This window comes from Fundulus heteroclitus, chromosome 13 (genome assembly GCF_011125445.2).
Source record: "Fundulus heteroclitus isolate FHET01 chromosome 13, MU-UCD_Fhet_4.1, whole genome shotgun sequence".
NCBI classification, from domain to species: Eukaryota; Metazoa; Chordata; class Actinopteri; order Cyprinodontiformes; family Fundulidae; genus Fundulus; species Fundulus heteroclitus.
The window spans coordinates 24,990,482-25,134,660 of record NC_046373.1 but is presented as its reverse complement, the minus strand read 5'-3'; the positions used below and the strand labels follow the sequence as shown (position 1 = coordinate 25,134,660).

The following is a 144,179-nucleotide window of genomic DNA, read 5'->3' as shown; positions in this document are numbered from 1 at the left end:
ACCATTAGTATGTGTCCCTTGTGTGACAAACTGTGTATGGGGTACACGTGTTATGGCATGGTACCACACAGATATTTTCAATAGAAGGTAAATCAATAAAAAATAAATCTTACCACCACCAAGGAGGGGCCGCTCCACAGGAGATCCACTCTCCGTAGACTCTGGTTGAGCTACACACAAGGATTTAAGCACAGACAGTAAATACAGACTCACTGCTGTTAACCGTTTTTTAATATATTTTTATATTTAAACAACAGAAAAAAAACATTTTATTTGAGAACAATTCCCATTATCACTATTACTGCTTAATGATACATGGCCTACATACAAGTTGAACAATTTTTAGAGTTTAACTGTGATGTCTGTTTTATAGTTGTCATACTTGCCATTCCAATGTGTTAAATTAAAAAAAAAAAATCTCAGTGTTCAGTATTTCAACATGGCCAATTTTACCAAAAAAAAAAGTATTTTCAAATGTTTTTTCACTTGCTGGACTGCTTTTGAAGGACTTTTCTTGGGAATTGTTTAGGATGAATGTTTTTAAGGATAATAGTATTTAAAGGCTTCCTAATGACCATTAACAGTCATACTTCATATTTTAAATTTCATAAAAGGGGCCTTTGAAAAATCAATGGGTGAAACTTACATGTCTCAGAGGAGAATCCAGAACTCAGACCTACAAATAAAGGCAGACATTGGTATATATATTAGTTCTCCCCAAAAAAACTCAGTAATCTGAAAACAGCTAATAGTACATCTGGTACTTGCATAGGAAAAAAAAAAAAGACCTACTTTGATTGGAGGATTTCTTTTGAGCGTCATCTATTAATACAAAAATATGATTTGTTAAAACATTCAGCAACAAACTATTTGTACTTCACTTCCATTAATACTAGAAAAAGCAGGTTTAATATTTGTAAAGCAGAGAAAATGTGACACAACAGAATAAAAAGGCATGGTATGTGTTAAAGGCTTGCAGAAAAAGCACTAAAATTAAAACATTATCAGTTTTATCAGGCTATTAAGAAAAAAGGGAACTTTGTACGAAGACACATTAGTCAAGAACCATTGGTATGTGTCCCCTGTGTGAGAAAATGTGTTTGGGGATGCACTTGTTATGGAATAGTACCATAGACATATTCTAGATTCAAGGTAAAAAAGAAACCTTATCATTACCAAGGAGAGGCTGCGTTGTAGCAGGTGCATTTCCACCAGAGACGGGTTGAGCTACACACAAAGATTTAAGCACAGATAGTAAATATATCACTCACTGCTGTTATGTGTTTGAATATATTTGTATATCTTAACAACATTAAACAAATCTATTCTCATTACAGATACATAGCATACATACAACATAAACAATATTAGGGTTGAACCGTGCCATCTGTTTTATAGTTGGTATTCCATTAAATGTGTTAAATAAAGAGATATAAATATTCTGGGCGCAGCGTTAGCATTTCAACATGAGCTCCATTTCATGGACTTCTTTTCATGCCTGTTGTGGGAAGTATTATTGTTTTAAGATAAATATAATGTATTTAAGGAATTGTATTATGTAAAGGCTTCTTAATGACCTTCCAGTCATACTTTAAATAATTAATAATAAAAATTTCCGAACAGAGCACTTTGTTTAGTTGCGGGTCTAAATCTATCTTAATTTATTTTTGGAGTTAAAAAAAATGTGTTTGCTATTCATAAATAATTTTTATTTTTAAGATAGTACCACTTTCAAATAATTGTAGTTCAGTAACAGGGGATGAAAACAAAAGAATTGCCATCAGAACTAAAGGAAATGTATGTAAACTCCTGAATTCAAGCCAAGCACAAAATTCTCTAAAACTGGTAATCCATCTTTTTCCTTTGTTCTTTGTTTTTCTTGGAGTGAGGAGATATGCCTTCCACCATGGTAATATTGTCTGCTAGGGAAACAGTATTACGAGTAGGGACAGGAGCAGAATAGACAAGTTCATCAGGAGGTGTGCAGCAGTGATGGGGAGGGAGGCAGTCTCTATAGAGGAACTGGTGGAGAAAAGGACTAGGGCAATGAAGAACTCCATAAGGGCCAAGGGGAGCCATCCATTGCACAGCACTATGGTTGCTCAGGAAAGCAGCCATAGTTCGAGACTGATCTCCACGAGAAGCAGAATGGAGAGGTACAGAAGAGCTTTTGTCCCGGCCGCCATTAGACAGTTTAATGCCTCTTGACTGCGTCTTTATTTTATTTTATGTTTTGTTTTTGTTTTTTTAAATCCAACTTCATGTTTTTATCATATTTTACATGTTTTATCTATGCTATCCAGCAGATGAATTTCCCCTATCGGGGATCAATAAAGTAATTATCTATCTTATCTATCTATCATCTATCTATCTATCTCATAGTGAATTTTTCACCTTTGTGTGACTTACCTGAACCAGGGACAGCCACGGAACTTAGACCTGCAAATAAAGACATATATTGTTATATATTTAGACTTACAAACAGGTACTATGTCACCAGAAAAAATAAAAAGGTACCACGTGGAGTAATTGTGAAAAGTATCAGACATACCATGTAGTACGTCTGATACATGTTACTTTCCATAAAGTACTAAGATGATGGACAAACAGATAGAAAAGAAATAAAGTACTTACTGACAGATTTCCTTTCAGGGCAATCTAGTAATACAAGAAAATGTATTAATTAAAACATTAAGCAACAAACTATTCATAATTCCATCAATACTAGAAAATGTAGGTTTAAAATGTGTAGAACTGAAGGAATGTTGCACAAAAGACTAAAAGGCAGTGTTGTATTGGCTAAACATTGTAAATAAGATTATTTTCACTAAAATTACAAAATCAGTTTTATCATACAGATAATACAGATGTTAATACAGATCAAATATATTTATCATTTGTATTTCTGCAGTTTTGTAAGCTAATCAAAGACATTTAGACACAATTAATATGCTCTTCATGTAAAGTTAAGAAATATTTTAGACTAGGATTGTATCACCTAACCTTATTATCACAACCTTAAGTGTCAAGTTGATAGTTTTAAATAACAACATATATTCTTCCAGACAAAAACAACCTCTTTACGAGCATAGTTTCTTTTAAACTGTCATGCTAAAGAATCATAAGCCCCCAAAGGTTTATTCCTTTAAACACAATGTAAATAAAAAGACTGGTAGAAACCAGTGGATCACTGTAAAATCAGAGCTAAAAAGAAACATAAATCCATACATTTTCCGACACGCTTATCCCTCATGGGGTCGCGAGGGGAGCTTGTGCCTATCCCCGGTGTTCAATGGGCGAGAGGCGGGGTACACCCTGGACAGGTCGCCAGTAGAAACATAAATATTGCATTTACCGAGTTTGTTTGTCTTCCATTTGAGGACAGCAAGTGTCACACCAATCCCCACAAGCACAATCAGGCCACCGGCAACAGCACCATTGATGATGTTATTACTTCCACCTTCTTTGAGATCTTTTCGATCTAAAACAAAAGAAATTTCATATTAGCTTTTGTCTGTGGGTTTTGTAAATGACTAAATTTTAGACCTTTATGAAATACAAAAATTAACATAACGGTGCTGTAAAAAAACATACTAACCTGTTGCAGATTTATTGTATTATATTGTCTTATTTAAAATGTTTCAAATCACCTTTATTTTAGTTATAACCACAGTAAACAGAAATGCATCTTTCATTTCTTAATTGATTGAATATCACATGTATTGAAAAACCGAATTCAGTTTCTTTCACTGCCAAATGTGAAGAACCAGTTAATCATTTCAAAAGAAACCTGCCACGCAACACAAAGCAGGCTAAAAGCACACAAAAAAAAAAAACACATTGTGACTCGATCTGGAGGCATGTAACAACAGTAGAGCCTAATCAGGTAGAAAAAGGTTGCAAAGCCAGTTCTAAGAGACTTAGGAACTCCTGTTAAGTACAGCTGGAGCCATTATCCAGATGAAAAAGCCACAGAACAGCAGTGAATGTCTGGCTTGCCAAAATTATTTGACAACTAATCTAGGAGGTCACAACAGAACTCTGAAGATGTAAAGCTCTGAAGACCTCAAGTAAAGTCTGTTGTTAGGGTTCATTGACGAGAAAGAGATGAGGCGTAAACCAATGTTAGGCAAAGGAAACATAAAGGTCTCTCTCCCATATGCCAAAAGACAAATTGATGACCCTGAAGACTTTTGGAAATGTTTTTTGCATGCATACATGAGAAGTGCAACAAAAAGTTTCTCACCCCACTTCATTTCAACACGCATTTTAGATGCAGGATGACTGACTTCACAGGTGTAGATGGACTCATCGGACTTTAAAATCTCTACGTGGTCTTTTCTCTGGAAGGTATTGTCATTATTTGGGCGAACTCCAGTGGACTCGACCCCGTCATCTTTAGTGAGGATCCGCCCGTTTCTTCGGATCCGCAGCTCGATTTCTTTTGGGTAGAAGCCGGTGGCCAGACACGTCAAGATGGTGGTTGATTCAGTTTTGGACGAACGTGAGAACAAATACACTTCAGGTGGAACTAGAAAGAGAAAATAAAATATGGCGTTGGCAGGGAACCTATTCAATCAGTAGGCAATTTAAACTTTCCTCAATGTTAGCTGTTTATCTCTAATTAAAAATGGGTCTTCGCTGATGCAATGAAAAATACGTTTCTTTATTACACACCTGTTTACTTTACATGTACCCCTCCAGATATCTAGACAAATGCTTTGATTCAACAGGAGGGATCAGAATTTAATTAACATTTTCAAAAAAAAGTTTTTTATTTAACTAGGTTCTAAAAACATTTGTCATATTATTTTATGCCTCTAAAATGGAATGAATTCCTGATTTTGTGGATAATCTATAGCTGGATTCTTAAAGCAATGAGCAATAAAAAAGTATATTTTAGACCATACATACTGGCATTCTCAAGCTGCTCTTTCCCAAACTCTTTGAACTTGGTCATCCAGTCCATACACTCCTTCTCCAGGTAGCCCTTGGTGTATTCCTTCAGGACCGTGACCTCATCCCACTTCCTCTTGGTCTCCAGTGCTGCAGGAGCTGGAGCAACCCAAACCTGGTGGTTGTCGTCGAAGGACAGGAAGTCGTTTCCATCATAATTGTACATGTCCATCCCACGGACAAACTTCATGGTGCCGTCAGGCTGAGTTTCACCCTCACAGCCATGCATCCACTGCAGAACATGGGTATCTAAGAAAAAAAACGAATAAATAAGCAGAAAATTGATAAATACTTTTTCAGGCAAAAAAAGATATAGAAAGTAAATAAATTGTAATATTTTGTCTCTGAAGGAAAGGTACTGATGCTTAAATTGGGCATCAATCATTAGTTTAATACTTGTATTATTGATTATAGAGATTTTAAACTCCTTGGATCTTACTATTGTCTGGCTGATGCATCCGTTTCATCAAGATGTCGATGTTGACTTTGAACCACTGCTGCTTGCTCTTTCTGGACTGGGTGCCCTTATCCCAGTACTCTGGTTCAAGATGCTCTTTCATCCAGTCCTGTTTGGGAACTTTTGTTTGGTGCTCGCTGTCATAGTAGTCAATCATCCGGTGATCCAGTAGACCCATGGCGGTGAACTCATGCAGCCCCGGGAGATTCACCGGCTTGGAGAAGGCCGTGTAGATGTAAGTGAGGGAGTGCTTTTCTGAACGACATAAGACATAAAAATAAAGATTGGGATAACATTTCTAAATATTAGTGATTGATTAGTGTGCAAACCTTCAATTGACCATACTCAGATTCAGCATTTTGCAACAGAATGCTTATCTTTTTTTTTCTTTTTTCCCTTTTCCAGATCAGGTTTAGACATATTGAAATTCTAAATGTAAAGTTAGCATGATTTGATAACCAGTCAGACAAGTTTTTCTTACAGAGCATTGACAGGAAACCTATATCCTTCTCTGCATTAAAGCTTTTATTCACAAGACATAATTGCACTATTCTTCTTTTCTGAATATAGATCTACTTTCAAAATAATGCAACAAAAAATCTAAATTACCACACAGTTCATTAAACGGATTTGGAACATTCTTAGAAATAGATGACATAATGTGAAAATAGGCTTTACACACAGCATTATATACAACGGAGAACATCAAGGCTGTGTGCTCGGTCCTCATCTGTACACACTTTACACAACTGTCTCCCCAATCTGGAGTCGGACCCTAAACAATGTGAAACAAATTAGCATTCCTCACAACAATGTCGGGTCATAACTGTTAAATGAAAATAAAAACAGTTCTCACATTTGAGCGAGTATTGCGTCTAAGAATTGTTTTGGTTGTATTTAATTCCTTGCTTAACTGTAGAAAAGATGTTTTAAGAAATTCTTAAAACATCATTAGTTGGGGCCACAAGTCTCATTGCCTCTCTTATAACACAGTTCTGATAAATATCGGGTTCTGGTCATTTTGTCATTTCATCATATTACATTTAGCAGTTTTGATTGACTGTCAATTTCCTACTGACCATGCAACATGGCTTCCTCGCACCAGCTTTGGCTAGTTAAGATTATCAAAACAATTATATATATAATCAACTCACAGCTCACTGCAATAAAATGTGGTTCTGTGACTACAATAAACAATATATATATATATATATATATATATATATATATATATATATATATATATATATATATATATATATATATATATATACATACATACATATATCTGTAAGGAGATTATTTTGGTTTGATCAGCAGTGTTTGTCATATTCCATAAATGTCAACAGGTCTAAACAGGGATCAGATACAAAAAAATCACTGTAATTTGTTTATGATTTAAATCTTTAAAAAGAATCACATACAGCCATACAGCTTAATTTAAATTGCATAGAGATCTTAGCATTTTATTAATGTCAAGAATTTTAAATACACAGTAGATTTGTCTGAGTAAAATGTACTCAAATTGAAGAAAATTTACTCAGAAACAGCAAACATTTGGTCCCTCTCAATAAAAATTCTTCAAGTTGAGTTAATTTTATTGAGACAAGTTTACTATGTACCAGTTAAAAAATATTTTGCCCTTGAACTCTTATAGGAGATAAACAAAGGAGCCATCTGACGTCAAGTTAGACAAAGCCAAGGGATACCAAAGGAATATGCTCCCTAAACTAGAGATCTGACTTTGCCAGCAAACTTGCAATGAAATCTTCATTCAGATACTGTATGTACGTGACGATGGAAATCAATCTGAATGACAGTAAAGAGATGTCCGAATCAAAAAAAAAAAAAACTGTAGAAGATTGTGAAAACTATCTTCACGTTCAGGATAATAAAGACTAAGAGACTAGAAGACAAGAACAACACGGGTATCAACGTCTCATACTGAGATGACAAAAAAGGTTTTCTTTAAAAGCATTCACTCAAATGCAAATATAAACAGAGAACTGTACAGATATTAGCTTTCAAATGGGTTAAAGCAACCTTCTCAAACCTGAATGTTCATGAACGTCTTTAAAAGGATACCTGAGAGGTAAAATAAAAGTGAACTCATCTTGCAAGAAGCTCAAAAGCCACCAAACCCGCTCTAAATCAAAACCATACGTCATTCTCTTGGGTTTAGAAATATAAATATAAATCCTTTCCAAAAAGAAAACTTAAAGGCTAACAGGAAAAGATTTAGTCAGTTCACTGTTGTTGTTCCATTGTTGTTATAATTATAATGCTCTAATTTACAACAGCTATACAACTCTTCCAAATTGATGAGATTGGGGAAAAAAAACTTGGAATTGTGATTAAGCTTTGATGTTCAGCTATTTGACAATTACACCACCATTTAGGTTAAACTAGGCAGCATAATGGTGGGATCTGGGCTTTAATAATTCAGTACAAAAACATAAAGGATTAAGATAACACGTGGAAGACAGCCATGATAACGACCCGGATTGTTACTGTATAACGTCAGTCAATTTGAACCCCGCTGCCTTGTACCCTGTACTTTATATTTTAAATTTCATTATTTTAAAATGCATTTGTTGACATCAGATGCTTTAAATTAAAATAGCTCTTTAAAGAAACTTAGGGAAAAAATGTGTTTGTTCCACAGCAGTAGAAAAAAAAAGGGTAAAAGCGACCCATGTATGATGTTGGAAGGTTTCTGTTTTTAACAACTTTCTAAAGGTATTTGTCTGTTGTTCTAACTCAGAAGACAATAATTTTTGGCTCTCATGCCAATTGTTATTCCAGTAATGTCGTTTGACTACATACAGTCTGACTGACACACCTTTATTCTGTTTACCTGAAACTGTAAGATTATCTTTATGGCTTCCTTGTACGCCATTTTATGAAGCTGAACAACTGCTTCATTGCCACAACTAGCCTGATTTTTTTTAACACTCTCCTCATATACAAAAAGATTAACAGAGGACATCTACAATGGAGGCACAGGTTTTTTTTTTTAGGAAATAAACCCACAAATATCAATGAGATTACCAGCCTATTTAAAAGTAAATAAATTAATAAAATATATAAGCCAATTAGAGATCAGAGCTTATTATGGGGTTTTCTTTTATTTTTTTATTTTTTTACCTTTTAGAAGAACTAGATTATTATTATTATTATTCATCCACTATCAGCATTCTTAACACTGAACTAATTAACATTAACAAAAGGTGGAGCTCAGGCGAATTTCCTGGGTATTCTGAGATGGCTCACCTTTTTTTCACAGGATTCCGATTTCTAGCTTACCAACTAAAACACCGTTCCCAAACCTTAAACATATCTGCTAAGTTTAAAAGAACATTAAATTCAGTTACTAAGCCAAATGTCGCAAAACCGTTTTACTTTCACTTTTAAAAATAAACTTCAGATTGTCCAAACAAAACTTGAACTCACCGCTGTTCACCATCAGTCCTGTCCCCAAAAGGACCACAACAGCTAGAAGCGACATTTTGAACCCAGATCAGGTTCCGCTGTTCGGTAGAACCTCTTATAACTTGTTGAATGGTGCCTCTCTTCTTGTCTGCTCAAACTGCTTACCTGTTAGACTGGTCTGTCTCCTGATGCAGTGCTGTTAAAAATTAGCCAAGGTGCTTTCAGGGATCCTCGTAAATTAAAGCTTTAGTTTCCCTTTCAAAATCCACCTCCTTTGTAACTACTTGGGCCAACATAAACGGTCACAAAAACGGCAAAAAGGTTATTTTGAGATACATGCCTGTTTAATAAAATACCACAGAATTTTGTGTTCAAAATTTTTTTTTTATTGAAGCTATGAAACAAAGTGCTTTTGACATGAAAATGCTGCCGTTTATCACTCAAACACTTAAAATCACCACAGCAACATAGTTAAACTCAATTACTCATTTCATTTCCAGATTAACAAAACAAGCAAATCCCAACGAAAAAAAACAACAATCAGATTCAAAGATATACTTATAGTCTAATCTAATCAAATTCCAAATACAATTAAAATATATAATATATAATTATATACCCAAATTATTGATTCAATAGAAAACCCAAAACATGTCTACATGTTTTGTGTTTGTTAGCTTTTAGAAAATATTTTCAAGACTCCAAAATCGAATTGCTATGTATTGTCAATCTGTGCATATTTCTCTTTTAACATAAATGGCAAAGGAAACAAAAAGTTAAAAAGACAGCAAAGAATATATAACATCCCACTTCCATAAAAAAACAATAAAAACATGAATAAACCATCTACAGTCAAACACAAATAATGGCATAAGGCACATAAGTGAATTTATTCAGTGTATTACATACGATTATGATTGAACATTAAAAAAGGAAATTCATTTAAGCATTAAAATCCGTTGCAGTTTAAGTAACAGAGCTTGAGCCTGTAAGAACATCTAAAAGGTTCATATGTACAAGGTTCAATGAACGCTCCAACTGTCATCCTGATTAGGAACCATCTCATATTTCTCAAATGCTTTTTCACATTACTTGCTGGTATATGAAAGGTAACACCTGGCTAACCCAAATCTGACTTTATGCCAATGAAGCTGTTTGCGAGAGTCTCTTCAAACCAAGCCATTTTTTTTGGTAAAGCATGTTATTAGGTATACATATCAATAGTTAGCCAAATTGTCCCTCTTCATATATCTTCTATCTTCTTACATTTTACATCTGAAATGTATGACTTACTGAAAAAAAAGCAGTCAAAATATCTGAGTCTTAACATGAAATTTCCATATGACTTTCTTTAAAGGTGCATAGTGCAAGTTTTGAAGTTAAACATTATTGATATTATTTCCCATACAATTAGTATGGGATTAGTCATTTCATGAGTGATTCAGATTGAATTCTCTCAGCGTGCACATGGGTGTGACGCACTGCGCGCTCTCCTTTACCTGCCTACTTTTTTTGAGTCTCCTCCGTAATTGATGAATTAGGGAGAGAACATGGACTAACCTAAATTTTTATGACTTTTGTTCCTCAGAAGACATTACGCCTCGAAACAAAAGACCTGTACAGTCGCATATGCTTTTTCCTCTCCTCCCATGTTCGTGCACAACACTGGTGCTATTTCCACGTTTCACCAGAGGGGGCAGACGTGTGTAAAAATCCTGGATTTTACACTATGCTCCTTTAAGTTTACCTTAGAGTAACCAAGTGGTAACTGCATCAATCTTATTTCATTGATTTCCTACAATTATGTGAATATTGAGTATCTTTTACTTTTGCAAAACACATTTACTTCACAAACACACATGTAACAGTTAATCTAATTTTTTTTTTTTTTTTTTTTGCGGCTCTAGTGGCACACGTTTTATTGACAGTGAGCTGACAGGACATGCGGCAAAGCGCCACGGGTCAGAGTCGATCCCGGGCCGACCGTGTCGAGGACTAAAGGCCTCCTAATATAATTTGCGCTAACCGCTCTGCCAAGGGCGCGCCGTTAATCCAAATCTTTGTGTAATCATCTCAAACTAATATCCTGAATTTTCACTTGACAAAGTAATGAAAACATGATATAAATAAAGGCTGCCTTCCTATATAGAGCTTTCATAGGTGGTGGAGTGAAATGTGGCCCAACAGACTTTGCTTTCCCTGCTGTTTCAGGTCTAAATGTTTGCTATGAAAAAGACCAACAGGCTAGAGGCCCTCCTACTGATCTGCATGAACAGGAAGGCATTACTCGTACAAACCTGATTTTCCACCTCCCACAAAGCTCTTCTCTGTTACCCTTTCAAGTCCAGTCATGACTAGACTACATACCACGTTCTACTACCTTAAAGTTTTCTTTGGAAGTTTTGGATTGATACTTTAAATTATTACACGCAAAATCATCTACAGTTATTTTCATTTTGTCACAATAAGGGTGTATTTTAATCTAATTATTTTACTAAGAAGTACATTTTTATAGGAAATGGGTTAGGTTTGAGAGATTTCAGGCATTTCTGTAACATTTGTTTTCACTGGGACATGGATTCTAGTAACAGTAATACCATACTTAAATCATTGGAAAGTTTTTAGACCTTTAAGGGAAACTGTTTCACATTAAATCATGTAATACCTTATAGGTTCACATGTAACTGTCCTTTTTTTTAAAATGTTGCAATTGTTGAAATGTGGCTCTGCTAAACTGCAGGGGGGACAAACATTTGCCCAGTAACATTTCAAGTAGCAGCACAATTATTAGCCTCTATTATAAAGCAGATTAAAGATTAAAAACTTCTCTTTTTTTTATAACACAGCTTAAAAAAAAAAACCCACAGAACTAGGGATCTTAATTAGAAAGCGCTTCAGAAGCAAGCCAAAAGAATCAAAATGATGCTTAAAGTTCAGGGCTCCAGCGATGTTATGTTGTCTCGTATGATTAGACAATTCCATCGGGGTCTTGGTTAGTCTTGCTTTCATCAGAGGAGTTCCCTGCTGTTGAGACAAAATGACACACCATTCATTAAAATTTGAATTTACCTGGATTGCATGAGTACATAAACTTAATTTATCAAGGTTCTGAGTTACCAAAGGAACAGCACTGCACACGAGCATAAATACCAGGATTAAAAATGCCATTTTACTTTTGAACCACACCACAGCAAAGAGAGACAACGCTTTCTGTTGTTTGCAATTTTTCAGTCACTGTCACACTGTTAGCAACAACACAACTCTAGTGGAAGCAGACATGTTATCACACAGTTATTAGAACCTCTTCAATTAAAAAAAAGGACAAAAAAATAACAACACAGGTCTTCTTGCATAGCCGGTTACTGACAATAAATGCAGATCTAAAGCGTCACACCTTCAGGCACAGCAACTTAAACGCCACACCAGCAAGAGCAACGCTTACAATTAAGTCCTCCGTTCATGCTGCCAAGAGACTCCTCAATGGCTGAAAACAAACAGTCAGTTTAATATTCCTGTTCTACCTGAATGTATAAAAAAAAATATTATAACTTATCCGTGTCTTACAACGCTAGGGTAGATACACAATAAGCCAAAGTGTCTTTATGTTAAACCTGACTAGACCAAAACCACAAACCCAATTAACCATGCGGCTGACTAGACCTAAGTTATTTAGGGTCTGAGTTACCAAAGCAACAGAATTAAACACAAGCATAAATATCAGGATATAAAATGACCTTTTATTTCTGAAATGCACTGTGGAAAAGAGAGATATGCTTTCTGTTGCTTCTGAGATTAAACAGTCACTATCACTGTGAGCAAGAATAAAACTCTACTGGAAACCCGCGTTAGCACAGTGATTAGAGTATCACAATGTTTACATCTTTAGGCAGCACAATTTAAGCACTATGCCAGAGAGAGCATTCCTTACAATTAAGTCCAGAATCCTTGCTGTCATGAGACCCTTTGGAGCCTGAAAACAAGCAGATTAATATTTAGATTTCACCTGTATGTATAACACTTTTTATAGCATTTATATGTGCCCAACTATCTGACTGTCCCATATCTATATGACCCCAGAACTCTGACCTACAAATACAGACATATATATTGGTATATATTTGTACTTCAAAAAAACTCAATAATCTGAAACCAGCTATTAGTACACCAGACACTTATATAGCAAAGAAAGGACTTACTCTGAAGGGAGTCTTTATCTTCAGAGCCATCTATCACTACAAAAAAAAAAACATATTAGCTAAAAAAGACTCAGCAACTCTTTGCAATATTCTCCCATTAATACTATTTGTAAAAGAGAGGAAATGTGGCACAAAAAAAATAAAAAGGCACTGTATGTGTCAAAATCTTGCAAAAGAAATGTCTAAAATTAAAGCATTATCAGTTTTATCAAACTCTTAATACAGATTAAAGAATTTAGACCTGCAAATAAATACATATCTTGTTATATATTTAGACTTACAAACAGCTCAGTACTCAAAAATACAATTAGTTAAAACATTCAGCAACAATCTATTTGTTTTTCACTTCCGTTAATACTACAAAATGCAGGTGTGATACTTCTAAAGTAGAGAAAATGTGTATGGGGATGCACTTGTTATGGAATAGTATCATATACATATTCTAAATTTAAGGTATAAAAAGAAACCTCATTACCAAGGAGAGGCGTAGCAGGTGAATTTCCACCGGAGACGGGTTGAGCTACACACAAAGATTTAAGCACAGTTAGTAAATATATCACTCACTGCTGTTATGTTTTTGAATATATTTTTTACATCTTAAAATAAATAAAACAAATCTATTCAATAGCATTTCAACATGAGCTCCATTTCCTAGACTTCCTTTCGTGCCTTTTGTGGGAAGTATTATTGTTTTAGGATAAACATATTATTGTAATGTATTTAAGGAATTGTATTATTTAAAGGCTTCTTAATGACCATCCAGTCATACGTTAAATAAATCACAATTCAAATTTCAGAAGAGAGCACTTTGTTAAGTTGTGGGTCTAAATCTATCTTAATTTATATTGGGAGTAAAACAAAGAAAAGAAAAAGAAAAAAAATGGTGTTCTTGGAGGAGAACACCATAGTGAATTTTTTACATTTGTGCAACTTACCTGACCCAGGGACGTTCAAATAAATACATATCTTGTTATATATTTAGACTTATAAACAGCTCAGTACTCAAAAACACAATTGGTTAAAACATTCAGCAACAATCTATTTGTACTGCACCTCCAATAATATTAGAAAATGCAGGTTTGATATTTGTAGAGAAAATGTGACACAAAAGAATAAAAAGGCATTGTATGTGTTAAAAGCTTGCAGAAAAACCTCTAAAATTACAGCTTTATCGGTTTTATCATACTCTTAATACACATCAAAATATTTATTGTTAAATTTTGAGCAAAGTTTTGACACCCTATCCACGACAATTAAGAATTTTTTTTTTTTACTTTGTACGAAGACATGTTAGTTTAGAACCCTTGCTATGTGTCCCCTGTGTGAGAAAATGAGTATGGGGATGCACGTGTTATGGGATAGTACCATAGAGATATTCTAAATTCAAGGTAAAAAAGAAACCTTATTACCAATGAGGGACTGCGTTGTAGCAAGCACATTTCCACCAGAGTTGGATTCAGCTACACACAAAGATTCAAGCACAGATGGTAAATACATCACTCACTGTTTTTGAATATATTTTTATACCTTAACAACGTTTTTAAAAAATCTATTCCCATTACAGATACATAGCATTCACACAACATTAACAATATTAGGGTTGAACTGTGCCATCTGTTTTATAGAGATCGTCACGGAACAAATGCAAATAAAGACATATATTGTTATATATTTAGACTTACAAACATCTCAGTACTCTGAAAATAAAATACTAGTATGTCTGATACATGTTACTTTCCATTCAATACTAAGATGATTGACAAACAAATAGCAAAGAAATAAAGTACTTACTGTCAGAATTATTTTCAGGGCAATCTGGTAATACATAAAAATGTATTAATTAAAACATTAAGCAACATACTATTTATAATTCCATCAATACTAGAAAATATAGGTTTAAAATTTGCAAAAACTTAAGGAATGTTGCACAAAAGAATAAAAGGCAGTGTTGTATTTGGCTAAACATTGTAAATAAGATTATTTTTACTGAAATTACTAAATCCGTTTTATCATGCTCTTAATACAGATCAAACATATTTATCATCTGTATTTCCGCAAAGTTTTGTAACCTAATCAAAGACATTTAGACATAACTAACATGCTCTTCATGTAAAGTTAAGAAATATTTTAGACTAATATTGTATCACCTAACCTTATTAACACAACCTTAAGTGTCAAGTTTATAGTTTTAAATAATAACTTCTGTGATAATATTCTTCTAAACAAAAACAACCTCTTTACGAGCATAGTTCCTTTTAAACTGGCATGCATCAAAACCATAAGCTCCCAAATGTTTATTCCTTTAAACACAATGTAAACAAAAAGACTAGCAGAAACCAGTGGATCACTGTAAAATCAGAGCTAAAAAGAAATATAAATATTGCATTTACCGAGTTTGTTTGTCTTCCATTTGAGGACAAGAAGTGTCACACCAATCCCCACAAGCACAATCAGGCCACCGACAGCAGCACCAATGATGATGCTAGTACTTCCACTTTCTTTGAGATCTTTTCGATCTAAAACAAAACAAATTTCATATTAGCTTTGCTTTACTTCTGCACATTGCCTGTGGCATTTCATAAGTGACAATTTAAATTTTAGACCTTTACGAAATACAAAAAATAACTTTACAGTGCTGTAAAAAACATACTTACCCTGATGCAGATTTATTCTACTATTTTTAAATGTTTCAAATCACCTTCATTTTAGTTATAACCACAGTAAATAGATATTGCATTTTTTCTTTTCTTAATTCATTGACTATCACATGTCATGAAAAACTGCATGTGACTGCTCTGCCAAATATGTAGAACCAGTTAATCATTTAAAAATAACCTGTCACGCAACACAAAGCAGGCTAAAAGTACAAACAAAAAAAAAACACATTGTGACCCGATCTGGAGAAATGTAACAACAGTAGAACCTAATCAGGCAGAAAAAGGTTGCAAAGCCAGTTCTAAGAGACTTAGGAACTCCTGTTAAGTACAGCTGGAGCCATTATCCAGATGAAAAAGCCACAGAACAGCAGTGAATGTCTGGCTTGCCAAAATTATTCGACAACTAATCTAGGAGGTCACAAAAGAACTCTGAAGATGTAAAGCTCTGAGGGCCTCACTGGCCTCAAGTAAAGTCTGTTGTTATGGTTCATTGATGAGAAAGAGATGAGGCAAAACCCAATGTTGAGCCAAGGAAACATAAAGGTCTCTCTCCCATATGCCAAAAGACAAATTGATGACCCTGAAGAGTTTTGGAAATGTTTTTTGCATGCAGTTTCTCACCCCATTCCTTTTCAACACGCATTTTAGATGCAGGATGAATGATTTCACAGGTGTAGGTGGAATCATCAGACTTCAAAATCTCTACTTCATCTTTTCTCTGGAAGGTGTTGTCATCATTTGGGCGAACTCCAGTGGTCATCACCAAGTCATCTTTAGTGAGGATCCGCCCGTTTCTTCTGATCCGCAGCTCGATTTCTTTTGGGTATAAGCCAGTGGCCAGACACGTCAAGATGGTGGTTGATTCAGTTTTGGACGGACGTGAGAACAAATACACTTTAGGTGGAACTAGAAAGAGAAAATAAAATATAGTGTTGGCAAGGAACCTATTCAATCATTAGACAATTTAAGCTTTTCTCAATGTTAGCTGTTTATCTCCAAATAAAAATGGGTCTTCTCTGATGCAATGAAAAATACATTTCTTTATCACACACCTGTTTACTTTACTTCAGATTTGTAGACAATTGCTTTGATTCAACAGGAAGATTTAGAATTTCATTAACATTTAAAAAAAAAGTTTTTATCTAACTAGTTGCTAACATTTTATGTAAAATTATTTTATGCCTCTAAAACGGAATGAATTTCTGATTTTGTGGATAATCTATAGCTGGATTCTTAAAGCAATGAGCAATAAAAAAGTATATTTTAGGCCATACATACTGGCTTTCTCAAGCTGCTCTTTCCCAAACTCTTTGAACTGGCTCATCCAGTCCATACACTCCTTCTCCAGGTAGCCCTTGGTGTATTCCTTCAGGACCGTGACCTCATCCCACTTCCTCTTGGTCTCCTCTGCCGCTCTAGTTGGAGCAACCCAAACCTGGTTGTTGTCGTCGAAGGACAGGAAGTCATTTCCATCGTAATTGTACATGTCCATCCCATGGATAAACTTCATGGTGCCATTAGGCCCAGTTTCACCCACGCAGCCGTGCATCCACTGCAGAACATGGGTATCTGTAAGAAAATCGAAAGAGAAACTAAGCTAACCAGAAACTGATGAATGCTTTTCCAGGGAAGAAATATAAATTTAGGGAATAGATAATAATAATATTAATAATAATATTAATGACACTTTTTTATTTGCCATGCACTTCACATTTAAGATCAGTGAAACAAGATAAAACATCATTGCAAAATAATTAATTAAAGCGACATTATTGTGCAAGGTTAAAACCAGGGCTGCAACGATTATTTTTAAAATCGATTAATCGGTCAGTTATCTATGAATCGAACAACAACAAAAAAACAGTTTATTTCCACTTCTTTTTTCCAAAATAGCACATTTGGATTGAGAGCAAATAAGCCCACAAAAAACAAGTTGCTACTAAGTTATTCAATAATAGTAGGTAATAAATATTTTTGCTTCAAATAAAGAAGTTTATGTCTACTAGATTGTAAGTAAAACATTTTTTTTCTTTAAAAGTCAAAATAGGTGTTAGATATTTAAGGTGTTTTCTTTCTTCTGAGGGCTTTACGTTTTTAAAAGGGGTGTTCCTTAGGGTTGTTTATGTCTCGTTTTTCTGTTTTTAATTTGGGTCTGCCTCTTATCATTCTGAGCGTTTCAACAAAATTTCACTACTGCAACATGACAATAAAGACTCTTGATTCTTGAAAAGTTAGTTTAGAGCCCTGCTCGCTGTGTAGCACAGAACATTTTGGGATGATCATTATTTCCTCACGCTCTCTCAACAGCATCAGTTGCTGAGCCTGTAGCATAATTATGGAAAACAAAGTCTCAACCATCTCAGAACCTGGTGCGGGTCCATTCTATACGCTCAGAACCAACTCAGAATCTGCGGTTGTTTTATGGAAATTCAACAACTTTGCTAAAGTCAGAGTTCCTTCTTTGAATAAAGCTCGGCTCAAGTAAACGCACGTCATGATCGGATTATTTGGTTTTGAGCCCTTATAAACGGAATAATTTCTTTTCTTTTAGTCCGAACACATTTTAATCACATCAGGGAAAGTTGCGCATGTAAAGCTCCTGTTATTAAACAGCTAACAAGCTAGCAGCCGCATTAGACGAGCCATGAGGCTGATGTTCAGACGACACCTGAAGCACGACTTCGGCCGTGTATGACGCCGCTCACAGCCCACGAGCCAGGCACTGTCAGGGTTTCATCACTTTGAAGCATAAAAAAGTAAAATATTGTAATGACTTACAAAAACTATGACTTAGTTCTCTTCAACCTCATCAATGACGGCATGTCCTTTCAGGTCCTGTGTCACTGCGGTGCCCTCGTGTCATGTCTAATCTCGCACGTTACTTATTTTTTTGGTTTTGTGAAGCGCGACGTACTCCCTGTCTTTTGAGGACTTTGAGCTGCTTTCTCTGTGTCTTCATTTGCGGAATATACTACAAAAAAAATCAGTATTCGAAAATGCGGCCTCCGCTTCGTTTACGTCGCTCTGCAGCCAGTCAGCTATTATTGACGACCGCCTGCAGGCGAGGTAAACGGCTCCGCGACATGGCGAGCGACGCACTAACCACGCGACACAACGAATCGATGATGAAATCCGTCGCCAACGCTTTTAGTTGTTGATTTTTATCGGTTCGTAGTTGCAGTCCTAGTTAAAACCCACAAGTTCAGCTAAAAAGAAATGTCTTTAGTCCTTTTTCCAAAGACTCAATTGTCTGTGTTTAACTCAGATGGTCGGGGAAGGCATTCCAAGTAGAGGAATGCTTTCCTTCAGAGCAGAAGGCATGGTCGCCCATGGTGATCAGTTTAGTTCTGGGGAGTAGGAGACATTTTGAGTTTTTTAAGTAGAGGGGTCGTGTTCTAGTGGGAGGATGAGCAGTTATTTCAGGTATGGGGGCGCATTTCCATAGACGCACTGGTGGGTGAGAATTGAGACTTTATATTCAATCTTTGCAAAAACAGGATATATATTGTAACATGTTTCTTAGGTAAGAATACTGATCTTTAGATTGGGCATTTATCAGTGATAGATTAGAGTACTCCTTATTTTAATGCTTTTATAAATGATTATAGACATCTTAAACTCCATAGACCTTACCCGTGTCATTCTGTCTCATCCGTTTCATCAAGATGTCGATGTTGACTTTAAACCATTGCTGCTTGCTCTTTCTGGACTGGGTGCCTTTTATCCAGTAATCTGCTTCAAGATGCTCTTTCATCCAGTCCTGTTTGGGAACTTTCGTTTGGTGCTCGCTGTCATAGTAGTCAATCATCCGGTTGTCCAGTAGACCCATGGCGGTGAACTCGTGCAGCCCCGGGAGATCCACCGGCTTGGAGAAGGCGGTGTAGATGTAAGTGAGGGAATGCTTTTCTAAACGACATAAAGTAAAAGAAAAACAGGTAATTTAAACAATGGCTCGTGAACGACAGAAATTGTGATTATGCTTTGACCTAGCTGTCCCTTTAAGGTTTCCCATTAACATTAATCAAACATTGTCTCAACATTAAGATTTCTTGGGCAAAGTCCCTTGGCAAGGCCCAATCGCCAGTATCATAGCGGCCAAACCTTTATGTCAGGCTTTTACTGCAGTGGTAAACCCGTTCAACAAGGTTTTAGATAAAGTGCAATTATGACTGGAGTTTTATCCCTCTGTAAGAAGCATGGAAGGACTGCCCTCCCCCCACATGTTCTTGCATACTACCAGTTAGCGTTCAATCCAAAAAAAAGGTTAAAAAATAAAACAACTGGACTTCTATTCTGAAGCTGAAGACATTTCACTTCCCATCCAGGGAGCTTTTAACCTTTTTTTGGATTGATCATGACCTGGATTATGAATCTTCACCAACATATTGCCAGTTAGCTTACTGAAAGAAAGCCTCCTACAATTTTCTCTCGCAAGACATAAATACAGTCACTCGGGAATCTTACAGGTCATGGCGTGAAAAGTAAAAGAGTGACAAGTATTGCATCTATAAAGGTCTATAAAGAAATCAGCAAACTGAGCACAGCACAAAGCTGACTGCTGATGTCTAATATGACCACATAGCCTGACTAATGACCGTGAAAATAATGTCTTTTTTTTTACTTGAGGTTATTACAATTTGACGATTTAAAATGGCCCTCAGAACAACTCTAACTTTAAACTTCTTTATAGACCATGCATGCATACAAAATAGACACATTTCCATTTTTTTAACAAATGCAGACACTAAAATGTTTCAGAGATAAAATGTCATGGCCTATGCGCCTACGGAAAAAGCAAATGTATCGTAATGTGAAATACTTGATGCTAAAGACTTGCTTCTTGTTACTTTCTTCTCGTTACTTTCTTTCTGCTTTTGCCTGCAGTTCTAATGAGGAAGTTTTGAAGTCAGGACGGCACACCTCATGTCAAAGTTATCTTAGCAATGCTGTCTGTCTGCATGGCTCTTTCAGCTTTAAGTTGTTTACGTCCTAGAAAATGTTTTAATCACTCGATCTCATGCGTTAATGCAATAAAGACCATTGACTGTCTTAAATTCAGGGTGTTGTGATAAATTCAGTAGAATTTATCGCCCATTATGAGTCCAGCTATCTGTAACATACTGTTGATTATAAATTGATTCCTTTGAATTGGATAACGTACCGAATACAGATTGCCATTTAGTTGTGTTAAAGTTGTTTTATCAACGTCACTCATCAATAGAAATGTCCCATCCCCCTTTAAATTCCGTAATTAACTAGTCAAGACCTTTTTATTATATACTGAAGTAGATATGTTATGATTATTGTGCCTGCAGCCGCTGTTTGAGCACCGCTTGTTGGATTGGTAACTAAAATACTGGCTTCATAATCCTCTCAGAAACAGCTTTCGTCCCCAACTGTGGGCTGCCTTAGTGAGAATGACACTGTAAACATTGCCAGAACATATTGCTTAGGTTTTGGTGCAACATGTTGGATTCATCTTGGAGGCTAGTACAACGTTTTCAATCAACTCAATCGTCTTCTGGGTAAGTTTCTGGTTCAAATGCCACAGACCGGCACTCTGAGTCCCTGAGCAACACCATCAGCCCCAAAATGCTCACCGGCCGCCGCACAGTTGCAGCCCTATGCTCCATAAGGGATGGATTCAATGGAGAGGACCTTTTTGTACGTTGGAATGTACTAAAAATTGCAATTTATGGATGATTTGCATGTTTCCCATAACCAATATACTAGAAAGCCAACAGATTTGAAAAGTGAGCACATGCTTAATTGGCCTCTGGTCCAGATCTAATCAGAAAACGGAAATATGTCAACTAAATTTTAAAGCAGAATAGAAGAATATTCTCTGTTTGAACGGTGGAAATATGTTTTTTTTTTTTTTAGCTCCTGACTTATTGTTAACTTATATGTGATTTTGTTGTATTTTCAGGATTATTTAATTGCTCTTTCATGTTAAATCTATTGTTTTTGGCCTATACAGTCGTAAAAAAAATATCCGACTACCTGTAGGCATTGAAACCAATGGTTATGCAACCGAGCGCTAACTGCATCACGTGACTAAGACGGACGTAAAAGAAACCATGGAAAACAGTCTCTGGCAGGACCATGACATAACTATTGATGTGAGAACTTAAGCAATTTGGATCATTATCAACAAAACATGGTATATGGCTAAACATCAGCTCTTAACTAATCTGTCATGAGCTATTTTTGTTGTCGTCGTCCCTTTTGTACAAACAAATGTACCTTTGATTGTACCGGAAATTAAAATAAACAACTAATCGAAGAAAACATGGGTGGTCTTATGTATATATATATATATATATATATATATATATATATATATATATATATATATATATATATATATATATATATATAATGAATGTACTTATAAAAAGTATAACCAACATGTAGTGACGTAGGCAGACATAAAACTAGTATTTTGCGGCTCCGCTTGTTTCACATCGACCCTTGCTCCAACACACTTGATTTATTGGGGTATAAAGGAGGGCAGTTTATTCGTTCAGCCTGTTAATAATTCATAAGGAGCAAAAGGTTTATTTAGAAGCATGTTGACAGGTTATTATAAAAAGGAAGGCGGAAGCTGCTTCGGGCGCTTAAGCATATGGGTGAGGCCTGGTTCGACGAACATCACATATAAGAAGCTGGTACCGGTTTATTTCAACCTGGGTCGGCACAGAACAATTGGACATCGCGGGATAATAACCAAGGTTTCACGTTAATCGGAAAATTATACAAAATAAATCGACTACAGAAGAGTTATTTTGAACGACGTCACATCTGTGACTTTTTTTACTTTCGTTTTCAACAAAAGCTTCAGCGTGTCGGAAAACAAAGGAAAAATTACCGCTTTGCATCGTCAGTGCTGTCCCAAGGAGGACAAGAAATACCAGGAGACGCATTCTGAACCCAAATCAGGTGTAGATCTTCGGCTAAAGTTGAATATTTTTGGACCGGTCCAGCAGCATGCCACGGTGCGCCTTCCTCTGCTGTCTGTTTCGCGTGATGTGTTCAGGGTTCCTGGTAACTTTGGGGTGCGGGGGTCCACTCCAGAGTGGCAGCCAATACTAGTAATGGAGGATTTAATGATCCCAGGCTAAAGTGGGTAAAAATTGTGAAATGCATTCTACTGACTGCTTCTAATTATGCTCAACCACAGAAAGCCTCTTCACCAGAGTGGAAAATATAACACAGAACCTCATCCTTTTGTGTTATCAGTATTCCTATTTCAGTTACAAATACTACATGAATAAAATATCTGTGTTTTATTTTGAATATCTTTGCTTATATAACATATTAGCCTACACATATTGTTCAGAAAAATAAAGGATAAAATTATATATATATATATATATATATATATATATATATATATATATATATATATATACCCGTAGCTGCATGTTTTGGATTTGCACAGATAATGTGGTTGAGAAGAGGGAGACTCACCTTTGAACTGTCTGTGAACTGTGTGTTATATTTTCACAGTGTATTGCGCAACCTTTTTATGTCAGCAGACAATTGGACCAACTGCAGGAATTAAAAGTAATTCTGTGATCTAAATTACCCTTTTAATGTTTTTAGCTTTAGCTTTTAGGAATAAATGGGCTGATATTCACCAAATCAAGCAACCAATCATTTCTATGTCTTGATGCAAACTCAGAAGCTCCCAGTGAGGATTGCTGTTGTTTTCCATCAGAGCTTTATTACCTGTATATCAGGTGAAAGTCCCTCTACTCTTTTCTTCAGAGGACCCTGCAAATGCTTAGCTACTAGAAGAAACCTCCACCTCATTTCTTGCTGGCTGAATATAAGAATCCAGAGTTTTTACAGTTATTAGAACTGAAGTGATTAGCCATAACTTATCAGCCCATTCTGGGTCAGCATTCAGGTTTTACTGCTAACTGCAGCCCGTGTTACGCCACCTCTTCTTGTGTGCACACACGCACCAGGCTCCCCTCTGAAATTAAAATAAAGTCATACTGGATTTTTCCCCCCCCCCATTATATTTGGAATAATCTGGAAAAAACAAAAGTATATTTCAATCTACTCCGTCTCTGTTCTTTAGGGTTTATTGCTCAGTGTTTACCCTCTCTGCGGTGCCCACCAGAGGAGTCAGTGGTTTATTAGCAGTGTACCACATTACTGACTTTCAAACTGCTTTAAACTTTCTTTGATGTTTTTATTTTATCTCCACCAAATCGGAATCGATTTTAAAATAATCTTTTGTAATCTTGAAAGAGGATTTTCTTTCTTTCTCAGGATTTTCTATTGTATAAAAGTAAATGTTTTTGCAGTTTTCGTATATATTTATTTTGACTTTATCAGCTCTTGAAAATTTCTGAAATATCAACGTTAAAAGAAACGATATTTGAAAGAGCAAATAATACAAAGTTAAATCACAAATTGTAAAACGGTTTTAATAACGTGTACTAATAGTGCATAAAACACTGGACTAACAGAATTTTTTAAGAAATCTAATTTATTATTTGCTTTTATGTGAGCTCTTATTAAGTGAATATGTGTAATCATGGCATCACAATCTGCTTTCTTTGAGTGATTTGTCTCTTTTCAGTTTGCTTTTTTCTTCCTCTCTTCTCTCCTTTTTAGCTAATTGTGTGTAACTGTCCATGTGTTTGCCACCGTCATACCCAATAAATTATTTCTTATTGTTATTCCTGTTTAATAGCCCGTGTGTTGTTTTGTTGCAGGTAGGAGCTTTGCACACGCTCTTGGAAAGTTTAAATTTACAAGGATCCGTGAATGTGACATGTTTACCTTGAAGTGGGGGAAGTTTGTGATCCAAAACACTTCCTCTTTTGCTGCGTGACTGTCGTTTCAGTTTAAAGCAGCTAATTTACTTTAATTGTCTCTTTTTAATAAAGTGCAAATGATACAAAATTATCTCACTTTTTTGTAGAACTTCACATTTAATTAAATTGAAGGGTTAAGGGTTAAGAATGCCTTTGCGATTAATTGCAGTTATTAAAATGCATATTCTATATATTGTGTGCGCTGATGAGAGTTATTTGTGTTGTTCTCTTGTTCTCTCCTGCCCTCGGTTTTTAGGACCGAGAATGACTAAAAGTTTAGGCGCGTACGTAGTTAGGCCAGGTCTAAACTGGCTGACTTCCGCGTCATCGTCTCGCTGTATACTCAGCCAATCAGATAAATCGCTTTCAGTCACTAGGCAGATTACATCATTGTACGTCTTGCTGAAAGGGAAGCAGGTAAACAAGACTGTACGGCATGGTTTTCTAATTCTAAAGAAACATTGAAACCTTTTAAATTCATTCTACAAGTTCCATATTGCAAATAAACCTCTCGTAGTTTAGTTATATATGCATATATCTCTGCATAATGTTTCAGTTTAAAATATAAGAAATATTAATTTAAGACAGCAAATAAATATCTGGATATTTATCTTTTAAATCCTACATATAAATTCAAAAAGGGGACAAGTAGCTTTTCCCCCCTGACACTGTAATCTGATTTTTGCCTCTTCATTCACTTTTATGAAACATTCTTGGTTGTTCAATGCCTAGTTTTTCTTTTTTTCCTCCTTCTTTCTTTTTCTTTTGCTAATTCTGTATACACTCAGGTTTTTTTGTCGTTGTTTTAAATGTCTTTTGTATGTTTTTAAATTTCTTTTCTTGAAATATTTTTTTTAGTAAAAAAATAAAAATAAATCCATATACGAATAGTCTGAAATAAATAGATACACACAAGGACATTTCTTTCTTTTTTTTTTTTTTGTTTTGAAACTCTTTAGCAGAATTACTGTGACCTTCTGATGTTTGATACCTGTTGCATCTCCCTACTCTTTAATTAGTAGTTATATTTTAATCGACAAGAATGCAAAAATATCAAATAGTTCTTTAAAAATTGTGTTCTTGGAGTTGATCTGTGGTCTGCAGATTCACTTTTTTTTTTTTTTACAAATGTTTCATATCCTTAGCTTGACTTCTGTGTTATAATAAAACTGTTTCTTTATTAACCAAAGGCAGACACGATGGAAGGTACAATTGTTTGTTTTCATTTAATATGAACTCTTAAAACATGGAAATAATGTTATGGTAAAAGTTTATTTATTAGAGGAAAATCTTCCTTATTGCCTTGCTTCTTTCAGTTAATACTGAGCAGCTTCGTTGCACCTTTTTAATTGTGTAAAATGCATTTCTATAGTTGCCTTTTATTTTCCAATAAAGCAAAAAAATTAAATCCTATTTAACCCCACACTTGCAGTTTGAAAGTGGCAATCCTTTTCCTTCATCAGTCCAAGCTTTCATCCCAGGTGAAATCTCGCTTTCTGCTTTCAGTCGTCCTCCTCTGTTCTCCAACCCCTTCAATTACCCCTCCATCCCTCCTCCCCTTCTCTCGCCGCCTCTTCCTCCCAAAGCGGAAACCAAATCCTCCTTTCTCTCGGCTGACGGCTTGGAGCCCTCCGGCCATGGACGTCAGAGCGTCGTTTCTCTTCCAGCCTTCCTCGCCTTCTCCTCCCTCCTGATAGTTCATGGCCTCCAGAGAGTTGTCCCCAGCGAATGGGGAGAGGATGACGTCTCCTCTCTGGGCTCTGAGCAGCTGCTCTTCTTCCCATGGCTCGTCCTCCTCCTCTGGAGTTTGTGGAGAGTCTTGAGGCCAGTCTGACCAGGGTTTGGGGTCTTTGGGGTCCTGCAGAGCAGCTTTCAGGTCATACAGCGTGGACTCCAGTTCACGCCTGCCAAGTATGGGATAGAAGGCGGCGGAGGACGGGGAATGCGTGGAAACTGTGCGTGGGATTGGGCAGAGGAGGGCGAGGAAGAGAAGGGTGACCTGGGAGGCACTGATATGGAAAGGCAGTCTCATCTGGAGAAAAAGCGCAACAATGATCAAGTTATATTGTGTTCAATTTCTTTGTGCCATTTGATTTTGCTCTAGACTTTAGCAGATTAACTGTATTAGGACGAGGCACTAATAATAGTGAAAAATGGAAAGAAGTAAGAAAAATTGAAAATTAATAAAAACGAATGATTTCTGTTCATTAATAGATGTTCAGCCGGGTACATAAACCTGTTATAAATTAAATGCTTGAGGATCCATATGCTGACAGTTATCCAGGTCAAAACCAAAATCTTTAACAATCTAACTAAGAACAAAACGACTTGCGTCATGAACACTAACAAAACTGGAGAATCCAAAAAAGAATATTTCTGAGCTGATTTTTATCAGTCTGCTCAATTGTAAGGAAATCCTGTCAGGAGCAATAGGCAAATAAATATCCTGACATATCGATGACTTAAAAATGCACCCATTCTCTGCCTATTCTAAAAACTGTTTTCATTTTAAAAAGAAAATTCCAAAAACAGTGTTTCTGCATTAAAGCTCATGAAGCAAAGAACAAGGGAGGAAAATTAACTGCTGTGTCTGCAAAACAGTGCAACAGCATGTACCTTATTCTGTCTGACATAATATAATGAAGAGTCTATATGCAAACATTCATTTTAGTCCTTTAATTTAAAACAGACTCTTTTTTTTTCTTTTTTGCACATTTGAAATAATAAAATAAATCAATATTCAAAAGAAGTAATCATTTACTGTAAATCCCAGAAAGTATGCTAACTGAGCATAATAGCACACACATTAAATTACTTTATCATATGAAACTCATGTGTCTATTCAGATTATTGTTTAACATTGACTTTTGACAGATTATTGTTTAACATGCCTTTCCATACCTGTGAGTGCAACAGATCAACATGATGCACTAATGTTCTCTGCATTCACCTCTGGAGCAACTATCAGTTAGACCAAAGGAACAGTGCTCATATCTGGCTATTTTATTATTTATTATTAAGTTATTAACTAAGTATTTCTATTTTAGGTTGGATATAGGTTAGTTAAACAGCCAAGCCTTTTGCTCTACTTCTTAGCTACCCTGGACATACAGCTCTCCCCACAGGTGTAAAATTCACATAAAAATTAAATCATTTCCCAAAGATATAAGATGCTCTCCCCGCGTCCGACCTTAGCCATTTCTTACCTTGTTTCCTGTCAGGCACCTTGTTGTGTCTTCTGGAACGCTTGTCGCTTCAGACCTTTTTAAAAACCGCCAACTTCTCTCCACCGCTGAGCCATCACACATTGGCCCCTCCGCCCTCTGACGCACACCCACATGTTCACCAAAATACCTTAAACTTCATTCTTTTTAGCTCAGCAACGTTGGCCCGGTCCAGCACTGAGGCCTATTATAACGGCTTGTTTGGCCAAGGGGGGAAGTGGAGCCAAACCATTAATTAAGATGTTTCTGATTAGAAAGAGTCTCTGGGACTTCTTTTGTGGCTGGGCTTGTAATTGGGATCGTTTCGATAGGATAGCACAAACATACCTGAAGAATGTCATAGTAATCCCGAGACAAATCCCAACCTCCAACCAAATGAGGCCCTTGCATGAATGGGATATTTGGAGACCCACGCGTCTCATTGAACTGTGAATCAGCAGGTAGTTTCAAGACTGAATAAAAAAAGGTCCTTTTTATTACTCCTAAAACCACATTGTCAAAGAGGAAATGTTTCCGTGGCACCAGGAAGTTGAGCACGTATTGAGGCTTGTATTGAAATGTACAAACATCAAACAGCGTTGGATGCAGCTGTGCGCTGCTGACAAAAGCGCCGAGCTTTGTGCAAAAAGCACACGTCAGATTCCAGGGTGTCTTTATTCATTAAACAAACCCAGCATGGAAATGTTGCGGGTGAAGATCTGAACACACTCAATGATTCAGGAGCTTGTTTTTACCACCATTAGCCTCAGTGACCTGAAATAGTAGCTGTTTCCTGTTCTAATGTTGGTCCTCTCTTTTTCAGCACTGCTACACTGCTTGCAGGACCTAATTTATACCCATGACTGTAGCTTCACTCAGAGAACAGCCAATAGAGTTAGATAATAACTTATCTGACTCTGGAATAGTTTGCAAGGATTGGAGGGTACATTCAGGTCAGTGTCTTTAACCCTCCACCACCATGTTTGACAGCTGGTATTTGTTGCTGATATCTGGTGTTCAGTTTTCACGACACATGGTGCAGTGCACCAAAGTCAAACTTTACTCTGGCCTCACCTGTTCAAAGGACAATTTCAAGAAGTTGTTATAAAATGCATCTTTTCTAAACCTCCATGTCACTCCCCCATATTCTTGCTCGACAGGAGAAGCTTTCTCTTGGCCTGTCATACTTATTGTACTATCTTCATAATTATTACCAGTTACATGCTAAGTGAAGGCTGTAGAGCAGTGGTGCACAAACTTTTTGCCACATTGGCCAACAATATAAAGTGGAAATTACTTCGGGGGGACAAAATTCACAAACCAACTTCACTGTGATTTTTTTTTTACTTTTTCATGCTCAACAATAAACCAAACATGTAATAAGAAATGAATAAGAAATTAAAGTAATTATTATGATAATCCTGCTCAGAATTTATTATTTTTTGGTTATACTGGGTCAAATGGTCCTTCCATCCTGAGAGGAGTTAGTACATCATGTATTCAGAAAAAAGAGCTTAAAAAATGAGATTTCTGTGGGAGCTGCAGACCTGTAAAAACTCTGACCAATTACTGCTGTTTGCACCGAAGAGCAGTGATTGGTCAGAGTTTTGGTCCTCCCATCACCCCCCTCTGTCCCTCAAGTTCCGGGGGTATCACCTTATCTATTGGTTGTCCCACACGCCAATCATTCTGATATATTCATGTCACGCCAGTGTCCATGCTCGCTCATTGTTAGTTTCCTCCTGTTATCTACGCATGAGCGCTTCTAGTGTTTATGTATCCAGTTGGCTTAGCGGTTAGCTTCATTTTCAGCCGTTCATTGTAGCTCCGCTGCTCTCACTGGATACTTTGAACATGGCTGAAAGTTGCAAGAAGTGAACCGCGTTCATGTTTATAAGAAGAAGAGGAAGGCCTCAGTAGAAAGAAATAAGACCTTTTACACACCTCAGGAAAATTTACAGAGGTCAATTAACCTAAAAAGTCCTGTTTTTTTGGACTGTGGGAAGCCGGAGTTCCCTGAGAGAACCCACGCATGCACAGGGAGAACATGCAAACTCCATGCAGAAAGACCCAGGTTCCCACTGTGCCACTCTGCAGCCCTTTTGGCTTTTTTCTTTGTTTAATAAATCAACAATCCGTCATGTTATTTTGTACACTGGAGCTAAGTTCTTAAGCCACAGCGCAATAAATCAGAATATAATCGAAAAGTGAATTTATTTTATTAAATCGATTTAAAATGTGAAGGTTTTATAGAAGCGTGACCCACTGATTCTTTAATAAATGCTTAGAATTATATATCTTAAGCATTTATTCCTAGCTATTTTGATGACTAAAACATATTGCTAATGAAAGCACAAAGTTCAGTTTCTTGGGAAATTGGAATGGAACCAAATATGTGTTTTTAACTACAGACAGCTTGACTATCAAAATGTATGTCCTTGTATTGTACAATTTATGCATTCAGTACTTGATCAGGTCTCCTTTTGATTTAATTACTGCATAAAATAAAAAAATAAAAATTTCATTGGGCTTTTGTAATGTTCTAATCTTCAGAAGAAGAACATTTTGGATTTTATTCATTAGCTATAATAATCACCCACATTAACATAAATAAACACTTCAAACTTACACTCTAAAAAAATCCAATTACATTATCTAGTAATTCATTTTAAAATGTGAAACTCATAAATACAACCTAAGAGTTAGGAGAGTCAATATTTTAATTGTATTACTGATATAAAGCAACTGTTTGATGATATTCTAAATGATTACGCTGTACTTAAAGGGAAAACCTTACAGTGATGTTAATGTTCCTATAGATTGCCTGTTGCAACGTTTCATTAATCATAAAAGAGCAATGTTTTGCATAAACTAAATCGCCTTCATACGATGTACTAACGTGCCGCTAAAGCGAAGTATTGACACCAAACACAATTGAAGAAATGGAAGGAAACTGCAATTTATTCACTCAGTCAACTAAATTCTGCTAACATCTCTGTGATACATAAAGTAATCAAACTTCTCAAAACCATTTTTGAGATGAATTTCTGGAACGTCAACCACACTTTGCTTTGTTCTTGTATCTGGAACTATTAAGCTGTGTTAAGTTAGGGCTAAATAAAGATATCTATCAGTTATCTATGGTCGACAAAAAAAATAAAAAAATCTTCAGCTGTCCCTGCAGAACCATCAGTTAGCTGTAAGTTGGTCTGAAAGTCTCAGCATCTTCTCTCTCTACTCTTCCCTCTGAATCCTCCAGCTCCTGATGGGGCTCGAGAGAGGGGCCACAACCAAATGCACTCTGGGGATCGTAGTCCAGAAAAAAGTTGAGGTTTTGCGACATCTGGCACGACTGATTGAGGATTGGGCTGACGGACGGTTCAACCACTGGACCGGTGAGCAAGGAGAGCTGCAGCTGGTCAATGGTGCTGGTGGGGAAATGTTGGGATTGGTCCAGCGCAGGGCAGGTAAGTGACGAGGGGGTGGCTGCCATGGCAACAGCTCCTGGGGGACCAGAGGGGGAGTTCGCCTGGGAGTCTTCAGAGTTGAGGGAGCGTCTCAGTTTGGCCCGAGCGTTTTGAAACCACACCTGAGGGAATATTATGGAAAGGAGGAAAGGTTAAGGAAGATGATGCCAAAGACTCGAGGCAGCTTCCGAAAAGGTTAAATAAAGATACAAACAGCTACTGAATGCCAGTTGCAAATCAAGCTAAAAGAAGACCTTTCACAAACTCCAAAGTAACTTTCTTTTATTTTTTTCATTCTGTTTTTATAGGTTGTCAGGGCGTTTATGGAGCCATATCCATATCCTCTTAAAAAACTGCAGATTCAACCTACTTTTCTTATACTTTCTTAATATGTCAGGCCCGTATTAAGACAATGTGGTGCCCCTGGGCACTATACCTCAAAAGCCCCCTCCCCCCTTACCCGTGCTGTCCTTCCGGTCAAAAACATCAGACATAATCAAGGGGATTTCTGTAATGTAATTTACTATTTACTAACTTACACAACTACATGTAGGCATATGAGCAGTGAGCAATATTCAAATATCTCATTTTAAAATCTTGATTTATTTATCATTTATTATTATTGTGACATCAGTGTTCACAAAACGAATAATGCATGGTCTTTCAACAATTTCAAGTAAATAATATAACAATTTATGAAAAATATATTTTTAAAGCATGTGTCATGTGGTGCCCCCCCCCCCCTCCCATGGTTGGTGCCCCTGGGCACTGGCCCACTGGCCCTTATGGATAATCCGGCCCTGAATCTGTTCAATTCAAATGAATCTGTCTGGGACTTTTACTATACCATAAATAAGGGAAATGGATATCTTTTTTATCCAATATTTTCAGGTGGAGGATTGAGTAATGTATACCTGCAGGACTCTCTTGGGCAGGCCAGTCTTATGAGCGAGGCAGGTCCAGTCTTTGCCGTCAGGGTTGTGCTTCTGGGCAAAATATGACTCGAGTGCTCTGAGCTGCTCGCTGCGGAAGCACGTCCTGATTCGCTTGGTCCGCCTGCGCACCCGGCCACCTGCGTCTCTGTCGTCCACTCGCGGCTCTGGACTGCTGACAGACTCCTCCCCTTCACCTGACACCTGGTTTTGACCTGTGTCTGGTGTTAGACAGACTGTGACAAGATGTCAGAAACATGCCGTTTAGCCTTTTTTCCGCTCATTGATTCTGTGTCTAAGGATGTTTAAAATTGAATTTCAGATGAAAACTCCAATGAATCCAGAGAAGCTACTTATTTTATAAGCCCCTTTTGACAGCCTATTTATTGTCTATGATCTACTTTTGTTCTTCGTGCTTCACGATCGCCTGAGAGACGATGACACAGAAGTGAGGGTTAAAGTTGACCCACCACTGCAGGCATCATCATCAGATGATCCTCCGGTGTTTGTCTAATCCCTAAAAAAAAAACATTTTATTGCAGAATCTAATGCCTATTCATTAATTTTCTTGACCTGATTCGTCAGGGACAGTGTTACATTACATAACATTAATAGATTACTATAAATGTGACTGAATTAGCCAACAGGTTAATTCACAACCCATAGCATGTCGAAGACAATGCGCAACAGTGTTGTCAGTATTTACAGCATTAATTAAATTTAGAAAGCTTGAGATCTAATAGCAATAAAGAGCTCAGCCAAACGATTTTTGGTATAAGTGAAATACTGGGCACAGATTTTGTAAGTAGGGCTGATATTTACATAATTTTCCCCGTGGAGTCTATAATACAGCTCCATATTTGGGCTACATGACCTCCGTAGGATGAATTATATGTTGTGAATGACAAAGGTGATCTGCAATGCCTCAAATGGTGGTGTTTAATTGTTTTTAGGTCTTTTTCATGAGTAATAGATGGGGCCAATGACAGATAGATGGATTGGACCCTCACCTGTACCATTCATAGGTACCCCCTGATAAGCTAATGATGCAATAACTGTTAATACCAGTAAATTCACATGTATTGTATCTTATCATTATTTTCTAATTTTAAAGTTATAACCAAATTTTTCAACAATAAAGATATCTGTAACCACCATAATGGTGTGTAGTTTACTGCCCCCTAGTGGCAAAAAAGAATAGTTTTGCTTTTGCACAAATACATGTGACGCATATGAATTACTTGAGAGTTGTTTATGTGAAGCATATGAAGCACAGAGTGATGCTTAGTATGTCTTAATGTACTCTGGCTCTGAGGGGCTTTGGTTGTGCAAATGGCAATCACACTACTGGAAAACAGTAGCTAAGTTATATCTAAAGTTTCAAAACTTTGACATTTATTTTCTCCTCATGTTTTTTTTTTTAAAGAGACTCACAATCACTGACCTTCTTTCAGCTGTGATTGTGAGGAGTCTTGCATCGGCAGATTGCCTCCATCGCCGTGATAATGTGACTGACAATACAGGTTGGGGCCCTTCATGCAGTAGAGGTTCCCTGGCATTAATTTTAGATCGCATTCCTGGAAAATACAAGTTTTTTAAAAAAAAAAGAAGAAGCATGCATTTACTTGTTACTTTGTAATAAAGCTAACATCGAGTTTGTCAACTAACCTGACAGGAGAAGCAGTGGGGATGAAAAGTCAGGTCACCAGACCTCATGACCAAATCTGTGGGTGGGATTGGCTGGAGGCAGCGAGCACATTGGCCGCCTCCAAAAATCCTGATGAGGGAGGGAAACCAGATGTCACACGCTAACTCAATGCAGATGTTGGGAAGTGAGCTGGTTCAGCATGGAGAGTCATTTAAACCTGCTGTAGTCCTGCTGGCAGTAGATGTTTCCATCTCTCCAGTAGAGGGAAGGGTGAGTCTGCAGCTCGCAGTGACAGTGGCTGCAGCGCAGGCAGATGCTGTGCCATACCCTCCCTGCAGCCAATAGGAAGAAGCGATCGCACACCTGCTCGCCACATCCAGCACATACGATTGGCTCTTGAAAGGACACGGTTGTTGGAACCTGAAAGATGTTTGATGAAATTAAAAAAGGAAAGACAATGAATCTATAAAGGTAACTAAAGATTGCCGTAATGGCAGGCAGAGTTTAAAGAACCCAAGGACTTGGAGCTTGTAATTAAAGATACGTTACGTTCTCCAAACTAATAGTGGAAAGTCTCAACAAAAATCTGGTCAACAATTATCAGCCTTTGATTGCTGTAAGGTTGGTAAAGATTTTTCCATTTAATATTTAGACAGCTTTCAATAATTAAAAAAATAAATGCAAATGGATACAATTTGCTTCATTGTTTTTTTTTTTTTTGTTAAACTGATAGATTTTAGTATTTTATTATCTTTTGAGATTATCAGTTTAGCTCTACATTCTCCAGGATGACCTGTAGGCATTGTTCAGTCTGAAAACAAATTAATGTGATCAATCTGCCAAGCTTTGCTAGCATTTAGCTTTATATATATTATATAGCTTTATATATATATATATATATATATATATATATATATATATATATATATTGGACCACAATTAATAAAATTCTGATAGTAAAAATTGAATAACAAAATATATTCAGTATAACATTGCACCATAGATTTCATTGTTTTTAGTTTGTTCTGATGTTCGAAAGCTAAAACATAAATGCAGAAAAAACAGGCTCAAGTTTAAACTGTCTGAAGTCTGTTTCACCTTCATAAAAATGTAAATTTAAGATGTTGTAATCACATTTTCCAAAGCAGCATTTTCCTCCGCCACTGTGGGGCCACTGGCCAGCTCCACCACCTCCGCCTTGTCACCCAGGTCACTGCCGTACAGCAGGTCCTCGAGGGCTTGGTCGTCCGGAGACATCATGATTAAAAATTCTGAGAGAGCAGGGGGTAATTAGCAGTCTTCTCTGTGAACACAGCTCCGGGTCCCTATTGATACACATAAAACACTTTGGGTGGTTTGCATTTGCACGTCGTGCTTCTTTCAAATAAAAACAAAAATGCTCCTACACTAAAGGAAATGTTGATTTTTGTTCTGCCCTCACAATGCAGCTCATGTAAATAAATTGCTTTCCTCTGAACCACATGTGGTTATACATACATACATACATACATACATACATACATATATATATATATATATATATATATATATATATATATATATATATATATATATATATATATATATATATATATATATGTATGTATGTATGTATGTATGTATGTATGTGTGTGTGTGTATAATAAAGTTAGACTGAAAATAAAATAAACAGAAGCACAGTCGAACAATCACCCAATAAAAAAACTGATTATTTTTTAACCTTGCTGTTTGCTTTTTAAATGAGAGAGAACTCTTATTTCTAATATGGGGATTCGAGCAAACCTTTCCAAAATGAGGTATGCTAAAAGCAACTCACAATTACTTGAGAAAGTTTGCATGCACTTAACCATATAAATGCATTTGTTTTTGCGAATAAAAGCTAAGAATCTAAGATGAAGTCATTCTTTGTTATGTTAACTGATGTTAGCGTGTAATATCCTTCACTGTTGTTGAGGGGATAAAACAGGAAGAAATAAACTTTTAACTTTTATTGATAAACTGACACAATCATTGATGAATAATAAAACTAACTGTAAGCTACAAAATTAATCTACATGTACATACAGCAGAAAACTTACCTGTCTTGTTTCCTATTCGTTCCCCACTGAGCGTGCCGGGTACAATCTATCAGAACCCGCTCTCCAAGAAGTCATAAAAACAGTTAGATCCAGATTTCTAGGTTCCTAATTGGACTTTTTATCTTGAAAAACATTCACCCACTCATCCCATCCCCTCCTAACCGTAAACCACAGTGCTTCCCCTCCCGCAGGTGTCCTTACATATTCCTGTTTTGTGGTTTTGGGATGAGCGCACCTCACCTGAGGTCTGCCTCCTCACCTCAGTGCTGTCCAACCACTCTCCCAGCATCAGATGTGTCAGCACTCCCAGGTGACAAGCACCTGTAAACAAGAAGCCTGGCTGTGTCAGTGAGCGCCAGAGAAGCACTGTGATTGGCTGCCTGGTAAACAGGTGAGAGGGTGGGGTAGGGACTTTTACACTGGGGGCCAATTAAAAAAAAAGGTGTTTAAAAGGACATCTGGGAAATGTGCTGAAAGATGAAGAGACCTTTAGTCTTTACTAGGAACAAACTCTCTCTTATTTTGGTGCTTCTGTTGGAATAAAAAAACTCAGCGGTATGTTACCAGTGAGAGGCTGACTGACAAAGAATATATCTTTTGACAAAAATAGATCTTCATGTATGCATTGACATAAAAAACTTCCCGAAGATGGATCAAAAATAAAATCAATCACCTTTTTTAAATGCATCAAAACTCCTCTCACAACTCACCTTTGTTATTTCAGTTTCTAATCCCAGTATCATGTATAAATGTGCCTCATGCGCGCCATTTAAGTATGTTCTGTACAATTGCATGTCTTTAATTAAAGAGCATTGTATAATGAAGGGTTTACAAACTGCTTTTACCTTTGGAATTGGAAGAATATTCTTAATATTAACAAGCAAGCTAAAAATGTGTGAGCTAAAAATCCATTTAAACTCAATTTGAAAACTTTTGTTTCACCATGCAGAGATGGGTAATGATGGCAAGTCAAGTTTTATTTAATTTATTATTTATATAACTCAAATGATTCCTTAAAGTGGCACAAAAAAGAGGTTGCAGTGAAATGTGCAAATTACTTGCTTAAAAATGAGGTGTTACCCACTTTGCTTTGCTTTCATATTTGCAGCGTTTAACAGTGAATGTTCTGATTGTAAAAAATTTGAAAATAGAAACGGGACCATGGTAAATCAACTTACATGCTGCCGATGCCCACTATATTTTAGATGTGCGCAGCCATATTGGAAGTTAAATTCAGGTAGCTCTGTGAGCTCGTACTTTCCTTGTTGGTTCTTATTTTTATACAGACTGGAAACTCGATCTAATTTCAGAACACAAAAGTGTCACACTATACCACTGAAGGAGCTGTAGAAATTCTCAACAAGAACTGTTTTTTGTTGTATTTGTGACAACAATCTTTTTCATTCATCCCTTGTCCTGGCTAAAGAGTATAGGGTTGTGAGACAAAAGCTTTTTCTCCCAAAGAAAATTCCCAGACTTGGCAAAAATCTCCCAGTACAATGTGGGCAAATGTGTTATTCTGTCATGAAAACATACTCGGAGTAATGAGCCACAATTCGGAAAGATGTACTTCTCATAAAAAATAAAAAAAAAACACTGAGCATCACTGGCAGAAGTGAAACATGCTGGCATTATCATCATTTTACGTAAATAGAGATGGTTTTGGTCAAAGTAGATGAAATTATGAATTGTTCCAACTAACAATCTGTTTGATCCCAAATCTTTGACCACGCAGCTTTTCTGTAGGATTCAGGTCTAAGGACTGAGATGACCACTTTAAAAGTAAGGAATTTGTGTCTAGTGGGCCATATATTTATGATTTAGCCTGTTAATCATCCTTCTTACAGAACCAACAACAACCCGTTTTCATGACACACTTTCTAGCAAGGTTTTCTGTGGTTTTGAAAGAGAAGCAGGCCCACAGCATCACAGATCCTTCCTCACATCACACGGTGGACGCCGGATGTCCTTCCATATATCCAACCTTTATTTCACATAAGACTCACCTGAAGTGTTTCTCGCATTAAAAGTTTAGTTTTATGCTCATCTGACCAAAAAAGTACTAAATATAAAAATAATATCAGCAATTTGTGCGGCAAAACATGCAAGAAACCAATGTTTCTCATCAAAAGATGGCAAAAGTTTAAACACATTTTAAGCCCAGCAGAAAAACGTCAAATTTCAGAACCATTTTATTGTTGTATTCTTTTACAGGAGACCATAGGTAGAAAAAAAAATCTAACATAAAACACTGATATGTTTACAAAAAGACAAAGGAAAACAGAGAAAGACAAACACAATGAGGACAATGATGCACCTGTCATGGCAGCTGAACCTCAGCAGGTGCATCACAACTGTTTTTCTGCACATACACAGAGAAGCCACAGTCCCGCTGAAGTGAGAGACTGTGGACAGTAGGGGGCACTGCTGAGCTTTAGAGGAGGAAAGTCACGGAAGATTACATAGACACAATCAGATCCTGTCTCTGGCTTGATTCCAGTCGAATCCAATTAGAAATATGGAAAAAATATTTTATTTTTTAGATTGGCTTCTGGTAAGAAAAGATACACATACTTTATATTTTCAGTACTTCAAATAGCAGTTTCTAAATGTTCAGAGCAAAAACACATGCACAAACTTAATGTACTCGGAGCAACCAATAAGCTTATTTACAAAAGACAGCCAGAGAACATAAACTAGCTTCAAACGCTGCAAACAGAACAGTTTATGAACTGAGACATCAACCTGGAGCTGCAGCCATCTTTAACACACTATACCTTCTCTCTTTAACAGCCTTTCATTGTATATTTCTACTTGAGCTGTCAATTTAGCAAAGAACTTCAGTAATGGTCCCGAGTGACTACAGCTTAGTTTAAAGTGAGTAATGTCTTACATTAACATTTTAACCAGGCTTTTTTACTTTGAATTTAAGGTCTTCAGACCTGCAGAAGCTTTCAAACCATTCAAGCTGGTCTCAACGGACTGTTTTTTAGTCAAAGTTCCCTGTGACCTTTCCATTTGTTTTGACTGATTTTTATTTTTAATGCTTACGTTTTACAAACTCATCCAAATGTCTTTATTCTGACGAGTCTTCTCTTTGTAGCTCTCGATTAGGTTTGATATTTCCGACGTTGAAGCATAAAAGAAGATTGAAATTTTAAATACCAGGCCACGTTTAAACTGATACAGCTAAAAAAAAACTTTTTTTAATTATATCGATCAGTACTGATGTTCTGATTTTGTTGTACTGCTCACTAGATGGGGGCAATTCTCCATGAAAGTTTTGGAACTGAATTAATTCGAAAATGCTGACTTTTTGTGATGGATTGAAGTGGGGCTTTTAAGGCGATTGTGCAAATGATGAACACACACGTCTTGAAACATGTGTCTTTAATGATGGTCAAGGTTTCTTTATTTTGACACTAAAAAGACATTCCTTTTTGAAAGTCACTGAGAGACCATCATCCAGCATGTTTTGTAGAAAATCCTCAAAATCTGCCTGTTTTAACCAGTGGTTTTTGATGTGTGAATATAATGATTTAATGTGAAGCATCTTTAGATCTTTAGAACACTTTTTAAGCATACAAGCCACTTTTCTACTGAAACTTCCTCATCAACTAAAAGCATGATTAATATGTCTTCTCATATTACGAAAGTTACTACAGTACATGATGTTGTGTTGCTGGTGCAATTCGTCTATTTTAATTTTATTAAAATGCAAACTTTAGGGACTTCACAGCCCAGCCTTTTCTAATCTTTAATGTTTGGAAAGATTTTTTTTCTGGGTCAGTTCTGGATTGTATATATGAAGGTTTTGCATCTCTGAAACTTTTAGCACTAGAGACAAAAAAGTGGCTGCTTATTAAGGTACCGGCTAAAAACCTGGATCAACTGTTTCTGAAAAGATAGAAACTTCACAATATACAATTGAACACTAACAAACTGACTTTGTACAAACGGGGGAAAAAAAAATCTCTATCCTGAAATGAGAGCAAGGCTTTTGCTAAAATATGTGTGTACATATGTGGACACCGTTTCTAACAGTCCATCATCCTAGTTCTCACTTTGCTCTACGGACTGGAGACGTGAAGGAGGCTGGTCTCATCTTCATCTCTGTGAACTGGATGGAATGGTCCTCTCCTTTCCATGACTTCCAGATGACACCCTGAGACACACAAACAAAAGCATAATCACTCGTCACTTTCATGTTCTAAATATCGAATGAATCCTTTCATATTTAACAACTGACATGAGGCGCTTTTCCACATATTCACCCTTCAATTCACATCAGACCCACATGGAGCACAGGAAATAAGGCATTTTTTTGTCCCTTGTAGGTGATAAATAACTAATTCTAGTGTTTTGTGCTAAAAATCTGTACATGGAATGGCTCCTCCTTGTAAGAGAAATGTAATATGCAGCTGAGCGGTGCCGTTCCTTTTACCCATTTCGCCGTTTTCTGTATACTGTGTGATTTGCCTGATAAAGCTACCTGATGCTTGTAGTCGATTCCATAGAGGCCGTTCAGGTTTGCTTCGTGGCAGTTTTTGTACCACCAGCCTCCTTGATAAGATATGGCACAGCGGGTGACCCACCGGGCCGGATCTCGGTCTTTGGTGGAGAAGACGCAGTTGTTGTGGTAGGTAAGGGAGTCACCTGAAAGCGTGAAACCAACGAGACATTCAAAAAGGGTTCCTTTCATGAAGAGCGTTCCGCCAGGCTTTAGGAGCCAATATGAGCAGAATTCCCGTCTCACCTGCAGTGCCGCTGTACCCGCCCACACTCAGCTTGTAGTTCCTCTTGGCCACCTCAAATGTTGAATACTTAGCAAACACGCGCTCGTCTCCGTCTCTTAGGTCGACCCGTAGATTCATCTTGGTCATCTTGGTCAGGTTGTGAATTCTGTCAAGGCCTAAAAGAAGGAAAATACACTGGCTTGAGAGACACAGGTCGTTCTCCTACAGTGCTCACGTAATGGAAGACAGGGATGTTTCGTTAGGACACCATTTCATCACAGTTTTATATGATTAAACAGTGCAGGATGACAAGAATGTAAATTAATAAATAAGGCATGCATTTTATGTAGGGGGTATAAAAATCTAGCCTCGTGAGACCATCCTGATCTCGCGAGCTTTCAAGGTTTCACTCGCAGATCAGTCTGGATACTCTCCGTTGAAGAAAATTTGGAGCCGTTCACCAAACGAACGTCCAATCAGCGTTGGCTTTGAGGCGGGTTGAGGTGTGACGCAACGGGAAGCGCGTCAGTTCAGTCTTAACAGCATGGCGGCTTCAGCCGATGAAACTAGCGTTAGCGTGGCTATCGAGCAAGTTTTATCGGAATTACAGAGTATTTCTTTGCTGAGCTAACGAGCCTTTACCTGCAGCAGCAAGAGTAGCTTGGCTTGTGGTTGTGTTTTCGTCGTCGCTCTGTTATGAGCGACGACGAATCTGATTGGTTCATTTGGCCCGTCTATCACCAACGTAGGCCAATCAGCTAACCAGTATTTTCGCCCCTTCCCAAAATTACTTCAACGGAAGGTTTCCAGATGGATATGCGGAGCAAATCTATCTGGCGGAGTCAGGTAAATAAAAATCACCATTCCATTAAATGACTGTAACTGCAGTAACTGTTAAGAGTGACATAGAGATGAGTTGAATTGACAGAAATACTGTTCAGTGAAAGAAAGAAACATTGAGCTGTTTCTCTAACAACATGGCCTGATCTAGAAGAGTTTAAACATTTAAAACATCCTTTTAGACATTTTGAATCTAACTCTGTCTAGATCTTCATGTTTGGATGAACCACAGCAAGTTTTAATCAAGGCAGAGATTGCTGTCCATCATCATAATACATATTGTCTTTGTCTATTTATTGATTCAGTCACCAATAAAAAAATGTTTCTTTTTGCTTCAAATATGCTAAAAATGTGATTCATTGCAGTTTATTAATGACAAAGCTTGTAATTCATATTTTTTTGAATCATGTCTCACCAGAAATATGTCAGAAAACAGATGTTTGTCCATGAAAAGTGACAAAAAAAAAACATTCAGCTTGGTTTAAAGAGAAGTATTATTGAAGACAATAGGCCCGCTTTTCAGAATCTTCTCCAATGAGATGTCATACGTTCGGACCTAATAAACATTTCAGTACTGGGAAGCGCCTCTCTCACCAAGCCAGAACTCCCCAGTCAGATCTCCAAAGCCAGAGACGTATTCCTTCCAGCGGTTATAGAAGTCCACCGAGCCGTCCTTCCTCCTCTGGAAGACCTGCATGTGGAACACAAACATAATGCAGAGAAAAACAAAATAAAACAGAATGCTTTTTTTGATTGAAATGTTTACAGAAAACATGTACGCCCTGGACTGGCGACCTGTCCAGAGTGTACCCCGCTTCTCGCCCATTGAAATGCTGGAGATCGGCACCGGCACCCCTCGTAACCCCATGAGGGATAAAGCGAGTAAGAAAATGGATGGATGGATGGATGTTTACAGAAATTCTCTCTCTGGAGAGATTATTTCTTTACAAAGAACCTCTTTTGAGTTTTAAGCATGCAGTGACAACAGCAGTAATTAAAAAGACTGGATTAGACTCTAATCTTTTCTCTAATTTTAGGCCAGTTTTTTAAACTCCCCTTTCCAAGATTCTGGAGAAGATTGTTTACCAATAATTGAGTTTTTCTTGAATAAGAAGAAGGTTTTTGAGCTATTTCAGTTCAGTTTGAAACCTCGCCACAGTACTAAGTTGCCACTTCTGAGGGTTTTTAATGATGTTCTTTAAGCCACAGTTTCTGGTTACTGTGTTGTTCTGGTTCTGTTGGTTCTAACAGCTACCCTTGATAGTGGACCGTCAGACTCTCCTTTCCCGTCTAGAAGCCGACGTAGGCATTCAGGAAATTCCTCTAGATTGGCTCCGGTCCTTTCTAATGGGAGTAGTGTTTTTGTTCCTGTTGGAACCTCTCAGTCCAATGCAATACCTCCATCATGTGGGGTGCCTCAAGGGTCTTTTCTTGGCCCCCCTCTTCTTCTCTCGTTACCTACACTCTTTGGAGTCAGTTCTCAGAAAACATGGTTTCCATTTTTACGCCAGCCCACTTGAAAAGGAAAATAGTTATTTTACAAACAGACTACTTTAAAGCATCACAGAAATTAAGTCATGAAGGTCAAAGAATTTCTTAGACCTGAACAATAAAAAAGACTGAGGTTGAACTTGGTCCTTTAAATCAGTATCTGGCACTGAGATACCTGGCCAAAGTGAAACCATTCCTTTCACACCATCGTTTTGAGATTTTAATCTATGCTTTTCTATGCAAATCACAACTTGTTTGAATTACTGCAATGCACTTTACGCAGAGCAAAACAAAACTTTAGTGGCTCAACTACAGCTGGTTCAAAATGCTGCTGCTTGTCTTTTAACTGGAACCAAAAAAGGAGAGCACATTTCTCCTGTTTTAGCAGCAATTCATTGGCTAGTGGTTCGCTTTCGGATTGATTAAAAAATAATTTTATTTGCTTTTAAATCTCTTTATCGCCAAGCCCCCAAGTATCTATCAGACCTGCTTCATCTGCACGCTCACTCAGGTAAGCAGATCAGTTTCTACTAGTCTTTGTAAAAACAAAGAGAGAGCAGAGAGGTGACTGCACTTTCTCCGTCATTAATATTTGTTTTTATGTACCTGTATTTTACTTTTTATTGTGTTTTTGCTTTCACTGTTTTAATTGTGTTCTGTTTTGAATTACTAGCTTTTTAGGGTGTGTAAAGAACTTTGTCCAACTGAGTCATATATGAAATTGCTACATAAATAAGGTTAAATTGAGTTGAGAACAGCTATTAAGTTAATTATATGTTGAATATGGCTTTGAATACATTTAGCTGGGACACACGACAAACAGTTCAGACTCTACCGTCCAGCCGCCGCCGTCTGTTTCCATGTCGCAGTAAACATTCATCGAATTGCCGGGTTTTCCCTGAGGGAAGATCTCCACCACGTCTGAAGTGAAGATGCCGTTCAGCAGCTCCTGGGAGCAGTCGGTGGGGAATGGGAACCGCAGTGTGCCTTAGGAGAAAGAAAAGGGGGCAGACTATTGAGACAAACTCTATGTCAGTTCATAAATAGGTCTTTTATGTAAAAATAATCGGTGGTACCAGTGGTGAACTCAGTGTTAATGTTCGTCTTTTGTCCTCCCCTTATGGACCGTAGCTCTACAGTGTACAGAGACCCTGGATGCAGTCTGGTCAGTTTGTACTGTGTTATGTTTGGGTTGACAATGATTTCCTGTCAAAATGGAGGAGGTCAAGACTTATCAGCAAAATGAGATGGGCATAGCAGCAGGCCTGTTATAAAGATGAAACCTGTAAAAACTAAATATTCTTTATGCTGCAGACTGAAATACCTGGTCAAGTTTAATGTTTGATACAAAAACAATAACAGAATGGAATGCCCTATAAAGCTACTGTACAGCACAAAATGTCTCTAACTGAAGGTGGCGGGGGGGGGGGGGGGGTCTAAAAGTGGGGGTTAGGGCACCCTGGGGGTGGGGGGGAGATGATTTGATGCTAATGTGCTAAAAAGATTTAGCATCTATTTGTGAAACCAATATCAAAGTAAAACTTTACAAGATGCTCTGCATCCCTCATTTTAATGCAGGGGGATAGATACATTTTTTGTGAGAGTTTCTTTTTAATAAAAATATTACTTTATTCGCTTAATTTTACAACATTATTCACATATGTTATGATTTTATTCTCAGAATTAACCAAAAAAAAAGGGGGAGAATCCCACCCACCAAAGGGGGGTTAGCAGTCTGTGGCACAGTTATTTCAGGGGTCGCAGGCTGAAACGTTTCTGGAACCCCTGATCTAAGGTAACGAAAATGTAACCATAAAGAAAAAAAAAAAGAAAAGTCAACCAACAGTTTTCTTACCTGTGGGTTTTGACCGCTGATCCAATAAACCAATATGTACTTATCCACAGGATTTGACGATGGTGTCCATGACACAACAGCACTCCGAGGGGTCACATTGTTGGCCCTAAGATCTTGAGCTTCACCCTGATTCCACCCTGAGCCTGCAGAGGATAAGCAAACTTAATTCACGTGATTGGGAATTAGGTATTTTATGATGAAGAAACCGGCCTATTTAGTACATGTGTTGATATTTGCATGGTGTGACTGGCTGCTGACCGCTTTTGGTGGTGAAACTGGTTGTAGCCGGTGAACTCTCCTGGCTGCCCAGCTGACTTGTTATGGTGACAGTGTAGGTGGTGGATCCTTCAAGACCGCTGAGCTGCTGCTCGGCTGCATTTCCAGAAACACTGACCCTCAGTTCTGAGTCTGCAGGAAAAAAATAATACAATTATATAAAGGTGCAAGTTTTTGCCCTGTATTGTACAACCTACAGATATATAAAATTCTATACATAGATAAATAATTATCAACCATTAAATTGTTTTTTTTAAAGTGTTCGCTTTTCAGATGGGACCAGGTTGGATTAGAAATTGTTTCCCTTAAGAAATAAAATGAAAATTTGTTTGAAATTAAAATTTGTTTACTGTAATGAAATAGTCCATGTAAAAAAATAGCAAAAATTAAGAATTTTATGTGGGATAAAATGCTGATCCATGCATTTCAAAACAGAAAAACCGAATACACATGAACTTTAAAGTCAAGCTGGAGATGCTAATTTAGTAAGCAAGAGGACATTAAACACGTTTCAGGTTGAGATCTTCAGCAGCCAGAAAAGAAACCCCACACCATCACTGCTTACCTGTACCTGAGCCGTATACGATGGCGTAATTATCAACGGCGGCCAGCGCTGGACGCCACAGTAGCAATGCACTGCTGTCAGTAACGTTGACTGCTTGCAGGTCAGTGGGTGGGTCAGGCACTGAGAGTGATTAAGAAATTGGTCATAATAACAGAATTAAGAACAAAAATTTTCTGTATTGTCCTAAAGATACATAGGGCACAAGCTGGATTTAATAAAAGACAAAAGCTCTTAACAACCATTCAAACTTTCCAAGCAATAAGCGGACATAGATCCAGGGTAAAACACAATCTGTGTATGTCAAAAATGTAAGATTGGAATACATGTTGGGTCAATTTTAAAATGAAACCATCTTGTCCCACAGATTGCCATTTCAGTGTTTTCACATATAAAGTAAAATAAAGTGCTTTTTATTATCATATTATTATTTTTTTTACATATGAAATGTGTTTTGAACTTGCAGAACTCACGTGTCATGACAGAATCCTTGATTGGATCACTCTCGTCCAGTCCAAGGGTGGAGATGATGGTGACTTCATAAGTGGATCCGGGAGACAGCTGAGATAGACCGACGTTGGAGTCCTGTGAGCCCACTGTCACAGACACCGGCTCGCCTACATGTGGAGGACTAAAGATTAGCAACTTTGTGGTTGTTTTTTATTCAGATAAGACAGAAATAAAAGAAATTAAAAAACACAATAAGCTTATGATGCATCAGAACAACGTTTTCTAAGTTTTGTTTAACATGAGTTACACTGAAAATATGCTACAAGCCTAATTATCAACAAGTAGTATAAAAATGGGAAGAAAACAGTCTTGCTAGTAGGTTCAATATTACTTCTTGAAAGTAATCAGTGAAAAAAGTAGAGCTATGCTGGACTTTCAAAATAAGAACTAGACGACCACCACAATATAAAAGCCTTCATATGTCACAAAGCAAATTATTGCAGAATTAGGATATTCAGTATTCAATACCTCTGGAACTCAACCAGTGAAATGGGTTTAACTGGTCCTTTCAAAATAATACTTTTAGAATAAAAGCCACAATATATCAGTGTTATTGTTTGCATTTTAAGCTGATAAAAGAATAGAACGTGATCCTGACATCAATTTGGTGAGTTTCATGGAACGGTCAGAGAACCACACACAAATTTATTGTTAATTTACAGCTATAGTTGGTCATCCTGTTCAGAAACACTTTTTGTTATACTGGGTGAAATGGTCCTTCCATCCCGACAGTAGTCAATACATTATGTATTCAGAAAAAGGAGGTTAAAAAAATACATCTCTGTGAAAGCTGCAGGACTGTAATATTCCGATTATAGTTCTGGTTTATGTTATTAGTCCTTGTTTTTCTCCTCTCTCCTGTCTTTGATTATCTTGCTGTTTTGAGTTCTGTCTTGTCTGGATCCTCATTTTGTTGGTGTAATGTTTTGGTTTACCTTGTTGTTGTTATCACTTTTAGTCTTAGCCTGTTCTTCTGTCTTTAGTTTGTTCTGTTTAGGCTTATTTTTATTTTTAGACTTGTCCTGTTTGCTCCCTTAATTATTTCCACCTGGTTTTGGTTAATTAGTCCCTCCCTGCTGCTGTGTCTGCCCGCCTATTTAAACCTCTTTTAGTTCTCTGTTTGTTGCCGGGACTTCACAATCATTTCATTGGTAAGAGCCCTCCTGCATTTTGTCTTGTCTGACCTGTTCTTTGTTTTTTGAGTCTGCACAGCTTTTTGATGTCTGTATCATCATCAGCCTGGATCCTGTCTGTTTGCCTGTTTAATTCTCTCACCTTCCCTTCAATAAACACCTCAAAAGGATTACTACCGTGTCTGGCTGAACTCTGGGTTCATCTCCACATTAATCATCACAGGACTGTAAAAACTCTGACCAATCCTTGGCATTCGGCCTGCATGGAAAGAACCAATCAGGTGCTTTCATGTCTCATCTTGCACAAGTCCTGTTCTGTCCCTCAAATAAGACCAAAGTGAAGTTCATAGATTTTTCACACAATCCTCCTGAGAAGTGGAAGAGTAGGTAAGATGGTCTTGTGCATGCACAGTTATTGAAAAACGAATATGGCCATGTATTACTCACATTTCCAGAAAAGACGAGAACTCTGCCTTTAACCTTTTGAAGGGTTTGGAAATACGCTCCAAGTAGCAGACACCATCAAAATGTTTTAAGGAATTTTTCTAGGTAACTTTTTTGTAGTATCAGGATGGGACTCTACATCATAATGAAGCCAAATCTTAACTGATTTGGATCAATATTGGGGGAAAAAATTCCTAAATTGGGTATAGAGTTATTTATCCAATTATATATCTAAAATCCAGTTATTTTGTTTTCAATGCAATTTTTATAAAGCTAAATAAGGTAAAATACAGCAGTAGGTGAACTGAAGTGAAGAAAAGTAAAATTAAAGATAGTTCTCTGTAATTTTTTATTTCTTACCATCATCTACGTTGGTGTAAGTGACTTTAAAACTATTAACAGAACTTTTTGGCTTTGTCCATGACACTGTCAGAGAGTTTTCCGTCACCTTGCTGAACACTATGTTGGATGGAGGCTCTGGCCCTGGAGGAAGAAAATCCACAGAGAGTAAAGGTAAATTAAAGCAAGGAAGTGGGGTCAGAAAGTAAAATATATGATGTAATATATTTTAACAAAGCAAGAATCACATATGAGATCATATAAAGACATCATTAAAGTGAGGCAAAGAAAATGACAATCTAACAAAGAAAAAGGGGAAAACGGATAAATGGATTGTGCAAAAAACTCTGGTCTCAATCTTATTTATCCATTTACACATTTTCTTTCGGTGCTCCAGTAAGTTAATGTGTATATATGTGCAGCACAAACATATATACAGTATACAAGTTATACACACGCAGACAGTGACAAATAAATGCAGATGATGGATCCTGCAGTAGAAAAGGAGAGAATGGCAACTTCATGAATCTTAATGAATACAGCAGTTAGCAGGCCAGTCATTACCTGAAAACAGAAGCATGGCAGAAATAAATGATAATGACACAGAGAAAAAGAAATTGTTTTTGAGGTTATTAAAAAGTGAATGAAAACATATTACATATTAGATGAACACAATAATATGAGCTGGAAATAAAGAATCATATGCACATTTATGGCAGAAATTTTGGAGAATTTTAGTATTACTTTTTGTTTTAATTTAGACAAATAAACTCCAAGGAGTAACCTAAACTCTAAAGAATGACCATTGGGACAGGATAGTGTTTTACATACTGAGACCCATATTTATATTTTACAATTATCTGATTTTATAAAGTAAAGCTGTGCATGTGTGACAGTTTGAACCTGAACAATTTCTATCTCCTTTTGACACCCAAAATGGTCAAGCTTCAAAGTGACTTGAAATTATCTTTTTGTTTTCTTGCATTTCATCACAAAAGTTAATTATATAGACCAAATGCAGAATGACCAGCTGTGGTCTTACCCTGGTTTGGGTGAGTGGTGAAGGGGTGTCAGTGAAGCTGGCTGTTAGCTTACCCTAAATGAGAGAAGACCAGAGCAGCAGTGAATAAATGGAGTTAAGGGGTTACTGGCGTGTTGATGTCAACTCAGCTGATTATAGCATGAAATTAGTTAGACTGGAAAATGGGTTGGTCAGGATGGGAACTATTTAGTATGATTTATGAATCCTATATTGTGTGCTTTGTTTTAAAATGTAACCATTTCATCAAGCTATTAGAATCATTAAAAACGGGGTCAATACAGAAATTTAATTAAAAGCATTGACACCACTTTCAAATGTGTTAAACTGAAGAAAATTAAAATAAAGAAATGCTGGAAGTGATTTAGAGCAATTAGCTAAATCGATACCTTTGAGCAGTGTGTCAATCAAAAGGATTTAATAGCTATTGATAGTTAAAAAGTTATTTCTCATCCCATCTAATTTTGGTCCAAATGTGGGCACCTGTAGCTCCAAAAAAAAAAAGATAAATCCTGCAAGTTTTTGACTCTAGATCATGAAATGGCAATTTACAGCAACGGCATCTGATGGTTGACATCAAATAGATCAGAGTGGTATTATTATAAGGTGGTTACTGGTTATTCATGAATATATGAGTATTTCGCACATTAATGGAAGCTGGAAAATTAGGGTACAATTTCAGTTCAACATTAACACAGAACATCAAACAGACTATTTAACATCAATGTGCTAAAAAAAAAGAGTGAATATATGTATGTTCACATGACAAACATAGGATGACAAATCAGACATAGCTTACAAGAGTACAACACATTTATGAAACAGAAATGTAGGGAGTATTTGATGGCAAGCAAATATATCCAGTGGTGGTCAAGCAAAGTGACAAACAACGTGATATACTGCGAAGGCATGACACAAATGACAAATATACTCTGAGCAGACTGAAACGCAGAGAGGTTCTAGAGTGTAAGAACAAAAAGTGACTCTTTGGACCAAGACTTGACAACACTGACAGTGATGTTGTTCCTCTATCTGTCACCATTGTTAGTACCTGTACTGATGACAAGCTTGTGCAGTCTGGATAGAACGCCAGGACCTTTTCCAAGCAAAGTTATGGTGTACTCCGTCTGAGGACGTAGATGCTCAAACTGGAGGGAGCGAGCAGAACCGGGCAGCACTTGTCTGAAGGGTTTGTCCTTGTCTGTTGGTTTGTCCGCTGCACCTTTTTGGGCATTTGGGACTTGGAAGTCTTCAGGTACTTTGTTGTTGTCCTTACCACCTCCATGTTCTGAGGATAATTCGCTGCTATGTTGATCCTTAACCTCGTCTTGTTTACCTTCCTTCTGCTTTGGCCCTTCGTCTGTCTCAGCCTCTGTTCTACTTACAACAAAGTTTTTGTACTTGCCTTCTGGCGAATCCCATATGACTGTGAATCCATCAGAGGTCTGGTTAGTCACGCCAACAAAGTCCAGAGGTTCTCTTTTGTCTCCTGAAGAAGAAACCTCAGATGCAGGACCTTCTGACTCCTCAGTTTCAGTATCAAAAGCTGTTGTTGCAGTAGGATTGGCTTTTGAAAGCTCTTTCGTTTGTATTCCATCGATACTTTGGCCATCTTGATGCTGCGCTATAATAGTTGTAGATGCGGGTCGTCCCCTTGGAAGTGTGACTAGTCTTGAGTGTTTAAAATCAGTTTGAACAGATGGGCTACGTTGATTTGTGGCACCAGTATCTCTGTCAGTATCATCTCTCTCTTTAATGTCCGAACCTGTATGAGTGTCCGGTTGCATCAGGGCGTTTTCTGTGCTAACAGGGGTTTTCTGTTCATGCATACCTGCCTTTTGTCTTAACATGCCATTGACCTGTTCACCTGAAAGATTCCTTTGGAAGCTATGGGTAAACCTGTGTACATTTTGCTTTCCTGTTTGTGATTCAGGATTGTTAACAGCACTTTCTTTTCCTAGTTCATTAGTTTGGTTTCCAATCGTAGAGGTGCTTCCATCTAGCTTATTCTTAAAGAAAGGTCGGCGTATTGTACCTCGGTGAGGTTGTTGGCGGTATCTCGGGTTTGTAAATGTTTTGTTTTGGACCGATTCACCACGTTGGTGTGGGTGGCGAAGGTTTGGCTGGCGGGATGAAGGCAAAGCTGTTTCCCTTGTAATTTGATGAAACTCATTTGAGACGCTTGTTTTGGGGAACCTTGCCCCGGTTCTTTCTTCATTTCCTTCAGTTACAGGTACAGTATCAGATGGCACAGTGTCTCTAGAAAATGTTTTTGTCAATGCAATGGGAAGCATCTGTTCTTTCAGGGAATCTGTGTTTGAATTTGAAGACTTGGAGTGTTGAGTCAAATCCCTTGAAATTGGCCGGGTTCTGTTGTGAAGGTTTGGAGGCAGACGGCGTAGGTAAGTCCCCTTCTGAGGGGGGCGTCGCAGAGGGATACGTAAACGTTCTGTCGGAATGTGTTTTTGGCTCTCTTTCATCCCGGCGGTTGCATTTGTGGTTATTCCGTCTCCCTCTCCATTACCGTCCCTCACAGGTAGATTTGCTTCCAGTGAGGGTGATTTTCTTGAAGCATACAAAGATGGTGAAGATGATACATTCTTTGTTTCCTTCACTGAGGTGTTTCTTAAATTGGGGGCAGAATTGACAGGATCACTCAAATGATGATGGGGTTTGTTTTGAAATAATTCAAGTTTTGGGTAGGAGCGACGTGCGGATCCCCGTTTTGGATGAGTGTATTGGAAAGGGGGTTTGCCACTTTCTTCTGAACTAGGTAGGTCGCTATTCTCCGTATGTCCTGCATTGGAGCTAGAGTCCAGTTCAATGCTTCCTTGTGATTCTAAGTCATCCAAGCTGGTTGAGGACGATGATGGAGAGGACAGAGGCAGGGACGGTTTTGATGAGGAAGGTAATTGTATTAAATCTGTTAGTGAGGAGCGTGGTAAGGATTGTGGTTCTGCAGCAGGTGATGATGATTTGGTGTCTGATACATAGGACGATTGTGCAGTTAAGGGGGAAGAGGCTAAGAGTGAAGGAAACGGCTTCAGACCCCTTAAAATCTGTTTGCTTATCATATCTGCATCAACCGAGAGGTTCAGCGGTTCCGCCAGCTGGACTGAGATTGTTGTGATATTAATATCTCTAAAAGTATCAGTTATAAGTTTGTGTAAAGGGTCTGGTGGGTGATCTAGGCCCTTCTCTTCATTAGGAGGCATTTCCTCTGGGCTCGACCTTTCCTCTGGACTTAATGTTTTGCCTCCTATCCCATCCTCTCTGCACCCGTTGCCTCTGTTCTTTAAAGGCAATCTGACATGAGTTAACTTAATTTTATTCAAACACTTCTTCTCCTGGCTGTGAATATTCCCTGTTGGTTCCGAGGACACTGAATGAGTGTCATTTTCAGCCTCAGCAATGCCAGCATCTGGTTGCCTTTGTGAGCCAGCATAAGATGGTTCCTCTGAGGTCCTTTCCCCGTTTGGATCGAAATCACTCCCAGGCATCACAGCTGGACTTTGGTTACCACTCCTCTCAGAGCTTGATGCCTCTTCACTCTGGTCTGTCACAGATTCCTTGATGATATGGACATCTGGTTTAGTTTTATTCATTTCTTTCTGTTCGCTTTTTTTCGACACCATTGGGTTTTTGTGCAAAGGACGAGGCACATAAGGTCTTCGTCCAGGCACAACTCTGGTTGCATTGAACAGCCACGGCTTTGTCGGCTGGGGCCTTCTAAATTTGAGTCTGGTATTGTTTCTTGCCACCGGACTGTTGAGCGATGGTCCAGTTCTGGCAGACACAGAGGCTGAGACGTCTCTGCTGATGCTGCCAACGTCTTGCCCTGGCGCTTGCGTGACCCGCATGGTCAAATCCTCGATAGTCGCCTTTGGGAAAGTGTTGCCTAAAGATGTGAGAGCAGTGAGCATTTGGATTAAACGTTAAGGTCATCAAATGTTGCAGCAATCCAGAAGATGTCATATCTAATAAAAGGAAGAAAAGCAGGTTTATTATGAATTAAGATTTTTAAGAAGAAACATTTAAGATATATGCAAGATGCTTTGCCAATTTTGAACAAATAAGGAACTATGGCAACGTTGGACGAAGAACCTGCAAGGAGAAAATTAACACATAAACAGTGTTTTCCCTGGACAGACTTGGTGTTTGTGCCTCCGGTGAGAAGGAAATATCCACACTGAGCAAAGGAACAGCTGGGGAAGTTAGGGCACTACTCCATTAACTTTTACAGACTTCCCTGTAATGTGTTTTGTATGATGTGATGCTTGGAATAATGAGGTGTCTGGACACATGCACGTTCGTTTCTCAACTCCACAGCTGTCTTCCCTTGCCTAGAGAAAGAAATGCTTGACTTGGATATTAGAAGTTAAACTTGTAGAGTAGTTACTTAAACATGTTTGTTGATTTTGCACACTGATTGAAGAGAAAATCTTCACCAGATAGCTTTTGAGGTCTTCCACCAGGACGTTTTCTACTCACCGGGAACCACCTGGACGGTCGCTGGCTGGCTACGGATCACGCCCTTCTCTGCCACCAACAACACGTCATACAAACGGCCCGCTTCTAGCTGCTGTATTTGGGCAGAGCTTTGGCCAGCTTCTACGGTCATTTCCTGAGTCCTCCCCGCTCCGTCGTTGGGTGTGACGGTTAAACGGTACCTGTCAATCTCTCCTTGCGCCTGCTCCCATTGGACTACTGCTGACGTGGTGGTGGTCTTGACAACTTGGAGGTTTTTCGGACCAGAGATGACTGGACATGTTGAAGAAGAAGACACAATTTACTGTTTTTACTATTTTAATGTAGCTTCACTGCTAACTGCGATGTGGTTAATAAAGGCAAGGCAAGGCAAATTTATTTATATAGCACAATTCAGTACAAGACAATACAAAGTGCTTTACATGATTAAGATATACCAAAATAATAAAATGTAGATAGAAAATTGAATAAAAGCAAGTAGGGATAGAATATAGTAACAAAAAAGAACATTAAAAACAGTAAAACTGTTTAACTAGAACAGTCAAAGGCAATTTTAAGATCTACTTAGACCTTCCTTTACATTTATTGCAAGCTATTATTTATTTCTGTATTTATTCTTGATTATGGCAAAACTGGTCCACCACAGCTCACAAGTGCCAGGAAATTAGTCAGAATTTTCTTTTCCAGCCAGTATACATCCAACTAAGTTTTTTTTTTCAAATGTATCATGTTGCATTTCCAAACATTTTAATTCAAATTTCATCTTTTTCTTATTTCCCTTTCTGACACATCTGTCTACTTTCCATTTTGTGCATTGATACAACAAAAATTGATTCATAACTTTTTTGAAACCTGAAACAGATCCTGTGACAGGTATTTAGGGAATTAAAAAATATATATATTTGAAAACAAAAGTCAAAAGCTGGAGGCACAAGAGGTCGACATCCTCAATAAATGGAAGACAAACAGTAGGAATCTTACGGGTCATAAATTCAGCTGTGCTCTCAACTCCCCTCCTGCCGTTAATCTCTCCAACGATGCTGACGATGTACTCCTGACCGGCTGCCAGGCCCGTCTGAGTGAAGGTGGTCAGGCTCCCATCCACCTCCAGGGTGAGCTGCTGATCTGTCTCCTTCTGCACGGCCAGGATAAAAAGAGAGAGTGGTTGATGTTGGTGGCTCCCACTAAGAATTTTAAGTCTTTGAAATTATTGTAGTGCTTTACGGCTGCTAGTAACTACCAGAGAGGTAGGTGACCAAGAAGTTAGATTACACTCTTTTTGTTTTATGATATAAAAGTGCATCTGGTGCAACAGAGCTTGCCTTGTATACCTTGTATTTATCCTTGAAATGATGATTTATTTTCTCCACTCAGTGACAATGCAGCTTTGGGATTACATTTTCAAGATGCTAATAATACTTCTGCGAACATAAGTCCATATTTTGATATTGTTTTTTTTTGTCTGTGTTAATCTTTTTTGAGTGTCCTGTGTTATAAGCAGCTACTTTTCTGAAAGATCAGCACAGAAACTGGGTTCAATAAAGTAGCTGTGGGGAGGGGTTATCTCCCGCTATACCTGTGACTACTAAAGAAATTAAAGATGTGAGACATGTAAAAAAAGAAAGTATTTGTTAATAAATGAATCAAGTAATCACAATGTTTGGACTTTGTGATTTAAAAAATAGCATTGCTTCAACATTTGTGCTTCAAGGAGTGTTTAGACCCCCTTCAGAGCAGGATTAAGATTGCACTACGATGTTAAAAACAAGTCAGAATGTGGATGCCATTTACAGGGTGTAGGGGAGGTCCTCTGGTGCACATTAAGAGAGCAGACCACTTCGAATTAAACAGGACCGAACCTGAGAGTTCCCTGAAAATCCATAAGAGATCCATCAAGACTATGCAGAAAACATCCAAAAAGAGATCCAGGTGTTTCATTATTATATTGGCAGCATATCTGGGTCCCGAATGAGACCTAGAGGAGTAGGTAGCAGTGGCAGCTCATCCAGGATGTACAGCCTGCACACAACAGTGTGCATCAGAGAATGTGAAACAAGGGCTAGCTTTGTTCCAAGTAAGTTTTTGGGAACGGAACAGGCATTTCCCTGGCTTTGATAAAAAAAAAAAAAAAAAAAAGTCTCAGGAAGCAGTTGCAAGAAACACATATGATCTTCACACCAATAAATACAATGCCATGTTTAGAGCCGTTGTACAAAAATAAATAAATACTAGATCAGTATCATGCTTCTGGAGTGGAGCTCTTAGCTAGGGATCACTTCTGCTGGTGTCTGGTAGACAGAAGGTAGTTTTGAGTTCTACACGATGAAATGTAAAACAAAAAAAAGCTTGAGCTGTGGCTTGCAGGGTTCAAAATGGGATTTATTTTTTTGTCCTGGTGCCATCGATAAAACCCCCCCAGACTTTAGAGTCTCAGTTCAAATCAGAATGTAGGAACCCAATGGCTGCTGAGGGTGCATACATTTCTTTACTCAGTAATAATTGTATGGCTTGCTGCATGGTGTAATGAATTCTGTTCAGCAACCACTTTGACCTGCATTGTCACATACTCCTGATAAAATGTTCAATGTAGAAGAAAAAAAAACATTTGGTGTATACTTTGTAGGAAGCAACATAATGATTGCCTGTAAAACAAAATGAGGTTTTGCTGTGATTTAGCTACGATTACTGAGGCTCTGAGAGACCATAGGGTCTTCTTAATCTGGCACAAAGGGGGCTTAGATGAACATTTTCTTAAAACAATCATAATAGGTATAACATAACTAGTTATTAAAGGAAATTATGTACCTCTTCTAAAAGTTATAACATAAGAAAAAAATTAAATAAAGGTTCATCCAGTGAAGTTTATTTGTGTGCATCCTGGCTCACAAAAAGTCTAATAGTTGATTAGTATTTGGGTAGCTGAAAGAAGACAACAAAAGAGCTAAAATGAGCTGATTTTTGCTGATATAAATGTGCAGGTATTTAAAGCGAAATCAGACCTAGTTGATGTGCTGAGCTTGAACGATCCACTACTCACACCTTCCCTCTTGGTTTTCAAACATCTTTTAAAAATCTGCTCTGATAAGAAAAGGAGGAGGTCTGGCGAGCTTTCCAAGTTCCAAAAACTCTCAATAATCTGTTCATGCATCTGTAACAGTAAGACTTTCCGTGAATGCGAAGCGGCATTATTAAACAGTTGCTCGGCTGGGCTTTCTAATGAATGGATACCAAGCCTTGCGCTAAATGGACACCAGCTGTTTGTTAAGTTGGCCACTATGCCGGTTGCCCACATTAGTGTCCTCGTGTCAAAGCGACTCCATTCATTGCCATGATAATGAGGATGACATCATTTAAACCGAGGCTTCTAATAAATTCAAGACGTGCGTTAAAAGCGACTCGCACTCTGTGGTGTTAAAGTGTTGGCTCGACGGCTGTTAAACTCCATATTTAAGCTGGAAAATCCAACTGAAGTCTTAAAGCCGAACTTCTTCTTCGTTGAAATTTGTGTTTGGACTGTGGCGTATCACATTTGGTTGTAAGCTATAGTTAACTCAGTGGTAGAATTTGTATTTTAGTATTTTAATCTTTCCTGCAAAATGAGAAATGTTTTTTTTTTAAAAGCATAGATGTAGTAAGAGATATTGGACACTATACTTACAGATTATGTTTGCATGTCCACCAGCTCAACCTGCCAAAGGTTTTCCCTCTATGCGGACTCTTGGTATCGTTTTAGGGCCTTGGAAAGTGAAACCAACGGATATAAAATGTTCCACTGGTGACCACCGGGGAAAACTGGCAATGAGTTAAACTATAGTTTAATGAAACTAAGTGGTCTGCTTCCACTGCAAGGCCAGTGGCCCATTTTGACCACATATAGCTCTGTGTGATTCATCCACATAAAACTTCAGAACAAGCCTGTAATTTTGATTTGAATTAACTTTATTTCATTCAGAAAACCAAATTGTAACTTTCCTGAGGCAGAGCCGGTTGTTCATCGTTTCATTCAGCACAACTTTGTCCGACTAAGAAAGCCAAGGACTACTGATATCCTCATAAATATTCCTGCTCTGTCGTTCTTTTATCTAAAAGATTTATATGCCCATGTGATCATCAGCACATATTTCATTTTTGATTATGCAGGATGATTATAACATGATGTTCATTGTGATTTCTTATCCACATGAATTACCAAAAATATCTTTCTCCCTAAAAGTGGTTCTCAACAATTGTGTCAAATCCTTCTGCAATGTTGTGTTATTGCCACAATGGGAAAAAAAACATAACTGTAAATGACTTTGAAACAAAATGTATCTGTAATTGTTACTGTAAAGAGGAAACGAGCAAAACATTAAAATCAGCCAAAAGTTACAGCTGTCACAGATTAGAGCCTGGGAGGACCAATCCGAAAAATGCGCTCAGAAAACGTCTTGAAGGGAGGACGTGGTGGTTACACCCAGAGACAAGATGAGATCAGATACAGAAGATGAGACATTTCTTTTTTTAAAGCTTATGCTGTTCAGTGGCTGTTGCACAAGGTAGAGAAGAAAACAACAACTTTGAAACATCTGCCAGGGAACAGGGATATTTTAAGAAATTATTGGATTTCCAAGGGATACCCAAATAGAAAAAGCATTACATCAAATATTTTCATATAATGTCACTCTGTTGTCTGGATTTTCTAGTTTTCTATATTGGAAACCTTTAGAGAATGTTGATGCCTTACCATCATAGGAAGTGATTTCCAGTGCAGTTTCATCTTTTGGGCGTGTTTTCTCAAAGAAATTATTGATATGTTGCAGAAATTAAAACCAAATGTGATCTGCTCTGGTACATGAAATTTTTTAATCCAGTTTAGGATCCTGATACTGCAACAACATTGTCTTACTTTGTAGCCAAGACAGTAAAGTTCCTTTAGATTGTTTTTTTTTTTTTTTGTAAAAAAAAAAGGAGCAAATGTTGATAAATGAAAAGGACATATGTCAGTATGTGCAGGAGTTTCATATTTTGTGAAGCATGAAATATATTAATATATATATAATATTTATATTAATGTTACACACATTAATGTGAAACATTAGTTTTATATATCTTAAGTCAATTGTTTTTACAAAAGTAATGATTTAACAGGGTTTTACCGTTTGTGTGCCTCTTTAATTACCTCAACAAAGGCACATAGAGGTACTATTCAAAAGAATGGAACTGTTTGTGATAAACAAGAAGGGAAAAAAGCCACCTCTTCATCTAATTAGCTGCTTTTGCACTTGCCGTGTTTGTGGCAGATGCAAAGTTAGCTGTGAAGTTTTTGCATCGGTTAAACTTGGTGAACATGTTTGTGAATTCACAAATTTGTCTCATGAATCTTTGCAGAAACGCAGCAGGCAGCGCAGGCAAAACTTGGTCAAAACATGTTTAGAAAATGGAGCAATTGCACCGCTCTTTAAATTTACCAGGGATTATTTCCTGGAAGAAAGACAGTCATCTGTGCCTAAGAAAGTCCACATTCACAGAGCACTGTTTATAGCGCTAATAGTTTCCCCCCCGAGGAAATAATTTGATTAAAAAAGCTATTGTGATGTAAGTCTTTTTCTGTTTGCATTTAGGTCTGATAAGTTAAAAAGGAAAAAGAAGATTGATGCTGTAACCAGGAGACAAACAAAAAGACGCAGTAAACACAACTTTTCGTGTTTCGACAAGTTAATCTGTTGTTTGTATGAGTCTGTTCAGCGCCTCCAGACTCAGGCTGAACTTTTCCTCCACGTTTATCTGTAAACGCCGACGGGCGGAAGAATGTTGTCTTTCTCCTTCTTTCTGTCCGTGTGTCCTGTCCTGTGTCACAGCTGTGCCTCGGCGGTGAAGTCATTCCCCCTGGCAGCCGCGATGTTTTTGACAGTGTTTACATATTTCCATAACAACAAGCATCTCACATCTGCATTATTTCCCTTTCCCTGGAGAAGTTCCCTTCACTCACCACTCTTCTGTTAGACTGAACCTTCCTGAACATAACCCCTGAGTTCAGAGTTCTTGTCCCCCTGTCTTGAATAATAATTTGAAGATCAAGTCGATTATAAAAGCAACAAAGGACATTCAGTGACTGGCTGTTTGAGGACTCTGAGGAAGCAGGGACACAGCCCCAAGAGACTAATTCACAACATCTAAGATCAATCAAAAATGTAAAGCAATGACTGCTGCACCTGCTTAATGCTCCAAAACTCATGGCTATACCATGAAATTTAACTCTATCTTCGTAGAAATGCACATCCAGGTTTTGTAAAACATGATAAACTATTGATTAGCCATTCATGGAGAATATTAAAACGCACAGCTGCCTTTTTGTGCAAGATGCTGAGCAGTTTTGAACCTGCTTTGATGGGCAACGTAAAACTTTTCCTCCTATCTATACTTAGCTAACAGTAAAAAAACAAACAAACGTGGTCATGTTTGGTTAAGACTAAAATTATACAAACCTCTGACCAGTTGTGGCTGGTGATAAAACATTTTTAAGGGGAGGGCGTACCAGAGGTCTGAGATTACCACACAAGAAAACCTTACTTGAACATCAATTGGTCCACGGTCATTTGCCTGCTGCTGGATTTTTAAGTCTGGTCGGTCAAGTCCGAGTTCTGTTATCCTCTTTTTTTTTTCCTCCGGCAAAAACCTTAATGAAATGATTATCTTCTAAATAAATGACCGCTTCGCCATTTTCTCCTCTCTTGTTGTTGTTGTTGTTTGCATCCGTATATTTAAGTGACTGCACATCTAAGCTGCCAGGGGTGTGACTTTGATTAACAGGAATGATGAATAAATCTGATTGCATTGCAAAAACGGAACTAAAAATAAGTAATATTTTCATAAAATGAGTGTATCTGTCCTTAATTCGAGCAGGTAAATAAGATGATCTGCCAATAGAATAAGATTTTTGCACTTAAAATAGGAACAACTCATCTCCATCATCTTATTTCAAGTGCAGAATGTCTAATTATTTTATTTTAGGGGTCTAAATACTCATTCCATTGGTAGATAATTGTATTTACATGCTCAAATCTAGGACAAAAACAAAAATTTTAAGAACATTTTGCTTATTTTTAGATCCGTTTTTTGCAGTGTGGTTTAATAATGATACAAGACCCTAAATGGCCATGGATGCAGAGAGCTGCACCCTGAGGAGAATCTTTAAGTAACCAATTAAAGACCAGCATGAAGTCACATGGAAGCTAAAAGTGTTAAAATGTACATACACACTCATTTGTCTGGCACTCACGGTACCGAAACATTAAAATTTGGAGGCTTACAAAAAAAAAAAGAAAACAAAGGGAGATTAGAATGCTGAAAAATTGCTGAAAATATTTAAGACAGTACAGATGTGATGATTGCTCATAATTTCATCATTCATTTTTAGTGTGTCTACGTTTTTTTTCTTGCAATATTGATGGGGTTAGTGCCCTACCGCACGCTACTGACAAGCAACCACTGTCAATGACTCAATGGTCCGTTGTTGCTGTGAAATGCCACAAAAGTTTTACTTACACAGGACAGGTCTATGATATTGTATTCTCTTCTATTTCTGCTCTGCTTCTCTTACTGGGTTCAGTGTTTGCAGGCAAAATAAAATACCAAACGCTGTGCTCTGTTTTTGAAACTCTAGGAACTCTCATAAGATTGGCTCTGGAACCAGGAAGTAAACACGGGCTACACTCTGAACCGCAGTAGTTCTGGATCATAACTGTAGGTTTGAAAGGAGAAAAATGTGACTGAGACATTGTTGACGGAGATGATTGATTGTTTATAGGGAATGTTACTTCCATCCCAGGTGACAAATGAGAATGATTTAGGTTGATTTTACAGTAAATGTCTCACTTATAGCTCCTTTAAAAGAAATAGGTCTGGACAAAATGAGATCCGTTTCCCATCCATCCATCCATCCATCAATATATTTATTTGGTGTTTGTTCATCCAAACCAATTTCGAGTCTTAAAGTCTTAACTCCTCAATGAAGTCATCGCTGGATAGATCAAAAGGCTGTTGAAAATAATTACAAAATGTGACAATCATCGTAACATGGTGTGCGTGGGGAAAAATGTTTAGGAAAAGGAAACAACATGTGCATGGAGGTGGTAAACTGTCCAGATGGTTTGCGGTGATCTGTAACAGTGAGTGGCTCTCCTTTCATCTCAGTGACAGTTTTAAATTTAAATAATTTAGAAAGTGAGGTTAGAAATTGTTTTCTTTGTTCGGTTGCCTTCTCCGTTTCAGTCAGTCTCCTAAACACTTCTGACAAATGCCAACACAGTTAGTCACTTTCCACTTCTTTAATGTCCTCTGCGGGGGAGTCGTCACATATGTTTGTGGACAAACCGTCCTGGAGAACAGCTGAATGACAGGTTGTGACATACTCTGATGCAGCATTTAAAGCTGATCCTTAACTGCTGTATGAAATAGATCACGTACCACCATGATGTTGCATTATTTATCGCCTTTAAAAATGATAATCTAGTGGTCGGTTTGAAATGTTTGCTGCTTCATAAATGTTCTCCTTTGCACTTGCTGTCTTTGGTGTGAAACCAGATGTTGAATCTTTCCAAAACAGTCAGACCCAAAAAGTATTCAGCAGTATTCAAAGCATAATTTCTTGTCTATTTCTGGTGAAGTTGAAAAGAAACAGAACCTGAGTCTCTTGTGCAGAGATCGTGATCCACTAAAAATCAACTTCTTAGGCCATAATATTTTGCAGGAAATCACAGGAGAAATGCATCTGCAATTTGTTATATTTTAACATGCACTCACCAGCGACTTGATTAGGTACTTATTGCTGGTACCTGCTCAGACCCGCTTTTGCCCTCAGAACTGAATTATTTATGGCAGAGATTTCCAAGTTGTGCCACAAAGTGTGCCAAGAAAATATTTCCGAAACCTTTCCACGCCAACCATTAGCTTGAACTATTGCAGATGTGTTGGCTGCACATCCCATGATGGGAATCTCCCCCTTCGCCACAACCCAAAGGTGTTCTGGTAGAGTATGAGATGTGGTGATTTTGGGTGGCTATTATTTATGGTGAACTCATTTAGAGGCTTTGATGCATGTAAAGTTTTGTTACATGATGCCTGCTGAAAGTAGGCATCAGCAGATGGCTACAGGTTTTTTAGAAACGTTTTCATCCAAATCAACCTACAGAAATACGCCACTGAGCGTTTTGTTTTCTAAATACTCGTATAGGGGGCAGTGTATCGCAATGTCAGCCAATCAGAATCCTTCAAAACAACCACAACTTCCTGTTAGGAATGAATCATGGTGGCAGGAGGTTGGATCTGGTAAAGAAGTTGAGCTTCGTTTAAACACCATATTTGAATATAAAGTTAAGTAAAGTCTATATTCCCAATAGACAATGTCGATTGGGAATCGTGTCAAACCGGCAGCTTTGAGCGGCATTGTGCCTCCTAGTGGAACGGAGAGCTGGTGCAATGCAGCTGATCTCAGTGCTCTTTCTCCTCTGCCCCTCGCTGTATTGCAGCAGTTGGGCTTGCAAGAAAAATACAAAGTGTCTGAAGCAATGTAAAAATCTGACTTTTTGATTTTTTAAATTCACTTTTTTTCACTTTCAATTTAACTTTTATACACCATATGGCCAAGTGTATAAACAGCGGTTGCACATGTGTGATGCAGAGCAGCAATATTAGTCGCAGACCGTGATGGAGGACATTAATTTCCGTCTTTTCATGCACACACGCAGGCTCAAAACTGGAGCATTAATAAATCTCCACTTTGGCCGGAGAGTTTTTAGGATAATTCATTTTAAGGGATGTATGGACTAGGCCTATGTTATATAAACAATACTGATTTTGTAATTACGTGTAAAATATTCCCTCAGATGATTACATCTCTTAAACCTGTCTGAAACATTTTCTTCATGTTCCTTATGCAAAATTCTGATCCTACAATCTGAATGCCGGAGTGGAAATCGAGGCTCGTCGGGCTAATTAACGTATTTTCAATGTTGCCGTTCATTTTTAATGAGCCTTTGGGAATTGTAGCCTCAGTTTCCCTGTTCTTGGCTGACAGCAGTGGCACCCAGAGTGGTTTTCTGCTGGTGCCCATCTGCTTCAGGGTTCAATATCCTATGCATTCGCGGTTGATATGCATACCTTGGCTGTAACAAGTGGTTATTTGAGCTACTCTCGCCTCTCTTTCATCTCTAACCAGTGTTGCCAGTTCTCCTCTGACCTCTGACACTAGTAACCTTTTTCATCCACGCAAATTCCGCTCATTGGATAGTTTCCTTTTTTATGACCTGGACCTTTTCTGTAAAGCCGAAAGATGCTTGTGGTGGAAAATTACAGTGGATCACTAGTTTCTGAAAAACCAAAAAAACACGGCAGATTCAAAGTCGCATTAGTCCTCTTCCTTCCATCTGATCTGATGCTTGGTTTGAATTGTAGCAAGTTGTCTTGGTATCATGTAGAAGCCTAAATGCAAGTTTCTGCCATGTTGTTTTGGTATATGTGTCAATAAGTGGTGAGTGAACATATAAGAAAGGGCAGATAAACTACTTCTTAGTTCTTTATTTTGCTAAATTCTTTTGTTTTGTAAGATTTCGTTTGAAACGTTTTTAACCCTCTATAACTCAATCCATACAGAAAGGATTTTACATTTCTTAAGGGGTGAAGTATTTACTACAATCACATAAATTGTTGTATCTTTACTGTCATAGACAGTAAATTGCATTTTCATTGGTCATGCAATGAACACCGATTTGATAAATTATACCTAAACAAAACCAGGAAAGCCTCTAGACATCCAACTGCTTCTGCTATAGGAGCAATGCATTGGTCACCCCTGAAAAGGAAAAAGAGGAAGAATATTTGATTTGCCTGGTTAGTGAACCTCAGCAGCAGACTGAGCCGCTCCTTCCAACAGAGACTCTGTTGCTATGTTTCTGTTTCCTGTTACAACCAGAGCAGCAGATGGTTTTATGCCGTTTGAGCTGGCAACTTTATCACTAAAAACACCCTCCCTGCGTGCCGAGCCTTGGGAAGCTCCCACGAGGGAAGAGGAATGTCCTGATATCCGACTGGAGAAGAATCACCCAGGAAATGCAACACGTGTTTTGAAGAAAAATGAGGTGCTAGATTCTGGCACAGGTGCAATGACTGTCGATCACCTCCTCCTGGAAATAAGAGCCGTCTGTTGTTGGCTTAAACAAAAAGCCAAAATGAGTTTGATAGAGCGATAGCAGGCAAAAACAAGACCAGACTCCATTCTTCTTGTAGCAGCTCCGCTCAGTGAAAACATTCAACAATCATTTCCTGAATCCAACAGATGTTTTCTTTTATGTTATCATTTCCACCTGCTTTCATTTTCAGATTATTTCTGCATCTTTCTTGATAGTCAAGCACACTAATGAATCATAATAAATAAAACAATGTAATCAACATTTAGCATCTTACAGAGATAAGGAAGTAGAGTTTCTGCTCTAATGTAACATTTTTTGTGATATATTTATGAGAAAAGAGTGACAACCAGGGCCAGCAGGCAAGTCGGGTGAAGTGTCTTGCCCAGGGAGACAACAACTGAGAGAGTCGGAATAAGGGATCAAACCGGCAACCCGCCAGTTACAGGACGGACTCCCTAACTCCTGTGCCACTGTCACAAGTGACACAGACCACAAGTGGCAGGAAAATTCTGTTTTTCTAATCTTTAATCTCTCTTTCTAATGTCATCCTGCACAACTGCGTGTATAGTCCATATCGAAAACCTCCTCCAGGTGGACCTCATCTACTAATTAGCTGAATTCAATATGCAAATGGTCGATTTTATTTAAAGGTATCAGAGTAAAGAGGGTTGAATACATCCATCCCATTCTGGTTAGACTGGTTAAAAAGTGTTTCAAAACTTAGTTGAAATATTGTTGCTACTTCACATTTATACACCAGTTTATGTCAGCCATGAAACCTTACTATAAACTGAATTTTGTTGTTGTAAAGTGGCAAAATGTGAAGTGAATGATTTGAACATTTAGGGAAAGGAAACTATTCAAAATGATATTCATATTAAAATTGTAAGTAGAATAATTTCTGCAAATAGATTGTAATCCATACGTTTGTTTTTCAAGATTTCCTGAAAAATGTGTACGTTTAGGTTATACACAAAAACAACAAAATGCCAGCTTTGTTGTATTCAATAACTACTACATGGTCCATTCTTATTGATAAAAGTTTTGACTATGAACAGGAAGCTCTCTTTTTGTGTCCAACATGTTTCACACCTAATTATTAATGAACTTGATTTGTTGAGAAACTACAAACCAAGTTCAAACCTGTTTTTGTTACGGTTAGGCCATGCTTAATAAAAAAGGAATGAGGAGTATGGGATAGATGGAGTGGAATATCGGCTGATGTAGCTCATATTGATTCGATTCTGTCTCAGAAAGGAATTTCTTATAAAAATAGAAAGATTGTGCATAAAAAAAATATTACTTTGGACTGTTAACGTTGCTACACACACCGACCTGCCACAGTTTTCAGGCTCCTAATTTTGTGGGGTGAAGAAAATCTACTTACCTGGCTGGTAAAGGTGATGTAATAAGTGTCATATTGAACAACAGGTTGGGTCCAAATCAAAGTGACAGAAGACTCTGTGATGTCCTCAACGCTCAGCTGGGACACACCTGTCATGGCTGAGAGAGAAAACCACAATATGAGCTTTTCAGAGCAGCGACTGCTCTTTTTTCCGTAGCTCTGAATCAGAAGCAAGTAAAAACAGACTTAGCGGAATGGTGTATTCCCATTGATTCAATTCACTGAATCAAGTTCAATTATCATACTACTTTCATTTCACACCAGTAAACAAATACTTTTTTTCACCAATGCACCCAACCATTGCATAGCAGCTGTTTGTCATGGTTATGGATTATTGCAATGAATTTAGTAGAACAATGATCAGCAATTGCTCACATCTAATTTTAAAGAATAATATTTCATTGATTAATTTACACCATATTCCCATTGATTGTGGTTATGACCCCACCTAGGCTAGTCAGTTCCTATTTATCTAACGTACTCACCGTCAAAGTGGGGCCCAAATGTTCCCAATGGCAGCTACGAATCAGCCCATAGACACGCAGGCAGATACCTTTAAAGGTATCTGCCTTATATAGGAAATCTTTGACCAATCTGTATAATCTGACCCAATCTGTATAATATGATTGAATTTGACTTTGTAATGTGCCTTGAGATAATAATAAATATTCATATTTAATAATAATATAATAACAATAATAATATGACATGTTTCATGAATTGGCGCTGTATAAATAAAATTGAATTGAATTAAAAGGTCGGGTTCAAAATCACCACAACTGCTAAAGCACTAAATTGCCCAAAAGTCTAAATGATCAGCACCCTAACAGAATTCATATGATCAACAAAGAAACATGAGAAAACACACAACTTGTGAAAAGTAAAATAATGCTACAAAAAGACACAAAAGTTTAAATAAAAAAAAAAAAAGCTGAACTTGGTGTGAATTAACTGCACTGTTCCCAAAGAGGTTACACCCTTTTTTGACTTCTTGGGAAACATATTGTCCTATTATGAGCAGGCATCCTGAAACACAGCAACCATTTCTTCTCAAATAGACTATTTATACAACTGTCTGGATTTTCCTCAGTCCCCTAGAATCCTGCGAAATAATCCTCTTTGTGCAGTAGATGAACAAAGTCTCCTCTTAGACCTTAAATGAAAACCAGAGTACATGTTTGAATGGGAATTTTGCAAACAGCGCAGCAGTAAATGAGCTCCTGTTAAAACAAGGACTTCTCTCCATAGAGTACATGACATAGTGGAACAAATTGACCTGTAGACATCAATTTGACAATTCAGCTCAGATGCCTATCTTACCAAACACACGTATCAGTAAATGCACGTTTTGGCACTTAAACTAAATCTCACTATCATACCATCTGCTTCTCAGCACCCCAAGTAGAAAACTCAGGCTAATCTGATCTGCTTGAAAAGGATACAGCTCAGATGATGGAGGGAGGTTTTGTCATTAAGAGCCATGTCCAGGTTTATGATTTACAACCCACATGGGCCTGGTTGTGGATCATGTGGCTGACGTTCAGTCTTTGGGTTGAATAAAACTGGAAAGACACGGATGGTTTTACCAGGAGTTGATTGAATCCAAACCAGAAATAGGACAAAAAGGTAAACCTGGATCATTAGGTGGACAATAAACAGAGCTCTAATAATGTGGCTGATGCAAAGACATCGGCTACATGTGCCGCCTTCACACTGGACAAAGACCACACCACGGCATTAAATATCTGCCAGAACATGAATGAACATTATCAGGTGTTGGAGAGATCTACTGGGTCAAGAGTAGATTGTAGAGTTCTTGGTGTTATGTGTAAAACAGCATGAGAGTTCCCTGGCTGATTTAACCATGTTGGGAGATTTTGTTGGTTTATTAGCTTGATGTTCTCATATCTGGATTTTTAGTATACATTGGAGGAGCCTAGTTGTGGACCAAATCCCCCTGCATGGATAAATCAAACAATTCAAAGCAGGGTTGGCTTCATATGGAGGATACAACCTCCTGGCGCCAACAGCGGGCTGGCAGCGCTCCAAGAACAAAAATAATATCACAGAGGAGAGGAAATAAACAATCCATGATCACCTTGCCTATGAATACAGTGTCACAATCAGGCTCCTTTTTGGAGAGGAGTGCACACATCTCCAAATTGCGCGTTTAGGGCTGCTGCTCAGAACGACAGGAGCAGAAGCTTTCAAATGCCAAATGTATTTGTCAAGCTGAGAAGCCCTTGCATGATATTTGGTGAAGAAGCTGGAGGATGAAGAGGAAAAGGAGCAAGCACTGGTTCATGGGGGTGGGAGGGGGGGTTGATAAATTTACAACAATGCAAAAAGAAATTCAAGCTTCACAAGCTGGATCTGACAGACTCACAAATTGGATTTAATGGGTCATCCCTAAATATTGAGGAAATTTAGCAGATCCCAGTGCGGATGTGATACCTGTAGCTGTAGGATTGTTGTAGGAATCCGTTGGAAAAAGCCTTTTAGGTGAGTAGCAAGAGTGCAGTAGCATCTTGCCGGCTCATTTCCATCTGCAATATTTAGTTGTCAACAGTTGGCTGGATTCGCCTGACATTATTTTGATCGTATTTGCTGTGATTTACATCTCCACACCTAAGGAGGAGAGCGTGAACATGTGCTTGGCGAATATTGACTCCACCCAAAAGGCCCCACCAGCTGTTTATGACTCTAATTTAGTCTCTTTTACAACATCCATGCATTCTCAAAGTTCAGGAGCTCTGCCCAGTGGAGCCACCCTGCTGATGTATGAACAGAATGATCGCTTACTGAGATAATAATTCACAGACTCGTCTAAGTGCAACAAGGCTCTCATAAACGTAGAGCTGAAAATCTCACCACTCACTGAGAGCATGACGTAATGTTCCCGTAAGCAATCATCCAAGTCTAACAAGCAAATCACACAAGCACTGCACGGAAATCTTCTACGGCCAGACTACCTTCGCTAAAACCAGTTCTTTATCATTCTCCAGTGTAATTCTTCCCTTAAACATAAAGATAAGTCTTGATTAAAAAGCTACCAGATGTAAACTTAGACCAAATTGCTGGAGGACGAATCCATACATTTTCTACTGCTACTCTTTCTTGTTTTGGTAATGAATGAAGGTAATGCAAATGCAAGCGTTTTAACTCAGTAGTCTTTAAAAAAGTTCTTAAAGGGTTGAAACAAGACTAAATTTAAAAAGGGGTCATATTTTTACCAATTAATAAAGTCAAGATTTTCTCTATTCTCATACACTCTGATTTAAATTCAACACAGAACCAGTAAACTAGGTCTCAGCTGTGAGTAGCCCCGCTGCTCTTATTATTCACGTTTAAAATTTGTTTAGAAATGCTCGAAGTGGGTGTTTCCATAAGGCTGGTGAGACAGATGCTCCATGTGTTGAAGATGACTTCACAAAGGGCATCTCCTTGGTCTAGAACTGAAAACATTTGTGAAACATTTTCAGTGTGACTACGATGAGGCTTATTCAGGGGAACATGCAAAATCCAGGGCAGATTTTGGATATGGGCCAGGCTGCCAATAGAATGAAATAAATCTTTATTTGTCATTGCAATTGTACATGCTAACAAAATTAGTCTTTTTTTAATTTAACCCATCCAATAGGGAGCAGTGGGCAGCTTTTGTTTTTTACAGCACTAATCTGGGGCAAAGGGTGTTGCTCAGGGACCCATAGTGGCATCTCCAGGGTTTGAACTGGGTACCTGCAGCCTTCTCAGAATGCTCTAACCACTGGGCCACCACTCCAGTTGAAATGGAGGAACACAAGCACCAGATAAAACAAAAAGTTATTTGGCTTCAATGAATGCGCGGCCCTTTGGGAGTGTTGTGTATGCATCGTCTGCTTGCTGCTGAATAAGGAAACAGATGTACGTGCTTTGTGCGGGACTGCTCTGCAGTTTTTCTCACGGGCCGTTGTTTTGTTTCTTCTTTTCGTTTTTCGAGACACTACTAGTTATGCCGGAGCATCATGAAATAGAAATACATGTCATTTCTTGTCTGATTTTACGACTTTGTTTAGAAGTGTAAATTATGCCAGAATAAAGTGGCTATTTAGTCACCGTGTTCTGTACAAACTAAATTAAATCTAATCAAAGGCAAATGTTTGAACATTTAGGACGGCACTCTTTACTGTATATCAAGCTAAATGATGGCCACATGTCTTACAAAAGCTGTTTTTGCAAATATGCTGAAAACACATGCTCTTCTATTGTTATATTTGGAACAGTGAAACATTTTAAAACAACATCATTCTTCAGACTTCTTTTCAGCGTTTTTAGTTGGAAAAGTGTTGATTTTTTCCTTCTCCGGGATTGAGTTATGTGTGCACAAGTTTTTGCAATCCACTTAGTTTTTTCCACAAGAGTATTTCAGATTGTGGGACATCCCTTCTCCATCAAGCCCTGTATATGCTTGGACACATTCAGGGAAACACTTAACACTCTGAAGAACACTCTTGTCTGTCTTGTATCAGACGTGGGCATCGCAGAATCCCATTAAACACGATTATGAGGCTGTTTTATGGGCAGCGGGTCTAGGTTCTGCTCCACTATTAATGAAACGGTTCCGTCAGCGGAATGACTGCAGCTTGAACCGCCTCCAGACAGACGAGCTAATGCGCAAACACACCCTGGTAACATCACTTAAAAACAACAACAGTATGAAAGCACAAGCGCAATGGACAGAGGGAGGTGGGCCGATCCTACAAATCATTTTATGATGGAACAGAAGGAAAAAAGTGAATTTCAAAATTCACTGTCAGGAAATTTGGAGGGAAATTGAAGTGTTATGCGTTGGGGGTTAGGGCAGCGGTGTCCAATCTTTTTGCCTATTGGGTCAAAAATTGTTAAATCGAAAGTACTCAAGGGCCAAAAGATGAATAAAAATCAACAACATAAACAAAAATATTGTGATTTTCCTTAACCTGCCCAACAAAATATGATCATTTAAAATATATATATTAAACTGTATTTAGCCTATTTTATTAAATTAATTCTGATCAGATTTTAAGGCACCAAAGTCTGTATTGGAGTAAAGGTCGCCCTGTTTACTATGAAATTAAGGCAAATGTAAAAAGCGTGCTTATTAATGGACATTAAATTAAACATTCAATTGATTTTAACTTGTCTATAGTACCCTAAATGTAAATGTAAGGTAAATGTACCCTAATAAAAAATAATATGTTTCTATCTGCATCAGCCACCAGTGCTGGTTGGGCCAAATCTTTCTTGAAATGCAGTTGGAGGGCCGCAAAACATCAGCACAGGGGCCACAAATGGCCCCCGGGCCACACTTTGGACACCCTTGGGTTAGGGTGTTTGCTCTCTTGCCTATAAGTAAGGTTGCTCACCTAGAAAACAACACAATAAATAGTAAAAATCTTTTTGCAAGATGAGACAAAATATTAGCAAACAAAAAAAACAAAAAGAATGCGTTACAAATATAAGTATTTGCTTGTGATCCCGTAAATTTGATCCCCTACAGTGCAGCCAGATAGCTGGGTAATGTTTCACCACAAACAAAGATCAATTATTCAATTACAGCTTCTCGTGAGTGTAACATGTCATGTGCACAAGGAACATCTGAAAAAAGGAACACCTGATCAAGGAATCAATATCATCAGGACGTCTGCAGGACTCACCAATATTACAGTTTGGTCCAGTCAAGCCCTCTTTACACTGGCTGCAGTCAGGTCCAGTAAATCCTCGACGGCAAACACACTTTCCCTTGATGCACTGTCCTTTGCCGCTGCAGTCATTGGGACAGCCTCTGGCAGCACAGTCCGGTCTGCTGAACCCAACGTCGCAGATGCACTTTCCGTTCACACATCTCCCGTGGTTGTTGCAGTTGTTGGGACAGGCTTGTTGAGAGCAATCTTCGCCGGCGAATCCCTCATTACAAACACATCGCCCGTCAACGCAGCGCCCCCTGTTGTTGCAGTTCCCGGGGCAGGCGTGCTCGGAACAGTCGTCACCGGTGAAGTCGCCCTCACAGACGCACTGGCCGTCAACGCATCTTCCACGGTTGCTGCAGTCGCTGGGACAGCTTTGTTCAGAGCAGTCTGCACCAGTGAAACCGTCGTCACAAACACACTGTCCGTTCACGCAGCTCCCCCTGCTGTTGCAGTTCCCCGGACAGGTGGTCTCGGAGCAGTCAGTACCTGTGTAGGGTTCGTTGCAGACACAACGTCCATCCACACATCTCCCGCGTCTATTACAGTCATTAGGGCAGGTTTTGTCCTGGCAGTCCTTGCCGGTGAAGCCATCATCACAAACACACTGTCCATTGACACAGCGCCCCCTGCTGTTGCAGTTTCCTGGACAGGTGATCTCAGAGCAGTCAGTACCTGTGTAGGGTTTGTTGCAGACACAACGTCCATCCACACATCTCCCGCGTCTATTACAGTCATTAGGGCATGTTTTGTCCTGGCAGTCCTTGCCGGTGAAGCCATCATCACAAACACACTGTCCATTGACACAGCTCCCCCTGTTGTTGCAGTTCCCTGGACAGGTGACCTTAGAGCAGTCAGTACCAGTGAAGCCGGTGTCACAAACACATTTACCGTTGACGCATCTGCCACGATTGTTGCAGTTATCCGGACAGCCCTTTTTGGAGCAATCCGGACCTGTGAATCCGGCGTTGCACACACACTGGCCATTGACGCATTGCCCCCTTCTGTTGCAGTTTCTGGGACAAGATTGTTCGGAACAGCTCGGACCTGTGAAACCAGTATCGCACACGCACTGGCCGTTCACACACCTCCCACGGTCGCTGCAGTTGTCCGGACAGAGCTTCTGGGAGCAGTCAGGGCCGGAGAAACCAGGGTCGCACACGCACTCTCCGTCCACGCACCTCCCGTGGTCGTCACAGTTCCCGGGACATCCCGACTTGCTGCAGTCCGGCCCGCTGTAGCCCGGGAAGCAGACACACTTGCCGTCCACACAGCGACCCTGATCACTGCACTCGTTAGGACATTCCTCGTTGTCGGGTTTTATGGAGCAGCCAGCACCTTAACAGGAGAGAGATTCAAAAGTTTCTCTTAGCTGGATTGATGAAGGGTTGAGTCAAACAGATGCAAAAAAAACACATTTGTCATTTTTGTTTCGTGTACATATATAGAAGTATTCTGTATATTTCATGTTGGGCAAAGAACAAGAACAATGTAATCTGGCCTATCTAATCAAAAAAAGACCAGCTGGTCTAACGTCCAACATTTCAAAAGTGCAGGGGAGAGTGGTGGTAATGACTCAACCAGTCAAACTGTGACCAGAACTGCTGCAGTTTGCTTGTTGCCATTGAAGATGAAAGAAAATCTAATGATACACCAAGTTCAGTCATAGTCAGATGGATGAAGCGGAAAGCAATTTTTTTTTTCCATTATTGTTCTAATATCATCCTGCTGAAATTGAATGAACACGGTGTGAAGAAAAACACGTGTCCTCATGTTCTCACTTCGACTGCTTATTTTGAGAAACATTACCAAGTAGCAATGTTCTTATAGCCATTTCCTGACTCGTAAAAAAATCCTTACATGAATGATTACGTTCTCTTGTCTTGCCCATATTAAAGATTGACAAAAACATATTGGTATCTGTATTTTTAAATACGTTTGGCAGCGGTAACCTATATTTATCAGTTGTTTGACAGGAACAAGGTGTAGAGAAGGGAAAGAAATGCAGTAAATGGCTTCAGGCTAGACTTGAAATGAGCTGTACCTGCTTTACCACTGAAGCACAGGATACCTCTTATTGAATACATTTTTTTACTTTTTAAAATAAGATAAAGACACTGGAATGAAAGATGGGTACAGATATTTTCCTAGGGAGGGATGCCAGTTAATGTTGAAGGTAGTGTGAGTAATTCTAGTTTAATTGGTTAAGGAACAATAAGTAACATTGATACCTAATGGTTAAAATCGGAACAACACATACTCAATGCCTTTCACAGAGACCAGCCATTTACTCATTGGTCCGTTGTTGCTGTGAAACCCCACAGATTTTTCACTTCCACAGGACAGGTATAGATTTTACAGTAAATATCTTACTTTAAATTGCAATCTAAAATTCTTAAAATACTTTCTTACATTTATGACACATAAAGACCAGTGTTTATTTTTCATTTTTATTTAAGTCTTGCCTTACCAACGGAGCAAAAAAGCCGTTAAGTCATTACCAGCTAAATATTTAGCTTCACTGTGGTGTTTTGATGAAAATTAGTTAAAGTGTCTCTTGTAGCAAGTGGAATGAAACAATGTTTTTCTGTTTCAGGATTTTACTTGGTTGAGGGCAGTGACAGACTGGACGGTCTGGCATTTGGGCAGATGCCAAAAGGGCCGCGGGCCCTCGTGGGCCGTTTGGGCCGGCCAATCACGAGGTGGCATGATCGTCGGGTGTGTGTGGCCCCTTTCAAAACCTGAACCTTCAAAAGCATCTAAAGACAATTACAAGGTCGGCTTTTTATCACCTGAGGAACATTTCCAGGATTAAAGGACTGATGTCTCAGCAGGATCTGGAAAAACTAATCCATGCGTTTATTTTTAGTCGAATTGATTGCTGCAACGGTGTTTTCACAGGTCTGCCTAAAAAGTGGATCAGACAGCTGCAGATGATCCAGAACACTGCTGCCCGCGTTCTCACTAAGACTAAGAAAGTAGAGAACATCACCCCAGTTCTAAAGTCCTTACACTGGCTCCCTGTATCTCAGAGAATAGACTTTAAAATACTTCTGTTAGTCTATAAATCCCTGAATGGCTTAGCACCTAAATACATCACAGACTTGTTATCAGTGTATCAACCCTCCAGACCACTCAGGTCTTCTGGCTCCAGTCTGCTCTGCAGAACCAGAACCAGAACTAAACAAGGAGAAGCAGCATTCAGTTCCTATGCTCCACTTATCTGGAACAAACCTCCAGAAAACTGTAAAAGTGCTGAAAGCCTGAGTTCCTTTAAATCGAGATTAAAAACACATTTGTTTAGAATTGCCTTTGAATGTTCAAGTTAAAATGTTTTACTGTTTTCAAATGTTCTTTTTTGTTTCTACACTATCCCTACTTGCTTTTATTCTGTTTTATTTTCCTATATTTTAATCATGTAAAGCACTTTGCATTGTCTCTGTACTGAATTGTGCTATATAAATAAATTTGCCTTGCCTTTTGCCTTGCCTTTCACCCTGTTCATTGTAGGCCTACATTATCTCTCTGCCCACTAATAAGTCAAATGCCTCTTGCTTCAGTTTTTATGCACATTAAAGTTAGAGTTCAACACCAATGGGGCTACAAACTTGCGTGTTATTTCCGTGCATGTGAAGTTATATCTGTGTGTTGCGGGCACATGCACGCGCGTGCGTGCGCGTCCCCATGTGGGCCGCTGTTTGGTGAAAATGCCAGGGCCGTTTTTTAATCCCAGTCCGTCACTGGTTGAGGGCGAGGTCTAATTTTCTTGAATTTGGCTGTATAAAGCCACCTCGTTTTGTGTGATGAGTCCCTTATGTGTGCATATCTGCTGTTGAAACTCACGTCAGAGGGACTCCAGCGGCCTGGCAGGAGATTGAAATCCCGGTGGGCAAAGAGCTGAGGGGTAACGCACATACACACTCACAAACCCAGTAACATTTCTGCTTATTTTTCCATAACTTCATGTTACATTTACTTACACCCTTTTCCTGACAACTAAATCAAACATAAACTTTAACCAAATATTTTTTTTTTTTCCTTCTCAGAGAACGTCAAGCAAAGTGGGTAATAAACTGGGCTCTATTAGCTTAGTTGCTGGCAGTTTAGTATATAATTAGTCACAAGTTTCAGTAAAAATGTGGCCATTAAATTCAGCTGCAGGTGTTTACAGCAGGCTTTATCTTCTCTATGATAGACACTCTACTATTAAAATAGAAAATGGATAGAGTGATTAACTTTGACCAAATATCATTTGATTTTAAACCTAGATCACAAAATTATCCAGAATAATTCAGAACATATTACTTAATTATGGTTTATATTTTCAGACAGTATTTTGGTAGCCTTAATATTTGACCTCTGATGCTTTAACCCATTTTGTAGATTGAGATTGTAGACCATTATTCAGGGTCAAAGCCTCTTGTGCTAAATCAAACCTGTGCTGGATCAGTCCATTCTTGACGCAGGACTGGGCTACAAAACAATCCAGGTTGTGTTGTCAATAACATCTTAGTTTGTAGAAAAAGAAGACGAAAAGACACATTGGCTTTTTCAATAAAACCCTTTTTTTTTTCATAATTCTGTCCAGCTGAATTTTGGGTTCACCAGCGGTAACCGTTACACACAGAAATGCATGAAGGGGAGAAAGAAAGCGGTTAACTTTTTTTTTTTTTTTCTGTCATTGTTTTGCTTTCACTGCCCTCATCTTATATTGCTAATTTTTCAGCAACTGTTGAATTTTATAGTTACGTAAAATAAAAATAACCAGTTTAAGTTGTTCAGGAGCATACCCCAAGCCTTTTGTAATGTCTGTAACAGACTACAGTATTCTAGAAGGAACAATATTAATGTTATACCACACTGTTTTAGCGTTTGGGATGTCTTACTTAGAAAACAATATTTTCTTCTTTATGTCAAGGAAACTGTCATAATCCAGTGACAGTGGCATTTTCTAGGAGTTTGAGGCACTGCCATCGACTGGTTCAGGTTCTAGCTGACACATTCTGTGTCAACATGGGCAATCTTCCTCTGTTGTCCTTTCCTGTGGGGTTCCACAGGGCTCAGCTTTGGGGTCTCTACTTTTTATGATGTGCCTGCTTCCCTTGGGCTACATTTTTAGAAGACACAAGTGTGCCACTATAAGTAGAATGGGAGGCAGAGCTTTCAGTTATCAGGCTCCTCTCCTGTGGAATCAACTCTTAGTTCTGGTCTGTGAGGCAGACACCCTGTCTACATTCAAGACTAGGCTTCAAACTTTCCTTTTTGACAAAGCTTCTAGTTAGAGAGACTTAGGTTATCCTGAGTTATCTCTGTAGTTTTTCTGCTATTGGCTTAGGCTGCTGGAGGACATTGAGACCTAGTTCTCTCACTCTGCATACTATCTGTATAACATATGTGTGTCACAAACATCCCTGTCATGTCTTCAGCTGGTGCAGAATGCAGCCGCACGTCTTTTAACTGGTACATGAAAGGGATAGCACATAACTCCAGCCTTGCTGGGCTGGCTGCCTGTTCATTTCAGGGTTAATTTTAAGGTTCAATCATTTGTTATAAAATCTTTGAATGGTCTTGCCCCGCCTTACCTCGCTGAGCTTTTACAATTACATTGCCCCTCCAGTTCACTCAGCTCAGTGTACCAGTTTCTCCTGAATGTGCAGAGGACACTGCCAAATCGCAGTGTACAGAGATTTTTCTTTGGCAGTGAAATTATTCTCCCAGTGAACATTACACAGGCTGCTTCACTGTGTATTTTTTAAACCTGCTCTGAAAACTCGTCTTTTTTTTCCCACTGGCTTTTGACAGCATATTTTATTTGTTCAAGTTGCTTTGTAACATCTTTTTGTATTTTCTTCTTTGTGTTTTACTGCTTATTTATGAAATGTGTTCAGCACTTTGGTCAGTTGGGTTGTTTTTAAAGTGCTTATAAATAAAGTTTGTTTGACTTGGTTTTTGAAGGCAGCATCAAAGATTCAGATGTTACTGAAATTGTGTATTTTTGTCAGGGTACATTTCTTAATTTTGTAAGCCAAAGAGCTAACCACTAATTCAATTCAACTTCGTTTATTTATATAGCACCAGATCATAACAAATGTCTTTTTAAGGCACACTGTAAAAAAACAAAACAAAAAAAGATTAAATAAATAATAATAAATAAATTCAATCCAATCATACAGAGTTTCCAAGTCGATTACATATACTCTTAATTGACCTTAGTTATCAAACAATCCATTCAAGTAAACTTTATTATTCAAATTGGTTAAAAGGTTTTCTAAGGAAACCCAGCAGATTGTATCTAATCACTGCAGCATTCACTCCTCCTGGATGACCATTCAGTGACTATCCACTGTTGCTTGTATTGTGTTGATTAAATAATCTTCTTCATCACGATGGCCTATCCTTGTCAAGGGCTTTTCTAGTCAAGATAATTGAAATTATTATTTTTTATATCTTTGCAATAATAATTCTGATCACCACTTTTTTTTCTCCCAATACTTATACTTTGTTTTTATTTAAAGATAATTCAAAGTAAAAAAAAAAGACATTTCATTACTATAAAACATAAAATCTTTGGATAACACAACATGATTTTAAATCCTGTCACCTTTCCAATAAAACACCAAGCTCTAAGTTTTTAAATACTATAATATTTTCATTTAAGCCCTGAGAGGTGAAGCTGGCCATATTATTAACATATGTATGGAAATTATGACAATGTAAAAATGTACAAGCTGATTTCGAGGACTTAAAGCCAGGCACATACATGCTTTATCTGGTGCATATTTCTGCCTTTGCGAGATTGGACACATTCTTACCAATATTATTCAGATTTTAGTGCAAACCTCTTAAAAAAAGTCTTAACTTCAAAACTAAGGCTGAGTCGGTGGAGGTTATTGCATTAAGCCCCTCCTTTTATACCCCTATCCTATCACATAACTTATGCCAGAGACACCACTCAAATGTTTGTTTAAGTGGGGCCCAAAAACTCAACACCTGTTTGCAGCAACACATTTTTCTGTGATGCATACAACCTGATACAACATACAGCATACAACACTACTATGTAGCAAGCCCCCTTGGATTTATGTCCTTTTTTCCCTGTGGACCCTTGAGGAGAGAGGAGTTCTACACTGGGGGGCACATGGGGTTCAAAGACTCACAAGCATCTGCAGGGTCAAGCAACCTGAGTGAAGAAAGCAGAGGCAACTCTGTGTGGAGCGGTTTCCTGCGACAGATCAAGCTGAGAGCAGGCCCTCACAAGAAGCAGCTACGTCAGGGGAGGCCGTGCGGAGGTCCCCGTGTTCACAGTCCCAGCGCAAATTGCCAATTCACGAACCTCCCCACAATCCACCCCCCATCTAGTATTTTTATTGGATGATCCGAACTGGGGGGCCATAGCATTTGTGCCCCACAGCTGTTACTGATAATGTGCTGGGCATGTGCACAGCTACTTCAGATATTTATTATTTATACAAACATTGGTGAGCTGGCCTCAATTTCAGGGCGCATCAAGAGGATTAACCTAAAGTGTTTGCCAGTATTCTGTGTATATATATTCTGTGTCTGTGTGTGTGTGTGTGTGTATATATATATATATATATATATATATATATATATATATATATATATATATATATATATATATATATATATATATATATATAGGTCCTATTCTTCTAAAAAAAATAACACACACACACACACAAGCCCCTGGTGAAAGAGTCCCTTGATGTAGCACCAACTCTTGATCAGATCTTGAGCTTCATTAATTAACAGGCAGCAGAAGATACACAGCCATATTTTCTCACTGTGCTTGCACAGGGCATCATGGGGCTCTTCCCCCTATTAGACATGCAAATTAAGAAATTGTGTTTGTCTTGGGCTGAGGTAATAAAAATAAAAACAACAGGAACACAAATACAAAGGAATCGAGGTAAGAGAACACACTATCCTCTGAGTTCAGGCAAAGAGCATCTGAAACCCTGCTATATTTATTTATATAGAGGGATCATGAGTATCATGAGTATATAAATCCAGCGTGGCAACGCAAATCAAGTGTGATTTAAACATTTTAATTTTAATAGACATACATGAAAGAAGTGGATTTATTTCAGCACGCACTTTAATATGCTCACATAGCTGGAGTACTAATGTTAGTGTTACGTGTGAAGAGCTTCTCTATCAACAACAAAACCCTCCAAACTGTTTATTTATGTAATGATAACAATGATGATGCTGAAAAAGATTTGTATAGAACTAGCTTTCAGTCTTTGTATAATCTTTGGACTTAATTTTATTTTGATAGTCAGATGGAAAAGTTTGTTGCTCAGAGACGGGTTTTGGCAGCTTCAGTGTTTGCATGGAGAGTTTTCAGCAGGTCATTATCCTTTTTGAGTTCAATTCAAAAAGGGAGAAAAGCCCTGAGGATTTATAGATTCTCTCAGGGATATCTATTAATTTTATGAAAATATGAAGTTTATGTTAAAACACTTTGTTCTGTAAATGTTAATTTGTATACAGCATAATGCCCAGTCTAATGTTTTTTTTTCTTTAATAGAAAGTTGCACTGAGACTCGAAATTAAAGCTTGACCTGTCTAGGTTTGTGGGTTTGGAAGTTGGACTAAAGTGTAGACGGGACCTAGGTTGTGGCATGATGAATTGTGGGATTTTAGATATAACAAAAGGCAAAAACGTACAGCACAGCACGAGGAGAACAGAAGATAGATCATGGATGGAGAAAACAAGGCATAACGTGGGCAAAAAACAAGCAAAGTGACAACATGGTAACAGAAGGATCCAGCCAGGAACAAAGACCAACAGAGAGCATACTGAGGGAGGTGTGGAGAATGACATTGGAACCTGGTGTAGTAATCATGAGATAATATAGAGCAGCTGAGGCTTAAGATAAGCTAAACTAATTACTATAGAGGAGCTGAAGATAGACACAAGGAAACACCTAATCAAGAGAAAGGGATACATACTAACCAATGGGAATAAACTTGAATACACAGGGGGATAAGTACACAGGAATAAACTAACTACCCACAGAGAGATGATGAGTCAACAGACACAAGTGAAAAACAAAACATAGTACCCAAGACTCATAACATGAGCCTTGTCTTAGAAAAAAATACATTATTATTTACCTTTGCTCTCAGAGGTGCAGCAGCTTCCTCCTGTTTCTCCGCACTTCCCCCGAAGGTCAGACATCTCCCGCTCCAGACTTTCTAACCGCTCCCGCAGGGCAGCGAAGTCTGCATCACAGCCACAAGACCCAGAACCTGACCCTGATGGAACCAGTTTGATCTTATGGGTCAGCACCAGAGGAGAGCCGGGTGCCAGATCAATTTCTTTACCTGAGGATAAAAATGTAGGCAACTCAAACATAACTGTCACAAGGACAGAAAGAAAAAAATATTGATATTTTGAAGGGGAATTTAAAAAATAAATCTGTTCTTCCACCCGTTAAGTATTTCTACAGTTTTCATAGCAGTAAAACATATAGCTGATTAATGTGTCTTGCCAAATCAATAAGTATTACCTCCTTGGCTCATATCAGATGAATCCCCCTGAGAGGAACATCCCTCTGAGATCACTACCTGCAACAACAACAGCAACAGAGAAGGCAAGACATTAAACTTTGTTTATGGAGTCCATCCAAAAGCGGAACATTCCTACTTTATGTTTATATTAAGAATCTTTTACATCTTGGCAGGGAATTCAAAAAAAAAATCTATAGTTATGACTAAGACAGCATCCTTATTTTGATTTTTGCCCGCATGCCTCATCTTCAATGCATCTCTCTGAAGTATATTTGGACACCCTAAAGATTAATGTCCTAATTATGTGTTGCATTCTCCCTCTTAAAGAAGCAAGCCTTAGCATGGTGATCTAGAGGACAAAAAGTCATCTTTGCTTCGGAGGGTGAGTTCTTCTTTTAACAGACTTTATCTACACATCACAGGCAATTTGGCACATCATTGCAACCAAACCACAGGTCAACTCTACTAAATATGCAGTTGCAGTTAAACCTGGTTAACTAATGTACGTCCGATGCTGAAACCCAATTCATCCTTAAGTTTTAATCTATTTCAATTACTTTTGTGCTTTTGTTCTTTGACCTTTGATGGGTTGACCAAAGGTAGGTTGAATCACCTTGATAGAGTCCTGCTCAGCTGCCCTTGGTGTCCTCTGATCTCTGACCTGTAACTCCCTGATGGTTGATGGGGTCAGCATCGCTGGTCCAGCCAGAAGCACAAGAATGAAGGAGGGGATGAGGGGAAGCATGACTTGGAACAGACCGGAATCCATTCCAAAGGTTGGTGGGAGGGAAAGGGAAAGGAAAGCTGTTTGATGGTTCGGGAAAACTGGGCACTTTGATTGACCTTTGACTGGACCTTATATCTATATATATTTTTTCTAACACTTTCAGATTTTCATTTTCTGCAGGATAGGGATCTCTGAGCTGCTGTCACTTTGTCTCAGTCAGACTCTTCATAGGTGATGACGTCCTTCCTCTTCTCGACTCCAAGAACTTTCCACCTGAAAGAGAACCGGCATCCCACATTAAAGCTCACCTTAAATTTCATGTTAGCTCAGCAGACTTGGATACGATTAGCACAAATGGGGACCATTTGCTGTTTATGGGCCTGTCAGTGTTGCATGTCGGCCAATGAACCCCAAGAAAACTGTAAATTTGTGTGAAAGAGACTCTGTTACCCTACACCTAGTCTACACATACGTGCAGGATGCAGCAGACCGAAGCCGAGCATTTATGGCGGACTTTTTCACAGCTGGTGGTTATTTGAGTCATTTTACATCCTTTTTTTTTTTTTTTTACAAGATTTGATGACAAAGTTTCCATTTTAAAATTTCTGAATTGCCCTACATTTATAATTACCAAAACTATATTGTGTAAACCTTAAAGGACTACATAAGAAAAAGCCTATAGTTATAAAAACCTTTAATAAATGTAGAAATCTTGTTATATTTCCCCTCCCACAAAAACGATGTTTAAAACAAATTCTTTCTTAGTTCTTGTCTTTGTATTTTCCCTCATTAAGCAGATTTTGGGGGTTATCAAGCTTTAAGGTATTAAAATAATAAGGACTGAACTGTTTTTGTGAAACAATTCTGGGTCTGAATCAGTGATTAGATATTTTCTCTCTGGTAAAAACAAGGCAAACAAACTCGTAGATGTGAACTTTGTCCAAGGTTTGCAATTGAATATGACAAATTTAACAATAAAAGCTTCAGGTACCTTAAGAGAGGTAGTAGTTTAAAATCTAATAAAATGTAAAGGAATTACAAGATTATCCCCTTTCATGCATTAAAGCATTTATTCCTACCCTCTGAGTGGCATCAGTGAATTTACTTTATTTAGGCAACAACAGACAGATTTCCTTATATACTTGACCTGTTGATCCCGGCTTACAATTGACCAAGCGGAGATTCAAATATTATTCAATCAGGTCTCTCAAGAAAAATAAATGTTATTCTCAATGAGGTTTTCACCTGGTTAAATGAAGGTTAAATAAGGAATCAGTAGTTGATCGAGTGGTGCATCACTACCTGACATATATTCAAAACTTTTTTTGAGAAAAGCCATAATTTGACTTAACTTGTTGGTTTTTATATCAGAACAACATGACTTGATTAAAGTCACTATAAAAAGGAAAGAACAAAAATTCAGTCCAGTTGCTAAATTACAAAATCCCTTACACTTAAACTTAGAATTAAAAATGAGCTTGGTTTGAAAAATGTACACTAATTTCTACTCTTCTTCTTAACGTTATACATAGTCTTTAAATACAACTTCTCAGAGTAGTGTTGAAAAAGCATGGCAGCTGCAGAACTGCTTATCCTTTACTCAGATAATTAATTTTCTAACCTTTTCATGCTGCAAGTATTTATATTTCTCAATCTTACTGAATATATATTTTCTCCAATTTATCTATTTGTTTTTTATGTATTTATTGTTCAAAAACCTGTTTTCTGTCTGTTTCAGTTATATAATGATCTACATTTTGCACTTGTCAATGGTTCGTTTCTCTGTGGAATATCACCTCTATGCTTTTTAATGAGTTTCAAATGAAATTATACATTCTAAAAGCAACATTTCAACAATAACTGACCATTTCAGCAATAAAATCAGTTGATGTTAATGTTGAGAAAACCATCCTTTACTTAAGTGCGTACCAATTTTATCAAAATGGTGAAATTGAAATGCTCACATCTCTCATTTAGGGTTAAACAACAACAGTAAATAGCTCCTAACTTGATGGATGGATGGATGGATGGATGGATGGATGGATGGATGGATGGATGGATGGATGGATGGATGGATGGATGGATGGAGTACCCATTGCTACAGTTTCCTGCTCATCACAAGGCAACAATACGAAACGTAGGACAGACAACCTTGCATGCAAACAGTCATACCTAGGAGCATTTTAAAAAGACCAAATAACATAACATGTATATATTATACTGGGTTGTGGGAGGAAGCAGGAGTATCCAGAGGGAACCCATGTATAAACAGGAGAATATCCAAACTCCATGCTGATAGATTCCAGGCAGGGATTCAAACCCTAGACTTTCCTGCTGCTAACCAACAACTGGAAGACTCTGTGACCAGTTTCAGATTTTTAAAGTGAGTAAAAAGTTACATTTTCCACGTTCTAGATTTCTTCCATTTCTCTTAGGCACGCTGTTTTATAATCAAAAAGCAAATGTATCCTACCACCTACATTTTCCCGTAACATTGCTGATAACACAAAAACAGTAGCTGGACACATCCTAATGTGAGTCAGACCTTAAATTATATAGCTGCCTGGGTCTCCCCCGTAAGGTTTAACAACCAAAGCTGGTTAATATCTGACAGATCGACTGTTCAAAGCAACGTTCCGCAGCGGCTCTGAATGGAGAAAGCAGCTGCCGGGAGTTCGCAAGAACATAACGTCATTTTTTTCTGCGCGTGGGGCAATAAATTCAAATTAGGGGACAACATACACATAGTCATTAATATCTTTTAACTAGTCAGGCAGATTTTTTTTGTATCATTCTGTGGAAAGTTATTATTACAATCAACAATAAAAGGTATGTGGTGGGAAATTTTGCAAATGAATGTGAATTCAGGGGATTCACATCAAAGATGTTAGCCAGATTTTCACTTAATAGCTGTTAGTTTTTATTGTTTCGGCTGCGTTTCAGTTTTACTCATGCACTATGATATTTCGCTTTGAAATACACAGACAGGCTTTGGGCAGGTTGTCTAATTCAGACTGACTGGTATCAAGAGACTTAAAATGTCCAAGAAAACAAAGACACACCAGTGAAGAACCAGCGGCAGGCTGGACTGTTAACACGATCAACGAGGCGGGCTATAAATTTCCATCTTTAACTGTCAGATTTAGGTGAGCTGGTGCCCACCATCTTCTTAAATTTCTCTTCTTGGCATTTCCAGCAGCTCTTACAGCCCCTTTGTCTCAACAATGGAAAAGTTGTAAGGATTGCTGCTTTTCCACTCAGTTTAGCCTTCAGAGGCTGTTAAGGAGACCAGTCTAACTTCTGACCTTTTGTTTCGCTCTGAAAAACAATCCATCTCGGAGGTCAACGCATCAGACTGTCGCAGTAGTCCTCTCACAAAATTTCTGAAAAGGATAACAAGCTTCACCCGTACGCTTTCTTCTGCTGCTGCCTCTGTACATCAGAGAACATTATGTGGGTGACCAGGAGTAACCGGCCGTTAAGCTTTTGAGGACCTGACACTAAGGGGCAGAACGTCCCATGGTTTTCTGGACCGACCATAAGATAAGATAAGATAAGATAAGATAAGATAAGATAAGATAAGAATTACTTTACTGTCCTGCAATGGGGAAGTTTGGGTGTGACAGAGGCATGCACACGGAGAGTTACACCATTACTAGCAATGAAACAAAGAAGGGAAGAAGAAAAAGGAGAGAACTAACCAGTCTAGTCGAAAGTTAGCTCTAAAGAAACACCAAGAATAGAAGATAAAAGTAAATACCGGAGTAAGTATTGCACAGTGGAAAATATTTGAAATGTGGGGAAAAAAACAACAAAAAACACCTCCGGCCTATTTAACATAACACACGATAATAGAATAAGCAATATGCATAATAGTGCATCAGCATCCCTAGTTAAGGCGTGTGCAAGTTACCTTAGCATCTTGGAATAGTGGAAACAGTTATATCTGTTGGGAGCAGTCGAGATTATAAAGTTTGACTGCAGCCATAATAATGTATTTTATCTCCAGGAGGCTAAGCACCTTAATCCACGACAGTCCCGATGGTCTCTTTTCTTCTCTCAATTCAATTTCATCATTTATTATGAAGGTTCCAAAAACTCCCAACCTGACGCCTTGTCCACAAAGGTTTCTCCAAACAACACTATAGTTGCACCTTCTTGTGTTGTGAGGGCTTTTACACGGGAGATCCATGATCATGTCCTCCAACCTCAATGTTCTGATCCTGACTCTGGTACGGGTCTCCCTAATCATACACCCTTCTGTTCACTCTCAGCTCACCCACTGGGCTCACACAGACAGGTTCTCCGGTCATCCCGGGATAAGTCGAACCATGGACTTTGTTACCGGCTTACCATCACAAAAGGAACTCACCATTTGCAGCACAATCGACTGCTTCTCCAAGGCTCGCCATCTAGTCTAGCTGAGAAAGCACCTTATGTCTGCTGAAACAGCACGTCTCCTTGTGAAACATGTTTTCTGACGTGGCATACCCCTAGAAATCCTGTCAGACTCTGGTTCATTTCCAAAGTTTGGAAAGAGGTCGGTCAATGCACAAACCAGGAACTCAAAGCCACAGTACACTTTACGCTATGTTAAAAAAAAAATGAAGAAATTGAGTAGGTCCTCTGGAGGGGTTAATTTCTGTTGAAACGTTTTGACTCTTCTCCAAGAGACTTTTGTAGTCTGAAGAGTTGTAGGTAAACTCAGCCTTATAGGCTGTATCTTTGCATAGAGGATCAAATGGTTTAAGTGTGACATTCAAAACTGGTCATTCAAATGCCGAAGGAGGACCATCAGGCTACCAACCCATTGTTAGAGCTCTGATGGCCACTTATTGTTCCCAGGGGTCTGAGTTATGGTCACAGTTACAGCAATTGTAATATGGGGACAACTGGACCCGGAGGCCTCCACCCTTGTACATTATGTTGTTGCGAAAACAAAGATATACTGGAAAGGTCCTGGGTTCAAGTTAAAGGGCTGGTTGCTTGCCAGTAACTTAGTTTTGTTTCTTAAAACTTAACCTGCTGAATACTACCTACATCATGTTGTAAATCTCAATCAATTTAGAGTTGGTACAGTGAGACTCTTCTTCATCGTTCTACATCTCGGTTTTTAACTGTAATGTAACTGTGTGGTAATTGTTGGTGCGCTCTTGGAGTAAATCTGGTTGGCAGGCCCCTCCTGGGAAGGATCCCCACTGCTCCATACTTTCTCCGTTTGTGGATAATGGCTCCCATTGTGATTCGCTGATGTCCTAAAGCCTTAGAAATAGCTATGGAACCCTATCCAGGGTGATACGAATGTACCAATGACCTTACCATTTGTTACTGAATTTTATTAAAAGCAGGGCAAGATGTGTTGTAGTTTAGGATCTTTAAGCCTGCAGATGGTGGCAATTGAAATTGAGCTTCAAAAATGTGATTCATCACAGTAAATTAACCATTTCGCAAAGGAAGCAACTACTTTATCTAATTAGGCCTGTTTGGTTTTGAAAGCATTTTTCTCTTAATAAATAAAACCATCATACAAAAATGCTTTTGGTATTTAACCAGGTTATTTTTGTCTGCTAAAAAATAATTTGTTTTATGATCTGAAATATTTTAGCGTGACCAAAAGTGAAACTAGAAGACATCTGATACTTTTTTGTGACGCAGTAATTTGTAAACACAACTGCTTCTAGCCGAGCATTCGCCCAGAGGCTCAAAGCTTTTATTTCTCCAACATGGTATTTAATGTTTTACAAAAATAACATCCAAAACATTTCCAATATTAGAAAATTCCAAACTTTAAAAAAATTGTTAAAAAGACTAAATGATAATTTGACAATTTAAAGTTTAAAGCAAAATAATTTAGGTTAATAAGATATCCAGAGATTTACTTAATGCATTCCAGCGATTGGTTTCTTTTTTTAAGTTCACATTGACCATAAATACCAAAAGACCACAAATAATAAGGGAACTGCGAGTCAGTGGTAAAATAAATGATTAAATAGATAATAAAATATGCAATGCTCTTTCAGTTTTCAGCTATTCGTCTGTGTACGCCCATCTAACCTGCAGCATCTAGTTTGATGTTGCTTGTTGCCAAGGAGGGCTGTTTATCTGCCCACGAAAAAAAAAAAAAAAATATGCTTGTTATTGTCCTACAGCTAATTCACAATTACTGGCAAATCCAACATACTTCTATGGAAGAACCCCAGAAGCACAGTGTTATCATGCACCTGAATCTGGAAAATCAATTAACATGGGAACGCTCAAGAAAACAAACAAATCTGCACCAGGTGCTGAGTAAAGTTTTCTAACATGGATCATTATATGGTTTTGATCAGCCGCTTCTCTTGATCAGAACCTGAGGCTTGTTTAACAATGTTTCTGAAGCCTTGACAGACACCTGCTGGGAAATCCATCACAGCACTATAGGAAAAACACCTCCGCAGACCAAACTCATGAACACCACATAAAACCAGGAAAACCCTCACAAACCCCACCGCAAAGTTGTATTTCTCACCTCATCAACTCAGAATAATAAAAAAAGGACATTCCTTGTTTTTGTTTTTATTGTTTTGTTTCGTAGGATTTTATACCAGACTTCTGGATTAAACTTGTTTTATAATAATGTTTGCTCTCAAGAGGGGAACAAGTTCAGACCTAAATCTGTCTTTATGTTCAGGTTAGAATATCATTTCCTATGGATTTTTTTTAGTAGCTTTTGTATTGAAAAGTAAAAAAAAAGGTCAATGATTTCTGTAAGCAAAAATAACATTGACCATTACTGAGATGATTATATGATTCAAGATTACAAAAACTATCCTTGAGGAAGAATTGCAAGATTTATGATGGCATTGTTACCACCAGCATATTTTGTTGAAAAATATTTATGTTAAAATATATTAACTTACTTATTATGGTTTATAATTTTTCTCATGTTGAAAATCTCCTTATTTCAAATCTTTTTTTTAAATAAGTGATCAAATAATAAAAACTGGAATGGCGAAAAATCGGGTAAACTGTTTCATCCAAATAAGAATTTAGCAAATTAACTAATAACAGATTGATATAACGTGCAGAAAATTTGTGACGTTGTCCCAGCTGAAGTATTTATTTAAATTAAATGAATACATATGCAAAGGGAATTTTATTAGCAAGAATAAAAAAGTATCTTACCTGCTCAGAGATGTGAGGAGTTCTTCTCCCCCTGGTCCAGAAACCTCTCTACTGGTTCCTGTAGAGTTCTCTGTCTGACTGACCAGCAGGCGGAGGGGGATGGACAGAAGGAGAAAGGAAAGAAAAGAGGGAAAGAAAGAAGAGGAGGGAAGGAGGAGAGCCGTAAAGTTTTCTCATACTTGAAGAATTTGTCCTCCCTCTTCTCCTCCTTCTCTCTTTCTTTTTCTTTCTGATGTCATTCAATGTGCTTCACAGGTCCCCGCTGGGCGGAGGATCTGCGATGGAAAACATCTGAATTTTCTAATGTTTTTAAGGTGCCTAAAAATCCTTAATGTGTTTTTAAGGGGTCTCCATCCCCTGCTGCTGGACGCTCCCAGATAGAGACAGTCTGCTCTGTTTTTCCCTGTTTGCTAATCGGTCTAGATGCAGCTCCAGCAGACCTGCTCCTACACTCCCTAAGAGTGGAGCTGCTCCAGGATCTGACATCACAAAAAGACATTTGGCTGCATTCGCTGTTGTTTTGGTCAGAAAGGAAGTGAAACTAAACTATGACACGCGATGGGTTGGGACTTTATTTTCATAAAATGATTGCAAGTCTGTTTGATGAGAACATGTATCAGGATCAAGAAGAAGTCGACTCAACTCAACTTTCTTGTTTACAATAATCTGAAAATCCACCACGACCATCAATTCATCTGCTGACCAGATAATCTTCATCTGGTGCAGAATTTATATTTGGACCAGTGGCTGCAAGTCTCTGAGGGAGGAGAAGAATCAGTTCATTGTGCCTTATTGCTCTTTACGGTTCTTTGTAGCCAAAACCAAATTGGTCTAATAAAAACATTTTAAATAACAAATAAAGCTCCTTTGTGTTTGATTCAAATTCATTTAGTGTTATTCTAAGTAAAAGCCAACATGAGCACTGTTGTTTTTCAGACCACATACACAGGAAAGTGCTGCAGCATGAAATATGTGAGAAAAGAAAAGCTATTTTCTTGTGACAACGAGATAGTTTGCTCCCATCTTGGAGAAACTATGTTAAACTTGTTTATAGCTGACATAACTTATTTTTATTTATGGCTCATCTTCTTCATAGCTAACATGGGGGGTGGGGGCATTAATTCAATTCAATTGTTTCATATAGTGACAATTCACAACACATGTCATCTCAAGGAACTTTAGAGAGTCAACCTCAATCAAATCATACAAATTCATTGGTCAAAAGGTTTCGTATCTAAGGAAACCTAGGAGATTGCACCAAGTCTTGACAAGCAGCATTCACTCCTCCTGAAACAGCGTAGAGCCACTGTGGACAGTCGTCTGCATTGTCGTTGGCTTTGCAGCAATCCCTCACACTGAGCGTCAGTGGAGAGGAAAACTCTCCTTTAGCAGGAAGGAAAACCTCCAGCTGAACCAGGCTCAGTATGAATGGTCACCTGCCTCGACTGACTGGGGGTTAGAGAAGACAGAGCAGAGACACAAAAGCACAGAAGCACACATTGATCCATGAATCCTTTTTATGTTGGTATGGGTATTGGCAGATTAATTAATTAATTCATTTTCAAAGTTTTTTTTTTCTAAATTCAATTCAATTTATTTATATAGCACTTGGGTCTAACATACAAGTTGAAAGTTTGGATGAAGCTAAAATTTTAGATAACTCAGAAAGCTCTACTGGGGCTAAACAGTTCAAACACCGATCAGGTTTTAAATATTCCTCCAATGCTACCTCACTTATTGAGGATGAGGTAATCATGTTTGAGAGGATGCCAATTTTTTTTATGAAGAATCCCGTAAAGTCATTACTGCTGAGAGTTAAGGTAATAGATGGATCAACAGAGCTATGACTCTGGGTAAGTTTGGGAATGGTACTAAAGAGAAACCTAGGATTATTTTTATTCTCCTCTATTAATGATGAAAAATATGATGCTCTAACTCTGCGAAGGGTCTTTTTATACAACAGTGGATGATTTTTCCAGATCAGGTAGGATTCCTCTAGATGTGTAGAGCACCATTTTCTCTCCAGTTTTCTAACGTTGTGCTTCAAAGAACGTAGCTCTAAATTAAACCAAGGAGCCAGCTTCCTGTGAATAATCATCTTCTTTTTTAGAAGGGGCTACATTGTCTAATGCAGAATGCAATGAAGAAGTGACAACATTAACAAAGGCGTCAATTTGTAAATGGGAATAAACAACATTGCTGTCATCTGCTGGGCATTTCTGTAATACTGAGGAAATTATAAGGGGGACAGACTCTTCAAAGTTTGGTACAGCATTATCTGATAAAGATCTACTATAATGAAACCTTATTTTGGGGATTGAGATCTCAGTTAAACTGAAAGGTTAATAAAAATGGTCAGATAGGACAGGGTTATGAGGAAATACTGTTAATTATTCACAATCAATGCCATATGTCAGCACAAGGTCCAAAGGTATGAACGCAAGAGTGTGTTGGTTTATGCACATTTTGAGCAAAACCAATTGAATCTAGGATAGTATTAAAGGCTACGCTAAGGTTAACACATTCTGTGTCAACATGAATGCTGAAATCCTTCACTATAATAACCATCTCAGTGTTTAACACTAAATCAGAAAAGAAGTCTGAGAACTGATCTGAAAACTGAGAGTAAGGCCTGGTGGACGATACAAAACAACAAACAGAAGAGCTTTTATTGCTTTGCAGTTTGGATGAGGGAAACTGAGGGTTAAATGTTCAAAAGAATTATAGTTATTAATTGGCCTGGAACTAAATAATAAATCAGACTCAAAGTTGGTTGCTACAACTCCTCCTCGTCCTGTAGTTCTTGGAATGTGGAAATTTAAATAATTAGAGGGAGATGACTCATTTATACTAACATAGTCCTCTTGCCAATGATCTGCTTCCCTGGATGGTGTCACAGCTAACAGAACCAGATGTACCTACTATAAAGAGAAAAAAGACAGAGAGAACCTTTTAACTCAAGTTAAAAGGTGAAATAATAACAAATAATGCACAATTGGAGAACATTAGGAGAACTCAGCAGAGTGAGGAAAAATAGACCCTGTCCTCCTCCAGCAGCCTAAGCCTATAGCAGCATAACTATAGAGGTAGCTTGGGAAAATCTAAGCCACTCTAACTATAAGTTCTGTCAAAAAGGAAAGTTTTTTTATTAGTCTTAAAAGTAGACAGGGTGTCTGGCTCATGGACCAGATAGGAGAGGAGCCTGATAGCTAAAGGATCTGCCTCCCATTCTACTTTTAGAGACTCTAGGAACCACCAGCAGACCTGCAGTCTGAGAGTGAAGTGCTCTGTTAGGAACATACGGGGTAATCAGAGCTCTGATATATGATGGAGCTTGATTATGAAGGGCTTCATATGTTAGAATAAGAATTTTAAATTCTATTCTTGATTGAACAGGAAGCAAATGAAGTGATGCTACAATTGGAGAAATATGATCTCTCTTTTTAATTTTGTTCAGAACTCTTGCTGCAGCATTTTGGATAAGCTGAAGGCTTCTAACTGCATTTTGTGGACTTCATGATAGTAAATAATTACAATAATACAGCATTGAAGTAACAAATGCATGGACTGGTTTTCCGCATCACCCCTGGACAGAATATTTCTAATTTTGGCAATATCCCGTAGGTGAAAAAATTTTACTCTGGAAACCTGATTGATTAAGAAGTTTATTTTCTAAGAACACTGGTCTTAAGATGAAAACCTATAGCCAGTCAGAATTTAAGAGCAGAAAATTTAAAGTCATCCAAATTTTGATGTCATGAAGACATACCTGTAGTTGAAGTAATTGATTGGATTCATCCGGATATATGGATAAATATAGCTCAATGTCATCAGCATAACAGTGGAAATTAATCCTATGCTTGCTGATCTTGCTTATCTATCCGTTCATGTCAATAATATATGTTCCTCAAACTCTAGGGTCACTTGTGGAGTATCACAGGGCTCAGTGTTGGGGTCAGTACTTTTTTTTTTTTTTACTATATACATATATACATATATATATATATATATATATATATATATACATATATATATATATATATATATATATATATATATATATATATATATATATATCTATATATATATATATATATATATATATATATATATATATAAATAAATATAAAAATAAATCTTACTCACCCCTCATACTCCTGAGCAGGGTGGCTGGCTCCCCATTTCTCAAGCTTGGCTCCTCTACCAGAGGCCTGGGAGATTGAGGGTTCTTCTTAGTATCTATTAGCTGTATATATATATATATATATATATATATATATATATATATATATATATATATATATATATATATATATATATATATATATATATACACACATACATACATATATACACTCACCGGCCACTTTATTAGGTACACCTGTCCAACTGCTCGTTAACACTTAATTTCTAAGCAGCCGATCACATGGCGGCAACTCAGTGCATTTAGGCATGTAGACATGGTCAAGAGAATCTCCTGCAGTTCAAACCGAGCATCAGTATGGGGAAGAAAGGTGATTTGAGTGACTTTGAACGTGGCATGATTGTTGGTGCCAGAAGGGCTGGTCTGAGTATTTCAGAAACTGCTAATCTACTGGGATTTTCACGCACAACCATCTCTAGGGTTTACAGAGAATGGTCCGAAAAAGAAAAAACATCCAGTGAGCGGCAGTTCTGTGGGCGGAAATGCCTTGTTGATGCCAGAGGTCAGAGGAGAATGGCCAGACTGGTTCGAGCTGATAGAAGGGCAACAGTGACTCAAATAACCACCCGTTACAACCAAGGTGGGCAGAAGAGCATCTCTGAACGCACAGTACGTCGAACTTTGAGGCAGATGGGCTACAGCAGCAGAAGACCACATCGGGTGCTACTCCTTTCAGCTAAGAACAGGAAACTGAGGCTACAATTTGCACAAGCTCATCGAAATTGGACAATAGAAGATTGGAAAAACGTTGCCTGGTCTGATGAGTCTCGATTTCTGCTGCGACAGTCAGATGGTAGGGTCAGAATTTGGCGTCTACAACATGAAAGCATGGATCCATCCTGCCTTCTATCAACAGTTCAGGCTGGTGGTGGTGGTGTCATGGTGTGGGGAATATTTTCTTGGCACTCTTTGGGCCCCTTGGTACCAATTGAGCATCGTTGCAACGCCACAGCCTACCTGAGTATTGTTGCTGACCATGTCCATCCCTCTATGACCACAATGTACCCAACTTCTGATGGCTACTTTCAGCAGGATAATGCGCCATGTCATAAAGCTGGAATCATCTCAGACTGGTTTCTTGAACATGACAATGAGTTAGCTGTACTCAAATGGCCTCCACAGTCACCAGATCTCAATCCAATAGAGCATCTTTGGGATGTGGTGGAACGGGAGTTTCGCATCATGGATGTGCAGCCGACAAATCTGCGGCAACTGTGTGATGCCATCATGTCAATATGGACCAAACTCCCTGAGGAATGCTTCCAGCACCTTGTTGAATCTATGCCACGAAGAATTGAGGCAGTTCTGAAGGCAAAAGGGGGTCCAACACGTTACTAGCATGGAGTACCTAATAAAGTGGCCGGTGAGTGTATATATATATATATATATATATATATATATATATATATATATATATATATATATATATATATATATATATATATATATATATATATATATACTGACACCGGGACTGAACCCTGTGATACTCCACAAGTGACCCTAGAGTTTGAGGAACATATATTATTGACATGAACAGATAGCTAGATAAGATTCAAAGGAGCCTAATACTTTTCCCTTAATCCCTACAGTATGAGAATATTGTGATCAACAGTATCAAATGCAGCACTGAGATCTAACAGGACAAGTACAGACACAATTCCATTATCTAAGGCCATGTGAATATAATTAATGATCAAAGTTAGTAGAGATCAAAATATACATTTTTGTATAAATAATAAGTAGAATGGTACAAAAAAACATATATTCCTTTGTGATAAATACATATGTGGTAGTATTTTGATATTGTTTTCTATAAAACTATGATGAAGTGCAGATTAAAGAACGATGTGACAAAACAAAATGTTTTTAAGTTGAATAGAAGTGCAAAATTGCAGTTGTTGCCTAACAATACCGTTACACCAAAGAGTGAATGCAAATTATGAACGCATGAGATTCACATTCTCCTGTCTTTTGCCATCTACTTTGGACAAACAGACACAGGGTTCATTATTAGTTTGTATCAACATGCTTTTTGTCTTCTTGCCCTGTCGGCCCAACCTGAGGGTAAAAGTCTAAATAACCTGTTACCAGGATGAGTTGGGTCAACAGCTTTGTTAGTTGCTCTTTTACTGGCCCTGGATCTGTAGAGGTCTTAAATGGATAGAAGGTTGTTCCTGGTGATCATCTCTGAAGTTCTAAGGAAGAAGTACAATACAGCTGATCCTTGTATCCAAGGCAAATTTATCCCAAGGGAGACTAATAAACATACTTTGACTCTGATTTTTAGTTCTAATTGTTCATTGCAGTATGGACCTGTCTAGTTTTGTGGATGAACTGAACCAAACAGAGATGGATGAGCAGACTGATGGCAGTGTAGAAGATGATCAATAGCACCCAAAGAAAGGTGTACTTCTTAAGTTGTCACAGGAAGTACTGTACAGTCCCTGTTGGGCCTTTCTATGGATGGTGTCAGTGTGTGAGGACTATCTCTTATGCAGAAACATTCCCCTTTACTTAGTGTTGGAGGACAAATGAATCCTCGTTGGCTAAGAATGAATCATCTTAACCGGCACCTTTTTAACGATGAACCTGGTGACTCCTGTATGGGGCTATTGTGGCCTCTGCTCAGAAATAACTGAAACGCTTCAGAAAAGCAAACATGTGTATGCGATAAAGCCAAGGCTAATTCTACCACGTGTTGTCGGCCAAACTCAAAAGAATCTGTTGAAGCTGGACTGTGTCTGCAGAATAACAAGAGCGTGGATCCTATAAAACTGGAAAAATGCTAATTTAAGGTGACACCTCCATCTTGGTTGTTCTGTCCCTGATTCTGACAGGGTGCGTGTGAGACCAGGAAACAGACGCTTCCACTTTGGGTCATTTACCTATGTTTACCACTGAGAAGTCTAGTTTTTGACCCATACTCAATGAATAAAGCATGAGAGCACAGTCTAGTTGCTTTCTGTCATACCTTGTAAAGAGAGATTTTTTTTTATACTTAAATATTGGTGTGATCAATCATCTCATTTTTCTTAATCAATGATTAATCAAGAGAAATTACATGAGGAATGGGAATCATTCTGACAATAACACCCTGGTAGCTTCCTTTCATCCACATCTCTTGTGACCGTGTCAGTGTAAGTATAAGATGTTATGTAGCCCGAAGTTATCTTTTGCAAAGATGCATGCTTCAAAAAAATTGTTTCAAAATGATAACGAACAAGGATTCATCATGGTTCTTAAATATCTTAAAAAGGTCCCTTCTCTTTTGATTCATATGAAAAGATCTGAAGGAGAAAGGGTTGTGTGCAGCCGTAGCAGAAATCAATACATGAATGTTTAAGAAGTGGGTTAGAGTCATTTTAATTATCTTTCATGATGATGAATTTCCGTACTTAATGCAAGCATGCTCAGCTATGTTAAAATGTAATGATTGTTCCAATCAAGTGCTTTCAATGGTGCTCCTTGTGCCTTGCCGTATGAATCAGCCCAGTGATATCAAGCTTGTTAAGACCACTGGCCAGCAGCTGGCCAGCAGCTGATTACCTAAATTGGACAGGAAGTAACTCTACAGCATGGGGCGATTAGATGACTGTGAGAATTACGTTATGTAGCAACCTAAGCAATCACAGAAACGCATCAGGGATTCATGTCTGTTAGCAACAGATTCTAAACATTAAAACGTTATAGTTAGGCAGTGAGGATAAACAGAAAATAACTTTTCCACTGAACATTCTTCCACTGGTAAGTTGTCAGCTTTGTTTAAACACCATGCCCCTTTTTCACCTTTATGGGGACGATACATTTCAATTTAGCCCTCTGCCCTGTTTTATCTGGCTTTTAACCATGTGTTTTGGTCAATGCAACGTTCTCAAAATGTTGTTTTTTTATACTGCAGTCATTTCATTAGTCAAAATTCTGTAATTTTATCCGACAATGCCTTCCAGAGCAGATCAGTCTTTCTCAGGGAGCTGATTTACCTGAAGCTTTTCCCTTTTTTTGTGCTCCAAAAAGACATTACACACAGTCAAATGACTCACTTTTTCCCCCCTGAGGACTCGATTAGTGCTCAGACGCTGGCAGGAATAAAGGGTGTGAGAAGTTACCCTTTACATGCCCTGCTATTTCAATGGATTTGGCTTGCACATGCAGAGCTTACGTTCATCTTCCACTACATTTTTCTGCTTTGGTGCTCATCGTAACTAATTTCTGCAGTAGGGTATATTTACAGCTGATTAAGTATTGGCAATACCCCATTTCTGCCATTTGTTTTGTTTCCCTCTTGTGTTACCAGGGACTAACAACGGTAGCTGAACATCACACAGATTCCCTTTGCTACTTCCAGCGGATTAGATTAAGTAATAAGATCTATTCCCTTGGAATATTTTCAAAACCTTTACAACTGTGCTGATGTTATGTCCCTTTTACAGTGTTGTGTATTAGCTTCACAATTCTATGGACAAGAATGATTTCATAGCAATGAAAAGTAAACATACAAGATCTGAAAGTATCTATTGTGACCTACATAATGCGAGATCAGACCATATATATATAAAAAAAAAAAATCTTACCCACCCCTCATACTCCTGAGCAGGGTGGCTGGCTCCCCATTTCTCAAGCTCGGCTCCTCCACCAGAGGCCTGGGAGCTTGAGGGTTCTTCTTAGTATCTATTAGCTGTTCCCAAGATCTTCTGGACTGAGATGTCTGATGTTTCTCCAGGTATCTGTTGGAGCCACTTCTCCATAGTGGGGGTTACTACCCCGAGTGCTCCAAAGACCACAGGCACCACTGTTACCTTCACCTTCCAGGCTCTTTCTAGTTCTTCCCATAGCCTTTGGTATTTCTCCAGTTTCTCATTGTGACCTTGGGCACCATTGGTTATATGCCGATAACCTCGTTTTACCAGATCACAGATAAGTTTGTAAGAATGGTCAGAGGCACTGTTGCAAGTTAAATACAATTTTATTAAAATTCTAAAGTTCCTGTGGGCAAGTCAGTTTCAGTCTAAAAAAGGTCCACCTTAAAAATAGGGGTCCATGCTGACCCTGGAATCCTTATAGCTGAGAATCAGGTAAAACCCAATTAAGCTAGACTGCTTGGGGAGGAATAATAAAGAAAAAAAGACAAAATACTACTAAATCCACCCAAGTGGCTCACAACAAAAACACACTCACAGCGCAAGCCCTGGTGAATACAACACATGAAAAACTCCCCTTCCCCTAGTCTCCTCAATCTAAATAAAAAAAAAAGCTCAGGACCCAGGGACAGCATAGGTCCCTTAGTTTAAAACCACACAGAGGACTTAGCAATAAAACCTCCCCCTCCTTTAATGTAAGGCTAAAATATATTAATAAAAAAAGAAAGATTCTAGATTGAAACAATAATTTAAATGGCTGAAACAGTAATTAAAACAATGGCTGAAACAGTAGCAGGTCAACCTTCTCTGCAGTAAAACTAATCCATGGTGTTCTGACAGTCAGTCTCAAAAGGTGCTGCCTCTGCAGGCACCAAAGCAGATCTGATCTCCTCAGTGAGCTACCTGCTCTTAAATGTAAGTGCTCATTACAGCCAGGTGTGCTCCATCACAGCCTCTTCCATATATGGGCACAAGGAAGGGTGTGCAGCACCATGCTTCAGGGCCATAGTGCCCCGGCTACATCATGTTCCTGATGTTTCCATCACTCAGGATGGCCACAGCGATCACAACGGCTGTCCTCTGCTGCTTATCAATGATCACAATATCCGGTTGGTTGGCCATTACCATTTTGTCTGTTTGTATGTGGAAGTCCAACAAGATCTTAGCTCTGTCATTCTCCAGCACCTTGGGAGGTGACTCCCACTGCAACCTGGGGGTCTCCAGTTGGTATTCTGAACAGATGTTTCTGTATACTATACAGAATGGCGTTCCATGTATTCCTTCCCTGCTAGTATCTTACACCCGGCTGTGAGATGCTACATGGTTTCTGGGGCCTTTTTGCATAGCCTGCACCTGGGATCTTGCCTGGTATGGTAGATCTGGGCCTCTATTGCTCTGGTGCTCAAGGCCTGCTCCGGTGCTGCCATGATCAGTGCTTCAGGGCTGTCCTTCATTGGTAGAGAGCCATTGATATACACACATCTTACACTCTCCACAGACATTAGGGGCACATACCTATGACATCACTAGATATTGACTACAGTTGTCTTAGAGAGACACCACACAATTACAACTTTTACAACACACACTTTACATTCTTCATCTCATTAACATTCAAAAACTGTGAAGGGGGCAAACACATATCCTCATAAACAGTTACATTTGAGGACATGTCCTGTTCTAAATCCTGAAGCTCTTCCATCGGCAAAAAAAAAGAAAGAAGAGAAAACAAAGCGTGAAAGAGACTTGTGAGCTGAAGAAAATCTGTTTCAGTTTGAGCCAGATCTGAAGGCATTGCTGTTTACCCAATGTGTGGGTATGAGTGTACAGAATGAAAAATTTAAAATGAAGGCGATGACATACTGCAAGCACAAGAATGGTGTCAAAGTAATGGCTGTTTGTGTCGTGTGGACCACAGTATACACAGCCACTGCATAAACACTCACATTTTTGGTACGGCGCAGTGTGTGCAGCATGTGAGGCTATATAAACAACAGAGACAACAGAAAGCTGCAGAACACATGATCTATGGAATGCTATGTAAATTATTTTACTTTAAAAGAGATAGAAGCCTTTTAAATGTTCTTTGTTCAATTGCCAAAATGCATAGATGTGGAGTACAGAGCCTGGAAGAACAACATAACAGGAAGTATCCTGATGCATCTCAATAATCCAGGTAGAAAAAAAATGAGTAGGTTCTCTGGATGGCTTCTTCTTTGTTGAAATGTTTCGTCTCCTCTTCAGACGTCTTCAGTCTATAGAGCTGTGCGTAAACTTAGCCTTATAAAAAATGCCTCTGCATAGTGGATCAACAAGTTTAACTGTGACAATCAAAACTGGTTGTTCATGTGCAAAAGAGCACCATTAGCCAAACAACTGATCTTTAAGGCAGGGAACTGAGGACACAGAGAATACAACTATACACAAATGAGAACACAACACAAAGAACTGTGGATCATGACAGGTAGATTTTCTCAATAGGTCAACTATAGGCCATGCACGGCATTCAATCTGAGCTTGATTATTGAAGTGCTGCAGGTAGAAAGCCATTTTTGATGAAAGTCATAAATACCAATTGCAGTTTTGCACAAGCCGCGGAGGGGACACAGCAAATACGTTGAAGAATGTGCCCTGAACAGGTCACCAATGTGTCTTTGTTTTGCCATGGATTGGTGACCTGCTCAAAAGAACCATACAAAGAACCATGCACACAAACATTCCCACCTAAGAGCAATTAACCGACCAATTAACCTGGGAGTCATGTGAGAGGAAGCTAGAGTACCAGGAGAGAGGCCATGCATGTTAGGGGGAAAACATGGAAACTCCATGCAGCACTTGAACTATTTACCTTCTTCTTTCACTGATAACAGCTGTGTAATAGATGTTGCTTTCTTTCTGGAAAAATGTGAATGGATGAAGCACCATGTTCAGAAGTTCAAAGTTTGCATAAGAAATGAGGCAACAACCCTGGAGTTTCTCTCCTGATTATTTCTCTTTAAAGCTGTATGATTAAGTTATGAGCTCTATATTTTCCAAGGTATTGTTACACTAAAATAGAAATAAGATTTACTGCCTAAAAGTCTATTGGTATCTAATGTAGTCATAAAAATGTGCTGATGGACATCCAGTATTTAGAGGACACGTGCAGCCCTGAATCAAATCTCCCCCCCCCCCCCAACTATACTGTTTTTTTTATCTCTACGTCTGCTCCTGTAATCTCTCTTTGAACACTTTTTTTAATTCTAGATCCTATTTCAGAAACAATAACAGCACTTGTGTTTTTTTTTTCTTTTGTTCTTCAAGTAATTGATCATATTTGCCAAAACCTAGCTACTGATTCTATGTTTTCATTTCCACATCTGTTAAGTTGTGGTTCCAACAGTGTTTATAATGCAGCTGACTGAATCGTGGATTTTCTGCACCCCTTCATTACTGAAGATGGCTGTAGAAACCAGGCTCATGCACATATGCAATATCACCGTGATTGAAATGAACAAGGAAAGATACTCACACATGGCTTTAGGAATCAGTAAGTATTTTGCTTTTGTAAAGTTTTGTGATAGTGAATGTTCAGTGTTTTATGTGGTAGGCGTCTTCTGTTTATAGACCTGAATGTGTTTTTTTTAATTATTTTTTAGAAATTCCTCATTTATAATAATTCATAGTCTTTTTGGCTATAAACCTTTCACTACATACAGTCAGTGTGAAGTATTACAGACCCGACAGAGCACCACAAAAACAAATTGTACATTAAAAATAAAACATAAGCATGATCAAATATGCTTCTTTTGAATACCAGTTACAATGAGCAGTGCAGTTGTACTATTGCAAGGCAATAATTTTATTTAATAATAAAAAGTATTGTTTTATTCATAGATAGTCCCATAGAACTTTCATATGGTTTTCAATTAGAATGTGGCATTATGATGGTGGCCTAGTTGTTAGGGGCCTAGTGCTGCTTGCATCCTGCAAAGGCTACAAGTTCTCCGGTTTGAATCCCACAGACTGCCACGCTGAGAAACACTCTTTGCCCCAGAATGTTCCTCGGGTGTCAGACAGTGGCAGCCCACTGCTCCCTGATGGGTTGGTTAAATGCAGAGGACAAGTTTCTTTGGAACATTGTGCAAAACCTGCACTGACAAATGAATATGATTATTATAAATCAGTACAACTAGATTTTTAACCATGCCAATATTATTTAATTTCATACTTCACAATGCAAACCCTCTCTCTGCGCTGATGAAGATTCATTCAGCTCTGTGTTCTGAAGGTTTGGAGAGGGTAATGTAACAGGGGAGTGGGCCTTGTCAGAGTAATTTAATAATATTTGACCCTGTGGGGGTAATCATAGTTTCAGCATATAGGGTTTTGTACCTTCATCCTAAGATGGTTAGGGTCAATAAGTGTGAAAAAAACAAAGAATGAAAGTGGCTCCTCAGAAAAAAGCTAACTTTCCTTTTTCTAAAGAAGTAACAAACTTTAAATGATAAACGCTTCATCCCAAAACCCAGACAATATTTGTAACTGGTGTGCATCATAACCTATACAGGCCCAATTATGATAAATTACTTGAGACAGACGGCAAACAAAAACTTTGATGGCTGATCACACTAGCTCCAACCTCCTAATCAGCCGTATATGTAAAACTCTTAAGGAGGTCACCAACTCTCCTCATTTCAAACACATTAAGACATCTGAGCATCAACACCCACACACATTCTCAAAGGATGCTTTTTAAGATAGGAAGTCATGAGGATGAGACTAAACAAAGAGTTTCCAGGAGCTGGGCTACTCTTATGTATCCAAAGATAACACATCATAGCAGCAACTCAGATGTTTTTGTCTTCTTCCCACTGGTACTAAAACAGTCACTCTATGATATTTTCTGTTTGCACAGAGGACCTACCTTCTGCAGCTGCAGTGAAATATGACTTTGGGCTAAGAATCTATTAGCGACGGGGGTATCCAACTAGCTCCCCGTTCTGCGCACCGCTCCAATCCGAAGTGACCTCAGCATTACATCAGTAAGGATCAGATTTTCATAGCGCATGTACAACAGGCCCGGCAGGACCTGTCTGTCTGTCTGGCTGCATTCCTGTCCTTTTTTTCAGGACCATGAAGCCGTGAAGAAAAACACACAGAGGTAGCAACCAATAGAAAGAACAACACATAAGTCATGTATCGTACCTGTCAGATCTGTCTTTCTTGATGAAGGTTTAATGGAGATTTAGGACTCCCACTCAGGTTTAAGCGGCACCATGAGGCTCTCTACCCGATCCTCAGCGTAAAAGGTCTAGAAAAGCGGGTTTTAGACTTGCTGAGCGGGGCAGCTTTACAATCAGGGCTTGTTGCATCACAGAAACAGAAGTTACCATCCTGATTCTACTAGTTTTAGACTTTCGATTTTTCACATTTCTATATAAACATATAAGGTTTTATGACAGATTTAGCCTCCACACCCGATGAACTGCACAAGCAACTTTAGATAAAAGCCTAAATCTTAGATTGTGTATACTTGGGATGAATCATTTACAGCTGCTGGAGGCTGGAGAGAGAAAGAGAAATCCATTGTTCTGAAATCAAGCCATCCAAGAAAATGTTAATTGTTTGATTGAAACAGGTCTAAAATGCACACACCCTACCTCATCTTCTGAGAACAGCTGTTTGTGAAAGAGCCTATGCTAGGCGATACCTTACATATTGAGCTAATTATGTATTTCAGCTTGTTTAGTTACAACTAGATAGAGTTACATAAAGGAAAATACATTATGTAAATTGAGAAACCAAGAAATCTAAAACTGGACTCAGTTTAACTAGTTTGAAACAGGGGTGGATGCTTTTTGCAGAACCCTGTCCGGTTCTGACAATTGTGGGACTGACAGAGTTTCTGTAAGCAGACTTTGGTCATTAGCACCCAATTAGTACTAAAAATGCAAAATTATTGCAAAAATGGAAATAAAAAGATAGTCAAAAAACAATTTCAGTAGTTCCACTGCCAACCCTCCAACTGCAACTCAAAGTACTGATCCTGATGCATTTCTTGTTTTTTAAGACACTTTCTCATTCAATAAATAAATAAATAAATAAATACATACATACTACTAGATTAGCCAGACAATGCATTCTCAGTGTGCTGCTCCACAGTTCTTGAACAAAACCGTTATTGTTTAAGCTTCATGTGCAGGAACTCTCAGCTTTTCTCAGTGTCTGCAGTGCAGAAAGAAATTCCTCACAATGTAGACGGTCATTGTTGCCTAAACATAAAAACTATATTTGACATTCAGTGTGAGAAGTTTAGCGTCACTCTAATGTGACATGAACTTTTATAACTTCCCGCAAATAAACAAGTCACACATTCATGAAGCTGTTGTGTTTTACTCAGACACAACCTGGAGCTTAGCAAGAGTCGAAAGCTCTAAACGTTATTCACAGAATGGGTATTTTTCACAGAATTTTTTTTTTACCTTTTCCAAGTCATTTGCCTGAGTCAGCTGCTCTAAACTAAACTTCTAATTATGTGGAGATTCTGCAGAAAGCATTTTTGAAAAATTACTATAATCCCAGAGCCAGCCGTCATAAATTCTGTTCTACTCTAGAGTTAAGAGTTGACTTTGCACCAAGTTTTATGAACAAAGGTAAGTTGTTTTAGGTGTCAAAATGCAAAAAGATCACAGGTTGTTCCCAAATCAGTCAGTCAGTAGGAGTTGACAGTAAAACCTCAGCATCCCTGATCGCAAGCTAATCCCAGCCTATAGTCTACATTTAAAAATGAGCATGGGTGCCCAACTCCAGTCCGAAATAAAGCAGCTTGTCTTCCAAGATGATTAAATTAACTTTTGAACGCTAATGGGAGAACGTTTCCTGCCCAGCAGCAATACTTTCATTCATTCATATAGATTAGATGAGATTCAACTTTATTGTCATTACACAGGTACAAGGCAACAAAATGCAGTTTAGGTCTAACAAGAAGTGCAATAGCAGCAAGTGCAGGATAAACAATGGTTCCATATGTACAGGACATGGGATTTTACTGAATTGATATAGAGATGTATACAATTATAGACAGAATTTTACTGAGATTTGTCCTATGAGTAAAATATATAGATAACTAGTATTGTGAACTACATTTACAGCTGGATATGTACCGAATATAATATACAAGTGAATATTACTATGAGTTTTACAGATATGTACAATAGCATAATATACAGATGATTGTTATAACAGAGTTTACATTTACTATGAATATATGTACAGGTGGCTATTACTATAGGCAGAATTGTGAGCATGATATACAGGTAGCTATTACTATAAAATGAATAAACAAAGTTTGGACAGAAGCTATTTAAATTAAAGTGCAGTGGAAGGTAATTGCATATTACAGTTAAAGTACCATATTGAAAATGTATATGTAAACAATTTGTACTGTGAATAAACAGTCAGCAGTGCAAATCAATATTCAGTCATAGTTGGTAGTGCAAGATGCATGTAAACAGTTGTTACAATAGTAACAGTCAGGAGTGCAGGTGAACATTACAGTCTTGTAATTAATAGAATAACAAAATTGAGGTAGGTGTGAGGAGGGAGAGGAGAGTCTGAGGGTTAGAGTTCAATAAAGAGACAGCTCTGGGGAAAAAGCTGTTCTATAGGCCATCTATGTTATATGATTTTACCTATTTTTTTCATCAGAATTGTTATTTGGCTGTGGGCTTAAGGTGCTGTATGTACTGACCACCTTTTTTTTTTTTAGTTAGTCTCCACCTATTCATGTTTTGCAGTTGTTCCTGGCATCAACTTAAATTTCTTTCAGTGTTTTTGTTTTCTGTGCCATAGAAAGGACACCTGACCCAGGGTTGTTTTGTCTTATTTTCTTATGCTCAGCCTGGTTATGCTGGGGGTTTCTTCCTGTTAAAAGGAAGTGGTTATTTTTTAAGGCGATTTCTGTGGTCTTTAGAGAAGAAAGCCCTGCAATATTCAAGAGGGCAGTGCTGTACGACTGAATGGTGGGGAATGGTTCCTCGATCGAGTTTGGAAGTGTTGAAGGGTTTTCTTGGGGCTCTGCAGCTCATGAAGGAAATGCTGGATAAGGTCCAAAACCCAGGAGATAAGTCACAGGAGGAGTGAACAAGTATCTCGCCAGAGGAATCTGTGTTTTCCACATCCACCGACAACTACCAGGTGGAGAAGGGGACATTCGTTGGAACTCTTTCAGCGGTAGACTTAATAGGACCAGGCCTAAGGTGTGCGAGGAACACAGCAGCGAAGCAGAGTATGAGACAAAATTTGAACAATGATCACTGCATTCCCCTGAAAACACTTTCCTGTGGTGAAGTGGATTTAAGAATAGTAATTCTGACCGACAGAGTTGATATAAAAACATCTTCTTTGCATGCAACCACTAAGGGGAAATAAATGTACTTGTTTTTTCATTTATACAATTTTTTTAATCACCTTGGTATTTACAGCAAACACTTGTGGATTAATGTGCACAACAAGATCCTTAGCTGCTTTATATTTATTCCAGTTTGGTCATGCAAATGTTTAGCTCTATAAGGCATTTTGTTTTATGCTTGTGAGGATGTCTGTTTTGTTTTCTATTTACACATTTGCGAAGGAGCCACCTTAAAAGTCTGGTTTGTCCATCACAGACAGCCTGGAAGAACATCAAGAAACAGCAGAGGTATCACTCCTCAGAGAGGGACAAAAGAGTGACGTGGGGGCAGATTTTACAGGACAGACAAAAAAAGATCTGCCCACCTTTACTGTTTTCCCCTCTATCTTTCTTCAGCTCGATCATTCCTTCACCATCTGGGGACACTAACCTCTAGTCTCATAAAAAGTTGGGGATAGAAAGCTGGAACGGGGAGATGTGGAAAACACAACCTCTGACAGGGAAGGAAAATACAGTACATTCTTTAAGAATATAATCTGTATCAGAATATGTGGATTTTAGGGAAGGGTTACCACAAGTTCAGTTTACATGCTATGAATGTGTTACAATTTTACGTTAGTAGCGCAGCCTCAAAGGGGGCACAGTGTCCTGAGTCCCATTTTGGGCCAGTTCCAGTTTGAGCCAGGAAGGGCATCTGGTGTAAAAAAAAAAAAAAAAAAAAATTGTATGCAAGTAAGAATAGCTATATTTTAATCAAGTAAAAGTAATCAGTAGTCAGCAAAGAAATTACTCAGGTAAGAGTACAAAAGTAAGAAGGTTACTCAAGTACTGAGGAACTAATCATAACTGCTAATGATTTAATATTAAATCAAATTATGTAATTGGACAGAAAAAAATATAAGGTTATGTGCAAAGTCTGGTATTTCAAACACAAAAAACTATATATATATATATATATATATATATATATATATATATATATATATATATATATATATAGATATATATATATATATATATATATATATATATATATATATATATATATATATATATATATATATATATATATATATATATATAAATAATTTTTTTTTTTTTTTTTTTTTTTTTTTTTCCCCATTACGCTTGAAAGCAATACTTACATCAGTTATACAGCACGTTAGAACCTGAATAACTTTAAAATAACAAAGCTTGTGTACAAATGAAAAGGCTCACTTTGACATAAACTCTAGGTTTTTGTCTCTCTGGTGCATTTTTGGCTCACATAAGTCTGTTCTTTATTCATGAAGTTACACGCAGAAGGTAGAGTGGCCAGGCATTTTATTCAAGTAAGAGTAGCGATACTTGAGTAATAATATGACTTAAGTAAAAATTACAGTGCAGTAAAACTACTCTTAAAGGTACATTTTGTTCAAAAAGTAACTCATGTAAATGTAACTGAGTAAATGTAACCAGTTACTGCTCACCTCTGGCTACAGGATGGTGAGGCAGAGAGATAGAGATGGGAAGGATGTTCACCCGGTTAGGGTGATTAAGGATGGAGAAGGAAATGTACTGACAGGTGCAGCAAGTGTGATAGGAAGGTCACAAGGGATGTGTAAATCAGGAAATAGCAAAGATTAATTAAGGAAGAAGTAAGGAAAGCATTGAAAAAGATGAAGAGGAGAAAGACCGTTGGCCCTGATGATATACCTGTCGAGGGGTGAAAGTGTCTAGGAGAGACAGCAGTAGAGTTTTTGACTAGATTGTTCAATGAGACCTTAGAGAGTGAGGAGGTGCCTGAGGAATGGAGAAGTGTGCTGGCACCAATTTTCAAGAACAAGGAAGGCGAGTCTTGTTGTGGCAACTACAGAGGAAGAAAGTTGATGAGTCAAACAATGAAGTTATGGGAAAGAGTAGTGGATGCTAGACTGAGGTCATAATTGAGCATCTGGTTTCATGCCAAGAAAATGTACTAAGGACGCAGTATTTGCTTTGAGGGTGTTGATGAGAGGGTCAGAGGGAGTTGCATTGTGTTTTTTGTAGATCTAGAGAAAGCCAGGGTGCCAAGAAAGGAGCTGTGGTATTGCAGAAGGACGTTTGGGGTAGCAGAGAGTATGTTAGATTGGTGCAGGACATGTGTGAGAGCTGTAAGACAGTTCAAGGTGGAAGTGGGACTCCATCAAGGATCCGAGTCTCTTCTTGTTTGCTGTAGTGGTAGATGTATTTAACATATAAGGTTAGACAGGAATATCCATGCACCATGATGTTTGCAGATGACAGTGTGATCAGCAGTGAGAGCAGAAAACAGGTGGAGGAAAATCTAAAGAGATAGACATTTTCCCTGGAAATGATAGGAATGAAGGTTAGCCGTAGCAAGACAGAATACAAGTGTAAACGAGAGGGACCCAAGTGGACCCATGCGGTTACAGGGAGCAGAGATAAAGAAGATGGAAGATTTTAAGTGTTTAAACACTACAGAGTAACAGCGAGTGTGGAAAAGAGATGGAGAAATGTGTCCAAGCAGGTTGGAAGAAAATTGTCAGGGGTGCTGTGTGATAAAAGACTATCAGCGAGAATAAAAGGAGAGATGAACAAGATGTTGGTGAGACCAGCAACGTTTAGAGACGATGGCACAGAGGAAGATACATGAGGCAGAGCTGGAGATAGCAGGGGTGAAGATGCTGAGGGTCTGTTTCAGAGTGACGAGGATGGATAGGATCATGAAGGAGTTAATCAGAGTAACAGCTTATATTAGATGTTTTGGAGCTACAGCCAGGGAGGCCAGACTGAGATGGTTTGGACACGGACAGAGGAGAGATAGTTAGGACATTGGTAGAAGGATGTTGAGGCTGGAGCTGCAATGGCTGATGACCTAGAGGAAGACCAATGAGAAGAATTGTGGATGGAGTGAAAGAGGACATAAATGTAGTTGATGTGAGAGAAGTAGATACAGATTGTAGGGTTAGGCGGACACAGGTCACTTGCTGTGGTAACCACTGAACGGGAAAAGCAGAAAGCAGAGAATTTTTCATTAGTAAATGCCAACAAAACTGGCAAAAGAAAGGGAGAACTGATCTTTCCCTTTTTGTCTTATCTGCTTGTCTCTTGAGGAAATATGCCATTTGCACTGTTAAAGGTTAAAATTCCCAGAAATATGACGCTCAGCTGCGGATCTGGCGGAACTCCAGCGGTGGGAGCAGCCTTTGCTTTGGCTCAGTAACACACTGCAAAATGAGTCCCAGTGGGCCAATAGATAGATGCTTTGGCAGTTGCACAAATGTCACAGAAACACTGTTGTCAGCAAACAGAAGTGTCAGGAAGAGATTGACCCGCACTTGTACCACGGCCAATGATAAAACAAGGCATTCACCTGTTCACACACACATTGATATGTGAAAATAAATTATAGAACATGCCAAATGAAAACAGGTCAAAGATCCCCCAGAGACTGACGTGGCTTTGGTTCAGAGCTACTGTTTGGCGATAAAAATAACATGACTATCAAAAAGAAGATAACTGACTCCAAACAGAGACGACTGCCTAACTACAAAAATGTCTGTACAACATGAAACGGGAAGATCATTAAATATTACCCCCAGTCAAAACGTTTCTATAAGACAGGATAGATTCACGCTTCATGTTATTTAAACTAAATTCTATCCCTGCCATCTAAATGTCACAGCAGAAATTTGAGACTCGTCCATCAGGGCAACATTTGTTTTCCTCAGTTTTTGAGAAGCTGTGCAAACCACAGCCTCAGTTTCTTGCCTTTACCTGACAGGAGTGGCACTCATTGTGGTCTTCTGTATCCGTAGAGACCCTACCCATTCTTCTCTGACACAATCAAGACATGTTTGTCCAAACACTCGTATGATATACTCTCTTTTACTGATCATTCTCTGTAAACCTGAGAGATGACTGGGCATGAAATCTCCAGTTGGTCAGCAGGCTATAAAATCTTTAGACCAGCACTTTTAATCAATCAAGATTGAAAACCCACCTGTTCAGAGCTGCTGTCAGCAGCCTTCTTTGATCCAAGATGATGGGCTCCCACTTCTGTTTAGACCGCAGAGAAACATTCTTGGCTTTTTGTGGGTCCTGAGGGAGTTCAAACTTGAATCAGAAAAATAAATAAAGAAATACGTTATTGTGCCAACCCCATTTTTAAACCTATAGAACTATAAGGGTGTTTTCAAATCAGCGAACTGGTTATTTCAAATTCAGGTTCTTTTTGTTTTAAAATCCTTAATATGCAGTTTGATTACAGCTCAGCTTTAACAAATCTACACTGAGGAGAGTTTCTTTAAAACAAAATTAGAGATTTGTGAACATTTCATTCTATTGTGACAATACAAAAAAAAAGTGTATTTTCAATTAGAACAATATTTAAGTGATGCTGACAATGAGAAAAGAGAATAAAAAGTGAAGTAAAGTCTGAACAAACCAGGACCGATTGTGTGTGTGTGTTGAAACATATCTTGTTATTTGTCAAACCTTTAGCTCTAAAAACAAAAACCTCCCACTACTGTTACGTTTCTTAAAAATGTATTATTTTTTATGCAAATTGGACTTTGTTTGGGGAGTAGGTGTGTGCTTGTGTTGTACAACACAGGAACAGCCACTGCTTAGCTCAAAATGTAAGATAGCATTTTAACTAGGGAGTTTTTCTTATCAGTTCAGAAGCAAGAATGGGCCTCAGAGAAATATGACACATCAAAATTATGTTGGCATGGTCAGTGTGGCTCTGGAAAAAAGTCCCAAGAAACTGAAAGCAGTCATTGTACGAGCAGTTGCGAGTCAGTGGATTTTCCTCTATAAAATTCTAACTATTCAGCCACAAATGGGGAAACAGAATTCAAATTATGCAGAGAACCATAAAGATCTGAGGAGTGGGAGATGTTTGGCAGATGTCAGAGACATTTGAAAAGTCAACAGTGGGGACTGTATGACAAACTGACTGCAAATCATCCCTTCATGGGGTTTTATAACCGCATTTTAATGGAATTTAGATGGTTTGTATCTTCCCTAAAAATCTGAACAACTGTGTTTAGAATATCAGAAATAATTAAAAGATGAAAACATAGTTTAAAAACATGTACATTAAAGAGACATTCAGAAAACTTTAAATGGGGATCTGTGGAGATGCTAAGGGCAGTCAGTATCTTACCTCTAGTGGTGTGTCTGAATAAGCTTCACAGACTCACTTATTCATTGTCTGTGTTATTCGCAAATAATAATTTGACTCCTTAGGGTTACTCATAGACTGTGGCTAAGAAATTGCTTTTATATCAACAGGTTGGGGAAAATACGTCAGACCTGGTTTTAAAAAGTTAGATTTTTGGGGGTTTAAATTTGAAAAAGATAAAAGGAGATTTTTAATGTAATTGAAGTATGTGTCATAATTGATAAAAAAATGTGTACATTGAGATCAGTGGGGTGAAATTCAGTGTTCTGCTGCATCATGATTACGTATGCAAATTTTTTTTGTGATTTCAGCACTTGTTTTATTTTTCAATATAAAAGGATATCTTGACTATCTGGAAAATGTAATGCTCTGAACCCCCCTAGCGGTCAATAAACCTTTAAGGTTTACTTTCCTCTTTACTTTCAGTTTCAATCACAACACATCCTGAGGTGAGCAAACCGTCTGAATTGCACAGTGAGAGTTTAAGTAATGTTACGGCTGGCTCAATACTACAATATTTGACTCACAGTTGCATTGGCTCAGTGGTAAATGTGTCGGCTCTGTAGCAGTTCTGTGCATATGCAATATGCAGGTGAAGCTCTAGTGGTCATGTGGTGGAATTTTAAAGTCTGAAAAGCTGTAGCACCCTATTCGGTGATCAAATTAAGTTTACTACAGGGTTTAATGTGTATGAAGCCAATGCAGGAGTAATTATTTTCATGCTGTAATGTCCTCCAAATCTGTTGATGCGATAGGTTTCACAAAATGTGCTTAATTTCTTCATATTTAGACTCACTTAAGTTACATGTATAGATATGCCAGCATACGTTGCACGACAAGAAACAGTGAAATAGCAGCTTTGTTAATGGGTACCTGCTAACGCAACAGCATTGACCCCCCCCCCCCATAAAAAAAAACAAAAAAAACAAAAACGGGATTAGCTCTGGCTCTGAAAAGAACTGCTGGAACTGTTTATCTCTTTCAGTCATAATGGGCTTTATAAATATTTATTGTAGCTAGGGTCACTAGTCAGCAGGGCTTCATATTCTCCAGATATCAAAGGATTTGAATGTGTTTTTAGGCTCATTATCCTGTTGTTGTATGAATACTTCGGCACACAGATGTAACCAAGATGGCGCAGCTCCCTGCTAATAAGAATCCTTTTTTTCCTTTGCAGGCAAAGCTGGAATCTTTTCATTTCACCTGTTCATTGTGAGAATGAAGGAAATGTCTTGACTTGAATATTGCATACATTATATTAAAGGATTTATTTGAACCATATTTTATTTGTTTGCCTTTACACCTGCACTGGATTTCAGTGGCATGATACACATATGAGGCTATAACTGCTTAGTTTTAACTACAGTTTTCCTATTATGACCTTTATTTTTTTTAATATTTTACAGATTCTTTCATCGCAGATATCAGTGTGCTCCCATTTAGTTTAACTCATCCTACCTTGGATGCACACACTGCCACTTTAGAGACCTTTTTTCTAGAATCTGACTCTAAAATGAAAACAATCTGACACTTTCACTTACCCATGATGTGTCCAACTATGGTGATTCTATTTTAAGCAATCTACTGAGATCTTAAGATGAAGCCAGTTCAACAACAGCTGCAGTCACTTATGAATCAATCACGTCCACCTGTAAAAGGCTGCCTCATCTGAAGCCTGATTTCAATTAAATAATTAAATTTGTGCAGAGAACATTAACGTATCTAGTGTCACGAATGAAAATCTATGCATAAGAATTTGCCTAAAAGGGCTCAAGATTTTCCAGATAGTTTTGTGCAAATTGTAGTTTTTTTGGGGTTGTACTGCATCGTCAAAGAAAAACTACCACCAAACACATACCAGAGCACGCAAAGTACAAAATAGGCCCACATTTCTGTCAAAGTATCAACTTGTCGTTTTTGGAAATGCAAAAGTATACAAAAGGGTTTCCACATCAAATAAAAGCAGAATTGACTTGGTGGTAGCTTCTTTGACAAAGGTGAGACGGCTCAGAAGGCGTCAGTTATACTGGAAAAAGAAAATAGAACAACACTGACAAATGATTTTGCTGAAACAACTACTGCGCGCTCACAGTGGAGCTTCAATTATGTATTTAAAGTTAAAACACGAGGTGGGTACGGACTGACGCAGGACTTCCTTAAATGCCTCCAGTTTGGAGCTCCTAAGTCGAGTTGCGCTCCGTCATCCGCAGAAGCAGGCTCGTTAAAAAAGCACAAGGGTGCTTCTGTGTGCACAAGCAGCAGCTTCTGCAGTCACATCTGTAATGTGAGTTTGTTTTATCACCGGGGGATCTGGTAACCAAATATCTCAAGAAAAGCGCCACTGGAAAGACGCCCCTGAAAGAAATTATGTCATGCAGTTCCAGCGGGGATTTAAAAGTATCTCTATCATAATAACACCGCCATCATCACCGCCGCCGCTGGAGACTTGCGTCTTCCATGTGAGATTTTGTTGAAACCTGCAGCGAACGGTGAAACTTTCTTGTTTTTTTCCTCTGGCATTTTGGAGGTCAAACCTCTGGAGCCAGATATATAAAGCCAGAAGTTGGAATGTGCAGACAGTTCACTTAAACATACTCCCCTGATTCTGTCTGATAAATCTAAGTCACCGTTGAACTGATTACTCATTTCCACAGCTGCCTACACAGATGTTGAATCCATAGGTGGCTTTTGATCCGCACCATAAGGCTCACAGCCCAGGGCAGCAAAGCTTGAGGGGCATCGAATGCATCTATCACCTCTAGCCTGATCCAGTGTTCTGTAGCCTTTTTGGAAGTTCAGTAGGAGAATATTGGCCAGCCTGCCTCTGATTCATAGATGTGGATTCAGTGCTAAATTGAACTTCTGTTTCTGTGCCTTTAAAGGAGTCTTGGCTGCATTTAACTTTTTAAATTGTTTAAGACGATTATTATTTGTGTGTTTTTGTACAAAAACACACAAATAATAAATTAGTGAAACATGTATTCTGTTAGAAAACAAAAAATGTATTGTCTGTGCTTTTTGGAATTAGGTTCAGTTTGAGGCGAGCGTGAAATGTTCAGCACATTGACTAAACTATTTGTCTATCTAATTCTTCTGTTCTTAAATCTGTTCTTTATTTTCCGAGAAAAAAAACTCAGCTGAAGCAGTTGGATCCAGCTTGTTTATTATGTTAACCTAGACATTGAGAATCATTTGGATAAGATTTATAGCCATTTAGATCAGACAAAGTCACTTATACTTTTATAGACTTGTCATTTGTAATTAATACAGTTTAATCCCATGTTCTTTTGTATAATCTGCCACATCCTCAGTTTTTAAATAAGGAGTTTTAAAGTGTATATGTTTAACCTTAATAACACTTTGCATGTTTAACTTGTTAAAAACACCTGTGTTTCACTGGGAAACACAGGTGTTTATCCCGTTTGTTTTTATTTTGTTTTTTTATTTAGTTAATGAAATGAAGTAAACAATTATATAAAATACCTTTCCTGAAATAATATACAGAGGAGAAGGTCATGGTTGCTTGTTTGCAGGAGTTTAACAACCCCACCTATAACTATGTCGACCACATTAACAACAGCTTTGTTGACCTTATTGTTAAGGATCAAGCCGGGATTTTCCTCATATCCACGCTGAATTAAGCTTGGACTTATTTCATAAAAAAAAATTAAAAAAAATGATGTGCCACTGCTTTTTATGAAAGCAGTGGCACATCAGTTACCATCATTACTGTCTAAGTGAACCAATTACCATCAGGGTATGATGGGTAAATGGAGCCTTGGGCTTTGTGAAACGGATAAAGCCAGGACACATTGATTACGTTATATCAAGCCTGGCTTCGGTGCTTAACCTAGATTTCCAAATTTGGCTTTGGTGAAACAGGCCTCAGGTTTGTCTGGAAGGAATCGTGGAAGATCGTGTTATCAGGTCCACATTATGGCCAGTAATTTTTAAAGACCAAGTAGTGGAGCAAGTTACCAATTTCAGTTACCATTAAGCTAGAGCTCCTTTCCAGTTTCATGGAGATAAACAAAAGTGAAAACTACTCAAAAAATTAGAGGACAAGTTCTAATCAATTTTTAATTGCACATACGTCAGTGAAAGATTTCTAAAATTCAGTGTGCTCTCAGGTCCTCCTGCAACTTCAGACATTTATCCAACACACCTTAAACAAATTAACCGTTTATTACCCGGTATCTGTGGCTGAAGGGCCTACTGATGAGGGAATTCAGCCATTTGATGCAGGTGTGTTGGAAAAGGATACATCTAAAAGTTGCAGGATAGTAGCTATCAAGGACTGGCCATAGGAACCACTGTCATTGACTTAGTATTTCAAATACAGTTAAAGCAAGCTTTAGTTCCTTTAAAGTCATCAGGAAATGCAGCACTGTGGAGCTGTGTGGCATCAACAGACCTCCTGATCAAACTATTGAACTCACATTTTGTAAAAAACACTTCTTTGACTAATATTGAATCCAGCTCGGGCAGCCATTTGAATTATTGTTTGTGGTTTGTGTGTGTGTAGTTTGTTTGTGTGTATTTTTACATTTCCTGTTGTTTTTTAGAAGATCTATCCAGCAGACCTGCGTCACAGCAACGACTCTCCAGCTGCATCCATGTCAGAAATCTGCTTCCCGTTTGCAGGCATGTCAGGCAAGGGGTGAAAGGGTTCTCTGTTCTGTCTGCAGAATTTCAAAACATGGATTTATGATGTTAGAAATTCCTTTGATTCTTCCAGTGAGAGGATCAACGATGAAGTAAACACCGGACTGTTTTCCAACACTTTTTACTGACCATAACAAGCCAGAAGCCTCTGAGCATCAGATAGCCGCTCCGTTTTTGTTTTTTTTATGTCTGCCCTACATCACATTCATCATCTACTAGTTTCAACAGTGATAAACATGTGTGGAATCCAGCAGTTCTTTGGTGGAGGTACACATGCACCACTGGATGTCATGAAAGGTGTCAAAAGTCAATTATAAATCAAAAGATTTTAACTTTAATCTGTGTTGCAACACAGTAATATTTCCATTTTTTCTGGTTAAATTAGACCTGTAGCAATTATTTGATACGTCTGCTTCCAAAATAGTTGGTGTTGGAGGAAAAACGTCAACGTTTTACTCCTCAGAAAGGAGATGCACGTGTGATATGAGCTAAAACAGTGACCGTTGCACAATCAAACATTGAAAAATTAAACATCAAAAAATTACTTGCAATGATACCAAAAAAGAGACTTAACATTGAAAAATTAGACATTGAAAAGTCAAACATTGTTAGAAAATAAAAATTTATGATGATATTCTCATAATATGCAGCAGCTTTTTTTTCCAATGAGAGATGTTTTCTTTGTCACTGCAGAGTTCCTTCAGCTACGGTGTCACTACTGTTTTGCCGTCGGGGGCGGGGCTAAATTGAAGGCCCTTATAATTTCGTTGTATACAGCTTACGACAACGTGATGAGATTGCAATTGAAGTAAAATAACATTAGAATTAGGGCTGGGCAACGATTAAAATATTTAATCGCGATTAATCGCCCTGATTAATTGCGATTAATCGCGATTAATCGCATTGTATTTACAAACTCCAAGAATGAATTCAAAAGTAGTGTAAAGAGCACTTTTATTTTAATGTTCTCCTGCCATATGAACAAAAGTGTTGTAACATTTGTAGCACTTATTTTATACTGGATATTTTCAACCCATCTATTGAATTTAGTGCACTACTTGATCTTTTCTTCATAAGAGAACAGCAAGCACTGCAGCCAAAATATGGCCTTTTTTGACCTGCTGTATATTAGCCAGTCCCTAAGCTTGATGTATCATGAAACTGTTGACCTTTTGGGTTTTGTGGTTTTTATTTTATTATTACAATTAAATAATAATAATAATAATAATAATAATAATAATAATAATAATAATAATAATAATGTTATGTTCACTGTTTTTTCGCTAATCCACCTCTTATTTATTTCAATCCTTATGTAATTTTGTCTGTGTTGTGTGCACCTGCCTGTTGCTTTAATCCTATAAATTTCCCCGTCGTGGGATAAAAAAAGGATTAGCTAATGTTATCTTATCTTAAATAACACTTTTTAATATATGTACTGGGTTCTTTCAAGGTCTTAATTACATGTTATGTGTGGGCTCCAGTAACATCCATCCATCCATCCACTGATCTACCTGGATGTTCCATGGAGGACTGAAACGCCTCAGTCAGAGACGTCTGTCTGTGGGTCTGTCGGGGCAGTGAGAGAAGTTTCGTCTCCTCTCTCCGTTTCTGGGGCTCGAAGTTTTCATGTTTTTTCACGTGCTTAGATAAATTTGTTGTGTTTCCACTGAAATGAACCGGCTTTTTACAAAACATACAGCTTGATTTCATTTACGGTATTAAAATAAAGCCAAACGGTGCTACTTCCTCTGTTCATGTTTTTTCGCTGCTGCGTTCTCTCTCAGCTGTTTGTGTGTTAAATTTGTGTGAGAGCTGAGTGGGCGGGCCAGGCTGAGCCTGCGTGCTGATTGGCTGGCGCCGCTGAGCCATGTACGAGAGGGGAGGGGGAGAGGGAGAGTGCTGCCGTGACAGCGCGCTGCAGTCAGCGCGCCTGCTGACTGACACTGACTGAAAGCATGTGAGCAACATGCGTTAATGCGCGATAAAATAAATATCGCCGTTAATAGTCTAATGAATTAACGCGAAATTAACGCGTTAACTTGCCCAGCCCTAATTAGAATATAGAGTGCAGCAGTGATAAGAATGTAACAGTGCAGGAGAGAAGGAGTTTTTTTAAAAAAAAGTGTGCAGAAGTTTATAGTGCAAAAATAGTGGTGCAAAAAAAAGGCATTCATTTGAAAAGTTCAATGTTGGCAGTGCAAAATCATAATGGTGCAAATATGCAGTAAACGTTCAGTTGTGTACTTTTAAATTTAAGTGGATTATAAAAGTTCAGCAACGTTGGTAGTGCAAAACAATGATGCGAAATGACCATAGATTACAGTTCTGTGCATGTGTGATGCATGTTTAAAGTTCAACAGTTCAACAGTCTGGTGGCAACGAGGAAAAAGCTGTTGCAGAACCTGGTGGACCTGCAGCGCTAAAATGAAATGTCCTTAATGGAGGGAAGAGGAGCCCGATGATCCTCTCTGCTCTCCTCACCACTCTCCTCACTCTCATTTACCTACATTGAAGTTATGGAAAGATCTGGTCAAGTACCGCTGCTCGACCACAACAAAGGAATTATTTTTATTAATATTATCTTCATTTAGCTTATACAGCTAATGATTGTAGTGACACGAAGCTAAACCAGTGATAGCAGCTAAATGATGAGGAGTAACAGAAAAACGGAAGGCCCATAAAGGGGCCTTCAATTTAGCCCCCCCACCGACGGTAAAACAGTGTCAGCTTATAGTGATGTCGTAGCTGAAGGAACTCTGCAGTGAAACTGAAAATATTTAATTGAAAAAAAAGCTGCAGCATAAAATGAGAATACCATGATAAGTTTTTACTTTCTAACAATGTTTGAGTTTTCAATGTCTAATTTGTCAATGACAAATCTCTTTTTCGATGTCAATGCAAGCTGTCATTGTTTTAGTTAGTGTGGCTGCTAGGATGAATAGGATGAATTTTCTCCAGCAGAGACAAGGAAGTTGGTCAGAGTTAGTGGGAAGATTAATGATGCTAAATAAAGGAAAATTCTGGCAGAAAGCATTTCAATCTGAAAAACTCACACGGAAAGAAGAGACAATTAGAAGAATTTATTGATACAATATTTTAAGACTTTGGCGCTCAGACCTTCGGCAGGAAACATTCACGCTGAATTATACTTCAATATGCACAAGCAGGTGTATGAGAATAGGAATGATCCCCCAGGCCTGAAACTAGTGGTGTAGTGGAGTTTTGTTCAATCCATAAGATGATCTGTTTGAGTTAGATGTCCAACTTGATAAACACAGGTTTGCATGAACTGTCCATGATGAGCAAGCTTGAAGCGACTGTGGAGAGGAAAAACTCCCCTTTGGGAAGAAACCTCTGGCAGAACCAGGCTCAACATGGCGGTCTTCTGCCGTACCGATCGAGATATGACAGCGAATTCTGTAGAGTCCAGGAGGAATTACACTCTGATAGGAACAAGGTTGTAGGAGCACATAAGAAAGCCAGATGGAGCTGCTATGATGGTGGAGAAGGGGATGGAGGTGGGTTGAATCCAGTCATCAGAGTCCAGATCAGACATCGCACAGCGACTGCTTGCTTGCTGGGTAGAAGCTGAGCTGGAATTAAAGTTCTTTTAAGAAGGATCCAGGATGCTGATTGGCTTCGTGGAGGAGCAGTTCAAAGCTGATTGGCTTGCATCGGAGGCGAATGAGTCCCTGATTGATGGAGGTAGGCAATAGAGTTTCTTCAGTCTGAATTTCTACTTTAAGCTCCATGTTAAATGCTGGAAAACAATTGAGACCTGGCAGAGTCTCATCAAATCTACCCTAAACATGCAGCCAGAGCTACAATGAACAGGATTAGATCGATACTCATGTGGTAGAACAGCGCGGTCACAATAAGGACCTAAATCTGTTGTCATATCTAGCAAGACTTGAGAAATACTGTTCACATACATGTTCCATCCAGTCTGACTGAGATTCACTTAATTTGCAAAGAACAGTTAAAAAAACAAAAAAACAAATACAAACAAGATATTTGTCAAATCTAGAAAAAACATTTTCCTTCAGCGTTATGCACTTAAATGTCAAAACCTACAATGCACTCTTTTATTTAAATGCATATATTTTAAATTGTATTAATTCCCATGGCATGTTTTAAAAGATAAATAAAATTCAGACATGGCAAAAGGCCGTCCTCAAGGAGTCAAAACAGTACAATTAAGCACCAGTTCACATGCAGAAACATTCAATAAATAGAACATCGTTGAAAAGTTAATTTATTTTTATTTTTTAGAAAGGTACTTTTAATCTAACAAACAAACACACCCCTTAGAAATACTTATTCTAATCTATTGAATATACTGTAACTGTACTTGCAAGGCACTGCATATGTTTAACCTTCAGGTGTCAGTAGAAATCCGGATGTCAGTAATTAAAGTTTTTAGTTGTGTCATCAAACCTGCAGCTGAGTTTGAGTTTTCTGGACATTTAAGAGTAAAACGGATAAGAGCTTACAGCCAATCATCACTGAATGGTAAATGAGATCATAGGCTGGGAAAGAATAACAGAGTTGGCCAACCCAAACACAGAGGGAGAATGAAATCAGAGCATCTGTCAGAAGCTTTTATCTTTACCATCCATTTTAAAAAGCTGCTTTTAACCATTTAAAAGTGTGAACTTAATAGACTGCAGGTTGTAAAATCTTAAACAGGAATTGTATTTAATTTATAAAATGAAAATGTGAGTAACAGTTTGATATTAACTCTTATTCCTGTTGGTTTCACTGATTGTTGCTTTCTACTATATATATATATATATATATATATATATATATATATATATATATATATATATATATATATATATTCCAGATTTTATGTTGTCTTAGTCAAAGCCTCACATTTGTGTTTGTACATTGACCTTGTATTTCATTATCAAGTAGTGCCCCATTCTTTAGTTTACAGTGATATTTATGCTTTTTATTTGTTTATTTAAAACCTATGAAACAAACATTCGTTAATATAATTAGCAACGTCTAAAATGGTCAGAGTTAATTATCAAACTGATTAGCAACTTTATAATGAAGAACTCCAAGGATTGGGTTTAGCACGTTTCTGTATCACATTAGCGATGCATATTTCAATCACAGCTGTTACAACCATCAGTGCAAACCTGTAACATCTGGCGGTGAGCGAGAATACGTTTATTTGGGACACATGACTGCATTGCACAACCCCTAAAGACCCCCCCACTAACTCCTCCACCAGAAACACAGCTGCCTCATTAACGATTCCCAGGTGAAAGTTTCCACTTTTATTGTCGATCAGAGCAGCTCATATCAAAGGGAAACAGGTTTAGTGAAATGATTGATTCAAACATTCGGAGCCAATTAACGAGTCATATAAATGAGAGAGGCAGGTTGAAAAAGGAAAATCCGACACATTAAAAATTATTTAGGGGTTCCTCCTTATCCTCCTGTGCAACAAAGATCCTCTGGGATACCCTAATTTGTGCAGCAGCAAACCCTCTGCTTCCTGGTATTTATGGGCTTTAAGACCCAGGATTTGGACTACTGTCTGGTGTTCCTTTCTGTCTGTCCATCTGTCCCTTTGATGTTATTTGTAGTCTATTTCTACAATCACAAGTAATGCAAAGTGCTTTACAGAGGTCAAAAGCCAAGATATAAGCATGCAATGTTACAGATAGACAATGTTAAACTATCAAGAACTTGAAACACTAGATTTGAACTTTGACAGACAAATAATTAAATAAAGAACTTAAAGGAGCAAAAAGTAAGACATTTACTGTGAAATCAACCTAAATCATTTTCATTTTTTCAGCTTGAATGAAAGTAACTTTCCCTATAAATAATCGGCCCTCTTCATCAATAATGTCTTGGTCAAGTTTTTCTCCTTTCAAACCTACAGTGACGGTCCAGAACTACTTCGGTTCAGAGTGTAGCCGGTGTTTACTTCCTGGTTCCTGAGCCAATCATATGATAGTTCCCAGTGTTTCCAACACAGAGCGCAGCATTTGGTATTTTATCTTGGCAAAAGAGCAACAGCCTGCAAACATGGATGCCAGCAAGAGAAGCGGACCTGAAATGGGACAAATAAAACAACATATACCTGTCCTGTGTAAGAAAAAATTCTGTGCAGCAACAGACTGTTGAGTAAATGGCAAGTGCCCTAGAAAAGCATTGTATAAGTGTTCCTTTAAGTTTACATTTAGTTAATAATGAAACCTAAAACCAGCAGTTACAACTAAATTAAAAAGATGTTACTAATGTCATTAGTAGTAGTACTTCAGCCTTTCCACTGTCCTGCAAACTCTAGATCAGGGGTCACCAACCTTTTTGAAACCGAGGGCTACTTCACTGGTGTTGTCATACGAAGGGCTATGAGTACTAACCTTTGAATTAGAAGATTCAGAGTTCACCTTATATTTATGTAAAATAAACAAATTTTTCATGTTTTGTTATAGATATTGTCATTTTTAAATTATATACATGCAAATAATGTGAATAATGAGGAAGAGTGATGGAATAAAATAAAGTTTTAGATGCAGCTCACTGGTAGATTGTGCTTGTTTTTTTTGTTTTTTTTTAGAACAGGCTCATGGGCACCACATGTGGTCCTCGGGGACTACTTGGTGCCCGCGGGCCCCATGTTGTGACCCCTGATCTAGATGCGTCCTTGATCCATCGCACCTGAATCAAATGGGTGAATTACATTTTTTTTTTAGCTTGTCCTCGAGTTCTTTAGATGCCTGATGAGGACCTAATCGTTTGATTCAGAGGTGTTGGAACAGGCATGCATCTAGAGGATTCAGGACAGTGGCTAGCGGTGACTGGACTGGAGACCCATAGTTCAGTTTCCGTGTCAGACTAAAAACAATCAAATTCTGTAATGATCTTCAGATAACAGCATTAGTTATTTGCACAGTGTTTTCCGGTCATGTGAAACCATTTTGATTTGGATCAAAACTAACAGTAAAACTCGGGGTGTTTTATTTGCCCTAAAGCAGGAGTGTCCGACCTCGTATCATGCATGTTATAAATGTGTTCCTGCTCCAACATAGCTGATTCAAACAGCTGAATTACCTCCTCAGTGTGCCGTAAAGCTCCACAGAGGCCTAATAACTATTCATTTGTGTCAGGTGTGCTGAACCAAGGAAACATCTAAAACATGCAGGACGTCAGCCCTGAAAACTGACTTCAGTCCCAACTGAGCTGAGGGAAGGTTTCACGGCCTTTCCTCAATGCTGTACTGTAATTTTCTCTCTCTGATTGTCCGTGCCTTTAGAAAGATTGATCTAAAGAAACTTCTCTGCCATTCATGACCTAATTTTCATAATACAGTCAAACGGATCAACGGGAAATGCACCGGTGTGGAGCTGTGTGCAACAAGGTCCACAATGATGACACCAAAAGCTGATCGGATTTCCAAATAACAAATAAATCCTGACTAAGCATCCGTCAAATAAAATGCTATTTATTGATAAAAGCCTAAACCATATTGAAACAACTGTTTAATGCAGGAAAAAAAAAAAACATTGGTCTAATTACATGAAAACATCATGGCATGACTGTGCAAAACTAAAACCAAGACGTTCTACAAATTTACGTGAGACAAGATTTCTGCATTTAATCATGATCAGTCTTTAATTCATTAACAATAGTAGAATCGCTGGGCTTTTGTCTGGTTCACACAACATTATGTCTTTTTAAAATGACAGAAAATATTTTCCAGGCCATAGTTTAATGGTTGCAGGGTCCTGAATTCTTAACGTTATAGTTTGGAGTATTTGAAACTTTCACCCACAGTAAAAAAAAAAAAGAAGAAGAAATGCCATGTGTGATTGACTTTAATGATAAAGTATGGTGTCACAGCATCTGAGGCTGCAGTGGAAAAATAGAGTGATGTGGTTACAAGCGAGGTGGCTGCGGTGGGGCAACTTTCATCTGACGGACGGTCGTCTCACGAGAGACGTCTTCCAATAGTTGTGATTGATGCATGAGATGGGAAGAGCGCTGCTGGTGATTAAAGTGAATAATAAAAGCAGCTGAACGGTAAGAGTGGAGTTTTAAAGGATTAGTAATGGGAAGGATTTAATTTAGCCATGAACTTTGTCATGAAATGGAGACGTCAGTTCCATCGAGTCATGCACTGTCTGAGAGAAATTAAAGGCATCTGCTTCTGAATGGTGGCTTTCCTGCTAAAATTATAGTTATTATAGCCAACATTGTGAGATGCCTCCTTTTTTCATTAACCTGAAAGTAAACATGGAAGTATGTTGGGGGCCTTCACACCCAATATACATGTAAACATACACAAACAGTATACAGATAGATTGATGATCTGGTCTCAAATTACTTCAATCTAAGGGTACAAAAATACAAAACAGTTTCAACTCTGAAATGGACCAGATCATGTAAATTAAATACAAAGAATAATATCAAACAATGAATATTTATTTATCTTGACTCATTGTTCTACTTGTTTGTGTAAGGACACATTCTTTGTATTAAAATGTTCTTATTAAAAGCTGTTAATCAGCTCCCCTAAAATAGACAAGAGTTACGGTAAATCCTCCATTGGACCCAATCACTGGTTCACTTCCTTGGGCCTCTTTGACAGTTTTGGACCCAGTAGTTTACTGTATTTACCTCCCTATTTTTTTCTGTGTCTAACGCATCGACTTCAGAAAAACAAGCTTTAGTGACTGCTTATTACATCCCACCCACTGACTGTTTAATGAAGAGAATATAATCAGTGTTATTTACTGTGCCTTGGAAAGGAATTCAACTTTGCTTGGTTTTGTACCAATTGCATTACATTCCAACATGTCATTTAAATGTTATTCTCATTTTATGAGATGGATTTGCACCAAACAGCCTGTTGGTGAAGCGAAATAAGGAGGAAAATAATTAACATTGGCATGTGCATATGTATCCTTTGCTGGGAAGCCTCTAAAAAGTTCTGGTGCAACCAATTACCTTTAAAAGTTCCATAATAGGTCAAATGAAGGCCACCTGTGTGAAATCTAAGTGTCACATCACCTGTCAGTGTAAACACACCTGTTATGAAAGTGGCTGCAGCACCACTAAGCAAGAGGCATCACTCCATAAAGACCAACGAGCTCTCCATACATGTCAGGGACCAAGCTAAAGCTAAAAGATATCCATCATCTTTGATGTTCCCCCAGAGGACCATCAAACCCATCATCTTCACATGGACGGCACATAGCTTAGGGTCAGGTAAGCGCGACAGAGCTGCAGAGCTCCACAGCCGAAACCGGAGGATCTCTTTCATACCAGACCATAGAGCTGGGCTTTATGGAAGAATTGGCCAGAAAAACACCATTACTTAGTGTTGAAAATAAAAAGTCATGTGGGCAACTCCCTAATTTTGGTATAGAGAAAGGCGGTCCGGTTAGATAAGACTGGAATCAAACTTTTCAGCTACGAGGGGGAAACACTGTCAGGTGCAAACCCAACACCTCCTGTCACCTCAAGAACACCATCAGTGAAACATGGCGGTGGCAGCATCAACATGTGGGAATGTTTTTCAGCAGCAGAGAATGGGGAAACTGGTCCGAATCAAGGGATGGTGCCAAATAATCAATGTTTTAATCCATTTCTATCATGTGAAAATACCACACAAAGAGTCAAAATGGGGTTTAGGTTGAATGTCCTACTTACAAAATGTGATAGCTTTAAAATAATACTGGTGCACAATAATATTTGTGATTTAAAAGCTGCAATAACAAAAAGGAATGATTTGTGCTCTGTAGGACATTCATTGCCTCGTTTTCCCGTCAAGAGCTGACCAATTCTTTGTCTCTCTTTGACTCCAGCCAAAGAAAACGAACAGTGCCTTTCTCATAAAGCGACAGATAGACACAAACCTGGGAGCCGTGAAGACAGGGGGTTTCCAACCTCCGGCCAGTTAGATCTTCCTGCCAGAGTTTGATCCCGTGTTTGCATAAAATAACAGTTTTTTTCAGCAGGACTTTTTGGATCTTGCTCCGGGATCTGAATGCTGGCGTTAAAATTAAAAAGCCTCTAATGACAAATTTGACCCCTGCCTGGTGGTTTTGGGTTCGAGGATGGATGATGAAATATTCCCCCGTGTCGCCGGTTATTGTTCCAAGCGTGAACTTCATTTTGAGTATGCAACAGGAAATGATTCACGTTTATGTTTAACTTGGGTGAGGATTTGGTGAAACCACCAAATGAAAAACCGAGTTGAGCATTATCAGACATCGCCAACGCTTACCATATGTCTACGCAAAATTTACCTGTGGATCAAGCACTGTGTCCTTCTAATTACAGAGGCATACATTAGACTAACAGGAAAATAAATCCATGGTGTGTAACTGCAGAAGAGCGCATAAACGTTGAGTAGAAATCAAGATCCTTCCCTGGCCTTTCAATGCACCTGAAGTCACTTTTTAGTCTGTGGCTGGGAAATTAGTTCATTATACGACTTTCAAATGAAGCATGTCCCACAGATGAGCTGCTTTGCTGGTGGATTTTTTTTTTTTTTTCATAAGAGCCCCGAGCCTCTTCCAACCTTACATCAGCGGTCCATATTGTTTCAATCAGTTAGTGAAAGCGGATCCATCTGAACATGTGAACCCCGATACGCCATAAAGAGAGAGAACAGGTTATACTACCTCCACATGGAAGCTGTTGTTTGTTTTGACTGGTCGAAGTGTTGCTGATGGAAGGATGAAAAGACTTCCTCGGCTCTCGTGAGGCTAGAATTAAAGCTTTAGTAGCTAGATGACGCTTCTCATTTGTATTTTGGGTTTACCGCACAAGCAGCTCGGCCCAGAGAGATCCGTGTGACACGCAGAGATCCTTCTGTTTTTTCGACGACCCGGCTTTGGCTTTATTACTGACAGCTGGTGAAAAGCTCCAACTTACAAGGTGTCTTAGAGGAAAAGTTAAATAAAAACAGATCTCGGTTATAAATGCTAAAAGCGTTAATGTTTTTTTTTTAGTCTTGTAAAAACCATCGGAAGACACTTGCAGGATAAAACATATTCTGTGAGCTTCAATTGTAAGAAACTAACTTCAATTTCTGGACTGAAAACATGATAGATACTGGAGGGGTTAGGTAGGGGTAGGATTCAATAAGCCTCAGCTGTTTCTCTGGCTTTATTTTATATTGGACTATCTATATACAGATGGTTTAAACAATATTCTGATCCGACACCCAGAACTGTCATCTTAACCGATACCCCCCCCCCCCCCCCCCCCCTTGGTTTACCCCTGAAATCTAGTCCTGAAACACCAAAGGTCTAGCCTCGTGAGACCATCCTGATCTCGCGAGCTTTCAAGGTTTCACTCGCAGTTCAGTACTTTCCGTTAAAGAAAATTTGGAGTAGTTCACCAAACGAACGTCCAATTAGCGTTGGCTTTGAGGCGGGTTGAGTTGTGACGCAACGAGAAGCGTGACAGTTCAGTCTAAAGAACATGGCGGCTTCAGTCGATGAAACTAGCGTTAGCGTGGCTATCGAGCAAGTTTTATCGGAATTACAGAGTATTTCTTTGCTGAGCTAACGAGCCTTTACCTGCAGCAGCAAGAGTAGCTTGGCTTGTGGTTGTGTTTTCGTTGTCGCTCTGTTAGTACGTCATATGCTTCGTTGATCTGATTGGTTCATTTGGCCCGTCTATCACCAACATAGGCCAATCAGCTGACCAGTATTTTCGCCCCTTCCCAAAATTACTTAAACGGAAGGTTTCCAGATGGATATGCGGAGCAAATCCATCTGGCGGAGTCAGGTTACCAAAGGTCTGCAACTCAAGAGACTGGCCACAACATTCACAGAGAAATGTATGAAACTCATATGATATAATGAATTAAGTGCTCAAACTACTGCACCGGTGTGATCTAATAAAGGCGAGAACATTGTTTTCACCGCGCAATAATATTCTGTAACATCTGTACTCACTACCGAACATAATGCCGTTCTCTAATTAGAAAATCCACAAGATTCACCGGCGTTTATCTCTGACCCCTTCTTTTCTCTAAGCATCTATAATTTCCTCCTATCGTCAGTCCTTTTTTAATGTCAGACCTCCTCACTAAACAGAAACCCTCTACCTGATCCTTCCTCTACAGCTCTGGTTAAATCCAAGGCTGTAGGGAAAGGAAAGTCAAAGGTAACCAAAAATAACCTTTTACTTAACTTTATACATCAGTAGCAATGGTGCAAATGTGCTGAAGTCCCTGTCAACTAAACATACTCTGTGCTATTAGGCATTTTTGTGACTTAAAGTTTAAATTGATCAGAATTCGCCCACGAAATTCAAGTAATCCTTGACTTCCTCGTCCCCTCAGGCAGCTGCTTCCAACTTTTCAGCTTTTAAACTCTGAAGCGACTTGTGACGCCGTTTACTGGCTTAATTACTTTGAATTTCTGAGAGGATCTCAAAATCTCAAGCCATTCCTTTAAGCCACTATCTCAAAATGGGAATGACAAGGAAACATGCCAGGTATTGCTGAAAAGTCAGGGAGTTGCCACGAGAAAATAGCTGATTGCCTCAACTCACCTAAAGTCAGAGTGTGTATAAAATAAAATAAAATAACTGTGAGATTAAAGAGGATGGTAAGGGAGGAAAACAAGATCCAATGCTCACAGCTGGATGAATGCAGCTTTTTGGGGTTTAAAACACTATTTGTACGTCTGTAGAAGCGATGTCGATAACTGTGGAGGCGACTGCGAAACGGCAAAAACTGGTGAGCTGGTGCAGAGACAACAGCCTGATCCTGAACATGGAGAAGATGAAGGAGCTTATCACTGACTTCAGGAAGAACCGGCTCCACCACACTCCACTGCTCATCAACAGCTCAGCTGTGGAGGTGGTCAGCAGCACCAAGTTCCTGGGGGTGCACATCACGAACAACCTCAACTGGTCTGTTAACACCACGTCGCTGGTGAAGAAAGCACAGGAGGATGAGAAGAGCCCACCTGCCCCCGTCCATCCTCAAGACCTTCTACAGAAGCACCATAGAGAGCATTCTGACCAGCTGTCTCTCTGTGTGGGGTGGAGGCTGCAGTGCCCCCGACTGGAAGAACGTGAGGAGAGTGGTGAGGACAGCAGAAGGGATCATCCCGGCTCCTCTTCCCTCAATTAAGGACATCTCATCACAGCGCTGTGTGTCCCGAGCCCGTAACATCATCGGGGACCCCTCACACCCCCACCATGGACTGTTCTCCCTGCTGCCTTCTGGGAAGAGGTTCCGCAGCTTCTGCCGCAGGTCTACCAGGTTCTGCAAAAGCTTTTTCCCTGTGGCCATCAGACTGTTGAACTGCTAGTACTGCTGAAGCCATTTCAATTGTTTACACAAATCGCTGCTGCATCTTTATCCTGAAACTTGCTGCAATTAACTGTGATTTTTTTTTCATGCTGTATGCCAACGAAATGTCGTTCTGTACAGACTTTGTGCATACAAAATTACAATAAAATTGTCTAAGTATTTAGCGCAATTACCAGTATCTGGCCATCAATTTTCTTGTCTCTGCTGAAGAAAAAGTGTCCCGACGGCATGTTGCTGCCACCACCATGTTACACCAGAGGGTCGGTTATGGTTTCCTCTAAGCAGAGAACCTTTTTCCACAGCTTTGCCATCTCTCCTACTTGTTTTCAGACTAATTGCAAAGTCTCCAGATGTCAAAATTTCCAAGGCATTGTGAGATCTCTTGTCCATGTCCGTTTACTCACTCCTCTCACCTTCCTTGACTCCACCAAGAGAATACGCACTTATTGGTCACAGAAGAGCCATTTTGTTGCTTTATTGACTTTAAATTCTTAATCGTAGCTGTTATTGTGTCCCAACACACGTTTGACTACTGTGTTTAAAATGATTTCATTTAGTAAAAAGGCTAAATGTTCTCAGAGGGTTATAACATTAGGTGTAAACCTGTAAAAATGTCTTTATTAGCTACAGTAAAATGGGCCTTTTGCAGCAGCAAACTAATGACTGGTCAGAGATCACGAGTCGAAGGAAAACTTAAGCGTTCACACTTATTTTACACATATCTCACAGCCAGCGTGGTTTAAAAGGCGACCACAGTGAAAACCTTTAGTTTTTGTCAATAATTGCATCTTCCATCTGTAAATACTAGCAGTTTCATGTTTTTATTTCCCACCTCGTTGGAGCTTGGAGCGAAGGTCAGATTTACAGCCTCCATTCTACAGCAGCGACAGGAGGACATTCTGTTACACAGGCCCGTTTGCTCCTGATGAATGGGAACAAGAGTTGGGTAAAAAGGACTGCAGGACATTTTAACGGGCTGAAATGAGACTGTGTAAATATCTAAATGATAGTTATCACACACAAAAGGCCGCTGCGCCACCAGCAACCCTGCCAGCTCAGAGCTTATAAAGTATCCTTAAACTCCTTTAATTGCACCTTATTGTTTATTATTTTAACAACCAGGTAATTATAGGGGCATTACGGGTTTACGAACACCCACTTAGCGAACGTCTTAATGTTTTAACGGCAGCGAGTTTTCCTGGTTACCTCATAAGGAAACGTCTGCGCTTGCTCTGAAATAGACCAAAAAGCCACCGTATGCCCGGTCCTGATGAACTTTCTAACGTTAACACATCTTACCGAACAGCTTGATAAAACAAGCAAATAAAAAACCCAGGCTTTCAAATCCCCAAATTAACACCAGACCCAAGCATTTAGCCATAAATGGAGCCATCGCATTGGCGGAAATAGACTTGTTTTTATCTGATCTGCAGAGGTACACGACTGAGACACATGCTGGCCTCATCAGTTTGTCAATGAACTTTAAGGTCGTCTGAGTAGAAGGACCCCGGATAAGGCACTGAAACTTTGTGGCTCCAGGCCATCTGTCATCCGCCGCAGATTTAAAGGCTGTCCAGTCTCATTGGAAGAAAAAAAAAAAACGTACAGTGATGTGAACACCATCAATGACATCATCCACACGCAGGAAAAAAAGAGCGGATACAAGTTTTATGCTTCATTTTAATATGTCAGCATGAATCCCTTTTGAAGGTAAAGCCTGCTCAAAAAGACACGCTCAGCTTCGAGTTTAACAATTCAGCCCCAGGGTAACATAAGGACATCCTTAAATGTGCAATGAGAATGTGTTGACCAGCATGCTGCCTGAGACGACTCGTGTGCTACTGCAGAGTCTGCGTTGAATTTAAACATCGTGATAAAAGTTTCCTTCCCACTAAAATATTTGCCTTGGATCAGTTTGATCCTATAAGCTGCACAACACAACCTCAGCCACCGACTGCGAATCGTGAGCTCAGCTCAGCTGGGGCTTGTTTTCCTGCTGGTCCGACTTAAATCATGTGTTTGGTGTCATCGTGTTCACCTGTGATTAATGCTTCCTGAGTCAGTCACTCCCTGATCTGCTCCACATCTGTCTGACAGCAGCTCGCTGACGTTTCCATCCAATCTGCAGCGTCTCACCGCCCCCTAGTGGTCGCATTATGTTCTACTACTGCCACCCCAGTCCTCACTTCTTGCTCTTGTAAAATATTCTGTGTGCGGGTTATTTGCCAAATTTTTAGTAGATTTGACACCAGGGGCGGTTCTAGACATGGGTAGAACTGGTCCTGGCCCCCATTATGGCCCCAAAGGCAATTCTATTTGTTTAGAATTGCCTTTGACTGTTCTAGTTAAACTGTTTTACTGTTTTTAATGTTCTTTTTTTCTTTCTACATTCTATCCCTACTTGCTTTTATTCTGTTTTATTTTCCTATATTTTAATCATGTAAAGCACTTTGCATTGTCTCTGTACTGAATTGTGCTATATAAATAAATTTGCCTTGCCCTGTGCTAAAGACATATTAAATAAATTTCTTACGATGATATATGCTGACCAAGATACAGTAACTTTTTTTACCTTTACAGTTTTACTCTAACAATAGTTTAAAAATGTATCTGTTTCACGTTTAGCTAGAGCTGTATTGAGATATGATCAGGTGTGCAGTTTATGAGCCATAATTGACTCATTTGATATATTAAACGATGAAATGGTGACCTCTTTAAATCCCCCCCCAATCTTTTGTTCTGTGTCCCCATGAAAAAACACTGGCCCTACCCTGGCCCCCTTGCTAAATTTGGTGTAGAACCGTATGATGCATTAAGTTAAAATGTTTGCTTTGTCCCTTTAAATGACTGTGGTTGTTAATAAAATGTTCTGTTGGTTTATTTATTCGTGGATTTTGTAACTGCAACTGAAGAAAAAAAGACGTTTTAAAATAAGCTTTAGGTAGGTTTTTTTAAGGCCACATTTCTGGACTAAAAAGGTTATTGGTCTGATGTAATATAATAATTTTCTTTAAATAAAGAAAATAAAGGCTTGAAGACAGTCGCTGTGTAATCTTTATAATGTGTTTGACTTGGTGAAATGAGTTGCTGGAATATACAAACGTTTCAATAATATTCTAATTTATTGAGATGTACTTGTAAACATTAAAATGTGAAGAAGACCCATATAATCTACCACTACTTCCTGCATTTACTAAACAAATATAGGCAAAGATACATGTACATTGTTAAAACTGAAAATTTTAAACTTGATAAGCAGAGGTTTTAAGAAATAGCTATCAATAGACAAAGCTCACATAAAACCGCTTCAATGTTGCCTAAAGCAACTTCAATGATTTAAATCAAGATCTTTAGGAATAATAAGGTTTAAACGTTTAAAAATGCCCAAAAAATTTAAAATATTTATGTTTTCTGCCATCTAAAACATGATCCAGTATTGGTGAGAGTAAATTAGACATTTGGTTCTGGTCAAAATTATTAGGCATGGAAGGAGACAATGAATGTTGAAAATAACCACAATATAATCAGTGAATGAGCGGTTTTATTGACATCATTGCTCAAAAAACTTCATACAAACCTTTTAAATCCAGACCTTTTTTTGTCCCTCCCCATCTTCAATCTACACCACCCCATTAAAAAATAAAAAAAGGCCCCGTCTAAATGATATCAGCTCCTTCTCCTGGCATCCCTTTATACAAAATGTAAAATCATTCAGAATTCATATAAAAAAAAAAAAAATAAAAATAAAAAAAAAACACAAAAACAAACCTGATTCATACACTTTTCCATCAGACATGCACTCTTCTGTGATCGTGTTCATCCAGAACCCAGCAGTGAGCTAAAGGCTTCAGAAACATAAAAAAAAGGGAAGAAATGTGACTGTGTCTACAGTAACGGAGGTTCATTAACAAACTTTGGCTGAGTTGTTTCAGTTTCCACAGGCTGTAAGAAATATATACATAAAAAAATTAAATACAATAAAATGAAATAGAAAATCCACTTTTCAGGAAATGGACTCGTTTCCTCTCAAATTTTTATTTTGAATATAAAAGAAAAGAAAAAATCAAAAATACGTTCCAGGGAAGATTTCTGTCGAAACAGTTCCTGTTGGTTCTAAATCCCACGAACCACATATAAAACAAGAAAAGTATTTACATCAAAGCTGCACAAACTGAGATACCCTTAAACTCAAGTATACGCCCGATTGAACAGTGTCCATCATGCAGAGTGGGCGGATTCGATGGAAGATGATTAGGGAGTGATGCTAAAGTCTAATCTTGCATTTTGCATTCAGCCACTACAAAAAACAAACAAAAAAAAAAAAAAAAAAAAAACTATGAAATTTTATTATGTAGGTGTAAAATTAAACTCATTACCAGTTCAGTGTTAAAATCCCATGTCGGAAATCCTTAATCAGGCACAAATCATCTGATATTTTTTTCTTAAACAATAAAAAAAAGTATGATTTCTATGTACAATAACAAATAATGTGTCTAATATTACCAGTTCAGTTCACACTGAACAGAGATAGAGAGGCTGGTTGGTCCACTGGACAGAACACGGAAATATAAAATATTGCATTTTCATGACCAAAAAAAAAAAAAACAAAAACAAAAAAACTTCACAGGTTTTATCAGCTTTTTACTTTTTGTTGTGAAAGTGAAATATAAAAAAATTGGAAAATGTGACAAAATACAAACAAAATATCTACAGTCATATTTACATATATTAAATAACATAAAAAAAAAACACACGGATAAAAAGTGACAGGTAATGCATGAAGCGGGGTCTTTGACTTTCAAAATGATTTAAATTAAACAGAAAAGAAAATCATAACCCACTAATTGCTGCGTTTTTGTAATTTTTTTTTTTTAAATTAGTTATTTTTTTTTATTTCAAAAGATAACAGATAAATATTCTGACAAAAGACAAATGGGCGAAATTAAAGGGCTGAACAAATCTGCAGCCTCCCCAGATGGTTGAGAAGTGATGGAGTAATTCTTACATTTATCAGACCAAATGTAGCTAAAACTCACCGTTTCTACAGTATTGGTCGACCTGAACTCGAGTCAGCAGTCATATAGTGACTGTTTGAATGCTGAAATCAAGCATAAGTAAGAGTCTGGTATAAAATTTTAGGTTTTAACATTAAAAAACAAAAAAAACACATCTGGAATCTGGCTTACTGTTTAACCCAATAAGGGCGATCCGTCACGTCGCAGCCATTAGTGCTGAGTCAAATGTTCACACTTTTAGAAACACTGTATTTACAACAAAATGTCAAGGCCTTTTCAGTTATTTGTATTTTTTTAGATACAGGAAAACTAGATTTATGCCATTTTAATAATCAAAGTATATAAATATGTGTATCATGACTTCTTTTACTCAGATTACCTAACTTCTTAGCCCTAGAAGCCCAAAGCCAAAATCCTTAAATCTCTGACTGCTCCAAAAAATAAAATAAAATAAAAATAATGATCTCCTTGATGTCAGTCAACACTGAAACCCTGCGTATAATCTCTAAACACAGAGATGTCCATTTCACCTTCAATAACTGCTGTCTACAGAACAAGAGCGGGGATGGGTTTAAGGAAACAAAGAACTTCAAACTGTTCAAGATGAAGAAAGCTCATTAAAGAGTCTGATTTGATAAAGATTTGACTGTTAAGGGAATTTTACAGAGCTGTCTCTGAAATAAAACCGGTCCTTTTCAAGTACTGCTGCTGCTCTCTTTGTGTCGCCTTATTTTAGGGATATATTTATTTATTTATTTATTCATTATGAAATAATTTCATGTAGTTTCCTCCCAGTTGTGTCAGTACCAGTTACTGTCGAAACACTAGATAAACTTACAGAATTTTACAGCAACTTTTGTTGGATTTTAACCGTCTCTGAAACCTTTTCCGTTTAGTGAAGAGATTCAAAAAGCTTCTCAAACTAACAAGGTTTCCATAGATTCTTCATCTGTGTGACCAACCTTCGACCATCAGACTCCTCTTCCTCTCCCACCATCATCATCATCATCATCGTGTCGACGCCCCGTCAGACTCCTTCTGACTGGCTGAGCAAGTATTCGGGTTTTTGTGTCCGGGCGGGCAGAGGCTGCCTTGGAGAGGAGGAGGAGGAGGAGGGGTGGTGCTGGTGGCGCCCTCTGAGTGAGGTGTTGTTGCTATGGTGATGGTGGGCGCCGTGCTGGGAGGAGGGAGGCGGCGGGGTGGGGTCACGGAGAGACGGAGGGACGGCGGAGGACTTGATGGGGACGATGCGCGTGTCCATGACCTCGCAGTCGACCTGCATCATCATCTCGTAGCCCTGAGACGAGTTGTAGAGGCTCTCTGAGGAGAACGGGTCCAAAAAAAAAAAAAAACAGAAAAAGGGTCAAACGGAGAGGAACGGGGCCAGAAACGGCGTCACTTACGCTTCTACGTTCGTTTTCGACGACATCCACACAGGCTCACCGTTAACAGACATGGCCGGCATCACCAGAGACATTTTAGGCCGACTGGTTTTGTTGTGGCTGATGGCGGGAAGCAACAGGTGGTCCTGCGGGCGTGAACACATTCCGGCTGGTTAATATTTTCCATTTTAAACACCAGAACCTCTACGTCACGCGGAAACGACTGGATGGTCTTACCCTCCTGAAAGACACGACGTAGAAGGTGTCTTCTCTGCGGTCGATGGCGTCCAGGAAGTCGCTGTAGGTGACCTCGGGGCCGGGAAGCACCCTCAGCTGACTGCAGAGGAACCAAACCAGAACCAGAAGGAGAATCTTAAAAGCCAAACCGCAGCGTGAGGAATCTGTCCATCAAAAAGGTCAATTTATGCACGGTACATGCTTCCTGACGTGTTCTAGAGACTAAACTTCTGCTGTTCTCACACACATTCAGCGAGTATTACAGACAATAAAACGGTTTTATCCATGCAAATTAAAAAGATGGTTTGGCCAAAGCCAAAATAAGATGAGATCATTTGTCAGTTCATTGTTCACATACTTGTTGTTTCCACTCACAGAAAGCTCAAACGTTTCTGTCTGTTGTTGCTGTTCAATCATATTAGCAATACTTGTCCTTCCAATGTAGGATTCACTTCACTTAATCATTTCAGTTCTTACACCTGCAGTCTGTTGGATAAGAAGCTTCTGCTTTGCTCCTAATTTACTCGTTTACAGTGTGGAGGGTGCATTTCATCGAACCTTTCTATGGAGCGGTGAGCCTGGATTGGCAGATATCTGGAAATGTTTGCCTTCCTCAGCTGAGCTTTCTGCTTTGAAAGAGAGATGAAAAAAAATAATAATAAATTTAGACAAACATAAAAGATACCCAAAAAAAAATAATAAAATAAAAAGTTTGATTCACACTGAATCATATATACTTTATACACATAATTCATACAAAACGTATAAAAATACAACGTTGCAGTATTATTCTGCATCATTGTTATGTTAAAATAAACAAAAGTCAAAACCGGCTGTAAAAATCCCCATTTATTTTATTTTTAAAAGCTGCAGGTACTTTCGCTGAATTTCATCATCTGTTACGCTTTTAGACCGTTAAGCTGTTTTTAGTCCGTTTCTGTGCTGCTGCCTGTCTAGGCCAGGACACTCTTGCAAAAGGAGATATTTGATCTTAGTGATTCCTTTTCTGGTTTAATTAAAAAAAAAAATTAAATGCCTAAAATAAAGACACATATGGAAAAATTCTCACCTGGGCGATCTTAGCTTTTTTGGCTATCTTAGGTTTTCCTCCAGACTTCTTCCGGTCGATCTGATGTCGATGAACCCAACCTCTCAGCTCGTCTGCGAGCCTGCAGTCACATATGATTAGTTTAATTAACTAAGCAACAACAACAAAAAAAAAAAACAACAACACAAAAGCTTTTATTTAATTTTTTTATAACTAACTTTAGTGTGTCCATATAAGGAGATTGAGGAAGACAAGATTATTCACTAGCACTAAACTAAGATAAGATAAGCTAGGCTTTATTGATCTCACATTGGAGAACTATTCTGGCTTCTTTACTGGAAAACCATGTCAATTTGGACAAACTAATCAATAAAATGTGCAGCAGCGGCTCATTAATATTAATAAACCCAGCTGTACCAATGTTACAGCAAAATAATAATTACTGTTGAAACAAACGCTGCAGAGAGAAATTCTTGCCTGCACAGCTCAAAGGCTTTCCACGTGTTTCAATAAATTTCCTATGAGACGATAAAACGAGACATTTGCACCGGAGCAGGACTGACCTGAGCGACTCCGAGCGGTTGAACTGCCGGCAGTCTGAAGAGGTGAAGAACCGCTCTATGTCCGGCAGAGCCAGGTCCTTCATGTCACTGAAGATGTCGCTCAGGTTTCTGCGCGTCAACCAGACAACACCAGAGGGCGCTCAGATATTAAACAAGCCGCTACAAGTGATAAGATGATGATGTTTTAAGTTAACATTCCCTAAATGCTGCCGGTACAGCTCCTACAGAGAAACTCTTTGTTGCACGTAAAAGACGTGACAGATATGTCGTAGAACCAGCCGTGTTGGGCGTTATCGTTCTGGAGAGCAACGATCTGGAACGCACTGAGGAAAGTGACAACGAAATATTTGCTGACAACATTTATCTGCTGATTGATAAAAACAAACAAAAGAACACAAGTAATCATCAGCATCAGAGTTATTATTTTATAAAAAAAAAAAAAAAAGTTTCTATCAACTATTTATGACTACTGGTCTTACATTTTGACTACAATATTCCATTATAACTTATGTGTTAAATGTGAATAAATTATTTTGAGGACACTGAAAAAATAACTTTAAATTAGTTAAAATTGAAACATTTTACTCTGAATTGTTTGGTAGTTTTAATAAAAAGGTTATAGGCTCATTATTAAAGGATGAGTCTCCATACATCCTCAGGCTTAGCTGCCTTGAGAAGGGAAATACCGAACAAACCCAAATTTGTTCAAGATCATACGAGCATTTTTTCTCTTGAACACAGTTAACCAGGAAACAGCTGCATTACAAAGTGTCCATTGCTGTATTATCAATGTGTCCAATGATAACGCAGTGGTCATATATTGTGCAGACTTTGTTGATTTTTTCTTAGCATGAGCTAATATTGGGCTGCCCCTAAAGCTGCCTAAAACAGAAGAATGACGCCTTCAGAGTAACCGCGTGTTTGTATGATCTTAGGCTACGTTCACACTGCAGCCTGAATTCAGATTTTTTTGCCCATATGCGACGTGTATCTGATCTTTTTATGACAGTCTGAACAACACAGATCGGATTTTTTCAAATACGACCCAGGCCGCTTGGATATGTGGTCCTGATTCCGATAAGTATCTGATCTTTTCAAATGCGACCTGTGTCTGTACGGCCGGGTCGCATTTATCCGACCTGTACGTCACCGATACTCGACAAACGTCACTATTCTGCGTCCTGCTATGCAGAAGCGGGAAGAAAGACGACACCCATAGCGGACAACAATGAGGAGAGCAGTCAATGGAGAGAAAGCTCCGGTTAGAAAATAAAATTAATGACCGCAAAATGCGCGCCAGCATTATAATCCATGTTTACTTGCGCAAACACTGAGTACGCTTGCTACGTGTGACGTCATCACGTCCTCGAGTGCACATGCGAGACACTTGGGTTGAATGCATTCAGTTCACACAGAAGATCACATACAATTCGCATATATTTGGAAATGTGAACGACCGCACTAAAAAAAAATCCGATTTCACACAAAAAAAATCGGAATTGAGCATTAAGACCTGCAGTGTGAACGTAGCCTTATTCAGGTTAAGTTCATTAGAATCCCACATTTGAAGCTGCAGCCTTCCCTCGCAGTAACGTTAAAAGCGGTTTAATTCCCTGACGTTTTGCTGCATGTCAAGGTAATTTCACGCTTACCGGAACTGATAAGACTCCGGAGCGTATTTCTCCGCCTCTCCTCTCTTCCACTGCTCGTCTCCTCCGGCCTCCTGTTTCTCCTCCTTGTCCTCCACTTCACTGAGGGGCTGAGGGACGGCTTGGTGCTTCTGCTGCAGCCGCTCGATCTCCAGCAGCCGGCGGCCCGTGTACGACACCAGATCTTCCGGCAAACTGGTCGACAGCTTCCTGTCGGTGATGCTGCGGAGACAAGCGGACGGAAACTAAGCGATCCAGAAAAATGCTGAGACGACAAACCATGAAACTTGTGAGGAGAGCCGTGAGCGGCTACCTGACGGGGCCGAAGCTGAAGGTCATGAACAGCAGAACGGCCATGACGCACACAGCCCTCTTGTTGCTTGCAGAGTCGCCGCTCTGAAACACAACAAACATAAAAATTTAAGTGTTTGCTCCGGACAAACTGCAGCTGATAAACGCTTCCTAAACAGCTTTCTTATGTTGTAAAGTTGTAGTAAAAAACAAAAAAGGCTCGGATGATTTCAATCGGCTGCTTCCTTTAGTCATCAAGCTTAACAGGTTAAACAGATTTCTTTGTCCGTCTTTTTTTTTTTTTTTTATGCGTTTCCCGTTCCTCGGTCTTCAGGCCTCGTCATTCAGGTTTCTCCATTTATTGCATGTTTCTTCATCTCTGGATGTGCAGGTGCAGACCCCACAGAATGGAAAAACTTTCCATATGTAGAAAATAGGCCGGTTATTTTAATAGGTTAAAAAATAAATTTCTCATTTTATTATTCCAAATACGATACAGGGTTTCCCCCCCTAGCGTATAATTAGCCTGCCTGACCCCTTGCCAACAGTTTTCTGGGGCAATTCTTTCGATAAACCAGTTGTTTCAATTCTTTGTTTCACAAAAACAAAATTATTTTAAAAACTGTTGACCTGAATTCAAAGTGAAACAACTAAATATAAGCTGTGAAACAAGTTTGAAAAGCAAGATGGCGGCTCTGCCGTTGTAAACAATGAAAAAATAAAATGTTTGCTGCTGCTGGTGTTACACCATGAGCTAAGAACAGAATACACTTATGTAACTTCAAACTAACTTTTTAAAAAAAAAGAAAATTAGTAAATTAAACTGCTTCGTTTACCTTTACAATATATTTTCCTAAATATATTCAGCATTGCATGCTATTCTCTTCATGGAAGCCCAATGGGTGGATTTGCAAATTAAAATCCAGATTTTCCAAATACTCGATCTTGAAAATAATCGATTAAATTGATTTATCGCCCAACCCAAGTAGACATAAACTTCATGATTCAAAATCAGATGCTGTTTCTTTTATTTTCCTTGAAGTTTTTTTTTTTTTTTGTATATTTCTGAAGCTATATTCCGCTGAGTGTTTGTCAGTTTATTTGGTAAATTATAACACCCATCATCACATCTTTACACTTGACCTAAAAAATTCTATTTTAACTGAATGAAACCTTTTTTTTTTTTTTTGCATGCATGCATGCATCTTTATCCAGAGTGGCGACCCCGTCCCCCTGCAACTCTGCATGGATAAGCAGGTATGGACAAAGCATGGATGGTATTTTTTTTTTTTCATTGTTTCCCCTGTGACTGCATGATTCTCTCAGCACCACTCACCTCCTTCACAGCCAGTCTCTCCCTCAGCGCCTGGTTCTCCCTGCGCAGACGTTCGTTCTCTTGCTGGGCTTCCCTCAGCTGAGCCTCCAGGTTCTGCAGATACTCTTTCTTTTTCTTTCTCGACTGGCAGGCAGACTCTCTGTTCTTTATCATCCTCTGCTGCCGCTTTAATACCTTCATCTGCGCGGAGAGGAAGGCGAAGTGGGAAGAAAGTAGTGAGGAGACGTGATTTAGGGGTCAATTAGGAAAGAAAGTTGAGAAAAGATCAAATCAGCAGAGGACTGAAAAGCTTGACCATGTGTACTGTACGGCTGTAGAACTGGATGTTTTTTTATCTCACTGCGTTCCAAAGTGGACTCAATAAAACACAAACATGCTCATAAACCCAGAGTTTTGAACTGCGGGTATTGATGCTGTTAGTTTCAGCGGGCTGACAGAACAAGAGCAAACAGAAGTAGCCTCAAACACAACAGGCTTGTGTTTCAATACACAGGGTGAGTCACTGCTTCCACCTACTTACATCAATGTCGTTGGGGTTGTTGCTGGGTAACGGCGTGGTCGCCGGGACGATGGGTTTGCTGGTGGCGGAGGCGGTTGGGCTGGAGCAGTGCTGGGGGATGCTGGGGGACACGGGCTCCATTTTGACAATGGCTGGAGCCGAACTGAGGCAGACGGATGGAGAGAGGACAACTGGGAGGGGAAAGAATGGACACCAAGTTAATGATCAGATGTAAAGTTATTGGAAATTAAAAGGACAAAAAGTTTCCTACTCAATACGTACATTTATCAGGAACTTGTATTTGATTTCATACACAAAAGTTTGTTAAAATCACCTCACAATTTGGTCCTATTTACTGACATTCATACATAGAAGATTGATACTCCTTAATAGGGCTGGACGATACAGGGGAAAAAAGCGTATCGATAAAATATAAATCATATTGATCATTATCGATAATTATCAACAAATTCAAAACAGATTTTCAGTGCAGCCCTGGCCATTTTATGCTGTTGCTTAGCAACCTATTTTTGGATACAGAACGCTGCCGTCTATCAATCGATATATATTGTTATTAAATTATCGTCCAGCCCTACTCCTTAACAAAATTATTTAAAAAAATTATAAAAATACAAAAGCACAATTTTCTCCTACCAGGTCTGGTCTGATCCATGGAGGGAAGCCCCTGCAATATGAGGGTCTTTGCCGGCGCGGGGCTCTGGGGGACGGGGAGCGTGGCAACGCACACGGGTCGGGGCTGGATGGGGGGTTTAGTGCTGATGATGGTGCTGGCTTTTAATGTCGCGGTGCTCGGCAGGACTGCAACAAACAGGGCGACGTTACTGAGTTAAAAAGAAGCATTTTAATCAGCGTAAAGCAGCAGGAAAATTTCTAAGAAAAAAGATTAACATGTTCAAAGAACAGGTGATTTTAAATAAAATGTTCAAAACAATGTCTTAAGCCTTTTTAGAATGTCATCTCTTAGAAATTCCACTAATGCTTCTCGTTAAAAAAAACAAAAACAAAAAAACACTTATCTTCCTTTAAATACTGCTACGTCTGTAAGGCAACGTTTGCCAATGCTGATGTTTATTCTGCTTTTGACTCTTCTTTGGTGTCCTTTACTGGATTGGATGACTAAAGTTTGGTAAACGTATTTATTTAACAGGGGAGAACTGAACACAACCACAACAACTTGGCCCCTTGCTTTGTTCAACACAGATGTGAGACGGCGTCATTTCTTCAACCAGTGCTTGTCACAAATCAGCCAACGTGGTTGTATTCGTCACTCTAGCATGAAAAGCACACCAGAAATGAATCCACAAGTTTTCAATGTGGCTAAAGTTTGGACTGCAAGCCGGCCGTGCCATCCTCTCCACTCCCAGATTCTGGAGGTTGTCCCGGATAAACGGGAATAGCACTGACATCTTTGAGGGAAGAGTTTGATCACAAAGAGTGAAGATAAGGGATAAGAAATCGCTCCAAAGTCTCAGTTTAATAACTTTCTGCGCTGAGGTTCATTTCCCAGTTTTTCTAAACATCACACTGTTGCCACCAAACTCTGCTTGGCACTTTACAAGTGGAAGTAATCTGGCTTTTCAACAGAAAATGATTTGTTCACAACTACACATGTAAAAACCCAGAAAGAAAACGGAAAAAGATCAACCAAAAACAAAGTTTATATGCAAACTAAGCGAACCGGGACATCAAATGGGGATATTTAAAATAATCAAATGAGTGTCTCTTCTTCAAATCAATTTGCACGCTCAGAACTAAACAATCCTGGGAAAAGGGTTCTAATAAAAAGATGACTCAGGAAAACAGCGGCATTAGATTTATAACTTTCCTCTGCTTCCCAGCAGCAAGCTTGATGTAACAAAACTGGTTTTCCCTGGACATAAAACCTCTAAAAAGTAACCAAAACCTTGAGTATACAGATGATAAATTAACACAACAGCAGATGACTTTTACAAACAGGTAGGCTGGACAGGTGGGAGTTTGGGTTTAGTTTAAACTTAAGCTGCTTTTTAAAAGCGTCTACAGAGTGAAATGGGCAGACGGGGGGGGGGGGGGGGGGGGGGGGGGGGGGGATTAGATGACCTCAGAGTACAAGAGGAGGGGATTAGGATATTTGAGTCAAATCAAATACACTGCTCAGAAAATAAAGGGAACAATTAAACAACAAAATGTAACTCCAAGTCAGTCACACTTCTGTGAAATCAAACACTTAAGAAGCAAAACTGATTGAAAATCAGTTTCACCTGCTGTTGTAGAAATAGGAATAGACAAGAGGTGGAAACTAGAGACGGTTAGCAAGACACCCCCAATAAAGGAGTGGTTCTGCAGGTGGTGACCACTGACCACTACTCATCTCTTCTGCTTTGTGGCTGTTTTTGTCACTTCTGAATGCTGCCGCTGCATTCACTCCAGTGGTAGCATGAGACGGAGTCTACAACCCACACAAGTGGCTCAGGTAGTGCAGCTCATCCAG

At 38.5% G+C, this 144,179-nt stretch overlaps 6 protein-coding genes across 11 annotated transcripts in view; all 6 read right to left on the bottom strand.

The window, feature by feature from the left end:
- LOC105915864 (H-2 class I histocompatibility antigen, Q10 alpha chain) overlaps positions 1-9,034 on the bottom strand; it is a 12,127-nt gene extending 3,093 nt beyond the window's left edge. Inside the window, exons 1-11 of the mRNA XM_036145482.1 lie at positions 8,867-9,034; positions 5,396-5,668; positions 4,915-5,205; positions 4,247-4,531; positions 3,356-3,481; positions 2,635-2,658; positions 2,410-2,439; positions 1,177-1,227; positions 793-822; positions 647-676; positions 114-170 (exon numbers count right to left, since the gene is read on the bottom strand). Of these exons, the coding sequence (XP_036001375.1) occupies positions 114-170; positions 647-676; positions 793-822; positions 1,177-1,227; positions 2,410-2,439; positions 2,635-2,658; positions 3,356-3,481; positions 4,247-4,531; positions 4,915-5,205; positions 5,396-5,668; positions 8,867-8,921 (1,252 nt within the window). The 5' untranslated portion in view covers positions 8,922-9,034. The remainder of the gene's footprint in view (positions 1-113; positions 171-646; positions 677-792; positions 823-1,176; positions 1,228-2,409; positions 2,440-2,634; positions 2,659-3,355; positions 3,482-4,246; positions 4,532-4,914; positions 5,206-5,395; positions 5,669-8,866) is intronic.
- Positions 9,035-9,208: 174 nt separating this feature from the next.
- Positions 9,209-22,749, bottom strand: LOC105915863 (H-2 class I histocompatibility antigen, Q10 alpha chain). 2 transcript variants are annotated; one of them, XM_036145483.1, is made up of 12 exons: positions 22,570-22,749; positions 19,332-19,604; positions 16,977-17,267; positions 16,320-16,604; positions 15,432-15,557; positions 14,833-14,856; positions 14,451-14,501; positions 13,517-13,561; positions 13,042-13,077; positions 12,774-12,815; positions 12,288-12,329; positions 9,209-11,869 (listed from the first exon to the last, which is right to left on the bottom strand). In XM_036145483.1, exons 1-12 carry the CDS (start codon positions 22,622-22,624, stop codon positions 11,814-11,816), a joined length of 1,326 nt encoding a protein of 441 aa, XP_036001376.1. In that variant the 5' UTR covers positions 22,625-22,749; the 3' UTR covers positions 9,209-11,813. The 2 variants fall into 2 exon arrangements, with proteins under 2 accessions (XP_036001376.1, XP_036001377.1); XM_036145484.1 differs by lacking the exon at positions 12,288-12,329 and having other exon boundaries at positions 22,570-22,748.
- Positions 22,750-25,737: 2,988 nt separating this feature from the next.
- Positions 25,738-27,813, bottom strand: LOC118565540 (pyroglutamylated RFamide peptide). Its single transcript, XM_036145958.1, has 2 exons — positions 27,742-27,813; positions 25,738-26,567 (listed from the first exon to the last, which is right to left on the bottom strand). The coding sequence occupies exon 2, from the start codon at positions 26,565-26,567 to the stop codon at positions 25,995-25,997; it is 573 nt and encodes a 190-aa protein (XP_036001851.1). The 5' UTR covers positions 27,742-27,813; the 3' UTR covers positions 25,738-25,994.
- Positions 27,814-30,672: 2,859 nt separating this feature from the next.
- On the bottom strand, positions 30,673-36,334 carry LOC105915854 (LIM/homeobox protein Lhx9). Of its 3 annotated transcripts, none has more exons than XM_036145481.1 (7): positions 35,864-36,334; positions 34,920-35,056; positions 34,003-34,205; positions 33,806-33,914; positions 33,582-33,714; positions 32,120-32,373; positions 30,673-31,327 (listed from the first exon to the last, which is right to left on the bottom strand). In XM_036145481.1, the coding sequence occupies exons 2-7, from the start codon at positions 35,043-35,045 to the stop codon at positions 30,932-30,934; spliced, it is 1,221 nt and encodes a 406-aa protein (XP_036001374.1). In that variant the 5' UTR covers positions 35,046-35,056; positions 35,864-36,334; the 3' UTR covers positions 30,673-30,931. The 3 variants fall into 3 exon arrangements, with proteins under 3 accessions (XP_036001374.1, XP_036001372.1, XP_036001373.1); XM_036145479.1 differs by having other exon boundaries at positions 34,920-35,110; positions 35,864-36,333; XM_036145480.1 differs by lacking the exon at positions 35,864-36,334 and having other exon boundaries at positions 34,920-35,193.
- A 1,703-nt stretch (positions 36,335-38,037) lies between these two features.
- LOC105915855 (tenascin) lies at positions 38,038-89,397 on the bottom strand. Of its 2 annotated transcripts, XM_036145477.1 has the most exons (20): positions 89,283-89,397; positions 82,005-82,391; positions 81,391-81,448; positions 80,996-81,205; positions 71,822-73,189; positions 66,129-66,244; positions 54,558-54,711; positions 53,580-53,849; positions 50,140-52,986; positions 48,071-48,193; positions 46,097-46,240; positions 45,627-45,746; positions 45,044-45,193; positions 44,786-44,928; positions 44,007-44,136; positions 43,766-43,917; positions 42,034-42,130; positions 40,620-40,775; positions 40,356-40,519; positions 38,038-40,028 (listed from the first exon to the last, which is right to left on the bottom strand). In XM_036145477.1, exons 2-20 carry the CDS (start codon positions 82,158-82,160, stop codon positions 39,924-39,926), a joined length of 6,663 nt encoding a protein of 2,220 aa, XP_036001370.1. In that variant the 5' UTR covers positions 82,161-82,391; positions 89,283-89,397; the 3' UTR covers positions 38,038-39,923. The 2 variants fall into 2 exon arrangements, with proteins under 2 accessions (XP_036001370.1, XP_036001371.1); XM_036145478.1 differs by lacking the exon at positions 50,140-52,986 and having other exon boundaries at positions 89,283-89,395.
- Positions 89,398-133,189: 43,792 nt separating this feature from the next.
- atf6b (activating transcription factor 6 beta) overlaps positions 133,190-144,179 on the bottom strand; it is a 26,295-nt gene continuing 15,305 nt past the window's right edge. The window contains exons 7-17 of one of the 2 annotated variants that reach the window (XM_012856354.3): positions 142,343-142,507; positions 141,710-141,879; positions 141,190-141,369; positions 139,876-139,958; positions 139,566-139,784; positions 137,914-138,021; positions 137,372-137,471; positions 136,861-136,931; positions 136,303-136,402; positions 136,127-136,211; positions 133,190-136,003 (exon numbers count right to left, since the gene is read on the bottom strand). In XM_012856354.3, coding sequence (XP_012711808.2) covers positions 135,711-136,003; positions 136,127-136,211; positions 136,303-136,402; positions 136,861-136,931; positions 137,372-137,471; positions 137,914-138,021; positions 139,566-139,784; positions 139,876-139,958; positions 141,190-141,369; positions 141,710-141,879; positions 142,343-142,507 — 1,574 coding nt within the window. In that variant the 3' untranslated portion in view covers positions 133,190-135,710. The remainder of the gene's footprint in view (positions 136,004-136,126; positions 136,212-136,302; positions 136,403-136,860; positions 136,932-137,371; positions 137,472-137,913; positions 138,022-139,565; positions 139,785-139,875; positions 139,959-141,189; positions 141,370-141,709; positions 141,880-142,342; positions 142,508-144,179) is intronic. The other variant, XM_012856355.3, reaches the window with a different exon arrangement.

Excerpts from the sequence above, each read along its gene's own strand:
- LOC105915855 (XM_036145477.1), bottom strand. The coding sequence starts at position 82,160 with ATGGATTCCGGTCTGTTCCAAGTCATGCTTCCCCTCATCCCCTCCTTC. Across the intron at positions 48,194-50,139 it reads CAAGCTTGTCATCAGTACAG|GGCCAGAGCCTCCATCCAAC; the intron begins GTACTAACAATG and ends TTCTTCCTCCAG. Across the intron at positions 45,194-45,626 it reads CGTATACGGCTCAGGTACAG|ACTCAGAACTGAGGGTCAGT; the intron begins GTAAGCAGTGAT and ends TTTTTCCTGCAG.
- LOC118565540 (XM_036145958.1), bottom strand. The coding sequence starts at position 26,567 with ATGAGACTGCCTTTCCATATCAGTGCCTCCCAGGTCACCCTTCTCTTC.
- LOC105915863 (XM_036145483.1), bottom strand. The coding sequence starts at position 22,624 with ATGCGTCTCCTGGTATTTCTTGTCCTCCTTGGGACAGCACTGACGATG. Across the intron at positions 14,857-15,431 it reads ATGGAAGACAAACAAACTCG|ATTGCCCTGAAAATAATTCT; the intron begins GTAAATGCAATA and ends ATGTATTACCAG. Across the intron at positions 12,816-13,041 it reads AGATAAAGACTCCCTTCAGA|GCTCCAAAGGGTCTCATGAC; the intron begins GTAAGTCCTTTC and ends GCTTGTTTTCAG.
- LOC105915854 (XM_036145481.1), bottom strand. The coding sequence starts at position 35,045 with ATGATGTCTCCGGACGACCAAGCCCTCGAGGACCTGCTGTACGGCAGT. Across the intron at positions 33,915-34,002 it reads TGCCAGCAGGACTACAGCAG|GATTTTTGGAGGCGGCCAAT; the intron begins GTTTAAATGACT and ends CTCCCTCATCAG. Across the intron at positions 31,328-32,119 it reads TGCCCAAGAGAGTCCTGCAG|GTGTGGTTTCAAAACGCTCG; the intron begins GTATACATTACT and ends ATATTCCCTCAG.